Here is a 144,179-nt window from a genome sequence, read left to right on the forward strand (position 1 = left end):
CAGATGACAACTACCATATACATAGTGATGCAGAAACAAAGGCTCTCTAAAAACAGATAACCTTAAGCTTGATGCACACTACAATACACAGAAGACAGGGACAAATGAGTTAACTGGGTTTATTTTGCATACTGTTTGCAGCACTAATAGAAATCCTTTTAATTTGGCCCAGCACCAACTTGGATCCTGGCTGGATGAGATCAGAGGTGCAGGATTTAGAAGTCTATCTAGATGTCAATCTATTACTCTGTACTTCAGACAATTTAAAGTGGAAGTTCTTTAAAGCTTTTCTTACAGAGAAGAATTTGAAAAGAACATACAGTAATTACCCTGCTCTGTGTACTGTAGTTGGTGGTACTCAAATGCAACTCTTACTCTTATTTGGAAGGTAAATATTTAACAGCCACACTGCGGTTCAGTATTTTGGCACTGGTGCGTATCTCAGATATCACCCCCTGAACCCTACCAGGGCTCCCTGTCAGATGGTGTGATGAGTAGAGATGTGGCCTTTTTATAGTGAGCGATGTATTTGCTTGGATCTTACGGGTTCTCTTATTTCAAATCTGATGAAACACCCTACAGTGTAACTTTACTCTCTCTTTGATTGGGAATTTGTATAAACAAACAGCATCCTTAACGACACACTTTAGGGAGACTGTGTGGAACATCCTCTGCTATATTGCAACGGCATCAACAACGATTTCTATTTCATTTATTCATGAATTGAACTTTTGCTTCTTACATCTCTTTCACGTGTTGCATTCCTGCAGTGCAGCGCCTTATAAATATGAGATTTGACTGCTTTCATTTCGTCGCTTGAGCTACACAATTTTTAACTACTGCTTTGAATAAAGTAAAAAAAAGAATTCGCATCAATTCTTTTTGGTCGTGCATTTCAATTGCAAGTGCAACATCACATGCGCTAGGTGGTGCACTGTGTAAGTGAGCAAGTTTATAGGGTTTGATCATTAGTAACAAAATCTGTTGCTCAGTAGCGCCACTTGCGCTGGCCCAGCGGCAATACCTATCAGTCTTGTGTTATTACAGCCCTCATGACCACGACAGTGTCAAATCAACGGCACTAAAAGCGAAAGTCGTTGTCGGGACTTTCAAAGTAAGACGTCCATGAGCGGTAAAAAAAATTTTGCAGGCTCTCTTTTGACATGTTGCATGTAAAAAACAAACAAATGCATTATTTTAGTGAATAAATAGAAATCCCACATGCAATAATTATAGTGTTCAATATCTTTTTCATAACCACGTGTTTATGATATTACTGCAATTGTGAAGAGGAATAATTGCATGCTTTTATTTTTCCGGAAGTGCACCTTACTGTCTGACGCGTGTCTGCACGTGGACGGCTAACTTGCCAAAGATTTGACCACGAATGAGCCAATAGGCTGTGGAAGGCAGAGTTGTCCCTGTGGCCGCCATTAAAGAAAGGAATCCATGAATTCAAATGGAAACCAACAGGAACCGAGGCTGAAATAATGATCGAAATAATCGTTAAAATATAGGCCGGTGCCAGAATTCGAGAGGCTGCTACAGGATGTGTTTCGATTTTAGGCTAAATTTTGCGATGGAGGAGTGAGACAGGACGTTTTTATTTTTTTAAGCGGAGACCGTTTTAGGGCTAAGGGGGAGGGGGAGAGTTGCTTCTTTGCTCTCCTTTTCTTTTTGTTTTATGAACATTTTTCGCTTCCTTGAACGTGGTTTTACTGTGTGCTTTTGACATGTCGACTTAAAGACCACGCTGTCTTTTTTATCCGCTTTTATCCCCGGTGGGAGGAAACTGTAATCGGAAGGTTGTTGAATTAACTATCCTCCAGCCAAATGTTAGAAAAAATATTTCTCGCTGATTAAGCCTGTACATCTTAGAAAACACCGATCCGCAAATTCTTTTTATTTAATTTCCCGGGAAGTGAAATGATGGAGAGTTGGATTTCGCAGTGAAGAAGGATGAGTTCTTGTTTTGTACCAAACGGGGCCAGCTTGGAGGATTGCCATTCCAATCTATTCTGTCTGGTAAGAGATTTAAAACTAAAGGAAAGCAGCCATTTTTAACTAGCTGAACGGGGGCTAAGCTAACGCTAGCCACAGAGGCATCAGTTGATAGCAGCTTAGCTAGGCTTACGGCCCTGTCGAAGCTGACATCGTTTTAGGACAACAAGGTGTCCCACTTTGCTAATATTACCGCGTACGCTTGTTATTTTAGTAAGTTTGGCCCCAGGTGTGACCGCTTGCCTATTATAATCTTCTTTCCATTACATTTCCGTTTCCCAGTTCACAAACAACACACTTGAGGTTAACGCCAGTGGCTTGCAAAGCTTCATTTACTTTATGTCATAAGACCCATACACACATACAGAGCAGCATATAGTCTTGTTAGCACGGAAATAAATGTTGTGCATTTTACTGCCAGAGGCAGGACCGTGCTGCCCTGAGTGGAGTTGTAGCACTTTCTCTCCTTTCGCCTCAGCGCCTTGTTTATTATTAACTTGCTGCCTCGTTCTCATTGCATTTCCACTGTGTTTTATCGAGTGTTGACCCGTAAACCAAACATTTCATGGACTTCAGTTTGTGGCGTTTAGTCAGAGTCTGACGCTGTGGTGCCTTTGAATACTATTTTCTTTCCCGTGTGTGTGTTTGTGTGGCACTGACAACTCCTGGATGAAAGAATGTCGCTGCCCAACTTGCAGAGCCTGTCGATAGAAACACGCCCCTTAATAAGTCTTGTCTCGAAAGCTCTTTCCTTTTAACAGGCATGTTACTGATATTACCGCCGCAGTTGTCTGTTTGCAACCACTTATCTATTATGTCATCATCTTGTTTATTGGTGGGTTTAATCTCCTTGGACCTCATTTTCTAGTATTCACACCAACTAGGGCACAGGCCCCAGGCTGATTATATAATCTGTGGCATTCATCCCTGGGCACTACATCACACGGGGAAGCTACACACCTCAGCTACACCTAACGTTCTACACCTACCACCACCATCAGCATCTTGCCAGTTGTGGCTAGTTGGCATCACCCTAAATAGTTGTGGTTATGCTTCTAGCAGCTCAAAGCTCCCCAGTATTCTTTTAAATCCCGTGCACTAAGAGCCAGTCGTGTGGTCTACAGTCTTAGCCACAGCAGCAAATGTAAAGGTGCTGCTTGAGCAGAGCGTCTCTGGGATAATCAGGAACACGGTCTGAATGTGTTTGTTGTTGCAGTTAATTGGCTTGTCAGCAGGCTTAACTCCAGTTTCACTTGTAGGTTAGCCGAGGAGCACAATGTGCTCGTCTCCAACCGCAGGAAATTGTTAATGTGATTGTCAAGTGCTGAAATGCACCCTTTAGAAAAAGGAGACTTCTTTTATAGATTAAATGACATAGAAACCACTCTGTGGTGCAGTGGCAAGGCTGCAAAGTGCATAGATTGTGACTCAGTTTGTTAATGTTATTATTAGTTATTATATTATTATTACATGAAAACCTCAAACAAGAAGTGAGACTACAAGTGCATCACAAGTAATTCTGACACAGAATCTAGCATAATAACAGTTGAGTGAAATATTACACTGTTCTTACCACAAATTGACACAGCTGTCCGCCCCCTAAAGGTAACGTTTTGCTGCAGAAAATCCCCACTCTCTCAGTACTGCTCTGTTGGGTCGATTGTGTGTGCTGAACTCATAATTACAATGTTTACGACAGCACTTGAAGGCAGCGTTGGCTACAGTATACAGGCGAGATAGAGGCTGGTAGTTGTGGTGCTGTGCCTGTCTGGCTGACATTTTCCTGCACACTGAGACTAAGCATAACACCACTGCTGTTATGACTCACTTACTGAACAGACTCCACTTTGTGGTTTTATGGTGAAAGAATGCGAAGACTTTGTGGTAGTCTCTCCCCCCCGTTCATTTTTCCGTGGATACTCTCCTCTGGAGTATGATACTACTTGTTGCATGCTTTTTCTTTCTTTTTTCTTCTTGGCATTTTTAAAGTGGGCTTACTTGGAATAACTCGGAGTGTAAGGTAAATTTATCTGTTCCTCCACTATGAAACACAATTGCAGCTGCCTTGTTGTGAAATTTATAGTTGGACCTGCGATACATTTATGAGCTGGAGAAGGCTGTAAACTCTAAAGAACCACTTGGCAGAGATCTTCCTTTCAGCGATGTGCATCAGTTGAAACTGATTGAATTTTTGCATTCTCCTGAACTCGAAATGCAAACTCACACTTGGTAGTTTCAGGTTTGTTTCCTGACAGTTAACGGTGGGAGAGGGGCAACAGGCAGGAAGAGGGACTTGCTATAAAAGGAGCATATGTGGTATGATTAGTGAAGCTTCACCTGTTGCTTGTCTCTTATCTTGAAAGGCATCTGCTTGAACACAGTGTTCCCATACCAAGAACCAGAACTCTTAAGTTGCTGGAGGGAAGGTGAGCAGCTGGCAAAAGCAGGGGTCATAACCTCCCCTGAGCAGGCATCACCTCAGGCAAACTTCCTGCCTGTATCCACTGGCTTTTTGGCCTTAGCTTCCCTCGTAATGCAGCAGTGTGATTTTTCTGGTTTGGCATATGAAAGACAAAACTTCTCGTGACCCACATCGCTTACGCTGCCGGGACATCTGTATAAGCTGCTGCTCACATACCTGAGCATTTACTAAGACACAGACGGGTGCCTGAAATGTTCAAGGCACACTCGTGCACACAGCCGGGACAGCATGAATGTTGGAAGGAAATACAGATATCCTTGGCATCCCCTGTTCTTTTTTTTGCGCACACACACAAGCTGCAACTAATTTATTTTGAAAGCACAGACAGAACAATTGCAGAAGGCACATTTATCCTTGATAGAGCAGTCTGCCTGTTGGATATTGTTGATGGGAGGCAAAGTACTGATGTGTCCGGCCTTCAGTCTCTTGCCTCTTAAAGCTCAGGACAATCTAAGGACAAAGGGAAATATGTGGTTTGATTTAGTACACTGTCACATGTGTTTTGTGTCAGGTTAAAGACTGTTATGACAGCTAAAACAAAGCAGGGAAACAAACTGTAAGCAGGCTGACTGAAGGTGTCTACATTTGAACTACATGAGTTGCAAATGTAATTTAACACCAGTGTAATTCCTAACTGATGTAGCCAACTGTGCGTCTGTGCACCCTGAGAGATTACTTGTTTAAGAAACAGGTTGTATAAAAGCCTTTCACATGTTGTTTAAAGGTTGCGCGCAACTCAAACAACAGAACGTCGCTGGCAGGCAGTGCTGCCGAGAACTTTATCACATGCACACAGAGACGATTTGATCATCTATAAATGCAAAGATGGACTTTTAGCATTTGATGTTGTGGTGTTTGAAGAATTATAATTTACATCAACACATTTTCATTCGTCTTCATTGAGTCCATCCGTTATGAATCAGCAGTAGAAATATTTGGCTTACTTCCCGTCTAAACAAAGCAGATTCTGCTTGACATCTTGCAGGAGGAGACGGGTTTTTATTACTAAGTGGCTTGAGACATTTTCTCATCCAATTCTTCCCAGTAAGCTTAGCGGGTACAGATGTGTCGATAAAATAGAGCTGCTTTTTGTGGTCTTTGCTTGGCAATCCTATTGTCAGTGGAATAGACCAGAGGAACTCGTCGGTACAGTATTTACCCGAGTAGCTCGGTCGATGTTACGTTAGGGTTCAAGTCAAAATTTTTCGTTTATTTCTTTTGTGTAAGAAAATGTGTCCACGGACAGATATGAAGCCATAGCAGAAATGTTAACCATTTGCTAAGGGTTCACTTAACGCGTTGCATAAGTTGTCCTACACTGTGCACAAGCTTCATAAAACTCAGTCTCCTGTATTCAAGCAGCCACCGTAGTTTTTGACTGACAGCATTTCACTGTTGAACCAATTCACCATATTTTCACCTTCTAGATAAGGATGAGGCTGTGATAACATTGACAGCCCTGTTAAGTTGTTGCATTGTGTAACAGGGATCATTTATTGCAAAGTAAATAAAAGAATAGAGGAGGCTGTAGCAGTTTGATAAAGTTTCCGTTAATCATAAAGTCACATATCAAGGTTTGGAAGTGTCAGATTTAAAAAACAAAAACATGCACAAAGGCAGGCAGTTACTTTTTCACTGAAACGATTTGTGTGTGTGGTGTTTTTAAGTTTTATTATTCTAAGTTGTAATTTGATTGCATACTGCACATTAACTGCAGTACAAGAAAGTGTGTAACAAACAGCTGATGGCTGCAACTGCAGAGTAAGATGAAAATGTTCTGTTTCATTCATTCAAGCAGAAGCGTTACTCAGTGTTTTAGCAGTGACTTTGGCATTAGTAGGTAAATCTCAGAGCCACACTGGATGTGGAGAGTTAACCAACTGTTTAATCTTCTCAGCTGATCAGTTTTTATGCATTTAAGTGCAACACGGTATAGTTAAGCCTCTTTTTTTAAGGAACTTGTCAGAAATACATTTTCACTTAATTGACTAAATATTAATGATCTTTATTGTTTTATTATAGATTACAACCGCTTAATTGCCTGTGAATGTAATACTTATGTGAAAGAACAGAGTAGGAAGTGATCAGATAGAAGAGCCCTGTAGCCACTATGTAAATTCAGGGAAGGCTTTTTATTGCTTGCTTGCTTAAGATAACTCAGCAATAGCAAAATGTCAAGGTAATGCTTATTCCAGTTGTATTTTCAGTGTTTCTCCATAGACGGCTCGACAGTTATTTAAAAAAATATCACAGGAAATATTTCAGATGGTGCAAGTATCTGGAAAAGATAATTATACAAACTGTATTGGCATTAATTCAGTATAGAAACTTGTCTGAGTAACGGCTGATGTACTGCGACCGACTTGCAGACTGTGTGCAGCACATAATCACTTCTAAATGTGTGAAACCAATATGGATGAGTGTGAGAGGCCTGTAATAAAATCTGTAGTGCACTCAAGACCAAAACCTTTTATATGGTGAAATGCACAATGCCATGGGGGACAGGCCATGGTCAGTAAGCTGATGAGGGCTGTTCACTTGCTAATTGCCTAACTGTACTGCCTATGATCTGGTTTCACAGTTAACCGTTGTCTTCGCCCTCCCTTTGCATTGTGTGCACAGATGTTTCCGAGCGAGGTGCAGGTGTAAAGAAGCGCTTCTCGCACTCCAGCAGGAAGGAGCAGCCTAACTGCTGCAGCTCTGTTACACACAGTTGTACACAGACTCATTTCTGCTGCTTAAATCTTGGAGTTTGTCCTCAGCATGTGCAGCTGCTTTGAATTCCCCAGGAGTCTGGTTGTGCATCAGAGACCATGGTGTTTTGATCATACACATGACTATAAAGCAACCTTGGGCTTTTTTGTGTTTGACTCTCGGTTTAGTGGTCGAGCTTGTCTGTATTTGAACAAGCAGCCAGGCTGTTTGTTGCATGTTGTATCATATAGCGAGCCTTTACAGGATTCATGCTTAAACTGATGTTTTTTTTTCTGCTTGTGGGTGGAAATATTCATGGTGTCTTGATCTCCTAACTTCTTGTTGTGATCCAACTCGGCCCCAGCTGACACAACACAATGCCTCCCTGTCCCAGCTAACACCATAACGCTAACACCACTGCTTGACCACAACCGCTGGTAATCACTTGCTCTGGCTCAGCGCCTTTGCACTTGAATTAGGACGTCCCTTGAACTGTAATGGCTTAATTGGTTGAATATACAGACAGACAGCTTGCCAACTCGGCCAGAACGAAATGAAACTAAATGGTGGGAAGATGAACAGTCTGTGTTGTCGAAGATTACTTAAAATGATGTGCCCCTAAGGCATTGTGTGTATGTGTATTTTTTTATGGTAGTTAGCACGTGTGCATGTGTTTAGGTAGACATGGGTAGTCAGTCAGCGCTTGGGTGATAAGCTGCAGTGCCAGCCAGCAGCAGAGCGTAATGTTCCTGTTTTAACACTTAATAACCCCACCAGTGATTTACTGCCTATGAGGCTTTTTCCTGTGTGTTTTGTTCTCTTTATAAAAGCCAGACAGTGTTTATAGAAACCCCCCCCCCCCCCCCCCACACACACACAGTACTCTCCAATAATGAGGATTAAGCTGGTGAGACCACATTTACCAGCATTAGTTTTTTCCTGTGAGTGTTTCCAACATGTCTTTCATGATCGCAGCTGAAACATTAAGTACAAGATCTTTTACAGAAACAGTCGAATGTCCCACTTTGTTTGCGGCTGTTTCTCGTTTGCGTCTGTAGCGAAATGTTTTCTCCCTCACAGTCTCGACAGCATGGGGTGTTGTCAGGATAGTTAGGGGGTGAAAACCCCCATAAAAGAGGATTAATACTTACTCTTAACACTCTGCTCACCACATGTTTCCTCAGAGGTGCTGAGTGGGTCCCAAAGCAGCGACTCTGCACACTAACAGTTTCTCCCCCCCCCTCTCTCTCTCCTGTCTTGCAGGCTGACTTGACAGGGATCAAATGGAAGAGGTTTGTGTGGCAGGGTCCCACCTCTGCACCAATCCTCTTCCCGGTGACGGAGGAGGACCCCATCCTATGCAGCTTCAGTCGCTGCCTGAAGGCTGATATACTAAGCGTGTGGAGGAGATGCCAGCAGCAGGGTCGGAGGGAGCTTTGGCTCTTCTGGTGGGGTGACGACCCAAACTTTGCTGATCTCATCCACAATGAGCTTGCAGGTGGGAACTCTTTTGCATACACAGAAGTGCCATTAATTAGAATAAATAAGCAATGCATGTTACATTTACTGTTTAGGTGCATTGCATTTCTGCAGCTTCCTCTCTCTATGAAGGTCGGAGTCAGTTATAGGATAATAGCCAGATTAGTACCAGAGTTCAGAGGAGCAGGGCTGTTTGATAAAGAGATGCCCCTCACAGTTTAAGAGCAGTTCATTTACACTACTGCAGAAAGATGAACAGATAGTGTGGCAAGTTGTTTGGTTTTTTTCTTTTAGATGATGATTGAGTACAAGTGGAATGTTCTTTTATTTTGTCAGAGAAATGACTCAAGTCAAAAAGCCATTGTAGGAATATGAAATTCTACTTCTGCTGCCTCTGTCAGACTGAACCAAGGTTGCATAGCTAAATGAGTAATGGCTGTAAAAGATAGCAGAAAGTGTCGAGGACTCGCAGCTTGTGTAACAGAAGCACTTGAACATGCATCCCCCTATCAAGAAACGTTATTGGTTGTACAATGAAAAATGATACAGATGTCACCGCTTGATTGTCAGGTAGGCACAGGGGAGGTACGCTGAAAGTGCGAGCCTCAAGCAAGTGTCGCTATCTGTGTAATCCAACACCTCCGTAGTGCCCCCACCCTTTGCCCTTCTCTGACTGATAACCCAGCCAGCCAGCCAGACTGGTAGTGCCAACATCTGCAGGGCTAACTCCCTCTCCCTGGAGACACTGGGCATCATGCTGTGTTATTATTACTTGTGTGTTTAAAACAGGGTTAACATGTCTGAGTGGTCCTAGGCTGCGGCTAAGGAATCAGCAGCTTGCCTTTTGGCTCGAACAAGCAAGTTGGAAGTCACATGTCACCGTTTTGCACAGGGTTAACAAAAAAGGAAGAAGGTATAAGAAGCAGAGCAGGGGCAGCCATGCAGAAATGAGGCACATGCACCCCCACCCCTGACCCTGCTCTGCTTCTTATTTAACTTTTTTTTAGTAATAGTACAATTACTGGTGGAAGATGGGAAAAGGCCATCTTTATGCATGCTCTCTGCCATGTAGATTGCAGTTTGGAGTCTGAGCTAAATACAGCCTGCCTGTGACCGACCCCCCCCCCTTATTATGGGACATTGTGCCTGAAGTAGCCTCAAAATGGGAGCTGAAGGCTGCAATGGGCAGCACATTTAACTCTTAACAGGTCCTGGTAGTAACCCAAAGTGTTTGGCTCAGGTCTTCTGATGTAGGCTGCTGGGGTCACTGCTGTGTTCTGGCTTTGGGCAGATTAAACATATTTAGTGTTTCAGGAGATGGATATTAGGTAATCAGATATTGTCTAGAAAACCTGGACTGGTATTTTTCCTTCCAGGTATTTTAACACCAAAAGGATGAATCATGTTTTTGCAGTAGTCTCGGCAGCTCGTCTTTGAGGTGTGGTGTTATTTGAATTTTTAATTAACCTCCATTGTGCCTTTTCCTCTTGGGACTAATCTTGACACGGACAGTCAGAGGCTTTTTGCACCGTCCTTGTCTTTGGGTCTTTTCGTGGGGCTGTGACAGCTCTGTACCATTAATGCCAGTGCTGAGCGTGTGAGCGCTCGCAGCAGTATTCTCCTGAACAACAACTGTTGCCACTCAGACAAAAGCACCTCATTGCCACTGGTATAAGTGGAAACCAGAGGCTAATTCCGTTTGAAGTCGGAAATCGGAATCTCCGAGTTTTCGGTCAGAATTTACAACAGGAACACCCGATCAAGTCGTACTTCCTAACGGGAAAGTCAGAGAAGCCGCATGAACCCTGACTTAAGAGTCCAAGATGGCAGCAGTGCATGTAAACATTAGTGAAATTGTAAAATCTGTAGCATTACTGCCGTTTATGTCTGACTGGTTAATTAAGACACACAGAGCACTAACCAGCCTCTCTCCATCAACGTGCTGCAGGAGTGTTGTACTGCCAGCATGAATGGCTTCACCCTTCTGAGGAGCAATGTCAGTTTTCCTCGCTTTCCCGACTTTTACTATGGGAATGCACTTAAACTGAGAATGATGTCACTTCGAGGCAAATGGATTGCTTCAAATGAAACACTTTGTCAGAAGTTTTCTTTGGGGTTGCAAATTCAACAAGTCAACCCCAAATTTCTAAAGCCACATCTTTCCAAACTGTTGCAGCATCTTGTTGCAGCGTTTTATAACCCACCTGTATATCTCTGCGTTCCTGTACTGACGTATCATAAAGAACCGACGGGATTGTACGCTCCCGTCTTCAGCCCAGCGCACGGTTACATAAATTGCTGCGCAGGAAAACTTCTCAGTTCCCAGATTAGAGGTTTTATTCATTTCAGCTCGCAACAGAAAGTCAATTGAATGTTAATAAAGTAGAAAGTGATCATCCTGAACACCAGGACACCAGCTCGAGCTGAGTGTGGGTCTCTGGGCGGGTGTCCCAGAGGAAGCAGGGTGCTGAATGAACACTTGCTTGTGTTTATGGACTCTTCGGGGTACCCTCCCTGTTGAGGTGTGAACCAACCTGTGCATCCAACCGGAATGTCACAACTGTTGTCGCCTTTTAAGCGCCTCAAACTCTCTGTTGTCGTTCTCTTTTCTTTGGTTCCTGGCATCTTGGGAATTTGAAAAAGCTTTATTTTCTTTTTGTTTTTTTTCCCAGCCTCTATTTTTTTTTTGTCTTTAGTGCAATGTTGGCGGTAAACATGAAAATCCGCTCTTGTCCTTTCATTTCAGCAGCTGAAATGGCGCTTGCTCATTCCCCCACACCCTCCTTTCCACCCTCATTAGATTAGCAGCCTGTGAAAGTCTTTTAATTTTGAGCAAGTGCCATTTCTGTATACCAGTGTGCCAGTAATCCCTTCTCTCCAGGGAGATGAGGGGAGAAGGAGCGAGCCAGAGAGATGGGAGTAGTGAAGGGCGGAAAACTTAAGGGATCTTTTAACGTCAGACTCTTAATCACCATTGAAGGAATGTAAGGGGAACAAACCACCAAGCCCCTTTTCCACACTGTTGGACAACCCGCGTTGCTTGCACTTACACAACGAGAAAACTAATTCTAATCTTCCCCTGGCCATGCACAGAAATTATTCCCAACAAGTGAATGCCATTGCTGAATTAAACGCCCCCCCCCCCCCCCCCCCCCGCCCCAACTGGGTTAGTATAGGCATGTATTCTTATGCAAATGCAGTGCTCTCTTCATCGTCGTCTCCCCCTCAAAAGCTGGTGGAGTCTCCTGACCAGGGGCAACCAGAGCGAAAGATAAATGCCTGCCTTTTCCTCCTCTCAAAGACCCACTGATCTTTCTTCTTTTTCCTGTTTTGCATAGAAATTAGGGAGTGGATGTCTGTCTGTGAGGGTAATTGCTCCATTGCACATTTGTCCTCAGTCTCCACTAGCTCGCTCAGGTCCTTTTTCTCTGCAAACTAAGTCCCGCCGAGGCTTCTGCTGCCAGCAGCCTGACACCACGTTTCTCTGGGGTGATTCCAAGTTCAGTGTTCCCCCAGCTGAACGTGACCGTAGAGTTGGTGGAGCTGCACTCACATATCAGATTTTTACATTTTTACATTTCCATGTTACGTTTAAGCTGAAAAAAATAGACAAAAATTCTGAAGATTTTTTTTTTAAAGAATAACTGAATAGTTCAGTTTAACTTCAGTGTTGCTGTATTATAATAGCTAATGTCTGCCTCTGAGTCGACAGATTTCAAATTGAAATGATCTGTTTCTGCTGTCCAGAACGGATTATCAGCGGCCCCTCTCTGCTTCGGTCATTGGTGGCCCCACATCTATTCATTACTGGGTGCTGGGTTAGATCCTTGAAGAGAGGAGAGACGATGGGGGCGGGGAGGTTGCGTTTACAATGCCCACCTCCTCCGTCAGTTTGATGATGAACACACTGAGACGTGTTCAGTGATGGAGGGAAGAAAAGTGCAATTTAGCAGCACTCTGTGGGCTTGTTTTTGCACTGATCATCTAACAGTTGTTTAGCTTTTTTTGCTGTTACGCTGTAATGTGTTTGTAGCTTTGCCAAACTTTTGGAGAATTTTCTTTTGTTGTTGTCGTCTGATGACTTTTGTCTGTGTTTGAATCAAGGATGAAATCAAAACAAGCCTGCTTTGCACCTCAGGGCAGAATCTCCAGTTCCAAAGGGCATATTTCAGTAGTCGGTGAGGGTCTGTTAGCTGAAAGTTTCACTTTCTCACAGGTCGGCCTAACCCCACCCCCCCTGTGAAGATCTCTCGACTGCGTATTTATTGAACTGCCCTCAGATCTGTGACAGGTGCTCTGTTTGAAGCACGTCCTGCAGAATACAGATGCATGTTGACAATATTCACAAAATTCAAATATTAAGTGTTTGAATTACTGTATTTCCCAGACTACAAAGCGCACCTGAATATTAGCCGCACAAGCTAAAATCAGGGGAAAATCCTGTTTTGTACATACATTAGCCGCACCTGACCAAAAGCCGCAGGTGGTTCAATGTTGACTTATCATATGTAAGAGTAGAGCTGGGCGATATGAGATTTTTTCATATCACGATATGTTTTTTTCATTTCAGGCGATAACGATATCTATCACGATATAAGCCAAATAACTATATTTGTAAGATTTAAATGTGCCGTTGCTCACAAGTAAAATGTGAAATAATCAGCAGCTTGTTTTTATTTAAATATTTATTTCCCATAATAAGTTCAACAGGGTAGATGTACTTAAGGAACATGAGACTTTTTCAGATAAATAAAGGCAAATATTGCAAACTACACAAAAGGCAGCCGCTAAAGCGTTTAAGTTTCAAAATAGAACAAACGAAACAGACTAAATTGTCAATTCCACTTAGAAACAAAATATTAATTCTAAAAATAAATCTTAGTTTGTTTTACAGAAGAACAGACAAAACTGACTAACTTTTGTCAATATCAAATAAACTGAGAACTAAAAGGAAATTCTCAATCTCTCCTTGTTGTATAGCTGAGCTTTTCAAACAGTTTTAACAGTTACTTTAGTCTGACAAAAGCCGAATGACGAATTAGCGCTTCCAGTCAGAGACTGAGGCTACGTCCACACGTACACGGGTGTTTTTGAAAACGGAGATTTTCCGTTTTCGTTTTAAAAATAATCCCGTCCACACATAAAGGCAGAAATGAAGGAAAACGCTGCTATGAACATGCCAAAGCAGCAGGTGGCGCTAGATTCCTAACCGTGCAGAAATGTTGGCCAATCAGAAGTCTAGAAGCCTCGGTGGGAAAAAGTAAACAAAGCTGGGGCATAGAAGCAGAACCGAGTCGTATGTGTGGAGGGACAGTAACTGTGTGTATATGTAAGCATGTAAACACTGCAGAGAGTAGAATTAACAGTATTGTAGAAATTCATTTCACCGAAACAATAACGTGGCGCACAGTGTGACGCATGCACCAGTTTATTGTATTTCCAGACTTGCTTTCGGCACAATTTACAGTGCACGCTACTCTGTTTTTTGTCAGACTTGAAATAGCCGAAATACCGTCACACTATGGAGCTTCTATGGCTCTTCCGTTCGACAATCTCTCCGGCGTTGGAACCATCATCTGTTTTCTCTTCGGTCACGCTCGGTTGATTTTTCTAGTCGGCACACTCATTTCCTCCATTACCCGCTGGCTGCTTCCCAAACAAACACACGTGCGGCTTGGCACTTGTGCTGTACGTAACAAGTCACGCGACGTGACGCTGCGGCTGTGATTGGTTCGGCTCTGCGCTACTTAGTTTGGATTGGCTGTTCTTTTTATTTTTTATTTTATTTTAAGAGGACAAGAGCGGCGAGGTCTATCGCGATAGCTTAATTTCTCTATCGAGTAAAAGTTATATCGCGATACATATCGTTATCGTTCTATCGCCCAGCTCTATGTAAGAGAATATGCACAAAGCGAATTGTCAGGAAACAGATGGCTGTTTGGAGACACACCCCTTTTATTAATATTTTGAAAAACAAGTTATGGGTACATATTTGCATAACTTTTTAGGTATATGTACAAGTAGCGGTAATTACAAGTACGAAACATGTACTGTGCTTCATAAATGAGTAACAAATGTAGTACATAACAATAACCTGCAGCAAACCAGAAAAATAGATTCGGCCTACCTTTTAGGCTCAGGTTCAGCGACACGGCTTTAACAAGAAGAAAAGTCAGTCATTCACCATCTTTCTTTTCTTCCTGCGCACTAAAACCACCAAAGTCCTCTTCTCCAGTGTCGGATACAAACAGGCTCAGGATGGCTTCGTCATCCACCCTCAGCTTCTCTTCTTCGTCACTTTCAAAACCAAACAAATCCTCGTTGTCAGTGTCAGAGTCGAACACCCTCAGAAGGGCCGTGGCGGTGTCCTCCTCTCCATCATGCAACAGTCCAGCCCTTCGAAATCCGTTGGTGATCGTGGATGTTTTCACACTTTTCCACGCTGTCAGAATCCACCGGTGGAGTTGAGCATAACTTGCTTTTCGCAAGTTTAGCGCCACTCGTCATCCACGCCTCCCGCTGAACGCTACTTTGAAGTTTGTTTTTCGAGCTGCTTGTACGGCACTATGTTGCCTGGCGGATGGACATGTGACCAACATACCACTCTTGAACCCCGATACTGTGTGTCTGATCACATGCCCTTCCGCCAGGCAACGTAGTGCCGTACAACAGCGGCACAAACAAAACAAATCGTCTTACGATATGACAAAAATCACGGACAATCCAGAGAAAAACCGCACCTGACTAAAAGCCGCAGGGTTCAAAGCTTGTGCAAAAAGTAGCGGCTTATAGCCCGACAATTACGGTACACTCCCTCATTATTTAAGTACCATTGATTCTTTAAACTCCCCATTGCGAGTTTAAAGGTTGCCTCTGCTGTTAATTTTTTGTAAGCCATTAATTAGGGTCATTTTTTTTTTTACATTTTTTACAAAGGTAAATGTGGGATGTTTCATACATGACATATCACCATAAGACTTTGTAATCTAAAGTGATTTTCTTTGAGATTAAATTACAAATGAGTCCAAACAGATGCTGTTGGTTACTGACTTGTGATTGGTTTAAAGCAGGGCTTACCCTTTTGAAATTGCTCTGTGAGCTGATTTATTCTGTGTGTAGCATGCTGATGCGTTGCATGTGGTAGCCTATAAGTGACTTTTTGCAATCTGAATTAGACAGATGTGTTTATAAAAGCAACGCTTTTATTAGATTGAGTAAATTTCCGTTACATTAAGCTCAGTCCCTCATCATTTTTTCCTTGCGGTTGCCTGGTTTGAAAGACGTGGTTGAGACTTGCGTCGGTCTAGGATCATATGCGTACATAGCAGTCATAGTCCTGGCACAAAAATGACGAGCCATCCGTTATGTGAACGTCTGACTCTGTGGACTAAGATTCTCACTTGGATAGTGACAGAGGTGATGACACGCAACACGACTTGTGATGCAGATTCAGTCCCACGATGATGTAAGGCCAATTGTAAATGCTGTAGCCCAGTGGATGCCCCAGGCAAGGATTCAGAAAGGAGAAACGCCACTCACTCTTTTAGAATTTCCAAAAATTATTGAGGCGGACAGCCCGTGAAAGTCAGACTGAATTTTGAAATCTCCAAGCTTTAGCTGTAAACATGAACAAAGAGTCCACGAAGCTTTGAAGTGGAGTGTGGTTGGCGTACAATTTAGAAAGGAAACATTGTTTCTTTTTCCTTTTTTTGGGTTGTGTGATTGAAAGTTAATGTCCTACAGATACTTTAAAAGTTGCATTTTGTATCTAATGATGCTATAAAGGATGTTTAATGGAAATACTTCTTGATTGCTACCAAACACTTCTGCCCACACATGCGGTAGATTTGTTGAGCTATACGCTGGGGATGTATAGTGGAGATTATTAGTTACACTTGGTTAACCCTAATTTGGGCTTTTTGGTCCCCTCTTCCTTTAAAGGTGGTTCTACACTCGAGTGTGTAATGCAGAGATTGATGAATAGATAAACCCAGAGCAGGTCTTATGGAGAAAAAAGTGGAAGAGGCCGACGGCTTTTTGTGCTTGGGGATCAATTTTCCAGGGCTAATCTCCTGCCTGTGAACCACCCTCCGCTTTCCTCTTTTCCTCCTGCTCCATCTCCCTCGGCCGCTCTCTCTGATGGATCTCCTTTGGCTGGCACGGCACAGGGACTCGGCCATGCATGCAGCTCTGGCCCATGGGTGCACTCTTCCCTCTCTTCTCTCTCAATCCCTCTTTTCCCTCTCTGTTCAAGAAATATTCATTAATTAGTAATGGAGACTTTACAGAGCACTGCTGGTTCTCTCTTTCCTTGCAGATAAGGATGAATAGAGGGAGAAAGTGGAAAGAGAGGAGAGAACCTTTTGGCCAGACTTGGTTAGAATACCCCTGAGCACAGTTGATCACAAGCCATTAATCTTGCTGTTTAATGACTGATTGCTGCCCTAATTGCTTATATACACAGTTGAACATATGTGTGGGTGGGAGAGGGGCCTGTAACATATATAAATACCTTTGAGATTGTCTAATGTGCAGCACATTTTGGTGCTTTTTGGTTTACCGCTACTTCACCGGTTACTCTCGTTGCATCATAGTAAGGAGAAAAATGGGCCAGGCCTCACTCTTTTTAAAAAAATTTTTTTCACCCTGCAGTTATAATTGGTAGGTTAAATAGAAGCGCGCTCTCTGTAGGGACAGAGGATGAACTTAAAACTTTTCACTATGTTTAAATTGTATCAGTCACATGAGACTGATCTCAGTCAAGTCAGGTGCAGTTTAACAGCAAAGAATGTGAAATGTTCATATTTAACCTTTAAAGCTGGCCGAACGTTTGCTTCAACTCACAATGCCCTTCTCTGTTTTTGTAAACACAGAGGACACGCCTCATCATCTGTGATGGCCGAGTTTCTGCTTGTCATTAATTTATGTTTCCTCTGCAACAGTTAAAGCTCTTTCCAAAAGCCTTGACAGTCTCTGGCAGGTTACACTGAGCTGAACTAACATTTTTAGTGCTTTTTATATCTGAGCGACTCGATATAAATGGATTGCTAGCATAGCAACATTAAGACAAAACAACAAAACAGACTTTTAATCTCCTACGTCAGCCTAAGAGCGATGGAGAATCTTCAAGTGTGTAGATGTTAATGGGCCTCGGACAGTTTGGCTCGTGGGGCAGAAAACTTTGCACCGAGCGGTTCGGCCCTTGTGTTCCAGCTTTTTTCAGTCAGCTTGTGTTTCTTTTCTATAGAAGTAGATGTGAGTTTGCCTGATACTGATGAGCTGCTGTGCTTCTGCCTAAGAGCTTTTATAAAGGTCAACTCATCTGGGTCTGCTGCACAGGAGGCAGAGACATGAAAGTGTCCTAACCATCAGCTGAGCCCATAAATCTTTGTTTAAATGAGGCCACTCATCTTTCACCCCCATGTGCTGACCACCGCCCACCACGCACCACATGTGTGCTCGTTGATCTGCCAGAAAGCTGGAATTTTGGACAAGTGCACATTTATCATGGTTTGGGAAATATTTCGAATATTTTTATTTATTTTCAGAGTCATTTCCAGTCAAAGATGCCAAACATTTTTCAGATGGGAGGATTTGATACTTTGTGTCCTCTAAAGTGAAGCTGATGTGTTTGAGACTATTGGGCTGACGTGAAAACGAGCAAATCGGTTAAATAAATGTAAAGGAATATTTTTATAAATAGTGATTTGTCAGTTAAGTGAGAAAATATTATTGCTTGTTCCATCTGGTGTTTGCTGGAACAGTTCAGTGTGTTCTGCAGCTCGTCACCTTGACTGTGACCTTTGCACGCTGTGAAGTGGATGGATGTTAAGTTACTTCAAGTGTTGGAAGTTTAGTTTCCTTCCTTCCTTTTTTTGTTTTTAAATGTGATTGTGTCTTTTGGTTTAGAGAGGCGGACTGGTAGATTTTGAGCAGAAAGTTATTGTGTCTGTCTGTCTGAAGTGTATTGCAGCGGGCATTGCATGATGAGCACGAGGTCGTTAAAAACACTTGAAGCAAACCAGATGTCTGTTTAAGAGCTACTTGGCGCTGGAGGGAAGGGACAGGCGACGGGGAGGAGGACGAACGGGGCAAATGTGGGTCTTGGCAGAGAAAAGCAAATGGGATAACCATGGCGGTCTTTACAGAGGAGGCCTGAAATGGGACTGGAGGTTTAAGCACTTACTTTGATGTTTTCACGATTTTTCGTCTTTTGAACATTATCGGTCTCAATGATCTGTCTCTCGAATCCTTGATTTCGGCCTAAATCCTATTTTGTTTTTCCCCCTCAAGTCCTTTCTTTTAATCTGCCATCAGTGCCTCAGTTAGTCGGCTTTCTTTTCTTGCTGACTTTTTGCCCTCTCGCCTGTAATACCTCTTTAGGATGGCCTAAAGACCAGATGCTAAATCGCTGAAAGCAGGCTTGTGTTAAGAAAAGGTCCTTCTTGTCTGTTTATGTCCACATTTTCTAGAAAGTTAATGGCTTTATGTTGTTGTTAAAATATTTTTAATCCACTGTTAGCGTTAATTTTTAATGGGGAAATTGTTTTCCTGCCCATTTCCTGCCTTTGCCGTACTTTTCAGTGTTCCTGATCTTATCCCCGAAGATATGTGTGCACCTGATGAATTAGTTTGTTTCTCTGAAAATCGTTGGGAACATAACCCCTTTACTTGGCAGCTAGCCTGAGGGTGTTTTTCTTTTGCTTGGCTGTAATGATTTAAAGGCTAGCCGGAGCTGAAGTTGACTGGATTTGATAGTGTTGGTAATATTTTCCTTCTGAATTGGGCGTCTTTTACATGGCAGGCAGATGTTGCATCCTTGCTTTTCTGGAGTTGAGTAAGCTACAAGCTCTCAGCATCTTAAACCTGCCAAGATGGCATAGAGCCTGTCTCATTCAAAAAAGGAAGCCAGTGTAATTTCCCATGTGAATAACCTTGCAATCATTTTCATTTAAAATGTCGTTACCTGAACTCGCATTAGAACAGCAAGCCAAGAGTTGGCTTAATAATTCAATAAAATTTTGATTAACTTGCTTCTGGGCTGACTCGTACCGCTCTGGCACACGGCGAGCTGACGTGAAGGTGGGTAGGTCACACTCGGTGTTTGTTTCGACTGCGCTCACGCAGAGACGGCACACTCGGGGAGATGTTTGCTGCAGACTTGACTGAAAGGAGCTTAAGTGCTATAAGATGTGAGCAGTGGCTGTTAATGAGATTAGGTCGGCATTCAGGCCAACACTGAATGTGAATCACAAAGCAGCTCTGATATGGGCCCGATCGTGCATTTCTTCATCCAGCGCGGCTAGATGGAGTGTAATGGGTGTCTTGTTTTATTTCAGTTGGACATGCAGACCAATTAAATACAGTCCTGTGCTTTTACGAGTAGTACAGCATCAGGTGAACACTGTAGCTAGGACATTAGGGCATTGTACTTTCCCAATACAGTGGGCAAAAATGATGTCTCACCACTGGACAACGAAGCTCTCTGATTCTCTTATCAGATTTCATTTGTAGCAGCTGTGTAAGTTCCTTCATAGAGAATAACAAGGGCAGCGCTTTTCAAATTCTTTTGCTGCCTCCAGGTCTCCACAAAGCTCTAATAGGTGAAAAAAACCCACACCTGACTTTTTGTACCCGAAGCTGTGGCATTACGCTGACACGTTGCTGTTGTATCGTAATCAGCCTACGGTGATGTCATTATCTCTTAAGGAATTTCCTCTCGTTTGTTTTCATTCCTGAGACGTCTCTTTCTTAAAAAGCTTTCCACGATAAACATTACGCCCCATCAGCAGAGTGTTTACAGCTGCGCACGTGTATCGCGTGGAATCGGCGATTACTTTTCAGGAAGAGTTTGTGAGGAGGAGACTTATTGGCAGGTGAAAGCAGCGCAGGCATCATCTTATTATTATAGGTGGTTTGAAGTAATAATTCATGTCACTGAGATGTGTAGTAAATTTGTCAGGTCTGAAAGCAAATGGTGCTCGAAGTAAAAAGTGGAAGGGACAGAATCAGTGCATGAAAGGACGAGGAGTCGAGAGGAGGAGGGGGATTCAGGTGCCAAATCATCATAAGGCTGATTCAGCGTTTGCATGCAGGAGCGTTTCTGCCATGCAAAGGAATGTTTTAATTTTAATAACAGTAAGAAAGTAGATGGGCGTATAAATATACTGGACCGATAGTGTTCACGTGTGCAACATTCTGAGCAAGACGATATTTAGTAAAGTCACTTTGCAGCATGCGTGTAACATTTAAGTTTTACTCTTTGCCTGAGACCAACTTGGGTTCCTACCTGCTGCTGTTTATGGGCGCACTGAGCGAGTGAAAAGGGAGTTGTTGGAGTCTGGAGATCCCTGCTCACCAAGAAACGGCATCACACACAAACTGTTTTATTTAAGGGGGAACTGGTGGACGTAATGGTCACAGACAGTGAATAGCAACGTGAATACAGCAAACATCTGCAGTGAAGTCTCGGTTTTTCCCCAGTGACCTGAAAGCAAAACCGGAGTACTGTTGAACTGTGAATTGTGCTCTTCCACTCCTGAACCCTGGTACTAAACACAAAACATCTGAAACCTCCACCACCTGAAAGCAGGCAGCGGCAGCAGGTTTCCACTTAACCGCTCCCTCTCTCAGTGATCGCACTCTTGTTTGCATGTACACGGCCTGTTTGCCATCTTTCTGACTGTTTTGCATTCCAGGAAATGTTTAATTTCTGTAGCAGAAGTGTCTCTGCGTCCAGACTGTGACAAATATCATGTTACAAGACTGTAACCCGGTCTCCTCTAGTGGTTAAATGTGAATTCACACCGCTGGTGTGATTGGTTGCCACACGTCAGTTTATTTGACAGTTTGTGATGCTGCAGGGTGTTTCATAATGACATCTATAGAATGAAAGGGCCATTTAGTCAGCGTGGATTTTGTTGTGAAGTCATGGACGCGGCGTGCTCGTGCTCAGTTTGTCAGAAGTTTATACATATTCAGCAGTGATGCGTTATTAAAAAATAAACACTTTCACAGCATTTATGTGTCGCCCACTGTGAAGTCAGATGAGGTCATTCTGGGTGATGAAACGTTTTTAGTGTAAACCTCGGTGTTGGGTGTGATGTGACGATATGTTTAGTTATGACAGTTGGCGTTGCCATATGTAATGTTGTAAACACTGATAAATATCCTTATTAGTGACAGAGCCATCTGATCAAGTGTGAGGCTGCTTCTCCTCAGCACAGCAGCGACACGCTCTGTGCTCTCGTGATTGACATGATTGATTATTTGCCCTGCAGAGTTCTTACTGTTTTCTCTATAAAAATGGTACAAAAGCACTCAAATCTTCACCTTTCTGATAGCTCTTTTCTGTTTTCTTTACCAGCCGAGGGCGATGGGCTTTGGGAGAATGGCCCTTCCTACGAGTGTCGCACTCTGCTATTCAAAGCCATCCACAACTTGTTGGAGCGCTGCCTCATGAATCGCAGCTTTGTTCGCATCGGCAAGTGGTTTGTCAAACCCTACGAGAAAGATGAGAAGCCCATCAACAAGAGGTAAGCTGGCACTGCTTGTTCTTGGCCTTATCCTCCTCTTTTTATTTTATAACATTGCTGTTTTGAGTGAGGCTGTGATGTGTTTGGGTGCAGCTGAGTGGGATGAGCCCTGACGTTAGTGGTTGTGTTCCCACTGTTCACTTGGCATGAATACATGCATTCGTGTGCTGGCTGTGGGGAGGAGCAGGTATTGGATAGTATGGATCGTACCAGGGATTTCCTGTTGTGTTTTTGCTGCAGATCCTCTCAGTAAACATTGTGTTTGGGCTGTCTTTCATGTTTGGCCCTTTTGCTGGAGCCCGAGCAAACAAAGGATCTGGCTTCATATGTGTTTGTTGATGTTTTGAAGCCTGGACTGACCTCAGTCCTGATGGGTGCATTTTTGCTGGGGAGGGGAGGAGGTACCCTTGTGCCAGCACCGTCTGTTTCCTTTCTCTCCTCTCACTCTGTGTGTGTGTGTGTGTGTGTGTGTGTGTGTGTGTGTGTGTGTGTGGTGTAGCTGAGGTGTCCTCCACCTCCTCGTTGCTATCTGCTGAGCTGGGTTTCTTGCCGTCTGTGTCAGAGTTCATTGATAACAGACAGAGACACGGCTAGTGAGGACAAAATGACCATAGCAGTTCTTCCCCACCAGCTACCCTCCTCACTTTGTCTTCACACTGAACACACAGCCACTGGCTGAAAGCTCCATTGGAGGTCTTTGTAGATAATGCTTTTAAAAACTGCATTTGTAATGTTAGGTGCTGACTAAGATTAAACCATTTGGAGTTGGCATGGTGCTTTTGGTCAGATTTTCCAGACAGCTGATCACGGGGCAGTCCAGCTATTTGATCTTGTGTAGGCACAGCCACGTTTGTTTGTGTTTGCGAGACATTTGCAGCGTCCAGGTTAGAAATTGTGTAAACTGTATCTGCTGCCAGCTTGTTGTTATCACTGCCTCACTGTCGCGTACGAATACGTCTACTGTTTCACTCTCCTACATCTGTAGACAGTTACTCTTGTGTGGTAGCTTCATTTAAACACTGTTATAATAATAGACAAGATGGTACTGAAGATCAAGTAGCTTCTCTCTTGAGCTGTACACATGCCCTGTTTTTAGCTCTATCGCCTCTTTACCCAGTACGCTGATTGCAGAGGGCCCCGGTCAAGGGGAAAAAAACACAATGGTCTTTTCCTCTGCTCTGGAATTCACAGGCCACCCTGTCTGTGCGTCTGGCTTTGCCTCCCTCTCTTTCTCTCCCCTTCCCTCCATCCCCCTCTGCTGTCACGGAGCAGACTGGGCAGGTTATAAATAGTGGTGCAACTACCCTGAATCTCAGTTGTCGTCAAAGATTTTCTTTTCCTCCTCTCCTTTGGTGTGATCTGCAGTGCCCCAGCCGTGCTGGGATTTCAAAAAACACAGCGCCACAAAAGGGTGACAGCAAAGTAACCGGGCTAGTGTCACTGCCGTGTCCCGAACCGCTTTTAATGTAATGCTGTACTGTTAGTTATTCATAAATGGCTCTAGTAATGTTGAACACAGAGCAGAGTCTGACTGTCTTATCCTTCTTTGCCTCTTGTCTCCATGGCAATATTGAAGCTTGCCCTATCAGTACTGTGATAGAGAACTGAGTGTTTACCCCTCGGGAGACCTGATCGTGGTGTGCAGCATGACTCGTTATGACTTAAGTCAGTGCGCATATCCAACATCCTTGTCGATGACTGGTTGAGTCCACTGGGAGTGAGTGGAGTCGGAGGGAATTCCCACTCTCATTGTCTTGTGAAAACTCTACTTAACTGTACAATGTTTAACTCCCGGATGCCCCCCACCCCAACTATTGTAACACCATGTAGTTGGATTACTTGACACAGTCGATGTTTGCCAACATAAGCACCTTGCTCTCCTTTCAGTGATTTAATTTAGTGTGACTTTTTCTTCTAAAACACTAATCGACAAGCAAAAGCTAAAATATGAGAATCAGGACGTGGTAAGAAAACTGCAGGTGTGCATGGTCTTTGTAGCTGATTACTATAATCAGAGACGCTGTGTCCAGGAGATACTCATTGTCTTATCTTTCATTTGGAGAGATGAATTAGGAGAACAGTAGTTTTAGAGATCTCCTCATTGAAGCGGTGTAACATAAAGTAGATTTGAGGTTTCTAGACTGAGTCCACGACATCAGTGTCCTGCAGTTATAGTGCCAGGTTTGTTCTTACTGTATCAGTCATAAAACCTTCACAGTGGCCTGCTTGTGTCGTCGTAGCATGCTGGCACCCCCAGTTTAGTGAGTGACTCTGTGATCAACATGTAGACTGAGCGCTTCTTGAATGGCTGTTGGTCTTTTTTAAAAAAGAAAAATCACTCCAGGTTGATTATGGGGGCTGTCCTATCCTGTTTGCCCCTCCTCACAATTCAAACTGACTTTAGTGAGATTGGAAGGTGAGAATTTGAATTCCATCACAACATGACAAAACCAAGTGTTTAGACTATTACTACATATATCGTTATTATATTACCTCAGTCAATGAGGTTATATGATCACCTCGCTCGCTTATGTCTTTCTTGATCTGTCACCTATGCAGAAGCATGCAAGAGCACATTTTTATATTCATTATTCCAGGAATAATGAATATAAAAACTGACTTAAACAGTCATGGAATTAAAAGAAAATCAATGAGAATATATTGTAAATTCTCACTGTGTGCATTTCTACATTTAGTTCAAGTTCAAGTTCAAGTTCAACTTTATTGTCACTTCAACCATATACAGTTTAAAAATACACAGTGAGGCGAAACAACGTTCCTCCAGGAACCAAGGTGCTACAAGACAAGTTAGTGCAAAAAAAGATAATAATATATCTAGTAATAATATTGTGCAAAAGAGCATTTACAGGTTGGTGTGTGCGATGGTTTGGTGGTGTAGGTCAGTGTGTTTGCGCTTTGTGTTGGTTAGTCAGTCCAGTCTCAATGTTTTGAGGTATTTGAGTTAAGCTGAGTGATAATGTTAGTGTATGTGTGTGTGTGTGTGTGTGTGTGTGTGTGTGTGTGTGTGTGTGTGTGTGTGCGTGTTTATCAGTCAGTCCCTTTTTGCTGAGGAGACGGATGGCTTGTGGAAAAAAGCTGTTGCACAGTCTGGATGTGCGTGCCCGAATGCTTCGGTACCTTTTTCCAGATGGCAGGAGTGTAAAGAGTGTGTGAGAGGGGTGTGTCCGATCAGCCACAATGCTGGTGGCTTTGCGAATGCAGCGTGTGGTGTAGATGTCCTCAATAGAGGGTAGAGAGACCCCGATGATCTTCTCTGCTGTTCCCACTATCCGCTGTAGGGTCTTGCGGTCTGATATGGCACAGCTCCCAAACCAGACAGTGATGCAGCCGCTCAGGATGCTCTCAATAGTTCCTCTATAGAAGGTGGTCAGGATCGGTGGTGGAAGCCGGGCCTTTCTCAGTCTTCTCAGAAAGAAGAGACGCTGTTGGGCTTTCTTGTGCAGGGAGCTGGTGTTGAGGGACCAGCCGAGGTCCTTCTCCAGGTGTACGCCCAGGAATTTGGTGCTGTCAACGATCTCCACAGAGGAGCCGTTGATGCTCAGCGGTGAGTGGTCGCCTCGTGTCCTCCTAAAGTCAACAACCATCTCTTTTGTCTTGTCAACATTCAGAGACAGGTTGTTGTCCTTACACCAGTCCGTTAGTCTCTGCACTTCCTCTCTGTACGCTGACTCGTCGTTCTTGCTAATGAGACCCACCACGGTTGTGTCATCAGCGAATTTAATGATGTGATTTGAACTGTGTGTTGCTACACAGTCATGAGTCAGCAGTGTGAACAGCAGAGGACTGAGCACACAGCCTTGTGGGGCCCCAGTGCTCAGTGTGGTGGTGCTGGAGGTGCAGTTCCCGATCCGTACTGACTGAGGCCTTCCGGTCAGAAAATCCAGGATCCAGTTGCAGAGGGAGGTGTTCAGGCCTAACAGGCCGTAACTGTTTTCAGATGTGATCTGACTGCAGTTGAATCCTCGCTTAAATCCAAACAGGCTTGATTGATTTTGCCCCTTCGTGAGTGCTGATGCGTTATTCCAGCAGTATGTTGTTCTGGATACAAGTGTCTGCTGCAGAGAGCCCAGTCTGGTATAGCTGGACCACAGAGCAGTGCAAAGGTTTACATATACTATTGCTGGATGTTCACCTGTTAACTTCTCACTGCTTTTTGTTTGCTTTGTTGTTCCCTGGTTGGCACTGAGCCACGGTGTATTTACACACTGTATTAATCTGTGTTCAACAGGGCCAAAGTACTTCCATGGAATTGTTATCATGTTGCCTCTTTTCAGTATTTTTTCCCAGTTTTGGAGGAAAATGCACGTGTGTGCTTTGTATCACTTTTATGCCTCTCATTAGTTTTGCTTCTGTGTTTTATGCACCTGTAGTTCAAACAATGCTTTATAGCAGAAAATGTTTGTTTACTTTGACGTTAAATCCATAAGATGCAGACCGACTGGTTGTTTATTGCTGTTGTATGATGGGCTGGTAGATCAGTTGTGTGTAGGCTCTTTGAGAAGTGGTTCTCATCTGGGGAAATATGAAATTGTGATAGGCACATTATTTTCTGTACATACATAGGACGATAAGTATAAGTCACAGTGGATATTTAATGCAATATACAGTGTAGTGTACATGAGTGTACTGCTGGGGCATACTTTTGAATTGGTCAGCAGTCCAAACTTCCAACATTGGAAAAAGATGTTCAAAAGCTGGAACTAATAAATACTGAAACAGCTTGCTGGGTGTATAGCTAAAAATCAGATCTGCAGATGGGAAACGCCGGTCATCCCTCTGATCAGCAGGCGGCTCCTGTGCAGCATCCAAAGTCTCCAGTTGGTGGAGGCTGGGGCCAGCTGACACTGTTCATAACCTCAACCCCAGACCTCAGCACGCCCGTGTTGAAAAGCTTACATCATCCCTGCCCCTCCTCCTCCTCTTCGCTTCTCATTATAGCATGATGTATGTGGCAAACAGTTTTTCTCAATCTAAAAATAATAATAATTAAAATAAAAAACTGCAAAAAGTTGCTCCTCTAGTTATCTTTTATTAGATGACAGACTCGTTTCCATTTGATAAATAAATGGCTGCACGCTGATCAGTTAAATCCCTTTTGTTTAAAACGTGAGCTGCAGCAGCATGAGTCGATCCAGCTGACGGTAATTCTCTTTGTTTGGTGAAAAGGCGGCTCCAAGTTGTGTAGCTTCTGTGAACCTTCTACTGCGAGGTACACTGGCTCCAAGAAAGACAGAGAGGGGGGGAGGGAGGCGGGGAGCGAAGGAACAAGCAAGGGAGAGCTCCTCTTGGTTGTCATGGCAGCAGGGAAATGCACCCTGGGATCGAGTGTTTCCAAGGTGAAGCGGGATGCTCGTGCTCCATTGGTCAGCTTAAGGCAGACTAACTCGTCGACTTGCTCCTAATTGGCTGTGCCACTGAAATTCAGAGCAACATTAAATCCAGCCTGCTTTGAGGTTTCAATTTGATCAGGACAAAAGGGATATTATTTCTTTATCTGCATGGCGTGTGCTGTGTACTTGAAGCGGCATTTACAGCATCGACAATGTACTCCAGCTGCGCTGCAATCAGTGTTAGATTACCACTCCACTGTATTTAAAATGTGTGTATTTTTGTTGTGCATGCAGTTGTTGTTATTGTTGAAAGCATCGTTAACAAGTCAAGCTGTTATGAAATGAGGCCAGTCTGCAGCAGCTCGTATTACAAGAGACACACACACTAACAAACATGTCTCCCACACATGCAACTGTCTGCACTTTTCTGCATGACTGTGGCTTATGTGGATGAGCACATTCTTCCGCTATTGTTTTGGCCCGATGTTGGGAGGTGAATGCGCGAGTCCTGGTTCGCTGTGGCAGGCGGAAGCAGAGAGCAGCACTCTGTTAAGTAGGACAGTGCAGGATAAAGGGCCACTGCCTCCAGTCTGGGGCTAAAGTGCTAAATTTATCCCCTCCCTGCTCCCAGCACAACACAAACACACAAACATGTTCGTCAACAATCAGTATGCGAGCCAGTCCACATCGAGGGCAGTCTCGGTGTTGGCACGCAAGTGGCTGGACATAGAACCCGCAGTCAGCAAGGAAAACGCACGTAGTGCAGTCGCACAGATATAGACATGCAGGAGAGTTCAGCACCTCTGCTCGGTACCCTGCCCCCAGCACTCGACTGCCTACCCCCTGATCTTGCCCACACTTCATCAGTCTCTCTCTGCAGCAACAGGAACTCCAGGGAGACTGGGCTGAGGGACCATGTGACCCGGTGCTCTGGATATATCATGTTGCTGGAGAGATCCTGTCCAGAAGATAAATATGGCTCTTAAAGGAAAATACCGATAGCTTTCATTGGTATGGTTTGTTTGCTTAATTGCTGCCCAGTGATACAATATTAATGATTCATTTCCCTTGGCGTTACATTAGTGTTACATTTTTAAAGTCCTTGCACCCTCATCTTAGTAAGACTCTATAATCTGTAGCTGTCACCTAAGCTTAACTACATACCGACATCAAACCTGTCAGCTGTGTTGCAGAACTCGTTACCTCATTACTGTAAATTGGTTACAATTTTGAATATCGGAGCAGCTTCCACTGTTTAGTGCCAACCAGAACTGATCAGTCTCTGTTTGTACTGTACCACTGAGAAAACACATTTTAGAAGTCAGCAGTGGAATTCAAGTGCAGCAGCATGACCAGAGTTCCTTGGTCATAGTGAACGATGCGTTCTTAGGTTTCCCCCCACTACCTCGAAGTCACCCTCTCATTTCCTCAGCAGCCGGTGACCCGCATTCCTTCCATTCCTCTCATCTTCCTATGTGACCAGGGGCTATGGTGCAGTACAAGCAAAGGTCTCAAAGAAGTCGTCATAGTTAATCCGTCAGGCGTCACGTCCCCTCATCTGCTCTGCTCTTTTCTGTGATTTGTGTGCTACTGTCTTTAATCCCAACGTTCTGGCAGATGGTCACATTTAAAGATAATATCTTATGGTCGGGGGCATTTCACCTCATCACTGCAGACTCCTGTGCGGCTGCGTCACAGCCTGACCTAACCCTAAAATGTCCAAAAAAGATGGAGGCAGATTTATGGATTGCCAGATGTGTAATCCCTTCCATAGATTACATTGCCAATTACACACACATGTTGTCAAAATAATGACAAACCAGATGTTTGGTTTTAGGTAAATGCCATCTTATCTGGGCTATTATGATAAAAAAAAAAGAAGTAATCTGCAGCAGTACTCGCCAAGCACGCTGCTCCAAGCATCACGGAGTTGCCACAGCTCTTGTGTGGGTTTATTTTACCCCCAGTATCTTTTTATTTCTTTATGTAATCCCGAGCTGACTCCGTGATTTTGAAACTGGGGCTCTTTCAGGGCCATAGCGTCTGTTGCAAGAGTCCTTGTTCTTCCTTTTGCTTGAAGGTTTTAATTAATGGCTAAAACCTTTTCACCACATGTGCAGCTTGAGCTTTTAACCTGCTAGTAAAGTCTTGGGCCTCATACTTGCAGGCTTCTGATATTTGTTCTGATAATGAAAGAGATTCTGCCTTTCTGTTAACCTTTCTTTGTTTCATGAAACCTGTAAATTTGGTCATGGCATTCATTTACATTTGCATATAGTGTCTTATAGATGGTAAAAGTGTTACATGCTTTTCAAAAAGCATATCAGCTTATTAGAAAGAAAAGGGACAAAGCGGGCCTTGTCATTGTGGGTTCACTGCAGAAGCCCAGCTTTAATCCGGGATAATGCTGACTAATTGCCCTTAGCTCCGAGTAATGAATCTTTATTATTACAACTGCACAACTCGCTTACTTGTGTCATAATGATCTAATGACCCAGCACACTTTTAAACAGGCTCAAAATTATTTTGTCATTACATACTAGCATAGTAAATGTCCCCCCCCCCCCCGACAGGTATACGCTGTTTTATCCTTTTGTCTCATCCTTTAGTTTATGAGTGTAGCATGCTTTGAACAGACTGAATATTTCAACAGATTGGTATCACACAGCAGTGACACGAGCTCCTCTTTGACATGAACATGTGCACCGTCACAGTTGTGCTACAGTTGCAAAGGGATGATGTAAATGTGGTAATGTGCGTAATGTCTGGCTCACATTGAGAAAATGGCTTTTAGCTGATTGTGTGTGTGTGTGTGTGCGCGCGCGTTTGTGTGTGTGTGTGTTACATGCTAAATGGGGAGGCAGCTAGAACCCGACTTGCTGTCAGGGTTATGTCAGTATTATCTTTAGTCAGCTACGGCAGTATCCGTGTGCGGTTGTGATACACTTGCAGAGGATCGGATTTCTCCTCTTTTTATGGACTTGTCGTTCTATCTCCATCCATTTTTCCTTCCCTTCCAAGTTTAATCTGACGCGTATAAAGAGACTCAGCCCCCATCTCCGTTCGTGGCAGAGGGAAATCAATTCAGCGTAATAGAGCTCTGCATGTGTGAAAGTGCTGGCCTTAAGATTTTTAGTTTGGTGTTTTCCCCAGCTCTGAGCCTCCTGTGTACACCAGCTAGAGCTGGTGTGTGTCTCTGGGCCTTGTGTGTTTTTGTGTTTATGTTACTTGGCAGTAGACAGCAGTGTTGTTTTTCCCAGTGGTCAGGTGGCTAGACAGTAGGGAAGATTATATCACCCTGGAAATGTCCTCAAATTCACTGCTGTTTACCGCTTTAATCCTTTTTCTTCTTGGCCTTGCCCTGCTGAGCAAAATGACACAGATGAAAATCTTCTGTTTCATTTCTCAAGCCAAAGGCAACCGTGGCATTTTACATTAAAGTCCGATTTGCACCGCCTTTCTGTGTATGTCCTAGTAACAGGCATGCAAACTAAACAGTAACACTGTTAAGGAAAACAGACTGTTTTGTTCTTTGTAAGAGAAACGCCTTTCACAACTAACCACACTTTCTTAGCATGAACATGGATAAACAGTTGTGACTGAGCGGTGACATAAAAGACTCCGTGTGTGATTGCTGCCAGCTCCAGAATCATTGTTTATTAATGTTGTGCCAGAATCTGTGCCTATGCCAGCATGTCTTGTCACTGCTGCAGCACATGACCAGTCAAAACATGTTTACATGCCCCAGATTGTAATAACAAGCTGCTACAATGGCAGATAACCATGTATTGGACAGCCCAGAGGTGACTGATGTTTACAGTAAAGCAAAATGACCAGAAGTGAAAGGGCCTTTGTTTTCCCCTGAGGAAGGCGCACTGGTTGTTGTGCTGAGGAAGTGTACAGCAGCTAAACGGAAGCCCACGTCTTAGAGCGGAGCAGCCGGACGAGCTCGACAAACATCTGTGGAATGTCACAGCTCGACTGTAACCTTCCTTTTTCTCTCTTCTGTCTTTTCACAACTTCCTCCCCCCAAACTCTTCTTGTCACTTCATGCTCCGTGGCTTACAATCGACTTCTGATTCTGCACAGGTCAAGTTTCATATTACCTTTCTAACTCTGTGCGTCGGTGTGTCATTCCTATGCTCAAACAATACAACAGTTCCCAGAAGACTTTTTGGCATTCTCTAAACCTTGTTTTACACTCTCCCAATTAAAACTGGATTAATAACAATAATAAAATGCTTTATTATATGGTTTTATCCAACAAAAGGATGTCTTATAAACAGAAACAAATGTGAAAAGCAAGAAAGAAAGTTATAACAGTGATACCACCAAAGTGCAGTTCACATGAACTTAATGTAGCTCAGGCAGTGAATGGTTTCATTGATTTCTGGGAACCTTGGATAAAGATGATGGCAATGACAAAGGTAAACAGGTGTACTTGGACTCTGGGTGTTGTGCAAATAGAAAAGTGGCAAAAGGCAAGGCTAATTGTGTTGTATGTGAGACACTAAGGAAGGAACAAAGGACTTGTATCAATTACCCAGGCAGAGAGATCGAGCTGGAAAGGATGTGCAGCAGGCTGGGGTGATTAAGGATGTGCTAACGAGGGAAGGGAATGTGCTCAGATGGTGGAAGGAGCTTTTTGAAGAGTTGATGAATGTAGAAAATGAAAGGAGCACAGTGAATCAGGAAGTGCAGATAATTGGTAAGGAGAAGAGGGGGTAGCTGGGAAGAGGAGAAAGGTAGTTGACCCAGACGAAAGTAGCAAGGTTTATATGCAGAGCTGTAGTAAAAACAGGGGATTAAGCTGTTGATCCACACCAGGAAATTATGCTGAGACGAGAGGTGATGATCATTGAGCAGCAGTATGGCTTCATGCTGAGAGAGAGCACTACAGATGTGATGTTTGCTTTGAGAGGTCAGAACGAGTTTCACTCTGTTTTTGTGGATGTACAGTGCCAAGAGAGCAACCGTGGGACTGCCTGAGGAAGTGAGACGTGGTAGAGACGTATGCCAGGCTGGTGCAGAATATATACGAGGACAGTGGTGAGGTGTGTGGTAGGAGTGACAGATGGGTTCGAGGTGGGGGTGGGATTCCACCGGGGATCAACTCTGAGCCCCTTCTTGTTTGCACTTGTAGTGGTGGACAGGCTGACAGATGAGGTCAGGCAGAGTGAGCGTAGGGAGCACTCACTACCGGAGAGGCGGAGGTATGTTCTCCAGAGAAGGAGCAAGACAAAATAACATGGAGTCGAGGTAGTGAAGGTTGATAGGTTTAATTACCTGGGGTCAACCATCCGAAGCAACAGGCAGTAGACACGAGAGGGGAAGAAGAGTGTGGAGGCCGGGTGGAGTCAGGGGTGACAACAAGACGGTAGTGAGACCTGCTTTGGAGACTGTGGCACTAACAAGAAAACCAGAGGCTGGACTTGAGGTGGCAGAATTGAAAATGCTTCAGCCTGTGTGTGTTGATGCATGTGAAGGCGACAGAGGAATACAAGAAACTGAGTTGTTTGTTAGTGAGACGGTCATTATCATATCATCTATTTGTGCTACTTATCAAACTATCCCTGCTGAAGGTGCTCTCCGTGCTCCGGTCCACCTGTGCCGCCGCACAGGTCGCTGGTCTTCAGCACCTCATTTTCATGCCAGTCCAGCCGAAGGCAAGTGTGCCCACCTGCCGCCTTTGGTATGTGGCCACGCTTCAAACCCTCACCGGATTGTCTTATTGTTTCCTTACCAAGCTGAGGGCCATTTGCATTTGAGAGGTGAAGCAGGCCTTGCCTCTGTGGACAATCAGAATGGCATGTGAGCAAGCGTCTGCTGTGTGTGACAGTGAAGAGAGTAAAAGGAGGAGAGCAGATCAGAGAGCAGCCTAAGCCATTTGCCAGTTAATAGATGAAGAGCAGAAGAGAGGGAAGCGGGAGGAAAGGTGGAGACGGATAGAAAAGATGATTAAAAGATCTCGAGGTTGCTTTTTCAGGCTACGTCAGCCTGTTTTCTTTTATAGTCGTTCTAAACATGACAGACATAAAAATGTGAAGCGGGATCCCACAAATCTAGTTAATGAACATAATACTCTGACAAGCATCACGCTGTTTTAAAGGCTGTTTAACTCAGCACTTTAGATGCACTGCAACCTGTTTCATCACATCATTCTTGAAATGATGCTTGAATTCCTTTAATAATTTGACAGACCAGAGGAGATACTTAGTTCTTTCTGTGTCCATTAGCTCGAGCTTTGTCTGCTGTTGACAGCTGGTGGTTTAATTGCAGCCACGCAGTCTTTTGTGGTACTCAACGCTGGCCTTGACTTTTGGCCTCTTTTTCCTCTCCAAGTGCAAGCAGTGTCTCGCTGCGGTGGAGATGACATTCTGAAATCCCAGAGAAGCTGAGTCTTGAGGCAGGTTCAGCACAAAGTAACAGACACAATGCGTGCCCCAAGGGATCCCTCTGGGGATTCCTGGTGAACCTTAGGCAAAGTATAAAGCTTCTGAATGAAGTCATAATTTCATTTGGAATCGAGTTGGGATGGGACTCCTACAGGGATGTCAGTGTTGCTTTTAAAGGAGCATCGTTTGCACATGATTTTTACATTTTTGTGATTTATTTTTTCGCGTGTATTCCGTACAGACTTGAGAGCATTACGTTTCAGCATGAAGGTCAGTAATGATTAGAGATGGGGGTGACTTGATAGAGCATTCTATCAATGCAAATATTCAGAATACTATAAACAAGAGGGTTCATCTCACGCACGACCATCCTGGGATAAGGTCAGCCGAGCAAACTTGCATCAAATTGGTTCAACTGAGAAATCATCCAACCCTGGACACACTTAGGTTAACAAAGTTGCCTCCTAATTCAAAGCAAGCTAATGGCCTGCCATGTCTGGCAGGTTGGTTGCCCAGAGCTTGTTGCACGTTAACAGCAATTTCTAATTGAAAGGCAATAGGAAGCAACCTTTGTGCAAACAGTTGCAGTCTGACTTGGACCAAGTGCGAGTTTGTCAAAGTTGTGTAAATAATTGCTACCTGATATATAAATGCAGACAGAATGCCAACATGTTGCCATCAGTCTGAATTCATCTTTGTCACATGTTGTGTGGGCTCAACTAGGGCTGTGCGATATGACCAGAATCTCATGTCCCGATATAAGACAGCTGCGCGTCATGTAGCTGAGTCGAGTGTTTTAAGCGATGCATGAAACGATAAATTTTAGACATAAGTTGTAACGGCGCCGTTTTCTTTGTATTTATTACACGGCGTGCTGCGGGGAAAAGCCTGTTCTAACGTTTGAGTCTAAGCTTTATTTTTTAGCACCTGGCGGCTCTTTTTTTACTTCTCATCTGTAAATAATCTGCTCTTTCACGTGATTCAGTTTATTTTGAAAAGTCTCAACAGGACACGCGATGCTGTTACCGTCGTTGTTGCTAACGACAACGCATAAAAACAGGCGCTTGTCTGTCAGCAGTGTGGGTATATTAAATATAAGAGAAAGAGAACTTTAATAAATGAATATAGCCACTACAGTGACCATCAGAACGATTAAAAAATATTGCTGTAAACAGTTTATTTTGCGACACCACGAAACAAACGACAGCGTAAAATGAAACGATTTTTATATCGTCATCCGATATATAGGGCTGCTTTGGGTATTTGGGTTGCTGCCCCAAACGTAATAATTAAACGCAACAGATGAGACTTTCAGTGATTTATCGCAGTTTATTGCCGTCTTATCAGAAACAGATTGCATGTAATTGCAAACTTGACCACATTTAATTTCAGACTGATAGCAGCGTTTATAGCAGGTTTTAGGGACGCTGTCATTTTGCAGCCACAAAACAACATAATTTCCTGTTTTTAAAAAAGGTTTTAAATAGCAATGCAAAATGCCATAATATAATCTATCTTATTGTGATGATATCATACCATGGGGTGTCTGCTCTGGTGATTCCCACCTATAGTAGCCATGTACCAAACTCATTTACTCAGAAGTCCCAGTACTGCTCGACTCATCTTAGCTAGCGGAACAACCCGCCACTCTTACCAGCAGCTGTTGGCCGCTGTATGTGTCTGTCTTGCACACTGTGTGCGCACATGGTTTTACATCCTCCAGCTTGCTGTGGGTGTTTGGAGAAGGATTAAAGTTGGATCAATGCAGTGTGTTTGCGAATGTCACACGTGGGGACAGGATGGTGAACACTAGCAGAGAGACTTGACAGTTTGTGCTACATTTAGTCACAGTGCAAGTTTTACCAAATCCTGCTCCTCGTGTGTGTGTGTGTGTGTGTGTGTGTCAGCAGTGAGGAAATGTATCTCATGCTGTTGATGTTGCGGTGCTTTTTAGGCCAAGTGCTGATCAAGCACCTGTTGACATTTAAAAGCATCTCTGTGCAAATTGCTGTGCAACTTGTAAAAATCACATTTACTTTGCCGGCCTACAGGATTCTGAAACACTGAAGTTACAGAAGGCAAAAAAAAAAAAAAGATTTTAAGCTGCAACTACATATTTAAACAGTTTAAAACAAGACGACAGAAGGATAACGTGACATTTGGGTGTTTAAAGCGAGATTCTCACACTGGGAAGTAATATGATAATTTAGTATGACTGTTTAAATGTCAGCAGCTGGCATGTCGAGTAATCTTTTTAACCTGTCAGCTGACACACTGACACACCAATCTGTACAATCACATTTGTAAAGAAATTGATTTGTGTGTGTGTGTGTGTGTGTGTGTGTGTGAGTGAGAGAGTATTTGGTTGTACTTCTGCCTGCTGAGCCACAGATGGCAGCCCTTTACCTCAAGCTTACAAGTGCCCCACAAACACAGATGTGTGTGAATGTGTGGTGTCAGGTTTTCTTTGCATGTGAGAAGAGAATGGCGTGCTGTATTTCTGTCGATGTCTGCAGAATGTGCCGGCACATTTTTACCTCACTCCCTCCCTTCCTCTTTTTTTCTCTCTCCTTGTCACTCTCGAAGCTGTTCACCTCTTTCCTTCCATGTACATAAATACACTACTGTATTAGTAAGTTGGCCTGGTTGGCCAGCAACAAAGACACTGCATTCAGTGCACGACAAGAGCAGTCTATCCAATTCTTAGAAAGCCAAGAATAGATCCTGAGGGGGGGCGGGGACACCACTACCCCTGCAAGCCCGTACTAGTCAAAATTTGCCGCCACCTTAACAATTTGGCTCCACGCCGTGAAAGCGGGAGGGGTGCTGGTGGTTTGGCGATGCGTCTTGGCTCCATAACTGGAGGGTGTTTTTCACAGCGCACACACCCCGTAAGATACGCACTGCAGTCAAAGAATCCTGTTGTATATGGCTGCCTGGTTACCTGAGCTGCTGCGACACACCTCCCAGACAAAGGTGTCTTTGCTCTCTCCTATCATGTGGCCTAATTGCCCAGATGTCTCCTTGCATCAGTTAGTTAAGAAATGTCTCCTTGCCAACTTAATGGCAATAAATGTGATTTGTTATTATTTACATGTAGGTACAGACACGATCTGCGGTGGTTCTTCAGCTTTAGTCATTCAGAGTTTTACTGTAAAATAATTGTAAAACACACGTGAATCAACAGTGCACGAGAACCACGTTTAGATACGATTAGAAAAACGTGGAGTTGTTTAAGCCGTCATGTTGTGATTGCACAGAGGGTGCTGGTTCAGGCTGTTCCATTGCAAATGAATGCCACAGGTACAGCACAGCTGCACTATGATGTGTGACTGTTGCATATGTGACTTTGTTGTTTGGGGGTTAAAATAAAGGGGGGGGGGGGGGTACCCAAAATCAACACTGAGAGGAAGTGTCAAAAGTCATAAGATAAGATAAGATAACCTTTATTAGTCCCACACGTGGGAAATTTGTTTTGTCACAGCAGGAAGTGGACAGTGCAAAAGTTATGAGGCAAAAATTAGAATACAATAAGAATAAATACAGTACACAGCTGTACAGAATAGAATAAAATACTATATACAGTAGAATAAAATAAATATACAATAAGATAAAAATAGAATACAAATACAAATACTATATACAACTGAGTAAAATACAACAATGACAGAAAGGATTATTGCACTTAGTGTTATTGCACATGTGTGGATGTCTGTGTTTGTTCAGTTAAAGTCTTTGTTGTGGAGTCTGACAGCAGTGGGGAGGAAAGACCTGCGAAATCTCTCCGTCCCACACCGTGGGTGCCGCAGTCTCCCACTGAAGGAGCTGCTCAGTGCTGTCACAGTCTGCTGCATGGGGTGGGAGATGTTGTCCATCAGGGATGACAGCTTAGCCGCCGTTCTCCTGTCACTCACCACCTCCACTGGGTCCAGAGGGCATCCTAGAACAGAACTGGCCCTTCGGATCACCCTGTTCAGTCTCTTCCTGTCCCCAGCAGAGATGCTGCCGCCCCAGCAGACCACGCCATAAAAGATAGCAGAAGCCACCACAGAGTCATAGAAGGTCTTCAGGAGTGGGCCCTCCACCCCAAACGACCTGAGTCTCCGCAGCAGGTACAGCCTGCTCTGCCCTTTCCTGTAGAGGGCGTCTGAGTTATGAGTCCAGTCCAGTCTATTGTTCAGATGAACACCAAGGTACCTGTAGCTGTCCACAGCCTCAATGTCCATACCTTGGATGTTCAGTGGTTGCAGTGGAGAATGCTTGTGCCTGCGGAAGTCTACCACCAGCTCCTTGGTTTTACTGGCGTTGATCTGGAGGTAGTTCAGCTGGCACCAGTCCACAAAGTCTTGAGTCAGTCCTCTGTACTCCTTGTCGTCCCCATCAGTGATGAGGCCGACTATTGCAGAGTCATCAGAGAACTTCTGCAGGAAGCACTGGGTGGAATTGTGGGAGAAGTCTGCAGTGTAGATGGTGAAGAGGAACGGAGCCAGAACCGTTCCCTGTGGGGCCCCCGTACTGCAGACGACCCTGTCCGACACACAGCCCTGAGTCCTCACATACTGTGGTCGGTCGGTGAGGTAGTCCAAAATCCAGGTAGTGAGGTGATGGTCCACTCCAGAGTTCTCCAGCTTGTCCTTCAGAACCAAGGGAAGAATAGTGTTGAAGGCACTGGAGAAATCAAAGAACATGATTCTCACAGTGCTTCCAGCGGTCTCCAGGTGAGCGAGGGAACGATGTAGGAGGTGAATGACGGCATCGTCCGCTCCAATGCCAGGCTGGTAGGCAAACTGAAGTGGGTCCAGTGATGAGCTTATTAGGCGCCGAAGCTGAGCCAGGACCAACCGCTCCAGGGTCTTCATCAGGTGGGATGTCAGAGCCACCGGCCTGTAGCTGTTGAGGTCCTTGGGGCGTGAAGTCTTTGGCACTGGTACAACACAGGAGGTTTTCCAGAGCTGTGGGACTCTTCCCAACCTCAGGCTCAGGTTGAAGAGGTGCTCCATATTTCCTGGATTACAGTTGCTTATTGATTTAATGATAATAACGACTGATATGATCTCTCATGTCTGTCGTTGTAACCACAGGAGCGATCTCTTGCAGTTGACTTGAAACAGTTTGTCTTCTTGCTTTTTTTTTTTTTTTTTTTTTAATCACTCAGTAAAGCTGGGCTTACACTCTGCGATTTTTGTCCCATTTTAGCCGTGCGACCATTTTGGTGATCGGCCCGATTCTGGCCTTCATCGTGCGTCGTGTAGTATACGCCGGGTAACGAGAAGCGATTAACACCTCACGACCAGCTCCCGATCATCAATCGCTTGGTCGTGAGGATTTCAAACCGTTGTGAGGGTGTCACCGCAGCTGCTCACACTGAGCACGTGCAAAGACATAAACGTCGGTGAAAAAGACGGAGCAGCAGTGCAGCGTGTGATCTGGACACAAGCGATGGAGGCACACCTTGTAGAACTTTGGCTCATCCGAGCCTTTTCGATGTGGCCTCACAAAATTATCACGACCACAACAACCGTGAAAATAGTTGGATTTACACTGCTGCTCAATCACAGCTGCCTGATCATGTTTTTCATTAGCAATTTAGCAAAGTTGATGTGGTGGTGTGTCTGTGTGAGTGAAAGACAGAGAGCGACAGATTTTCTGTTATAACCTCATATATCCATTTTTATGGGCGCACAGTGTGAGCACTCGGGTCGCATCAGAGCATCGGGCCGTATAGTGTGAGACCCTGCATCGTGACCTATGAACTTCTAACCCTGCGAGTCAATCGTGCAGTTTGAGCAGGAGCTGGATAACGCGACTGAAAAAATCGCAGTGTCTGCCCAGCTTAAGTGAGCTGCATATGCAGGGCAGATCTGCAGTGTAGAATCGAGGCTGAGGTTACAGATTGCATTAGTGACAAGAAAGTAATTGGACTTTGATTAACTTTATTCTAGCCAAACCTGATCCATCAGACGTGCCAAGTTCGGCCCAGGCACTGACCTTTGCAAGTACGACACCTCTTAGTACAAACAATTATGTGTGGCTCATTAAAGGCAAAGAAGCAATCGTGCTCTAAAAACCTCATAACAATGGAGAATGCCCGCTTGATGTGTGGAATTTGATTGCCATCTGCAATAACGCTCACTTGCTCAGGCTGCTCACACTTTAGGAGAACTTTATCAAGGCAATTTGTTTTTCTTTCACAAGACTGGAAGGTCTTTTCTCCCCATGTCGATCTGCCTCGCTCTGCTCCTTTCCTTTAATCCTCTGCACAGGAGGTGTGTCAGTGCCGGAGAGACGGGTAGAGAAGACTGATATTAGCTTAACCAAATCCTCAGAGGAGGCAGCCCTCTCTGATCCACTTCCAAATTCACTTCGTCCTTACCCATTTGGTCATTTGCCACACACGCTGCCTCTTGCGCTAACTGTGTGTGTGCGTGCATGTACACGTCAGAGAGAGGAAAGCCTGCCGACAATGCTGTGCATCCCCCCCGGTCCCTTCTCCCTCAGTCTGCCCCGTCCTTGCTTTACTTCTTTAAGTTGTTGCTGCTGAGGTCAGACTGGCACAGGCAGGCTTTGTTGTGAGCACAAGAGCGTGTGTGAGGGAGGGAGGGAGGGAAAAGGTACTGTTTTGCTGTTAAGCATTTTGGCCACAATGCCAGAAGTAGTCGTGGCTCGCCTTTCTGTTTTACTCTGGATGAGATGTACAGACGCACACTTGAACTCCAAACCACCTGTAAGCATTGCTGTGCAGACTGACTTGCATCCCGGTCTCTGCACATGCTATTGAAGTCTTTAAATACCCACTCGTGTGTCATCGATTGAAAGGATTAGGATTGAACTCTGGAAACCTTTATCATCCACTCTGTTATCGGAATAAAAAAAAAGTGGCGCAGGCTATCGGAGCAATTTAATAGAGGCATAGGAGGCATCTTTGAATCAGATAAGTAGCTTTTACTCCCTCAGGTCTCTCTGGAATCGTTTTTTTTCTTTCTATCCAAAGTCTCTGTCATGTTGAAGCAGGATGTAGGTGAGACGTGAGATTCCATTATATCTGACACACACGAAAGGGAAAAACCACACACAGGTTTCTATAATCATTTTTTCTCTCTCTACCTTTCCTCTCCCTGCCATCTCCTCTGTTTCTGTCTTTGTGAATACGAACTTGAACTAGACTATGTGATCTGCTCATCCTTTTTTCTTTACTTTTTCTTTATTCTACTCCAAAGTCTGCTGGAGTTATTCACTGGAAGTCTTTTCAAAGGTGCATTTGAAAGTAGTGTAATCCCAAATGACTCATCTCACTCTCTTTCTCACAGTGAGCACTTGTCCTGCGCCTTCACCTTCTTCTTACATGGCGAGAGCAACGTGTGCACCAGCGTGGAGATCAACCAGCACCAGCCTGTCTACCATCTCACAGAGGAGCACCTTACTCTGGCTCAGCAGGCATCCAGCCCCTTCCAAGGTGGGTCACTGCTGTGTGTTACCCAGCCTTCAGTGACGTGCAAACATGTGACATAACATCAAGTCACGTCGTCATGTTGTTGAATTTGGTTTATAATGGTTTCAGCTGCGTGGTGATGGGCATGTCGCTCCTACTTGTTATCATAGTGCAGGCATAGATATGTGAATTAGTTCAGCAGTCTTTTTACATTTTTCCTGAGCAGATTAAACTAGTGCAATATGAACAATTTATATCTTCACAACTATTGAAATGAATATTTAAACTGTCTTCTCGTTAAATTAGATAAAGACTTAGTTAACTGTCCAAGCATTTGTCCAGAGGTATTACTAAAGTGTCTGTAGAGTAACAAGACTTTGGTGTCACCTCATAATTTCAACCTGACCTTATGAATGAAGATCTGCTGCACACGAAGATTCCCCAAAGTCTGGTGACTGGCAAAAAATCAACACAAACAGGAAGTTCCTAATAATGTGTCAGGTTGATTTGATCTGCCAGACCTCACCCTCACATATTGTATTTTTTCAAATGGCAGTAAAATAATTTTTATGAGGGTTGTTGCTTGTTGTTTGCACAGAGATGCTTTTTTTGTATCTTTAATTTTGTGCATAAAACTACGTTGTAATCCAATAAAAATCTACCAAATAGTACAGAATGATCCCAAACAAATGAAGCACAATAAATATCGCGGTTGCCCTGTATCGGCTGCAGGACTTTATTACTTAAGACTTCACTTCAAACAAAAGGCTTATTTTTACACTGAATCAACACATTATTGCAAATTTTCTGCTGCTTGTCATTGTAAGTTTTTCTGAAATAGATTACACAAGTCATTACAACAACGTGTCTGCTGCTGAGGACACAAACCACAAAGTTTAGAATTAAAGTTGATGAATTATTCAGTGTGAGAAAAATGTCAGAGCTGTAAATAAAATCACATTTAAAGTTTCTGCCTGTTTAAAAGTCCAGAGCTGTTCAACCCCACAGCCTCTTGAACCGTTGTTACGGTCAAATTTATTTTCTTCTTTGGATTCAAAGTAACAGGTCACTCATGCAGAGTGGCAACTTTTATCTTACAGTTACTTTAGACTGTTGAACACGCATAAATGGATTTTAATAAAATACTAATACTGCTTGTTTACATCATTGTATTTTGCACAACTCTGTTGCTTGTGAAGCTCGCACACAAGAATTTCACTCACATGTGCTGTACCAATGTACCTGCACATGTGATGTGACAATAAAAGTGATTTGATTTGATTTGATTTGATGGTTAACAAAAGTGTAGAGATATATTTTTTCTGAATGAAATGGATCAGCAGTCTGTGTGTTCGGTGCTGTTTGTAAGATAAATCGTATGTGATCTTCTGTCGCGCTGTCTTTCGCTGCTCTTTGGCTCGCAGACAGCTCAATGAAAAGTCACACCCCATCCAAATGTTCGTGTAGCGACTTTAATATGCATAGTTTCATACTCGTGTAGGAAGAAAACAGATTGCTTTATGAATACGGTCATTAGATGTAAAACTGCTATCACACACCCATCCTGTTGATTCTTCTATTAGTAGAGAGGTATGAGTGTCGTGTCATTATCTAGTACTCGGCTCTTTCATTTGCATACTTTGCTGACTTGCCTCGAGTGTTCTCTCAGCAGCGTTGGACCGCACGAATGCGCTCGGCTGTGATGTAACGTGTCCCCCTGCACAGAGATGATGCAGAAATTAAAATCATGCATAGCTAAAATGAATGTTTTGTGGAAATTTGACAAACCAGCCCTCACGAGGCTTATCTTTATTTAATCTTTGTGCACCAATAAAAAATAAAAAAATAAACCCAGTTGGATGAGACGTTTTCCCAGAGGAAAAGTTTGCCGCCTTTACCTTTCTCATTTATGGCTGGATAGATGTGATGCAGCTGTCCTCTTTTTCTCTGTATGCCCCCTCCAGAGTAATAATAGTGATCACTTCCTCCATTCGCCACAGTAATTCCTGTACAGACGGCCCCTTTAGTGTCTCTAGAGACCTCATGAAGGGAGGTGATAATACCTCTCAGTTAAAGACGAGTACTTTAGATAAAAATAAAAAGACTATCAGAATTTAGCATGCAGATACGTATGGTGATGTTTATGGGGTTTTCCAGTTATTTAGAAGGATTATATTGCTCACCAGCTAAGAGTAACTTGCGACTGTTTTGTTAGTCTTTAAATACTTAAATGGCAATATCTCGCCGAGTTTCCATCCTGGTCAGGTAATTGAGGGCTCAAGGTTTTCAGAGATGCACACTGACACCTCTTCTCTTTTCACTGAGTGATAATGCTGCTGAGTACGCTCATACAAGTGATCCACAGGAGCAGTTTATTAGAATGATGCATTCGTTTTTGTAGCATTGGAAACACCCTCATGCAGCCCAGCTATGTGAAACTGATGCGTACACCTGTCTCTACTGTGAGAGCGTGTGTGTCTGTGTGCAGGTGTGCGTTTTCACCGCCGCAGTGTGTATCCTCCTGGCTAACCAAGCATAGCACCGAGAAAGACCTGACTTCCATCCCCCTTTATCCATCTATCCGCGCCCCCCCCCCCCCCCCCCCCCCCCAACTCACCTCTGCCAGCTTGGTTTACTGTGCGGCAGAGCGCTCTGGCGGGCAGACCTCTCCAGGATGTGACCTCATAAAAGGGCGCAGAGTGAATGTAATGAACTCTCAGCCCATTACACTGATCTGAGCACATTTGACATGTCTTCAGGGAACCAGAGATGGACTCACAGCCAGAGAGAGGGGCAGGAGGGGTAGCTCGAGAGAGGGGAGGATGAGGTGCGGTGGCGATCAGGGGGAGGGGGGTAAACCATTTCCATAATTGTGCTGAATTTGATCTCTCCTCCACAATTGGCCCGAGGTCTTACGAGCGCGTGTGCGCACAGCAAGAAGTGCAGAAAAGGAAGGAGCAGGGCTGAATTTAATCAAGGTTAATGTGATCGTCCATAGCTGGATGTTGTCGTGCATCTCAACGTAAATAACCTTTTGTTCTTCTCTCTGTTGGGTTGTTTTCGCTGAGGTAGTGCGTTCTGTAGGCTGAAGCGAAACAGTACGCCGAGGGGCGTTCGGGGCTCGCGTCTAGATGACGTGTTTTTATAACTTCTTTCTTTTTTTTAAATGCTCTGAGGTTCATTTGACAGTAAAAAACCAAAATAACATTATTCCTCCAAGTCACCTGACTTTGTCTGGTGAAGCTCAACATTGCTTCCAATCTGCTGCAGTGCTACTTATCTCCCACTGCCACCTGCCAGCGCCGTCCTTGAAATATCCCGAAGTGTCGGATCTGTTTGTCACTTTTTTCCCTTTGTGTCCAAACAGTGTCGTTTAAAGTTGTAATCCTTAAGATTTCAGCCCTGGTCAGTTTGATAACGGGCATGGTTGGCTTGTAAAAGCAAGTGCGGTTAAATGCTGCAGAATTCTTTGAGCCCCGACTTTGTCAGAAGCACAACAGAAGAGCAGCAAGTGAATCTGTTTAAAGTTGTACCAAAAACAAACTTGGATTGCCAGTCAAAAGTGAGGATAATCAGGGTGTGACTTCAAGTTTCACTGAAACAGGAAGCAGCTGTTCATCTTGTCCAGAAGTTAGGTGTACAGCCTGCTGCCCTCTGTGGTTGCTCCTGAGCCTTTTCCGTTTCTCCACGCGGTATTTAAAAGGATCCGCTTGCAACCAAACCTGCCACAGCATGTGATTGTTCTTGTTTCCTGTTGCTCCTTCATGATAAGTCCACAGTTGGAAGCTTTTGATGCAAAGAGCTGAAGTTAATGATTCATTGTAACTGCTTTTTAACCTCCTCGATCATTTTTTGCCCCTCGTGTGTTTACTCAGGTGGGTCACTTCGATCCTGCTATTAAAAGCTAACATATAGGTTTTTAAAAATTGCTTAATAGAAATGTGTTAAATGGCTGCTTCCAATAACCTACTGAACATAAATGGGACTTTATCTGCACATGCTCAAAGCTCCAGGCTCTTTCCTGGAAAGACTATTTGTGCACACAGGCTTTCTTTTTCTACCCTCTCCTTTTTTTCCATTGTCTCCTGCCATTTTCCTATCATGAAAGCTGTTCTGCAGTCCAGCCGCTCAATCAATACCTGGGGACAGAGGCCATCGAGTCTAGTAATGACATACTAGGAAGGCAGAGCAGAGAGGGACATTAACAAATGCTCACTCACACACCCACCAAGCCAGTCTGTTCGTAGAACCATTATACCCCCCTTTCCACATTTCAATGCATAATAGACAAAGAGAAAGGAGAATGGATGCATAGCAAGATTGTGTGTGTGTGTGTGTGTGTGTGTGTGTGTGTGTGTGTGTGTGTGCATGTTTCCAGTTGGTTTCTGTGCTCATACGTATGCATTATGCATGTTAGTTTATGGTGCTATCTGCATTTGGCTGATGGATGTTGGTCTGTTCTGTAAGCTGACTGATGGGCTCTCTCTGCCACTCTCATATGTCTGTGAGGTCAAGTGTGTTTGCCAAGGACTGGCCCCTTTTATAAGCCTCTGTTTATGGGCTCTGAGAGGCTGTTGCTTCTCAATAATTGGCGTCTGGAAAGGTCAGAGCGCTCCTGATTCGTCCAGAGATGGCAGAATGACAATGAAAGGAAAACACATGTACAAAGAAAGACGAGATGAATGATGTGAAGAATTTAGCGACAATAAGAACAGACAGGAAAGGAATCGCAAGTGGTATGGATTTAGAGAAAAAAGGGACCAGGATGTAATGGGAAAACAGGAACTAGTTTTTAAGTGTAGTTGTGGAAGATGTGATGCAGAATGGAAGATTCCCAAAGTTATGCTGACTCTTTCCTTCTTGCTGCTTTTCCTTCCTCCCCCTTTTTAGTGATCCTGAGTCCATTTGGTCTAAATGGAACACTGACTGGCCAGTCCTTTAAGATGTCAGACCCACCTACCCAGAAGCTGATTGAGGAGTGGAACCAGTTCTATCCCATCAGTCCCAGTGCCAAGGAGAACGTGTCAGAGGACATGGACTGGGAGGATGAATCTCTGGCCTCTGTTGAGGTCCTCGTTGGTCAGTATTTATTTTGAATCCACAATCTTAAGAATACCTTTTTCACGTGTAGAGTTTCTAGTTTAGTTTGACTGATTTGTGATCCTGAACTTTTTGCATGTTTTGGTTCAGGTGGTGTGCGTATGGTGTACCCAGCCTGCCTGGTGCTGGTACCCCAGTCAGACATCCCTGTTGTGACCCCTGTGGGGTCCTCCCACTGCACTGCCGTCTACTCGGGTGGCCACCAAGTGCCTGCTTCCCAGCGAGAGCCCGCCATGTCTTTGGTGACACTCACCCCTCCCACATCACCCGAAGAGGCGCAGACAGGTAAAGACATAAGACTCCTGCTGAGTCCTAAGTTGAGGATTTCTCTTAACATGACTGGAAGAATTTGTCATCTTTTGTCAAATGGTCTGTTAACCTTCCTCTTTCCTTCCCCAGTGGACTCTCACTCGGCTCAGAAGTGGGTTAAGATGCCTTCATCATCTGATGCGTTTAGCGTGGACAGAACAAGTCACCACGGAGGAAAGATTCCACGCCGGCTAGCCAGTCAGATGGTGGAGCGTGTCTGGCAAGAGTGCAATATCAACCGAGCCCAGAACAAGTACGTGTGACATTGTGCAGAGTGCTTAAACATGAAAACTGCCACTAGGCATGCCGTAATGGATGCATCACCTATCGGTTACATTGGCTTTGCTCTCAATCAGACTTGTTTGTCTTCACCGTATGATTATGGGAAAATATTTGACAGTAAATTCAATTTAATTTTATTTACACAGCACCAAAGGCACTTTATAATGTAAGGTAGAGCCTACAATAATACATACAGAGAAAAACCCAACAATCATATGACCCCCTATAAGCAGCACTTGGCAACAGTGGGAAGGAAAAACTCCCTTTTAACAGGAAGAAACCTCCAGCAGAACCAGGCTCAGGGAGGGGCGGGGTCATCTGCTGTGATTGGTTGGGGTGAGAGAAGGAAGACAGGATAAAGACATGCTGTGGAAGAGAGACAGAGATTAATAACAAGTGTGATTCAGTGCAGAGAGGTCTGTTAACACAGTGAGTGAAGAAGAAACACCCAGTGCATCATGGGAATCCCTCAGCAGCCTACACCTATTGCAGCATAACTAAGGATTCAGGGTCACCTGATCCAACTATATGCTTTAGCAAAATCAATCTAGACCCGTGCATTAACTGGTACAAACATGGTCACTGATCATTCCTGGTTAAAAACATATTATTTCAATATATGTGATGAACAGGAAGAAACCTCTGGCAGGATAAGAGGAGCAGTTACCTCTGTACAGAAATACTGAGTGTGTATTACAGCGAGTTGTGTTTATATACGTATATAAAATGTAGATAAAACTGAAGATCTGATTATTGCTTATTTGATATTAATTAGAAATATCATAAATAACCACATTACTTGCACAGACATAGATGAATTATTCTGCTACATTTCTGTCTGCTTTTTATTATTGATTAAACTCGGACAGATATAAATGTCGGTAGTCAAGTAATAGCTTAAAGTTTTAGGCCTTGGGTTGTTTTTATTATTCTACAGCAGTGACTCTGACACGTTGGGTGCACCTTGGGATCTGTTGCCTCTTGACCAAGCACAAAACGTTGCCTATCGTTAGCTGTCAGCCAAACCATTACCGCTCCAAGGAGGGTGATAAAATCAGCCGTGGCTCAAAGCTTTTACCAATCGCTGCTGTATGTGAAAGAAAAATGGCATCAAAAGTGGATGGGGCTGTTCACATAAATGCTGCTTGAAAGAATTGGGGAAATTGAAAAGTCTCAATAGAATTTCGTTTCGACTTTTTATTTATTTATTTGAACTCCCTAGGCGAAAGTTTCCAGCTGCAACCAACGGTACCTGCGAGGAGGAGCCAAGTGAGAAAGTGGGAACCTGGGATTTTGTGGAGTCTTCACAGAGGTCGTACTGCAGCTGTTCGAGGTCAGTCGATGTGCAGTTCACACAGGTATTGCTCATATGTGTGCGCTCAAAGACATTTCAAAGAGGTTACATGGAGTCCACAGGGCTTTGAACACCGGCGCAGAGGGCCGTACTCAGCAAAATATCTGCAAGTTACATCTGCGTCTGGACTTTGACAAGCATATTATTCTTCACATTTTTCAATTTATCACTATTTTGTGTAAGCGACAGCCGTGGCGGGGCTGAAACCTCTGCTGGCTTGTGTGTTTCTGTAAGTCGGACGTTTTTATTCCCGCACTGACTGGAGTGATTTCAGGCGGAAAGAATAGTTTGACCTCTGATGTAGCTGTTGAGGGTGGTAAATGGAATGTGTGTTGTTAATGTGAACAAATAAGCTCAGATCATGTGTTTGCCCTGGTGTTTTATCAGTCTGAATCAGCCCAGCTGTCCTTATAAAGTCCTCACTGAACAACCTCCTCTGTATTTATTTAGGATAAAATAACACACCCATCATATGCATTAATATCATTTTGCATGCAGTAGTCTAACACCTTGTAAATGCTATTCTTTGTTTGCTTATGCCTGCAGACGGTTAATATTTGTCCTCTCTGGTTAATATATAGACATTCTTGTCTATCACATTTTATTTAATGACAGTTTTTAGATCATCGTAAACAGCATGCTGCTATGTCTGCGTCCCATGATCATCATCTTCTCTGCCTCCTGATAAACTGCAGATACAGGCAGCTGTTTAATCCGCTGAAACGCAAGCCTGACCACTCCAGTCTGCACATCTAACCAGTATACGCTATGCCTGGATGCTTGACTGGTTTTGTCAGAAGTCCAAACCAACTGAAAGAAAGTCCTGCTTTGTGGTTGATAATGAAGCGCTATCTAAAGTGGATCTGTGTGCGTGTTTGGGGAATCCTCTGCACCGGGCTCGTGCACCTTGGACTGCAGATGAGCAGAGTGAATTGGGCCAGTCAGCTGGAGCATGTTAATTTGTTGGAAAGCACCCAACTCTTTGGCAGCACATAAATGGGAAGCTGTGCGTTGCCAGTTTTACTGTCCATTAGCTTTGTTTTGTAGATGGAAGCCATACGTGTCTGTTTATGTTGACAGCTGAATGCGAGGTCACACACAAAGCCTGCTTATTAAAGAGGGACACTGATGTGTAAGTGTTGCTTGCAGCGTGAGTGCTGAGCCGTCAAAACGGAGGGTAAAAGATGACCTCAGACTATTTTTCTTTGAAACGTGTCTGATGGGATGTAGGAGCCAGGTGATACCAAGGTGAGGTACGGGAGAGGGGCTTTGGTGAGGTGGGTGTTCTAGCAGGTCATGGCCCTGGTGAATCCTTCATATATTTTGTGTCTTTTCTTCTGACAGCACTCTGTGAATGTGCTTCATTAATTTCTGTTTGGCTGTCTGAGGAAAATACAATATTGATGTTTTAGAAGATGATTTTTTTTCATGCCATCAGTTTGACTGTGAATAATTAAAAAATGTATGACTATGCATTAGCCTTTGTGGTTTAGCTGTTACAGCTTTACTCTGGAGCTGATCCGTGAAGTGTTCTCTGCTAATTGTGTTGGGATAAATTTGGGGGGCGGTGCTGCCTTGTTGCTCGTGAGCATAATTGGGCTAATTGATGTTTTATAAGAGCAACGGATGCGATGGCTTAAAAGGAAGTTTCACACGAGCTGCACAACTTCTCATAAAAGACTCTCTGTATGTGCGAGTGTTTTGCTCCTTGTCATCAGTACGTCACGGTCTCACTGCATTTCCCTGTTTTTGCTCTCCTGCAGATACAAATTAGTTAAGCAGCGAACAGCCAATAACACGGGCCAGCCTCAGTCAGCTGGCCAGCCATCCCAACCTCCGACCAAGCACAAAACTGGAGGAGAGAAGCCAGAGAAGGGTGACAAGCAGCAGAAAAGACCCCAGACACCCTTCCATCATCGCAGCCTGGCCAGCGACGAAGCCTCCATAGACACAGAAGCAACAGCTGGACAAAGGTTGGCCCTGAGGAGTCAGGATGGAGCAAGATTTCCTAGTATTCGCTCTGCAGATGTATCTGCCATCCAAAAAGCCCCCCAGCTCCACAGTGGGGGCGTTAGCACTGGGCCATCAGAACAGGCCAACTCCCCTCAGCCCCCACCACTTAGTCCCCACCCCTGTGAACGCAGTGAGGAGTCAGGGGAGGGCATGAAGAACCCTTCGACCCCCAATAGCCAACACTTTTACCAGCCGCAGCCGGAAGCTTGCCTGGTCGGGGTGAAGGGCAGCAGCGAGGAGCAAGGAGGGCCAGAGGCTCTGAATCAGCACTTCCAATCCCATCAACCCAACCCCCACCCCGGAACCTCAGCCTACTCCGAGCCTCCTGAGCCTACCGTGTATGTGGGTGCAGCGATCAACCTGGAGGACGACAGCTCCCACGCACCATGGAGGTTATTCAACTTACCCCGAAGGAAAGAAGCCGAGCTGCCCACGCCGCTGCTGCCTGGAGACAAGCTGAGAGAGGAGGCAGCCGCATCACAAGACAACCTGGTGTCGGTCACAGAGTGAGTGGCAATTACACTTCAGTCCCCGTTCAGTGGCCTCTGTTTGGGAAAGCCAGCTATCCCAGCTTTCCTACTTTGTATACGGTGCCAGTGAGCCGCTTTGAAGCACTTTCAACAGCCCAGAAAAAAATAGTTTAAAAAAATAATAACACATCTGCCTCCTCTTTCCTCACCCTTGCTGCCCCTCCTATTCCTCCTGTTCAGTGTAACACTTAGCTACACACAGCTTTGTGACCTTTTGACTTCATACATCACCAATATGCAGGGCTAGCACTACTCAGTGATTCCTTCACACAAGCACAAGAGAGCAATGAGGGAGAGAGTAATGATGGAGTTGGATAAAGATAAAACACTGCTATTGTAATAGAGGTGGAGCTGATAAAAGTACTATCTGCTGGTTATCAGTTTAGCAGGTTCTAGAGAGCATTTGACTGAGCTGCAGCTGCTAGTGAGGTATCACAGATAGTGGCAGCATGAAGGGTCCAGGGTGAAGACCAGGGTGGCCAGAGAGGGAATTATCAGGGAAGTTATGCAGTCCTGAGTGGGGCCGGCCACTTGGATGGCCTATCCTAGCTGTAATCCCCCCAGCTACAGCTCTGAATATTGGCTAAGCTGTGACCCAGGTCACTGCACACCATCACCTTGCATCAAAGCTGGACAGGCGTGATAGGAGGACAGAAAAACACAGTTGTTGCTGGCAGGGAAGGCCAAGGATAACGCCTTCTTCTCCGTGTCGTCCCGGGCTGTTACATATGATGAACACGTAGGCCAGAGTCCGAGCTACAGAAGAGTTTTTGATGAGTGATGCAACAGGCGATAGTTCTGTGTGTCAGAGCCACCGTGTTCTCATAAAGCCAGCAGAAATGTAATTGTCTGACAGCAAACAGGAGGCTTCTTCTGCACGACGGCTGTCGGAACCAGTTGCAGTCACTGCCATTTCTGTAACTCCAGTAAAAAACACTGGTACATGATGTCACACCAAAACAGAGCAGATGGGGCAGTGTTCTTCTCTCACCCTGTTCACACACAATCGCAATCATCAGTTAGACTGCTACTTTATGAAGATCTTTACATTAAACACTAGGAGTCACTGCGTTTTTTATCCCCTATCCAGGGTGATGTCTACGTCTAAATGGCCACTCAAGGTTTCCGAAGAACGCGTGCAGATGTATCGAGCCAGGAGGAACCAGCATCTTGCTGCTGCTGTAACAGATGGAGATCACGAGCCTGAGGTCGACCCCTACGCCTTTGAGGAAGGAGATGTCAAGTTCACATTCTCCAACAAGAAGGATAAGTCAGGCGGGGAGCGGGAGCCAGGAAAGAAACACAAGGTAAGGCCAGCCAAGTGGAGGAGCGAGGAATGCTCCTCAGCTGTTAGCAGGATATTCATACGGCTTTACTGCGCGCTGTAATGGATGCATTATGCCGACCTTGCTGTAAAAATGGCCCCTTTTGCTTATTGTTCTTCTGACAAGAACATCAGACAGTAAGCTGTAAGCTCTGCCTGCTCTCTATTACATTTTCTCCTATATGTCCATTACTTTATTTAGATGCATTCAGAATAGATTTTGCAACATTTTCAGAACTGAAAAAGTGTCACTTTCTGTGAATGCAAAATTACCTTTTGCACAAGTCACCCACAAGGTACGCTGCAAACCAGCTCTGCCATGTGCCATTTATTGGATGGTCTTCATTCTCTGATTTAGATCAAATTGCTTATTTGTGTAACAGTAATCTTTACAGTTATAATTGTAACTGTTGCAATCTAGATCTAAAATAGAACCGCTAACTGTGACCAGCACGGTATCCACAACATCCTGTTATTATCATTTACTCACTTTCTTGTCTCCATATTTGTGTCTTGAGCTCTGTTTGCACAGGACAGGGACACTGACAGCACGTTGTACTAATAGTTTGTAAGGTGAAAATGCAGAGGGGAATGATCATGTCCTGAACATCGTTATGATTTTGGTGTTTTTCTTTTTTTGTCGTTGTTGTCTTCACTACATTTCCCATCAGTCTCTTTTCCTTTGTGAGATTTATGGCTGCTGTGCTGGTGAAAGTTTACACTTACAAAGTCAGGTGGGCACAGACTGGAGATCTATTCACAGATAAAGCGTAAATGATTATGGGAGATGAGATGGGTAGTAGGGCTGCACGATTTAGCATAAAATGAGAATCACGATTTTTTGGCTTAGAATTGAGATCACGATTCTCTCACGATTCTCTTTTCCAGTATAAATATTTATTGCATTTATTAACTGCACATCAACTTCGTAACAGTTGAGACTGAACATAAAAACAATAAATAAACATAAAAACAACAAATGTCTCACGTTTTGTTGTTGTACTGCTTGAAATTCCGTCTCCACCGTTGCTCGACGCTGCGTGTATAGAGCAGGTAGTGCAACAATAGAAAAGTAGTTGCGGGACGGCACTGTGTAGCGTTTGTCTAGGGTGTTGATCATTTTCCTAAATCCCTCGTTTTGCACAGTGTTGATGGAGCCATATCTTTGGTCAGGTGATAAGTGATAGCCTCCGTAATGTCTTTGTGCCTGCGGGAGTTCGACGGGTATAGGGAAGCGCTGTATAAGGTTCCCGTTATTGATGTTTGGGTGGTTGACCGGGACGGATTTTCTCCTGTCACTTTCTCGTCATCCCTGACGTGCTCTCCGTTGTTTTTTCCTGCTAATTTTAGCATCACACGGCACAGCTTCTGTATCACGTGGTATAAGGCTCCGCCCTTGTCATTTGTTGAGCAGGAAGAGTGAGCGCTTGTTTTCATGCAGAGTACGTCCCGGATCAAAATGCGGTACAATCGTCGTCGTCTTTTTTTTTTTTTTTTTTAATCGTTGTCATTTAGAAATGAGATCGCACATAAGTATGAATCGAGATCGCGATTTTCTAACGATTAATCGTGCAGCCCTAATGGGTAGCGTGCACTCTTTTCACAGGCCCAGCTTATTTAGCACAATATTATGTCTGCAGCTTGTAGTTGTTTAGCGCCAAATTTCAGACTTTGCTTATCTCCGTGAAAGTGTCGCAAAACACACAAATGTTGCTGGTAGTTTGTAAATCCCATGAAGTCTCCCAGTCGCACTGATCCCATGTAAAAAGGACTTGTTCCAAAAAAGAAAATTCCTTGTTGGTTTTAATATAAATTCATTTTATTCTAAACAACTTGTAACTGCAGCTTTAATATAAATGAGGAGTAAAAACTGCATGAAGTGACATTAAATATAAATAGTCGAGGCATGTTTGAGGATTAAATGTGCTTAGCTGCTTTCCTCTGATCATTGTAATGATTATAAACCTGAGTCAGCAGATATTCCTGTCAAAGGCAGATTATCACGTGAGACTTTTATCGTGATTTATCTGTGGATTTGTCACCTTGAAGTCCAGCTAGTTTTAATGCTGGTTTACCTGCTTAGAAAACAGCTGTGCGAGGCGGTTTGGCTGCTTTTAGTTGCTCTTGTAGCCGCAGTCCATCGGCTATATTACAGAAAGCTGCAGTAACAGTTTGAAGAAGGCGTGTTGGTGCGAAGCCTTTTTGAGCATCACCGCTTTATTCCAAGCCATCTTTCACTTAGTTGCCTGGGGTGAAAAAGGGACAAGAGGGCTGATTTTAAGATCCGGGAGCAGGCGAGTTAGAAAATAGGCCATCCGCATCCTCAGCAACGCTGCACTAAAAATAACAGGGCAACCACTTTCTGCATGCATCCGCTTTCACTGCCAAAGTCTAAATGAGCAGGAAACCATTCCTGAATCACTATTGTTGTTTGCGCCCAAAGGAACACCAAATAGTTATCCTCTCCAATTTCCTTTGAGTTGTTGTGTTTTTCCTATTTGATCTGCCCTCTTCCTCCTTCCCCTCCTCGCTGTGTTCTCCTGCTCTGCTTCCGCCTCTGCGGCTTTTAGCTTCGGTTCCAGAGAAGGGCCACCTGTTGGCTGGTACGATTTTGAAAGGGAGATTCGATGTTTGTGTCCCCGTCCCCAGCGGGACATCACAGTGCCACAAACCCGACTCACTGAAGCGTTGAGCCTTAAAAAGCGCACTCAACTATTTTCCTTCTCTTCTGTCTGGTTACGACCCCGCTGCACGCCCCCGATGTGTGCAGAAATGTGAGGGTGAAGGCAGCTCTCGGTGGAGTGAAGTCTCTTAAGAGCACTGTGTGCAGTGGAGCTCTCCCTCTGTCTGTCTGCTTTACTTTGTGTGTGCACATCCACCACATGCTCTGCGTGTGAGCGTGCACTGGTTATTTCTTAAACTAATAATTTTGTTGTCTTTCGGTTTGTTTTTGTTGTTGTTTTTTCCCCTTGAGTCATTCATCGTTGTAGCTGCAATGAATTTCACCTCCTACCTCAAATCAAATCACTTTTATTGTCACATCACATGTGCAGGTACATTGGTACAGCACATGTTAGTGAAATTCTTGTGTGCGAGCTTCACAAGCAACAGAGTTGTGCAAAATACAATAATGTAAACAAGCAAAATACAAGAATGGCCACATCTGAAACTAATAAATATATGTACAATATATAATAGTATATGCATTTCTGGATGTGTATACTAAATATTTTTCTACAAGTGTGTGTGTGTGTGTGTGTGTGTGTACATATTTTACAAATTAAATAGAGTAAACAATAAATAAAATATATAAAAATATAAAGAGTTGAGACATGTGCAAAACAGTGGCATTACTGTACAGTATGGAGTGCCACATATTTAATCTAAACCTTCAGAATCTGCCTGTGAAGGTTAACTTTACTGTGTCAAATTAAATCTTAATGTGAGATTAAGTCATTATTTTAATAACGCTTATTTGTCGAGTCAGACATATTTACTGCTCATCAGACTATTAAATCACTTACTGGCGACTCGTCTTGTGAGACGGAGAAGAAAGCTGGGCTGCTTTCGAGTCTTTTGCCAGATGCTAACACACCTTCCCACCCAAGGCTACGCTATTGATAAGGGGTTAAGGTGTCTTTGCCGCCTATAGATTGCAGCCTTGGTGGGGATGTTGTGCGCTGCCCTGGATTGGGCCTCTAAGGGAGACAGATTAAAGCCTGCGTTACTCAGAGAAAACCCTGGAGCGTAATGAAATCAATGGCCGGGACATAACATTGCTGTTCCCCTCTCAAACTGCTCAGCACACAGTGTACACACAACACGCCACAAGAGCACGCTGGCACAGAAGGCCAGGCCTCCCAGATATCGATGTCTGTGTAGGAGCCTAACAGGCCATTCCTTGGATCGTGATTTCACTCTGGGCTGCACTGGAAATCTTATTTGCCTCAGCAGACACGAGAATCTACCGCTCCCCGTTTGTCTGCCTCTCTCACTGTACTTTTGTTATTGATAGGTTGAATTATTTTGCACATTGATTGGATAAGGTAGCATGTGGCTTTTGAAATGGTTCTCTTTGTGTTTTTGTAGTTCATCAACTTTATTTGTACATTTTCTGAATCAGTTTTGGGCTTAAAAGATTTGACACGCCTATAACCATGCAGTTGTGTGAGAATTTCATTGATATCGGTGCAATTTAATTTGAGAATATTGTTTAATGAAGCTATGAAACAGCGTGTCAGTAACAGTTCAGTGTTTGTGTTGTTCTAAGCAGCCAATCTCTTTTCTCTCTCACAGGGTGAGGATGGAGGGACCGGCCCATCAGATGGTAAGCAGCCTGTTTCCAGCATCACCCCAACACACTCAGTTGTACTGTTGCTCTCAGAAGACCGACATAGTAACTCCAGCGTTTTTCACTTTAGTATTCAGATGGATTTTGGCGAGCCACCACAGTGACTGAAACCTGTTAGCTACATTTCCAATACGTCAATAGAAATTAATTTACCAAATAAGTAACATTCATTCTCAATTACTTTTAATTTAAATCTCATATAACAGATTTGTCATGCTGAAAGCATTTCACTAATTGAATTTTTGGAGAATTCTAACGAAACGATCACAGCTCAGAGCAACGTTGCTGCCTTCAGTGGATTCTCAAACAGCCGCCGTCTACTTGTGGAAAGAGAGAAGTATTTACAGCAGTGTTTGTGTGTGCAGACCCTCAGCGTGCAGCGCCTCACAACCGCGTGACTTCCACCAGCCTGATCCACGAGACGGACCTGGTGGTGTCCATCAACGACCTGGACAACCTCTTCAACTCAGATGAGGATGAGCTGGCGGTCAGTAGAGATCTTGAGTGTGGTTTTGTGTGTGTTTCACTTTTGTGCCAGAGCAGTGGTACCTCTGGTATTTACAAGCCATTTGTGTGTGACTAATACCAGGAATGAATTAATAGCTATATTTACTGACTCAAAAATACCGACTTAATCAGGTGTTTTATTCTTTTTCGTCCCTCTCCCTCCTACAGCCGGGTTCCAGGCGACCGGTGAATGGAACGGACGGGATATTTGGCAACAAGGAAAACAAATCATCCATCTTGGATCCTGTACCCTGTATGTATCGCTCAGTCTCCCACCACTGTCTCTCTTGTGCCATGCCTCCCTAGGCTCCAAACACAGATGTAGAATCAGATTGGTCGCACCTGTGAGGCCCCTGAAAATTAAGAATTATACACTGAGGTTTTGCCAGAAGCCACCTGAGACATAAACACAGTATTCCCCACGCTTGGTATTCAGCTGAGGTTAAAGGTTTCATATCCTTTAATCCACTAAATGAAGTTCATGTTTTACAGCTCAAACACAGTTGTTGCTCAGACTGGATTTGGCCACCTAGTGGTGAAAAGTATGACTGTTCGCTACCAGACAGCTTAGAAACCTGCTGCTGCTGGAAGTTATTGGTTTGTTAGTCTGAGGTCAGCTGCAGCTGAGATTTTCTAAGCAACAAAAACAAAATATGTTTCTGTTGCTTAGTGTTGGTTGGAGCACTGGGACACTAGAGCCTTTTAAAGATGCTGTATATTTCACTGTGAGGAAAATTGGTCTCAGATCAACCGTTGTCTTTAGTTTTATGTACAGCCCAGGGCCGTGGCCTTTACTTTAAATTGTGTGTGGTCTCCCAGATGCATCTCACAATAGCAAAAGTAGTTAGTTGTTGGATATTCCCTCAGCATACTGTGGCCATCTATTTATTTAACCAGGATTCTGCTGCAGACTTATCTTTATGTAAATGCGAGACATGTAAAAAGGAGCTGCTGGTTTCACTATCATCTACCTTTGCAACAGCTGAGTTTCAACAGCCCAGCTGAATTCTGAAAATAGTCTTGCATTGAATACCTAATGCAAATGCAAACCTTTCCTCACATGAGGGTGATAGTCCTGTTAGAGGAATGTAAGGAATTAGACATTCATTGGTTTGGTAGTCACATAGCTATAGCTGCCTGTAGCACCACCATGGCTGTCATATTTGATTACAGAAACATAAAACATGCATCAGCAGGCAGAACACTTAGTAACACTTAAAGCTAAAATTGAAACATTTTTTGTGAAGCTATTTCCGTAGTTACTATCTTACTAAATGGTTTGTGAAGTGCGGTTTAAACATAGGATACAGACCTATAATTACTTGTATCCCCAGTGTAAGCTGTGTGATAACAGCAGTAGTCTTGCAATAGACGTTTGCCTTAAACCTCCTGCATTTGTTCCTCTTCAGACACGTTATAGCCTCAGTCTGACCTTCATCGTTACCCTCTGGTTCTTCTATTCTAGGTTCAGATCATCTAATCCAGATGTTTCCCACGCCTCCCTCCCTGGAGCAGCACATCATGGGATACTCACCTATGAACATGTGCAGCAAGGAGTACTGCACCATGGATCCCAGCACGGGCATGACAACAGTGGAAGGCCCTTCAACTCTAGGAGGGCACTTCAAGATTGAGGTGGAGGAGAGCTTCTGTAGCCCTAAGCCATCTGAGATCAAGGTGGGTGTGAGACTTACAGCTGACTGACTCTGTAGGGAGGATTTACTGCCAGAAACTGTAGATGTCAAAGCTGGTGATTATTGGTGGATTTGGTTTTTAAAACAGATTCGGAATCAAGGGCCCATACCACAATGCAATCTGCTGGATACCAAGAGCAAGAACAGCAATCTTTTGTTGTGATGCACAGAATTTAGAATTTCTTGTCTGTCGTGCTTCAGAGGTCTCTTCTTGTAGGGTGATCTAAACGTGCAAAAACATCTACTAGAAAATAAGGAAAAATGATCTTTTTTAACAAAAATGTAACTGGCCCAGTATCAAAGTAATCTAGTGATGCAAATATTGCAAACGGGATCTGGCCAGCACCAGTATGTCCTGCCTGTGCATGCATCTGATTTCATTTTCTGCAGCACGTCCAAACAGAACATGCAAACTGTCAATACAATAACTGTGTATCAGGTAATATCTGAATGTGAAAAGAAGCTGCCGCAGGATTTGTTTGGGATGCTTGTCATTCATCTTTTGGGTGTTTGTTTGTGGCTACCCCGCCCCCAAAGGACCAGACACAGTGATGCCTTATTTTCTGTCCATTTTGCAGGACTATTCTTTTGTGTACAAGCCAGAGCTGTGTCAGCTATTTGTAGGCTGCTCCATGTTTGCCCCGCTGAAGACATTGCCCAGTCAGTGTCTCCCACCTATCAAAGTACCAGAGGACTGCATCTACCGACCCAGCTGGACCATGGGCAGGGACATGCTCAACCCCGTGCCTGTGATGACCTACCTTAACAAGGACAGGTATGCTGCTCTGTTTCTGTGATATTATTTGGATGTTTACCTTCAGGTGTGACTCTGTAGGTCTTTTTTTCTCTCTGTCTTTTGACAGTCAGTTGAACTAATTCAGATATGTCAGCCTGTTTGAAAGAATTGTTCTGATTCAGGGCTCTAGTTGAGTGTGGTGTGCGAGGAAGTGTGTACCCTGCTCTCTGTCTGTCCACACAGCCTCTGGTCTATCCCTGGACACCACCTTAGCAGTCAGCTCAATTTCCCATGCATGGCTGCCTCAGGCGGAGCAGGGATCCGAGTGTAAAATGCCTTCTTGGTTGAAGGCGAGGATTATAACCGCAGTGGTGAGATGGGCCCCCACAGCGGCTCCATGCCACCTAGCTGCTCATAGCAGCGTGCCGGCTATAGTAGATCTGTCAGTGCTGCTGTTGGCTACACACATGCAGCTCTGCTATTTTCCACACAAACATGGAAACTTATTTCTGACCGTTTGGTTTTTCTGCCTTTCTTCGGTCGACCCTCACATTAGCTTTGTGTTTGCTGATTGCTATCTAGGCTCTGTTGCTCCTCTTGTACAATGATGCACTTCTTATTTCAGTATTAACCAGTGTTACTTTACTTTGTGTGTTTGACTAATACATGCATATTGATAAACTGCATAACAAACCATGTAATTTTCTATAAATAATAAAAACCCTTTAAAGCAAATGACTGAACTGGACCAAACGCTAGTTGTTAAAGATACGAGACGCGTTGCTTTTTACTTACAGGAAGTGCTCTTTCTCAGCTGGAAAAGTTGACTGATTTTTTTTTTTTTTAATTGTTTTTTCCACAAGAAGTCATTTTTTTAAAGCAGAACTAATTGCATCTGCGGGGTTATACTGTCGCCTGATGATGCAGATCATTTAAGAACATTTCTCTCTCGAGTACACTGGAGCATGACTGCAGATGTAGAGCATAACAAGCAAAGAAGGTGGTCAGTGTTTTTGGTTTAAATATTTGAATAACTGTAACATTAGTAAGGTTTTGGTTTAAGTTATTGGAACGCTAAGTTGAGCCTGAGTGGGTAGACAGAGGTGTCTATAAGCACTTTGTATATTGTTGCTATGGTGCTGCCTTGCCATCTGCATCCCATGGCGACTGTGTCCCGGCTGGAGAGTGTTGTGCTGGGACTTCCTTCTAATGGGTCTGCGCCAGGAGCTGTTCCCCCGACATGCAGCTAGGGACACGATGTGCTCACCCACCCCCACCCTTCTCTGGCTCTCTCACACACTCTGTCTCCCTCTGCTTCCTCACAGTTGCTTGCAAACCCAAAAATGTCCTCACCTCAGAGGGACGCTTGCTGAAATGTTTATTGAATGTCTTCTCCCTCTGCTGCCTTTTTTTGTTTCGCAGTCTCTCCCTCCTGCATTCGTGTTCCCTCATGTGTAAACATGTGTCTGAACCCACTCTGCGTTCCTTATTGTACTGCCTTATTACTCAAATTGTCTTCGCAAATTCAGCAAGACAGGTGGATGGCAGTATGCTGTTATCTCAAGCGGTGTACTGAATGTTACTGATCTGGCACCCAAGAAGAACCATGTTTTGCATACAACTGTGTGGTGTCTCCCATATCTTTGCACCGCAGTTAGACCCTCTGTCCAGGGGACTCGTGTACGTGAGACGGATCTAATTTGTGTTCTTTAATTTCTCTGCGTTTCTCAGTAACATCCCCAGTGTGGGCAGCACCATGGACCAAGAGTACACCCCTCAAACCCAGACGCCTTTCATGATCAACAGCGCTCCACCAAGTAACAGTGGTGGCACCGGCATCCTGCCCTCACCCGCCACCCCCCGCTTCTCCGCCCCTACCCCACGTACGCCTCGCACCCCCCGCACGCCACGTGGCCCCTCCAGCGTCCAGGGTTCAATCAAGTACGAGAATTCTGACCTCTGCTCCCCAGCGGCGTCAACCCCCTCCACCTGCCGACCGCTGAATTCAGTGGAGCCGGCCACGGTACCCTCCATCCCCGAGGCCCACAGCCTCTACGTCACCCTCATCCTCTCCGAGACGGTCATGAACCTCTTCAAGGACTGCAACTTTGACAGCTGCTGCATCTGCGAGTGCAACATGAACATCAAAGGAGCGGATGCGGGCGTGTACCTGAGCGACCCGGTCAGCGAGGCCCAGAAACTTTGCAGCTGTGGCTTCAGCGCCGTGGTCAACAGGCGCTATGGGAACGGCTCGGGCCTCTTCCTGGAGGACGAGCTGGACATCATCGGCCGCGGCACGGACATCAGCAGAGAGGCAGAGAAGCGCTTCGAGGAGCTGCGGCTTTCCTCGCTGGAGAGAAATGGAGCCGGGAGAAGCGACCATATCTCGGACGAGCTGATTCTGCTCCTGCAGGATCAGTGCACAAACCCCTTTTCACCCATTTCAGTTCTGGAGCATGACGCAGTGACTCGGGGGCCAGGCGGGGCTCCTATACCCCCATGTGTACGGGTAGAGGAGAGGGACTACCGCAGCGACTGCTACATGGCCATGGAGCACGGCAGGCAGTTCATGGACAACATGTCAGGTGGCAAGGTGGACGAGGCGCTGGTCAAGAGCACCTGTCTGCACAGCTGGGCCAAACAAAATGGTGAGGACGTAACGCCTTCAAGAACCTGCTTTTTTAATAGTTTTTGTTTTGAGAAACAAAATAATTGTTCTTTAAACACCATGTTTAAAGTCCATGGTTTGTTTCCCCCCCGTAATGTTGGTGTTGTGATGAATCTCTGTCTCCTGTGTTCACCTGTCCTCCAGCAGTGGACGTGAGTGCGCTGTGCTCTCAGGATGTGCTGCGGGTGCTGATGTCCCTGCAGCCCGTACTCCAGGATGCAATCCAGAAGAAAAGGACGGTGCGGTCATGGGGCGTTCAGGGTCCCCTCACCTGGCAGCAGTTCCACAAGATGGCTGGACGGGGCTCTTACGGTAAATCCCGTGTTAAACTCTGAGACCTCGCTGCTATTCACGCGACGCTATTAGCGATTGACTGTTTTCGTTTCCTGATACAGAAGATGAAGAGGTGTCAGACTGAGTAAAATCCCTGAATCTTGCTTGTCTGAGTGCAAAAGTGCTAACTGAAAAGAATTGCCGGTCAGATCCTTAGTTTGTAGCATAAGGATGATTAAGAAACGTTGTGGATGACGTTTGAATCTCGAGGGAGCAAAGCTCTGGAGACTGTCACATCAGTAGTGGGTGAAGCCCCTCTGCTGTGGTTCTGCTGGGAGGAGCTGTCACGTTGCTGGGTGACCTCACAGTGAAAGTTTGAATGTGACAGCTTACCAGTTAACTATTTTCACTCTTTGGTTTATTTCTTGTTGCTTTCGGCTTCTTTCCACCCACGCTTGGTTTTACCTTCACTCTTCTCCTGTTTCCCATCACCTCCACAGGCACAGACGAGTCCCCGGAGCCTCTACCCATCCCCACCTTCTTAGTGGGTTATGAGTATGACTTTGTGGTACTGTCTCCATTTGGTCTGCCCTACTGGGAGAAGCTGTTGCTGGATCCCTTCGGCTCCCAGCGGGACATCGGCTATCTGGTTGTTTGTCCTGACAACGAGGCTCTGCTCAGTGGTGCCAAGACCTTCTTCAGAGACCTCACCGCTGTTTATGAGGTAAGGATTAAATGTCCATACGATGCCCCTTTAGTTTGTCACCACACAACAACTACTCTCAGCACTTTCTTTAGCTAAATCAAACTAATGAAAGTAAATCTATGTATCATACTCTGTTTTTCACACGCCGCCATTATCCATTTTCCTCCAGTCATGTCGTCTGGGACAGCACCGGCCCATTTCCAAAGGCTACGCTGATGGCATCGTCCTTGTTGGTGGCAACGGAGCCAAGACCCCCGTGGATCAGCCAGTCAGTGATTGGTTCCTCAAGGCTGCCAGCAGCAACAGTGACACCTTCGCTAAGCTCAAACTCTATGCACAAGTGTGCCGCCACAACCTCGGTACGTTACGCTGACATTTCCTACCACGTGCTTGATTCTGTGTGGCTGCTGGTTGTTCTGGTGGATAATATGGTTCATTCAGCTCTTTGGTGCTGAATTTCCACCTTTTAACACCTCTTGATGTAGTTATTAATATATTGCTATGTGATAAAAAGGCTGGCTGGAGAACCTTGACTGCTTGAAAGCGAGCAGAGCTTCCAAAGAAGCGTGATCAGAGTAGGAGGATGTTGAAAAGTAGTAAATGGAGTATCTTTTTTTATTTTCAGTCTGCTTTATCTTATTGATAAAAGTCCAACGATGTGCGCTCTTCTTTCCTGTGTTGTTTCTCGATGCAGCTCCATACCTCGCATCACAGGCATTAGACAGCTCTCTCCTTACGCAGCCCAGCCCCACACCCTCATCCAACCAGTCATCATCCACACAACTATCTAACTCCACCTCCAGCACAGCCAGCCAGCAGGCTTCAGTGAACGCCGCTGGCTCCACTGTTCCCAGCAGCAGCGGGCCCTCCAACAGCTCTGCGCCCTCCAACAACCTCGTGACATCGTCAGGCCAGACCGGCAGCACGATACCTGCCAAGCCCGGCTCCTTTCCCCCCTTTGGGAGCATGGGCGGCCAGGGCCAGGGAGGCGGCCCCCAGAGTGGACAGCTGGGACAGCAGGCTGGTACCCAGAATACCGGTGCCTCGGGGGACAACTCCAGCAGCCAAGCCCAGGGGCCCACAGAGCCCCCCGAGAGGTATTGTCAGAACACAAAAGCCCTCATACATCCAACAGAAAAGTATTAATACTAAACACTTTCATGCAAAAAAATAAAGTTTAGCATTTATGATCTAAAGTTGGCTGAGCGTAAAATGAGTCCTTGTATTTTCTGTAGCACTTTGGAGCGAGAGAAGGTGGGAGTGCCCACGGATGGGGAGTCCCACGCTGTCACGTACCCACCTGCCATCGTTGTTTACATTGTGGACCCCTTTAGCTACGAGGAGGCGGACAGGGGCGCGGGGCCAGTGCCCGCACAATCCAGCGTGTGGACGCTGGGTCTGCTACGCTGCTACCTTGAGATGCTTCAGTCGCTGCCTCCACACATCCGCAATTCTGTTTCTGTACAAGTAAGTAGATTTCAAAGGAGAGGTCCTGCATGTTGTTTTGATTTCATTCTCATCGTGGGAACTGCAGTGTTGTTCCACAACCATAACATGTGTGCTACTTCCCACTTTTCATGTTGCATGTAAAGAAGCATTGGTAAAGAGTTTAGAGTTTGGTTACCTGTCATTTTAAAAACTTTGTCCCCCTTTCGTTCTCTTCTGTTAAACCTCAGATTATCCCATGCCAGTACCTGCTTCAGCCAGTGCGAGGTGAAGACCGTCATATCTACGCCCAGCACCTCAAATCGCTCGCATTCTCAGTGTTCACTCAGTGCAGACGGCCACTGCCCGCCTCCACCAACGTCAAATCACTGACCGGCTTCGGCCCGGGCTTGGCCATAGACACTGCACTGAAGAGCCCAGAGGTAAATGCAGCAAAAGCCAGGTTGTAGGCGTTGTCAAACTCACAGTGCTCTCTTTTGGTCCTGTGAGTTAGTGTTATTGTCCGGGTATCCTCCTTTCTCTGATCGATCGAGAGCAAAGAGAGGGTGGCACTCCGACCCCAGCAGCAGTGTTTCAGGCCAAACATGAACCTGACCTGATGTGGTCCAGCCTCGAGCCCCAGCTGTGTTGAGTGTGCAACCAGAAAGAAATAGTTTTCAGACTTAACCATCCCCAGAGGGTTTTTTTTTTTTTTTTTGAAACTGGAACCGGACCAAAGGAACTTGTAACCCTCTGCTCCTCCAGAGTTTTCTTTCCATTATGTGCTTGGCTAGCTCCCTGAGACCTTCATAATGGGATCTTGACTCCCAGTTTAGACAAAGGGGTGCTTTAGATCAGGACCTAATTCAGCTGACTTCCTTCCTCACAGCAATGCTACCTTTTCCTTTTATACACTGGAAAGCCTTGAAGTACCTTGGAGCAACAACTGGGATATGGGTGGGACAATGGGACAGACACATTAGCATATTTGTCCATAAATAATATGGGAAGTCAGCCAAGACAGAAGAGATCTAGTATTTATCCTTTGGTGCAGAAGAGGTGAAACATAAATCCTGAATCTTTTTTTCCATCTGCAGAGGCCAGAGTGTCTGCGTCTGTACACGCCGCCGTTCATCCTCGCACCTGTGAAGGACAAGCAGACAGAGCTGGGGGAGACGTTTGGAGAGGCCTCGCAGAAGTACAACGTGCTATTTGTAGGTTACTGTTTGTCCCACGACCAACGGTGGCTTCTGGCTACCTGCACTGACCTGTATGGGGAACTGCTGGAGACCTGCATCATCAATATAGATGTACCCCACAGGTAGGACTGCATCAGCGTTACAAACCTGCCATCTTCACAGTTTGGACCGTGGCATGTTTTTATGAAACAAAACCTGGCTGTTTAATATTACTCTACACAAGTGTTTAACCTCGATGTCACTCAGGGTGTCTGCTTCATATCTAATCTGCACGACGCTTAGCACTCAAATTTAGACAACAGGCAAGAGGTTCAGCTTAGAGCTGGGCGATATATCGAGTTTTTAAAACATATCGATATATTTTTATACGAGATATAAGATCTGACAATATCCTTTATATCGATATAGTCTATGTTACGTTATAACTATAGTTGTGGAGCCGCAAGTTTGCCTCTCTTTCGTCCACTTTTGTCTCTACGCAACGTTACTCCGCCTCGCCTTCACTGAAGACAACTCCCCCTCCTCCCCCATCGCTTCACGTGCAGGCAGCGACAAGATGGACACAGCAAATCTCCGTTAACGAGTTACTGCGCATCGACCCGTGCGTGGGGCTGGACGGCGTCAACGTACTAACGAGCTAAACATGCTAACGAGCTAACCGCGCTAACCCTAAAATCCTTGCATTTTCTCAAAAGTTGACAGCGCACCTTATGTATGAATTCTGGTTGTGTTTGATGGCCGTGAACCGATTTTATGTGGAACACAGCGCTCAGCAATCTGTCAAAAATGTTTGAGTACGACTTTGGTAAGCTACGGTGCTGCACCGCTTGATAGTTTGTCGGCGCATTACGGCTACCGAGGAGCCTCGCGGAGTGATACGTACTGTGCTTCAACGTAATATTACCCTACTGTGTATAAGGACCATAAATGGCACCTGTTCAGAGACGTGGTTACGAAGAGGATTTCAAACTCAATGCTGTCAGTCACAGAGTAGAAGTTGGGAACAGAGCAGCTGTGAAATCTGTCTTTGTTACTATGCTCAGCGTCTTTTAGTTTACATTTTGACTGCACAATTGTGAGCTTTTTGTTATGCACAAAAACAACATTGTTTTCTTTTATTTATGGAGCATTATTATTTAATAAATGCTCATAATTTATTTTTGAGTAAATTTTATGTACATCTGCTCTATGTTAATAAAAGTGCCTGTGTGACATCTGGGACACAGCTTTGACTAAGAACTCTCTTTTTGTTCTTACTTTATGGCTTTAAAAAAAAAAAATCGAGATATATATCTTATATCGCCGTCCAGGTAAAAAATATCGAGATATGAATTTTGGGTCATATCGCCCAGCCCTAGTTCAGCTTATCCTGCATTGAACCCCTGCTGAGTGGCTAACGTGAGGTTTTGACGTGTTTGTGCTGTGTGTGTTCTGCAGGGCACGGAGGAAAAAGGGGTCAGTTCGGCGTCTCGGCTTACAGAAACTGTGGGATTGGTGTTTGGGACTCGTGCAGATGACATCCCTTCCCTGGAGGGTGGTGATTGGCCGACTAGGCAGGATCGGGCACGGAGAGTTGAAAGGTAAGGAGGACAGTCGTGCTGATTCATTCATTCATTTATTTATTTATTTTTAAAGTTTGCCGAGGCCAAAAACCAGATTGTCGAGCACTGAAGTGTTTTCGTACCAGTGTACGATTCACTCAGTCTCCCCTTTGTCTCGCCTCTGTGTCCCAGACTGGAGCATTCTGTTGAACAGGAGAAACCTGCAGTCGCTGAGTCGACGTCTGAAGGACATGTGCCGAATGTGTGGCATCTCTGCCTCGGACACCCCCAGCATCCTCAGCGTGTGCTTGGTTGCCATGGAGCCACAGGGATCCTTTATCATCATGCCAGGTACAACGTGTGCGCTTGACAAAGATTCTAAATAAACGTACTGATTTAATGTACACGTCGTATCTGAGTGACAGTACTTCACCCAGAGAGGCAACGTGTGTGTGTGTGTGTGTGTGTGTGTGTGTGTGTGTGTGTGTCATGATGGATGGTAGGAGCGTATCACAATGCCCCCCCCTTCCCTTCCCCGTCCAGGGCGGATTGATGGCAGGGAAGATCGTGTACCTTTCGCTCATAAAGCACTACCTCTCAGATACTCATTGATCTCAATGCAGTGTGATGGAGAGCCAGATCAATGGGTTTATTTTGGGAAACGAGTAGGGGGGGATTGTCAGTGCATCATGCTGGGATTCTGTTGAGCTATGCCAAGCTGAGGACATCTCCTTTCTAAAAACCCCTTCAAGCTGAAAGAGATTAGCGAGGCTGTGTTAGCCTCAGATGACTATGACTAAGGGGGTTGGCACTAAATGTAACAGCTGTTCTGACATTCAGAATCTACTTTCCTCCGTGGTGTGTATATATGTGAGGACGCTTTAAAATACGCTTTGAAAACCTAATACTGTGATTTTTAGCTGCAAAAATTAACACATATGAATATTTAATCAGTTAATTCTTTCAATTTTGAATGCCGTAGCTGTGTTAATCAGTTAAAGCTCTAACTCGGCTTTTCTGTTAACATAGTCACGATGGTGCGGTGAAATTAAATCACTTTTAACGATTGGGATGGGATGAATTTGCTCAGCGAGCACCAGTTTAATCACTTTACTTGTACTAGACAAAAGGATTGTGAATGGATTCTTGTTCATATTGTGTGTCTTCACTGACCCTTTCTCTCTCCTCTGTGCGTCCTCTCAGACTCGGTGTCGACGGGCTCGGTGTTTGGCCGCAGCACCACCTTAAACATGCAGACATCGCAGCTTAGCACGCCGCAGGACACTTCCTGCACCCACATCCTGGTCTTCCCCACCTCTGCCATCGTCCAGGTCGCCAGCTGCAATTACACCAACATCGACACCAACATCGACATTCTCAATCCCACCACTGGTCAGTCGTTCTCCTTTATCTGTCTTTCACTCAGCAGCTGTTTCTTGTTTGTTTGTCTCACAGCAACCCCCCCCCCGTTCAGTGCAGTTTGTTTCCAAATCCTCCCTGTTTACTTTTCTAGTCTGTTAAGAATGAATAGTAGTCATGGTTGCATACATGCTTTCTGCATCTATGGCACCCTCAGGGGTCTTCAGCTCATTTCTTTTGCGAAAAATACATTTGTTGGCAGAAAAAGAAGCTATATTTACAGTCACAATTTGCATTACAGTAAGTGGCACACTCACCCTCCAATCGCAGATCCTATTGAGCTGTTCTCTTCTCCACAGATGGCTCTGATGCTATCGGGATCTTGGCCCTGCTCGACCAGGAGAACGATTTAGTGGATCCAGACATCATCAACATCTCACCTACCACCTCCCCGGTGCACTCCCCTGGCTCTCATTACCACCACGGAGGTGATGGCAGCAAGGTACAACATGTACATAATGCACACACACGCTGTGCAACATGACGCTTAGAAAGCAAAAAGTTTATCTCGAGTTTCCACCTCGTTGCAGGGTCAGAGTACCGATCGTATGGAGTCCCACGAAGAAGTTCCTAACCTCCTGCAGCAGCCTCTGGCACTCGGCTACTTCGTCTCCACGGCCAAAGCCGGCCCACTACCCGACTGGTTCTGGTCAGCCTGTCCGCAGGCTCAGAACCAGTGCCCACTCTTTCTCAAGGTACTACTTAAGGATACTCCTGCATCTTTACTGGGGCTGTTCAATATGATGATATACATCTGATGACGATATGAAAACATTGTTTCATGTCACGCTATCGTTTGTTTCGTGGTGTCGCAAAATAAACTATTTATGGCAATATTGTATTTTTATTTATTTTATTTTGAAGCAGCCATATTAATTTTTTTAAGTTCTCTCTTTCTCTTATATTTAAAATAACCACACTACGGACGGACAAGTCACTGTTTTTATGTGTTGTCATTAGCAACAACGACGGTAAACCCAGCGTCTGCTTGTTTATTTTCCACATAAACCTTTCACAATAAAGCTCAAGATGCTGTTGAGATTTTTCAAAATAAACTAAAATGATGACAAACAGAAGGACCAGTCAAAACAAATCCAGCACCTTATTCCTAAAGGAGGGGCTGCCTCTGTAGCACGGACATGGGTTGGTTATGAAAAGTCTGACACGAACCAGAAAACTGTAATTATGCAGGAAGCCGGCCCCCACCTCAGACTCCACACGACAAACGTCTTCTACCACCTACGCAGCGATCACGTGAAAGAGTGTGGAGAGAGTTTACAGACGAGAAGCAAAAAAGAGCCGTCAGGTGCTCCAAATAAGCCTCAGACTCAAACGTTAGAGCGCGCTTTTCCCTGCAGCACGCCACCTAATAAATACAAAGAATACAGCGACCTTACAACTTATGTCTAAAATTTATCGTTTCATGCATCTGTCAAAACACTCGACTCCAGGTGCACGACACCCAGCTGGAAACTCTTCACGCAATTCGAGCTGCCCGAGATTCACAGAATTTTCAGAAAGTGTAACATTTTTGTGATTTGTATTGTTGTCGGGCTGATAGATGTCTTATATCGGGATATGAGATGTTGGTCATATCGCACAGCCCTACTAGTGAATTTAAGGAGCCGTCCTGAACATTATCACCCAAAGCCCAACACCAGTGTCCTGTGTGGGTTGCAACCCTGACCTTTTTTCTTACCTGTCGGGTGTTCTACTAAAATGCACTGACACTTTTTTACGACAGAGCTCTGCGTGGCCGTTATAAACAGTGCTGGTTGTTAATCCCGGGCTCAGCTGATAGCTCTGACCGCTCTGGCATAGACTTGGTTCACCACCCCAATAAACCACAGCTATGTCGGAAATGCAGTAAATTTGTAAGGCTGGTGAAGAATGTTGCTGCTTGAGCAAGTGTGATTGAAGCCTTGTGCGTAATTGCACACAATCAAAGTGTGTTGTACTTAGAATAAGGTCGTTTTGTTTTGTTTGCCTTTTTATCCATTGCTTCTGGAATTGGCTGCAGACTCACTGCTGCTACCCTTCTGCTGTGAAAAGAGCTGTCATTATTTAAATGACATGTAATGAAAGGTTGATAACTTCATTATAATGCCTCTGACGCCACCTCTTCCCCCCGTGCTTCCTCTCAGGCCTCTTTGCACCTCCATGTGTCTTCAGTGCAATCAGATGAACTGCTGCACAGCAAACACTCCCACCCCCTCGACTCCAATCAGACCTCAGATGTACTCAGGTAAACAACACCAGCACACACTCTGCATCAGGTCGAGTGCACAAATTACTATTACCACCCTGCTGACTGTTTCCAGGGTGAGTTTTCTATTTGTAGCCGATTTCAGACTGACGCTGGTTTGTGCACAATGCTGGTAAAAGTTGCCGCATGTTTTAATGTTCATCGATTGAACGTTGAAGCGTAACCGTTTTGTATGCCTGTGTTCCTCGGCAGATTTGTGCTGGAGCAGTACAACGCCCTCTCCTGGCTGACATGTGACCCGGCTACGCAAGACCGACGATCGTGTCTACCAATTCACTTTGTGGTGCTCAACCAGATGTACAACTTCATCATGAACATGTTGTAAACATCAGGCTGTTACAGGAAGAAGGCGGCGGGGGGTCATAATGAGTGAAAACCAGTGTACGGAGCTGGATCCTGCACCAAGATGGGATCAGATGGTTTTCCAAGCCTAGCCAGTCCTTCTCCACCACGCCGCCCCCCCCCCCCCCTCCCCCTCCCCCGTGAGACTGGATATTCTGTCCCTGTGATTTAAAGACATGCACGTAGAGACAAGGGAATAAAAAAGAGGGGAAACTAGAAGCTGAATTGCATTCAATGAACGTGAAAGAATGACAGATTGGTTGTCATGATATGTAGCATGGCAGCACAGTCACTGGCCAGTCTGTATCGATGAGACAAGTTTATCTGTAAAATTATTGGAAGAAAAGGGACATATTTGATCAAGGAAAAAACCCAAGAATGGATCTTTGGTTTTAAGACATGAAATTCCTTTTTATTCCTTTGGATGTAATTGTATCCAAACAAAATGCCTGCATTTATCTTATTTATTGTAAGTTTTTAAATGTATAATTTGTCTTATTTCTTAACCTCTTTTATATATAAAAAATGGAGAAGGTTTATATCACCTTCCTGCTTTAAAGCAATTGGTCTAAGATATATGTAATCGTCTTAATAAAAACACCAGAGGAAAAAATCCCATAAAAATGAAAGTCCCAGTAGGTTGCTTTTAGAGTATTATTTTTTTGTAATGGAGACAGAATATTTGTATTGTCACAATGTACAGAAGAATTAGAGTGGAGAACTATGTTTCATGCCTTTGAGCGTGAAGACCTTACAGCAAAGCTGTAGCTACAGAGGACTTGTACAGCAATGAACTTCACTGTGTTCAAATAAAGAGGTACATTGTTGTATATAGTATTTTATACCACACATTTAGACACAAAAACCAAACGGCAATATATATAAAATAATTCTATATGAATGCCATGCCAGCAGTCGGTGGTGTGGCTTCTGTTTTAGGAATAAAGTGCGTCAACTTATTTTCCTGTGCTTGTGTTTATTGCCTGGGGGAGGGGGCTGTGATGTGCAATTGGACAAGGACACCAATAGTGCAGCGGAGTGACAACTATTGGCATCTCTTGGAAGTAGCTGACCTCAGGTTTAATCTTATTTCTTTTTTTAATCCGTTAATTTTCTTCGAGAAGAAAATGAAAGCAAGACCGTGAGAGAGACATGCAGTGTCCTTTTCAGCACATCCCTTTATTGTAGCGCGCCTCTCCGTACTCCCATTGGCTGAGGTCTGCCTCCTGGCACCACTTCTGATTGGTTATGGACACATTTAGACCAGTCCCATTTCAGTGTGAAAGTAAATGTGTGGTGTAAATGAACCTGTTATGGATGGCTGCCCGTTGGACATGCAAAGACAAACATGTTCTGTCTGGATGTTTCCTCCATCTACTGATGTTGCTCTTTATCTTTCATATTAGCCAGCGTCTGTTGGCTTGGAAAATTTGACCATTAAAATGTATTTGGTCTTATTTTGAGTGTAGATAAATACATTCAATATTTAATAAACCTATGAAAGTTTATTTTGCCATGTTTTCTTTTTTGGAAAATCATGGTTGTTTGCAGTAACCATCTGCGTCTAATATACAATATCTCTGCAAGCTTGTTACCACACTATTCACATGTGGGAAAAGGCATTGGAATAACCACGCAGAGCCATTTGAGTGGGATATCTTGCTTGTAAATGGCTGAGTTGCCCCTGGGTGGCATGTAGTAGCAGCTGGCAGTTCATTCTTTTGATAATTTTCTGCATTTCTTCTCGCTGTCAGCGACAGGGGGATAAACGGGTCCTGCTCTCCGTTTTCCTTCCTCACCAACTGCTGTCTGTATATTCTTCAAAATGTGGAATTTATACTGACACCAGAAACTGTTTGGGTAAGTACAAATCAAGATTAAATGGAGTTAGAAATGGGCAGGAATCTAAAAGCCCTAATATCTCATCATAAGCGGTATTTGCAAAACAGTGTAATCAAAATACTACATATTATTATTTTTTAACATTTCCACCAGTCTGGCATAAGCTAGAATAAACAGTTTCCATTGTTGTCTGTCCGTTATAACATAGTCAAACTATAAAAAATCAAAGCGTGTGTAATCTAGCTGTAACTATGAAAGAATCCCCATCATATACACGCGCCTATGATCAGAGAGCTCGCAGCACGCGCAGGCTGGAGTAGTCTTTGTTCGGTCATTGCTGCTTCACGGCACCGACGACATTAGTGCTTTTGCTTTCACAGTACCCACGGTGTTCCCTGTGGGTAACGATGAGATTTAGGGTATCTATAATGGAGTGAAAGTGCCAAACAACGGCAAAGACGTTTCCATAAACGTGCCGGTGTTGTGCCAAAAAGTGATTTCCAATGTTTCCGTGTATTTTTTATGTGTAATATCTTTACGTATGTTGGTAAATAGACTTCGGTGAACAGCGTTTACAAAGGGGTTATATATAGAATTAAAAGATTATCTGTTTTTTCAAGTATCTTTACAACTCTGTGTTATTGTACTCACATTATAACCAATCCGGTCCTTTTCCCCCACTTACAATATTTTTACTGAACTATTGTAATATTTGCTGCCATTTCTGCTGTCTTACTCTTACAAAAGACATTTTTAATGTTAATGAGATTTTTTTTAACTGCATAAATAAAGGTTCTATAAAAGTCGCTGCCAAAAACTGATTGCGGCTTCTACCTTGTTACACGAATGTTGTTTGTGGCTCAATATGACTTTGTGTCATCCATGAGGGATGCATTTGACATATGTTTCACATATTATAGGCCATCAAGTTACTTATAGCAGTTTAAATACGAGCAATCAGTTTTTGGCAAATACCGGAAATCACTTTTTGGCAGACAATCACTTTTTGGCACAACACCGACACAATCCAGGACAAGTTCCTCTGGGGGCTCTCCCCGATCGTGCGACCGCGGGGGCTGACGGTACAGTCTGACGTCTGAAGGCCTCCGCGGCGATAACTGTTTGAAACAGTACGTGTCATCTTAATGAGCCAGGTAAGGGCGTTCTTGTGAATTCGTGTATTTATGTTACACTTACTTTATAGCTTAGACGGACCCGTCAACTCAAGGTTGTCTTGTGACAAACTAGCCTAGCTTTTAGCTCTTAGCTTGCTAGCAGTATGCTAAAAGTCTTTCCAGAAGCGAACTGAATGAGTGTTAGCTACTGCTAGCTCATATGTAGCCGTAAAAAACCCAGCTAAGTAGCCGAATTGCTGGTGCTTTAAAAGGCATATATTAAAGATTTCTGAAGGTGAGTCCAGATGATATTTTCACAACAATCCAGTAAACACTAGTTCATGTATTACTCCCAGCAGTTGTTAGCATTTGCTTCAGTTAGTGGTTATAGACGGCTGTTATCTTGTTTCTTTAGTGGCGTGTAACAGCGTTTCTGTTTGTAGTGACTAAACCTATGAACAAGTTATCAAACAAAATCATTACCATCAGCGTACAAGTTACTCTCGCGTTAAAAATGTATATCGAGGAATGAATGGTCACATTATGACAACCGTTAGCTCTGCAACTTAAAGTGTATGTACTGTTGAAAACAGACTAGCAGACTGTAGAAAAAAATGCATCCAGTTTTCCTCTTTAAACCGTCAGTTTTGTCTGTTTCCCCCAAGGTGTATGCACGGAGCGATGGGAGACAGTGCAGGGCTGCAGTTTGTCAGCTCCTATGCTTTTGAAGCCATGCAGAAGGTGGATGTAGTGCGCCTGGCTGCGTTAAGTGATCCAGAGCTGAGGCTGCTGCTGCCCTGCTTGGTGAGGATGGCGTTATGTGCCCCCGCTGATCAGAGCGAGTCCTGGGCACAGGACAAGAAGCTTATCCTCCGCCTGCTCTCTGGGGTTGAAGCCGTCAACTCCATTGTAGCACTTTTGTCTGTTGACTTTCATGCCTTGGAGCAGGACGCACGGAAGGAGCAGCAGCTTAGGTATGACTTATTTTCACATGGTAACACTATATACTGGCACAGTAGTGGGTTACAGAGTGGGAAAAGCTGCTTATCGGGTCATACATATACAGCTATATTTGTTACTGTGTTTTAAAAAACAAAAAAGCCTACTTGGAGTTCATTTTAGCAGTATACATAATGTACCGTCTCCTCTGCTAGGCACAAGGCAGGTGGCTCTAATGCAGAAAGCATCCTGGTGTCACAGCTGCAGCACGGCCTAACTCTGGAGTTTGAACACAGTGATCCCCTCAGGAGACTCCGTCTGACCCTCAGTGAGCTCCTGGCTATCATGAACAAGGTACAGTCAAAGCTCCCCTTATAATTCGGTAGATCTCTGGACACTGACGATGATAACTGAGCATCCACGTTGTAGAAATGTGGAACAAACATGTCACGTATACCTGGGACAGCTGTGTATATGTAAAGAAATGGAAGTATGAATCATTAATGAGTGTCACCTGTGGACTACAGAAACAAGATTGTGCTGCTTTCTTTAACTTTTCATTAAATTTGAAGTTTCTATCAGAATTACGACTAAATCTCTGCCAGCTGCTCTCGCTTGGAATGAAATTAACTGCGTGCTGCTGTTGTCCTTTAGTAGATCCATCTTCATCTAATAGGGTGAGTTGGGTGATGCGTCCCTGTGGCCTGTTTCACATTCCCGTGTTGTTTCTCAGGTGGCAGACTCAAATGGAGAGTTTTTCTTAAAGTCTTCTGAACTCTTTGAAAGTCCTGTGTACTTGGAAGAGGTTGCGGATGTCCTCTGCATTTTACAAGCAGGTAAAAAAGATTATACATTATAATAGCATTGCATTTAATGCAGCAACATTCAAAAACTAGAAAATGCATTTTCTGAAGAAACTGCAGTGTGAATGCTGATAGTTGAATGTTTTGAGCTGAAATGAAACAATTGCTGAATGTTAAGTTAAAAATGTTGAATGAGCTGAATTAGGGATGGGTATCGTTTAGGTTTTATCCGATACCAGTACCAAACCGGTACTTTTGAAACGGTGCCGGTGCTCAACCGGTGCTTAAAGAATGGAGAACACAAAATTGGTCCTAAAACCTCTCATGTTCAGCTGTTTTTTTTTGTAAAAAGATAACAATGTTAGCCTTTTCTGCAGCTATGGGGCATATATGGTATCACTCTTGGCTGGAAGCAGTGCTTAAACAATGGAAAAAACACAAACTTTATCCAAAAACCTCTCATGTTCAGCTGTTTTCCACTTTTTCTTTGGTCATTTTAGCCTTTTTAGCCAGGGTGAAGGGAGCATCTGCCATCAAACAAGAAGACAGCAGCATGTAGCTATGATGATGTTTGCTAGTTCACCTTACATGCATTAATGTAATAACGTGGTTAGCCTACTCAACGTAAATTACACACGAACAACATTAAGCTACTCACGCAGAGAAGAACGGCTGCTGCTGCATCATCATCCTCATCATTTCTGCTACACTGGCAGGGCTAGGGGCCAGGACTCTCCTCTTCGGGTTTTTGGGGATGTTGCTAACTCCGGGTCCGATAACAGCAACCACACCCGCAGTAGATGTGCACGGTGTGAGGTCTCGCAGCAAGCTATCAAATACGGCGCATTTCTCGGCTTTAACAAAACGCTATGCGTCGCCAGGTGTTTCATCGGATTTGAGGTGTTACCTCCTTTGACAGTATCACAGTATCAGCTTAAAGCACTTGTTGCTGCTGAGTTTGCATCTTTTGCTGTGAAGTACAGCCAGACTTTTGACCGCTTCGCCTTGGACATTTTTAATCTGTAGCTCTGCTCTAAAAGAACGTACGTACCTGGACCCGCCTACTACGCTCACAAAGGTAAAATGATTGGCTAGAATCCAAAGTGTATGACACGTGCCATGATGGCACTGGATACTGGTACCCATCCCTACAGCTGAAACATATTGAATAATTCACCTGAAAGATAAAGTGGAGAACTGTTGAAAGCTGAAGTTCACACAGAAGAAGTTTCAAAGTTTGAAAGTAGATGATGTTAAAATGTACATTAGAAAAAGCTGAATTAATTTTTTTTAGAAAAACAAAACATCTGAATGAATATTGAAGGTTCATATTCTTTTAATCACTGAATGACTGAAATGTGGGAGATTCAGCTACAGACAGGTAAAGGGTGTCAGTTCTAATAACCCCTACCAGCTGGGGCTGGTAGGTGTGGAGCTTGCTACAGGGGTGCTACTCTACCCTGCGGAGAATGAATATGATTATCTGAAATTCATCATACAGACTCAGGGTCAGCCACCAGATCGTGTTCTAGACTCTGGCATTTACACTGATGACTATTTCATTGAAGACGACTACAAGCAACAGCGCTGGACAGATAAGACTGACCAACAATTTCAGTACGAGACAGGATATCCATCCCTGGAGACTCGATACATAAAACTTAAACGTCTTGATGACCTCGAACAAATAACGAAGGTTAGACGAGGACCAGAAGATGGCCAAAGCTTATTTGTCAGCTTAATTAAAGAGATGTTGGCCTTGGATGCACACCAGCGCATAACACCCTTGGAGGTTCTCCGGCATCCCTTTTTCAACCCTGGCCTCTCTAACAGGTTCCCATGTATTGACACTGAGAGACCACACAGAATCTCCAGAAGGGAGAAACAAAAGTGTGGATCATTGGGTCAAGCTACATCAGATGAGGCGAGAGTGACGCAAAAGAGAGGAGAAAATTTCGGACTTAATGCCAACGTCCAGTGGTTTGGCAAAGGAGGGATGCGCTGGAGCGGAGTCCTTCCTCGTTTTTATGAGGAGCTATCCACACAGAGACCACCTGACATATTGGTAATCCATGCTTGGGGCAATGATTTGGGACTCATGTCTGCTTATTAACTTCTGTCATTGAGAAGGAATTGATGCAACTGCACACAGAGTTCCCTCAATGACAATTGTATATTCATCCATCAACGAGCGTCAGTTGGGAGATATGGAAATCCAGGCAAAATCAATAAGGACAGGCAGATCGTGAACGCCAGCATTAGAAAGGCTGCTGGAGTGATTATTGAGCATCCATGCTTGAGGTTTTTCAACAACTCCATTTTTTTACCCGACGGAGTTCATTTAAACAAGAAATGCACTGAAAAGCATCCACTCGGCGTCTTCAGTCACCTCACAGAAAACTTTCCTTCAGTCCAGAAAACCATATGTTGTTTATTTTAGGCAACGTGAGCCACACTCTCATTTTTCTTTTCTTTTGCCTCTCACCCCCCAACCAGCCATGACAGATGGCTGCCCCTCCCTGAGCCTGGTTCTGTCAGAGGTCTCTTCCTGTTTAAAGGAAGTTTTTCCTTTCCACCGTTGCCTGGTGCTTGCTCTCATAGGGGATCATTTGATTGTTGAGCTTGAATTGAATTGGATTGAACAACATTTTAAACATTCAGGTGAGAGGTTCACATTGTAGGGAGCACTACAAAATCTACAAATAAAAAAATTGTCACGAGCGGCAAATGAAAATAAAGAAAACAATTTTTGAAAAACATCTCTTGCTGCTCTGTTGGCATGGCAAAGTGTTGAAAACATGCCGAAGCTCAAACACTAATTGTTTACTGCACTTTGTCATGCAGCTGATTTCTGCTTGAAGAGCAGTCTGCAGCCAGCCACTCCCATCTCCTCACAGCCTTGTCTTTTTCTTGTAAAAGGCAGTGACTTGCTTTTTGATAAATACAAAATAAGTGAAAAATCGAAATAATCCAAATAATAAATAATCCACTGCTCCTGAGAGTTCAGAAATAATGCAGCATATTTAAAATAACAAATATTTCTGTAAACATGTCTGAAAACAATCCGTTTCTTTGACCCTGCCGTCTGAAGTGTGTTTGGATTTTCTCCGTCTTAGAGCTGCCTTCGCTCCTGCCGATCGTGGATGTGGCCGAGGCTTTGCTTCATGTCCGCAATGGTGACTGGTTTCTGTGTCTGCTGGTTGCCAATGTTCCTGACAGCTTCAATGAAGGTAATTCATCTGTTGCACAACGCTGCACATTCTGTCAGCAGATAATGGAAAATAGAGTGGCTGATTAATTGACAGGAATAGTTGGATATAGTCAGTGTGGAGGAAACAGGACTTTACCTGAGATTACCTCCAAGGTTTCTCGCTTTATTAGAATTACACACTGATATCTACAACTATATGTGTTGTTCTTAATGCTGTTCACGGCAGTAGACCGAGAGTGCCATTTGTCTTTGACTGATGATGAACATTATTATTATGTCATCCTGACTCCCCGAGAGCCCTTTGAGAGGCTCTCTGGAATAAAACACTCACTGTCTCCTTATCGCACAGAGTGTCAGATCCATGTCAGGCGCAGATTTGTGCTGCGTAGCGGTGATCATCACAGATTCCTTTTGGCTTTGCTGCTGCAGTTACTCTTTCATTGACATGAAAGTGCAATGGATTCATCCTTGGATGAAGTGTTTGTAAGGTTTGCCATGTTAAACACCAGCTGGCAGCCAGACTTCACCCTGCCGCCTCATCAATGGTGTATGAATGATCCAGGAGCAGCACAGATGGAAACTAATTCAATTTCAAAGCGTTGCCATAATGCCAGCTACCAAATTTACTTTTAAACAATATACAGTGGGAAAGTGAAGGACAAATATGCCAGAGAATTGATGTAATCATGGCTGTTGTGTATTGAAGGACATAACTGGGATCTGGAAGTATTCAGATTATACAGTGTTGAAAGTCTGCATACGTTTCTCCTCATTTGCTGTAAGGATATAGTAAGCAGAAGGTCCACAGTGTTTAAGCGTGCCTCTCTGTTGTTGCAGTGTGCAGAGGTCTGATTAAGAATGGAGAGCGTCAGGATGAGGAGAGCGTAGGTGGGCGGCGCAGGACTGAAGCGCTCCGGCAGCTATGTCAGATGAATCCCTCACAGGCTCTCAATATCCGGGCTATGGTGGTAGGTATACCGTTAGTATAATGGCGGGACTGAACTCACGCCAAACTCCCACTTTATTTACAGCATCCCAAAAGTCATTTATTTCAGATGAGAGATGAGTTCTCCCATCTAGTAGCTGCTCTTTTTCTACTCTGGATGCACATTTTCTGCAACATTCATTCTGCTGCCCTGTTTTATCCCATTAATTATGCATGTATTAAATCAAATTAATACTCGCACCAGCACATTTGGAGCATCTGCTCCTTTTTTATGAAGCACTCTCCTGATTAAATGTTTGGATAGCACGACGGTTGTGTTTGCAGAAACATAGCCGCATTAAATATTGATTGTGATCTCAATATAATTATTTGCCGTTAAAACATATCTTCCATAATTTTGCAGTTTCTCTTGGTAACAAATTTAACGCGGCACCCCAGCAAAGCTCATCTGTTTCTCTGCCTCGCTAAACGTAGCCTGCTGGTAATGTAACAGTCATGCACAGATTTCAAGAATGAAAATCAGTTTGACAGACAAATGTTGTGCTTACACCACTTTGTTAAATGATGAATAATTTGTAAGCTGTAGACGTTTGTTTGCTTTTAGCTCCTAAACGTCACTCTTTAGTTATTATAGACTTGACTAACGACTGGCTCTGCTGTGCAGGAAACTATTTTCTCTGCTTAAATCAACTCACCTGATAGAGGGCAGTAAAAGTGATAGGATTTTGCTCTTTAGTCATTTATGTTGTGGTACTCTTAGTGACGCTGTCCCCGAGGGGGAGAAATGAGTCTTATTTCTATCGCTCATAGAGGTTAGAATGTCGGCTATTGAACGAGGCAGAAGAAATTCATTGCCTTGCTGAATGATTCATTAGCAGAACTCGTACTTGGCTGGACTTTGTGGTCTCAAACAACAAGGTCTGGGAATTGATGGGATCCAGTGCTGAAAACAATGTCTGGTGAAGGGCAGTAGAGCTCGCAACCAGCAAGGTCAAGCAACGCGTGATGTTAGAAAATAATGTCGAGAAACATTAATAGTAGGATGACGAGGAACAGTGAATTTAAACAACAATGATATTTCGTTTGCACAGAAAAAGAAGACGACACTAATACAGCAATGCAGGCTTGTATTAGAACGACACCCATATTGCTAGTTCCCCTTTTTTAATTTCCTTTATTTTCAAACCTTGTTTTGGCTCATAATCACTCACTTAGCAAGACAGCTTCTTTGCTCATGTTTCCCCTCAGTAAGAAAAGGAGCTATACAGGGGTCTCGAACTCCAGTCCTCGAGGGCCGCTGTCCTGCAACTTCTCCATGTGTCTCTGCTGCAGCACACCTGAATACAACTAATAGGTCATTAGCAAGACTATAGAACTTGACTGCATGCTGAGGTGGCGACCCCTAACCCTGCTCAAGTAAATGTGTTTGGAACAATGTAATTCCAACAATGCTTTTATTGCACCGTGTTCATTCAGTCATGAGCTGCTGTAACATGAATCAAATGGCTGAATTGCCACCTCAGCATGCAGTCAAGTTCTATAGAGTCTTGCTAATGACCTGCTAGTTGTATTCAGGTGTGTTGCAGCAGGGACACATGGAAAAGTTGCAGGACAGCGGCCCTCGAGGTCTGGAGTTCGAGACCCCTGAGCTATACCTTGGAGACGCGTGTCTTTGCAAAGACCGGGAGCACATCAGCCCATAGTGATAATCAAACAAACATAGACGTAGTCATTATGAAAGAACATGATTAATATTTGATAGAACAGGTGACGGTCTGTAATTGACTGTGGGTGCTCTGTGTGTTCCAGGTGGAGGAGTGTCACCTGCCTGGTTTGGGTGTGGCTCTCACTCTGGATTATAAACCAGATGCAGCAGATGAGGCAGTCAGTCCTCTTGTGTCTTATGTCAGCGGACTGCTGCTTGGCACCAATAGCAAAGTCCGTACGTGGTTCAGTATGTTCATTCGCAATGGACAACAGGTAAGGCCCCGGTTGACTCTCGTATTTCCTGACAACACATAAACAGTCACTCCTTTAGGTGCAAGAGGTGGACCACGCACAATGTCCTCAACATGCTGGATTGTTCCTGTGATGTTTTTAAAGAACAGACAGTAATACAAACACTCGCTGACATTCAAAATGAGATCCTGGTGGGAGTATCTTTCTTGTATTACTCGGTGTTCAGCGCTCGAGTTGGATTGCCCCAAATTTAAGCTAACATTCAAAATATCACAGCAGATATAAAGGAGATCACGAGTCTGGCTATCTGCTGGCATTTCTTGCAGTTTATGGAGCGCAGACACGCTTTAGTCAGCTTTTCACTGTAAATGTCATCATTTGTTTAAATTTCCCTTTCATAAAATGTTGGGGGGTTTTTAGGCGATAAAGCTCTGAGGAGGAACGGAGCTTCTGCTCGCCATTGGAGAAATGTCCTAAAATGTTCCTCAAGTTGCTGCTCATGCAACGAGTCAGTTAATGATCATAATTATCAGATTTGTAAATGAACTTGGGCAAACTGTTACCAAGGCCCAGCGGTGGAAGCATGAAAGTTAAATGGTGTCCTCTCCTCACTCGATCCTGCCAGCGTAAGAGGGAAAGCAGCTCAGTGCTGTGGCAAATGCGCAGACAGCTGCTGCTCGAGCTCGTTGCCATCCTGCCGCGTTCACGCAGCACCCATGTGCCCAATAATGGCGGCATGGAGGAGGAAGGAGGCTCGGGGTACTCTGGCCTCAGAGAGGAGCACGTGGTGAAGGCCAGCGCCCTGCTCCGGCTGTACTGCGCCCTCATGGGTATTGCAGGTCTCAGGTGAGTCAAAGATCATGATAGCTTTTGTTACATTTGATTTTATAATCAATATTTTATGTACTAGTTGTAACAATGTAACAATGTATTTTAATGGCTGTGTTTCCTTCCAGACCTACAGATGAGGAAGCAGAGCAACTACTGCAGCTGATGACCAGCCGGCCTCCTGCCACTCCTGCTGGCGTTCGGTTCGTCTCCTTGTCTTTCTGCAAACTGCTGGCCTTTCCTACTCTAGTCAGGTACATAACGTTTATTGACTCTTACTTTTAGACGTCTTTGTTTTATTCTGCCAACACAAACAGGCCAGGGATCACAAGCTCTTTTTAGCTGCCGGTGGTCTTGAATTTTGATTTGCCCGCTGCTTACCAAAAAGCCCTGTCGGTGTTTTTTGGCATTAATAGTATTCTTTTCATATGTCGACTGAGCATTATCCTCTGTGTGCCTGTGCAGCACTCCAGAGCAAGAACAACTGATGGTCATGTGGCTCAGCTGGATGATCAAAGAGGAGGAATACTTTGAAAGGTAACAATAAAAAGGCTTCATGGAGAACGCAAAAGATTAGAGAGTAAAATCCATCACAGGAAGCTGTCACATGTCTGAGTTTATTGTGACACACACGTTATTGTACTGATTTTATATGTCGTAAGCTTTAAATGTTCATCACATCAGCTGTAATAGGATGATGTCTTTACAGAATTAGTCTATAATGCAACATAAACCCATTTGTGGCACTTAGATCCTGATCCTGTCTCCTATACTGTGAAACATTATACACAGCTGCTGTTGGTGGTGACCTCCTTTCATATGAAGAATCAGCAGATTTGTTTTTAAAAAAATGTAATTTAATTTTTTAAAATTAATTTCAGGAAGTAGAGCCAGTACCATTCACCGAGTTTGGTGTCGGTATAAGACAAAGGTGCTGAGGTCAGCTTCCTCGCCAGTTTTGATTGGTTGTAACTGGTGCTGACATTGACTGGTATATATCTGACATGCATAGATAGCTGTATGGTGTCTTTTCTACTCCTGCCATCCATCTCAGGTATTATTTTTAAACAACCACAGCATACTTGTCCTAGAAATATGAATTGCTAACCAGCTACGGCTAAAACCAAAGCTGCTGTAGGCTTATCACAGATTTCTGTTTGGGCCCATTCAGTGTCTTTTTCATAAGATCCAGGATAGTAGACATGGACATCAGAGGGGACTTTAAAGTCAAGAACCTCTTTTTGAATATTGGACATTATTAGTCAGTTACATTAGTTATGTGCATCTCCAAGTTTGGCCCGTTGTTGTTGCTCCAGTGCTGATGATGCAAGTGACAAGGATCAGTGGATTCACGCTAATCGGTGTGCCGGATTTGAACATTTCTTTACATTAGGCTCTGATAGATTTCAGTGTCAGATGAAGAGGGATGAATAAGGAAGGGCAGATAATCTAAGGATGCCTACACACACTCGGTTTCCTTGCCCCTTGACCAAGTGACCGAGGAAACAAAAAACGTTCCCACAATGAACAAGAAGTTGAAAGTATTAAATCGTCTTTATGTGTTGAACTCGTTCCTTGGAGATTTGTTTTTCCTGTATGAAGTCTCTGACCTGTTTCAGCACCTTCAGCATTGAATATGAATCCGTGTTTTTGTGACTCGAGTCCATAAACCATAAATCTGACAGGTTTGTCTGACTAACCTAAAGGCTGTGAGAGGAAGGTTCGGGTGTGTGTGGGTTGATGTAACGGTCATAATCACTTTTATTTAAATTCTGTCCTGCAACATGAAGGCTTAACGACAAACCTAAATGTCTTCTCTCACTTGCCTCTCCTGCATATGTGTTTGTCTTCCTCCTTACAGCGCCGCAGGCGTATCTGCTTCTTTTGGAGAGATGCTATTACTGGTTGCCATGTATTTCCATAGCAACCAGCTCAGCTCCATTATTGAGTTGGTGTGCTCTACTTTGGGGATGAAGGTAAGGTGGTAGGTGGGAGGGAGGCAGTGATCAATACATCAGTCTGGCTGACCAGCCACTGGCCCCTCTCGTCTGCTGCAGCAGTGGTGCATATAAAGACTATATCACTAATGAAACATTTGCAGCATACACGTATCTAGCTAGCTGCTCTACACCCTGCAGCCAGTTTTCAGTGTTATTACTTATTAAGTGCACTATTGTTTCTTGTCTGTGTGCTAAGTAGTTTCCCCGTCTCACTGTATTTCCCACTAAGATGTGTAATGTAATTGGATTTAGAGCCTGTTTGTTTCCACCCCTAGGGCAATCCTCTCAATTCAGTGTTGTGCTTGCCATGTAGAATTTTTCTTATGAAATATGAAAAGAGGGAATTACAAAATAGCAGCGCTGCTGCCTACAGGCTGTTTTCACTCACAGCGAGCCTGCCACTCTGGATGTTTTTCATAGTTTTTGTGTAATTCCTGCAGATTGCCATCAAGCCCAGCTCACTGAGCAAGATGAAGACCATCTTCACACAGGAGATCTTCACTGAACAGGTGTGTATGTATATTACAAGTCCATCATTGTGTATTGTTACTGGGCAACCACCGTTTTTGTCAGTGATTTGATTTAGATCTCTGACTCAACACCTCCATCCTTTCAGGTTTCACTGTTTACTATCAGACCAATTGGGGGGGGGGATTTGCTGCTGAAACCTTTTTCATAGGAAGCACAGAAAGTTTTGACTTTGATATCTTTAGGTTATTACTGCTTGACGTTGGCAAACTGTCACGGTGCATGACAGAGTTTTCACACCAGTATAGACTATTAGCATCACACACATCTGTCTGTGTCATGGGGTAAGCTTCTTAAACAGTGTTATAAGAGAGATCGGACACCTCATGAGTCTTGAACCAGTAAATCCCATAATGGCAACGATGGTTGGATAGTTTTAACCCTATTTTGTAGCAAACCTTTTAAACTGTTTTTTCAGATTCAATTTGATATTAAAGTTAGGAGCTACTTTTGGCTGCTCCCTTATTTCCCAAGGATCGGCATATTTGATTTGGCACACATTTGATGCCCTTTGCCCTTTCTGATGCTGCCCGCCCATTTATCTGGCATTGGGACTAGGAGTGCACTTGGCTGGGGTTTATCTCCTAACAGAATTAAATTTACCATCATTCACATATATGGTGAATGTGTTACCACTGCACCACGGAGCAACTATATTATTTCGATAATGATTCAAAACGTAAACACTTGGCCAAAGATGATGGTTGGGCCCATGCTGCTGGTATAGAAGTAAATTTTCCTGTCCAGGAGCTACAAAAGAAATGTGGCACAAATGTTTATAGTCTTTACATTTCTGAACTGTTAACAACAGTTGTGTGACTTTGGCTGTGCAGGTGGTTACAGCTCATGCAGTTAGGGTTGCAGTGACCAACAACCTAAGTGCCAACATCACAGGATTTCTTCCCATTCACTGCATCTACCAGCTGCTTCGGAGCCGAGCCTTCACCAAGCACAAAGTGTCTATTAAGGTAATGCACACGTTATGGCTGATTGTGACTATTGCGTAACTTTGTACTACTGCACAGCTGTTTGAAACTGTGTTGTTGCCCTTGTGTGCACCTTCTAGGACTGGATCTATCGCCAACTCTGTGAGACGACAACACCCATCCACACCCAACTTATTCCCCTAATTGATGCTTATATCAACTCCATCCTTACTCCAGCTTCCAAGGCAAACCCAGAGGCCACCAACCAGCCAATCACAGAGCAGGAAATCCTCATTGTCTTCCTGAGCTCTGCAGGAGTAAGTCGCTTCCGAAGCTAAATCCGCACCCTTACAAAACACCAGTGCAGTGCATTTGATGGGTTATTGTTAATTTAGTTTGAAACATAATTACACTTTCATAATCCATAATTTTGCTCACATATCCATGTCCACGTTTGCTGGTGATCTCTTTAGCAAGCGGATGGTAGTCGAGCAGGACGGCAGCGCTACTCTATCACCACCCAACTGCTTATCCTGTACTACATCCTGTCTTATGAGGAGAACCTGTTGGCTAGCACCAAACAGCTGGGTATGTATGAGGCTGTTTCCCAACAAAAACACTGCGATGTGTTTGGCTTCCCTTTGTGCTCTTGGCTCACCTCCCTCCTGCTTCTCATTTTCTCTTTCTGTGCCTGTCTGAATTGCATCCTTTGTCATTTTCCTCACTGAAGAATGCATTGTGTGGATGATGAAGGGAATTTGTCAGCAAGTGAGAAGAAAAAGGAACCTTTTGTCCTCTGTTAAGTTGTAGGAGATGCTCTGGATGTGCAGTCATTCATCCTTTTCTCTCTTGGCACTGAATGTTGGCTGCTTCATAGAGAATAAATGGTTGGCTGACAAAGAGCCAAGTACAATGGCTGCGGGAGCAAAGCTAACTAGGACAGCTGTAGGTTAGATTGAGCATTAGCAGTTAGCCTAGTCAGTGTTTATTCTCTCCCGTGACGAGCTCTCCTCTTTCCCTTCATTAGGCCAGATTTATGTGAGAGTTTATGCCCATCTCTTTAATTGCTGTGTTTACCCAAGTGCTCTCTCAGCCTTCAAGGAAGGAGTAATGAAGCCCATCAGCAGTGGTAATGAACCCACGTCAATGAAAAATCACCTCAGCTTCTCGAACGCATCGGCACAGCGGCTCTGGTGTCCTCACACAATCAAATGAAACATTTATCCTCCATCTCGTCCTTATTTTGCTTCACATTTTCACTCTGTTTAGTATTTAATTCAGTATAGTTTCTGTGATCCACTCACTTGTCCTGTTTTCCTCTTTTTCTGTTTTTTTTAAGCCCTGATGCAGAAGAAGCCAAAATCCTACTCTGCAGCCCTGATGGACCAGATCCCCATTAAGTACTTAGTTACCCAGGCCCAAGGGCTGCAGCAGGAACTCGGGGGTGAGAGTCACTTTTGGCTTTTTCTTACTAAACACATGGAGAAAAACCCCCAAAAGGTAAAAATTATTTGATTATTGTAGACTGAACGCAGTTTCTTCACTGATCCCAGGTCTGCATTCGGCCCTACTGAGACTGCTTGCAACCAACTACCCACATTTATGCCTTGTGGAGGACTGGGTGTGTGCGGAGGAGGTGACCGGTACCCTGCCCCTGTTGAGGAAGATGATGCTTCCCAGCAACACCTGTAGATACACCCAGAGACAGCTTCACCAGGGTGAGCACAGGAAATTTAAGATGTAGCTGCTGAATTTAAGTTAAAAATATTAAGAGAGAAACATTTTAAAGTAATAAAAACCCAGACAGATGATTGATGGCTTTACTAGCACCACTGACGCTAATCTAGACGCCACAGTTGGGCGAGTGAAATGCCAGATTATCTGTTTTAGGTTGGAATAAAATCATTTATCAATCTGTAATCTTTGTGGTTAATCTTTTATGCTGTGTTGATCCTACAACTGCTGAAGGATCAACAGTTTCAATAGATGTAGGTGATGTGTAGCTACATCCAGATGCTGTGTGCCGCTGCACGACAAACGCAGAGAGCTGGCGTCTCGTTTATTTGGCTCTGTCATGTGGTGTTCTTGTGTTTCTCTGATCTTCATTGTAGTAGTTTAAAAGAAAGTTGTTTGAACTGAGTGATGGTTACATACTTGTGTTGCGGAGCCTGTCTCTTAACCTGAACAGCTTACTCCATTTGTATGGCGTTATTTTTGTGCCACTATTCTGAGCGCACGTAAAAAAAGTTTGCATGTGCAAGTGTTGTATTTTGAGGAGAAATTTATTTTGAGCAAAGAAAAGCTGAACTTGAGTGAACAAAATTCATTGCTGCGTGCAAAAACTGTATTTCAGTGTTTGCTATTATCCACACACACAACAGCAGCCCCTCTCGCTCAGTTTTTGCATTTGCGCTCGCTCGCAATGTGTTGCTCGCGCGCTCAACTCTTTCTCCACACCGTTATATTTGTGCCACAAAACCAGCCAATCACAGACTTGGATGCAAAAAAATCTGATTGGCTGTTTTGGTCTCCAATCAGCTCGAAATGACAAAATGCAATATCCCAGAATCCATTTCGTCCAAACTCAAACGAGGCAGTGGCGGAGGAACACAGAGTGGCGGAGTTCGGAGATGCCTGTTACCCACCAGCTGACCGCATAGCTGGACTGGCCATTGGGCATCCCGGACATTTGCCTGGTGGGCCGATGGTGATTTTTCATTTTTATGTTTGTTTGTTTTTGGGCTGGACCAATTACAACACATCCGTATTGAAGGGAAAAGGAACACGATTAGTCCCGGACTTCAGCTAGAATCAAAAAGACAAAGCTGGAGTTATTCTGTCTTTACGCTGCACAGCTGCCTCTTCTCTCATCCTGCCTCTCCTGTTGCTACTTCAATCATGAAACTGATCAATGATCAGCTGATCGTCTCTCTTGTTTGTTTATCTCCCACTTTGCGCCAGAAACAGGAAACCAGTGGATGTTACGCTAAACAACAGCAGCACGTTTAAGCTTGATCAGCTGTTGTTAGAATTTATTTAATATTAATTTCTAGTATCAGCTGATGTTTGCTGGAGCCACAGCTGTAAAGCTGCTGGTCATGATATCGGTTTGGAAACATGAAGGTGATACAAATCATACATGTATACCAACAAGACAGTACATCACTGTCACAACAGCATTTGTTTTAGTTCAAAGGATTTTTTTTTTCTTCGTTTTTCCTGTAATACCTGGTGGTGTAGTCGGTGATTTTCTCTCAGTTCAGCCTTTTATATTATGTTTAACCCGAGTGACCACCCGGTCAGCTGGTGGGTAACAGGCATCTCCGAAGACGTCAGAGCACTTATGCAAATATGTGATGTCCTGATGAATCGAGCAGGTATTTGAAGTTTACACAGAAACATTCTCGCATGAAAATATCTTTAAAGTTTATTTTGTGACCCAGAAAGAGTAATATTTCAAACTCCGCCCCTCTGTGGTCCTCCGCCACTGCCTCGTTTGAGTTTTGGATGAAATGCATTCTGGGATATTGCATTTCGTCATTTTGAGCTGATTGGAGACCAAAACAGCCAATCAGATTTCTTTGCATCCAAGTCTGTGATTGGCTGGTTTTGTGGCACAAATATAATGGTGTGGAGAAAGAGTTGAGCGCGCACGGGCAGAAATGTTGAGAGCACGAGCAACACAAATGCAAAAACTGAGTGAGAGGGGCTGCTGGTGTGTGTGTGTGTGTGTGTGTGTGTGTGTGTGTGTGTGTGTGTGTGTGTGTGTGGATAATAGCAAACACTGAAATACAGTTTTTGCAGGAATGAATTTTCTTCGCTCAAAACAAATTTCAAACACTTGCACCTGCAAACTTTTTTTACGCGCGCTCAGAATAGTGGCACAAAAATACCGCCATACATTTGTAGGATTTAATCTGTGATTTACATTTTTCCTCTCTGACTCTTGAAATGCATCCATGCTGCTAAAGGAATCTGTTGATTAACCTCAACGGACAATCACAAAATAATTCTCAAGTGTATTTATGATACTGTGCTGTGCACTTGTTGTACACTGATGGAGATGCAGCCAAAGCTTCTCTATGAATCAGAGATTAAAGCTTATGTTTTCCTCCCAGCCTTCCAGAAGTTGCCATCAGGTAGTCCCAGGCTGATGCGTATCCTGGAACATTTAACACTGCTTTCACCTGGAGACCTGATCCCTTACGCGGAGGCCCTCACAGCCAGCATGGCTCTGCTGCTGGAGCCTGCTGTGCCTCGTCGTATACTACAGACCGTCAACAAGCTCTGGATGGGTCTGAACACCGTGATGCCCCGCAGGTACGTGCTCCGGACATGCAATCAGGAATTTGTGCCTTAAGGCATTAATGGAATCACTTGAGTAACTAAAATTGGTCTAAAGAATTTTCTTGTCCTCACTAATTAGAATTTGACATCACTGAAGTCAATGAACTCCCCTGCTGCTGGTTAAATAATAATTATACATGTTTCCAGTAAAAGGCTTACAGGGGTGTTTGACTTGTTGCTTCCTCCTCTAGGCCTCACTCTGCTGCTCAAAGGAGCACAGCTACCAAAAGGAGCCTGTTACAAGACGAGCTCAGGCAGGAAGACTGAGGGGGAGATGTAAGGGGTTGTCGGGGGAGCATGCTAGCGGGCCGTCGTTATTACCGTGTTGTTTGGAAAATACGGCGCACTTAAAATCAATCCTTTGATTTTTCTGAAAGTCGACAGAGCCCCTTATAATCCCGTGTGCCTTATGTATGAACTCTGGTCGTGTTTACTGACCTCGAAACGATTTTATGTGCACGGCGCTCGAAAATCTGTCAAATGTTTTAGTACGACTTTGCTGAGCTACGAAGCCGCACCACTTGATGGATTGTGGGAGCGTTACGGCTATCGTAGGCGGAGCCTCGCGGAGTGATACGTACTGTGCTTCAACATAATGTTACCGTATTGTGTGTGTATAACCTCTTTTAAGTTTTGTGGATGTTATACATGGTTATGCTGAGGATACGTCGGCCAGTTTCCACTGGAAATGCCTTTTGGTTAAACTGTCAGTGAGGAGTTTGCATTTGCACTGTTACATTTTTCTATAACTTTAATGCAGATAAAAAACAGCTGCTTGTTTAAGTGAAAATACATTGATGTTTTTTTTTTTTTTGCACTAATAAAGTTGAGGAGTTGTAAAGTATTTTGTCTCGTGTCAATTATATCGTCAGTTATATCGTTATTGCAAATTTTCAAATGTATATCGTTTGGTCACATCACCCTGCTCTAGTCTGAATATTAATCTTGGGCGTAATACTGTCAGTTTTACTTTGAGCAGTTTTAATGTTGTCCCTTAACAAGGCAGTGTTTCTTAGTCTTAGTTAGGTCAGAGTTCTTTAAAAGCCGGGTACAGTCGGTGCTTCAGTTAACAAAACTGTGTGGTGGGAATGAAATTATGTGTCTGTGTCACAGGCTGTGGGTGATGACGGTAAACGCCCTCCAACCTTCAGCGAAGCTGCTCAGGCAGCAGAGGTACACCCAGAATGACCTGATGGTCGATCCTCTCATCGTGCTGCGCTGTGATCAGAGAGTATACAGGTGACTACAAAAAGCCACGCATGGACTCAGACATACAGTCTCAGACGTGTTGCAGTAGGTGGGCTTTCATGTGGTCCACATTTTCACTGAACGTAACTAAAGAATTTCTTCTTATACAAAAGATGAACCCTTTATGACCAGGCAGAGCGCGCACGCTCCGTTTTCCGTAACTATTTTTAAAGCCCGGTAGCACTGGAACCACGTGAGCTAGCGCAATCATTTTTTTTTTGCATATGAAACCGGAGGAGTTGTACTTACATCTGATGCCATCAGCTCGTCCTCAGTCACGGTTTCCTTCCACATACAGCTTTGCAACACCTGCATAAAAAGCACTTGCAGCAACAACAACATAATATTCCAGAAACAGGCTCGTCCGATCCGATCAGCTGTTCGTAACACTTCCTACGTTGGAATAGACGTCAGCGTGAACTGTTGCATGCCCGCCATGACCTGCCCGGAACTGGAAGTAACGTCATTTTCACAGAAAATGTATTTTTTGTCCTGTAGGGCATTTACAAAGATATGCAGGTATTTTTAAAATAGATTTTGAGTTTATGCCTTTCTGTATCGTGTCTGGGAGGCTTAAACTCAAACTGCTGGAAATAATCTGTTTTGATGCTTTTTTTTTTTTTGCAAATTTGCATCATAATATTTATTTTCATTTTTCCTGCAGTATATAAAAATTAGTGTATCTCAAAAATAAAACTATGAAGACACTCAAAATAATTTTCCTGTGGTTGGAAACTATTTTGTGCAACTGTTTTGTATTTACAGTTTTGAGGGGTGAACCTCTGAAATTACTCTAACTGGAAATATATGGAAAAAAACAAAAACGATTTTTTTGTCATTTATTGCACTTTTTTATGTAGTTACTAAGGACTTAATGCATACATGTTATTAAAATTGAGGCTATAATGGTTGTATTGATGTATAGAAACTGCATGTAAGAATATAAAGATGAGCTCTGGCAGACGTGTTATGATGCGTCTTAATTGTCAGGTAACAATATTTGTTTTTGGCCAGGTGTCCTCCTTTGATGGACATTGTCCTTCACATGCTGAATGGCTACCTGCTGGCCTCGAAAGCCTACCTACAATGTCACCTGAAGGAGACGGCCGACTTTGATCGACAGAGCCAGACTGTGTCGAGCCTCGGTGTGCCGGGACAAGCAGATACGCCGGAGGTCACCAGGGAGGAGCTAAAGAACGCTCTTTTATCTGCGCAGGTCATTTGAGTTTTATAAGAGTGCTATGCATGTGACAGCATATTCATTCCTAACCCTGTTTCCTGTATCACGTTGTTTCTTCATCCCCCCCAAAATATTACACTGCAAAATTTTCAAATCTTATTTTTATGTGAAATTTCTATCTTACTGGTGTTTCAGTAAAACAAAAAATGCAAAAAGACACTAAAGTGTAACGGCGGGCCTTTTATGCAAAGTCATTATAAATCCTTGTTTTTGTCCAACTGCAGGACAGCGCAGCAGTGCAGATTCTTCTGGAGGTGTGCCTGCCAACCTCTGAAGAGCAGCAGCTGGGGGCCACCACAGACAGCCTGTTGAGGAGCATTCGGGGCCCCGTGCCAGGGAAATTGAAACAGGGAAGCCTGGGGCCTGCAGCCAAGGGGGGCGGGGAGGCTGCGGAGCCAGAGGGAGGTTTGCTCAGTGATTTGAGGGAGGTGCAGTGTCTCATCTGTTGTCTGCTGCATCAAATGTTCATCGCCGACCCCAACATTGCCAAGTTGGTCCACTTTCAGGTAATATAATGCTGGCAGGTTTATTGTGCCATTTTGTGCATCCTTCCACATTTTCCTATTGAAAGCATTACAGTCATTGATAATTGATTACACCGTAGAGCAGAAAATACCTTCAATGCGTTTTTCAAGAAGATCTGAATCATATTGACCCCATTAGTCATCAGATTGTGCCGTGGCGTAAGTAATAAGTGAGTGCAGCTCCCAGAAGCAGCAGACAGCCATATGGTGGACTTCATCAAACCGCTTCCTGTCACAGTAATCCATCCACGCTGCTGAGCAGGAGCTGCTGAGCAGGAGCTGCTGAGCAGGAGCTGCTGCAGTGTGCATCGGCGCACACGCATGTTTACGCTGGCACTCATTTACATAGACGACTGTTTGAATAAATGAACTGCTTATTTGCGATTTCTTGCTTATGTTGCTAGATTAATTCCAAGTTTCCCGTTTCCTCTTGTCTCCCTGTCTGCCAGGGTTACCCTCAAGCTCTGCTGCCTCTAACTGTGGCAGGCATTCCCTCCATCCATATCTGTCTGGACTTCATCCCAGAGCTGCTGGCCCAGCCCCAGCTGGAAAAACAGGTGAGGCCTCCCAACCTCCCCTCCCCTCTCTTTCCTGGCTTTCACTCCTAGACTTGCCCTGGGTTTGTGCCAGAGCCTCTCTTACACTGTTGTGCTTTTATTTATTTATTTTCTCCAACCAGCTCTGCTCGCTGCTCTGCTGAGTGTTTGCATATTTGCTACATAAATAAATGTATTAAATGTCTCACTGTTGTTATCGTGTGTCCCTGCAGATCTTTGCAATCCAGTTGCTATCATATCTGTGCACCCAGTACGCCCTACCCAAGTCCCTGAGTGTGGCCAGGTTGGCCATCAGTGTCATGGGTACACTTCTTACAGGTCGGTAAACACTCTTTACGTCTCACACGCTCATGCATGTGGTGATATACTTCCTCTTTTAGTGTGCGTCTTTTCTCTGTCAAACATTCAGTCTGCTGCCTGCACTGTGCAGTTCATCTTACATGAATCAGCTGTTGGCACACAGATGTTTTTATCCCTGTGTTTAGCTGCCATCCTCTGGTGTTTAGCTGTTAGTGCAACATTATTTCTCTACACTGTATTAACTGTTTATCAGCCTTGTGTTTTGTGTTAATTGTGTATTCGTGTGTGTGTTTTGCTTCCTAGTGCTGACTCGTGCCAAGCGGTTCCTCTTCTTCATGCCCACCCTGCCATGCCTGGTGGCTTTCTGCCAGGCGTTCCCTCCACTCTACGATGACGTGGCAGCTCTCTTAGTACAAGTGGGCCAGGTTTGTTCTTCGGACGTGGCCACCAAAGCCCGGGACATCGATCCTTTTATCGCGCGTAAGCATGATTACTCGTTTTCTTGGCAGAATAATGTTGACACAAAAATATTTTGACCCGAATGATTTTTGTTCATCTTTTTAAAAATCCACAATCCAGATGTTGTAATTAAAGCCATCTGATCATTTCTGTCCTAAATGTCTAAGAATTATGAGAAAGAGCCTTCATCATTTATTAGCTTTGATGTGTTTGAGTGAAGCCTGATGTTGCCTTACACATAAAGACCAAGTGCCAGCCTGCTCCTCAGACTGAGGGTTTGAAGCTCGGTGTTGGTATCACTGCTGTTGGATCTGTACTCACTGTGGATGCACAGCTCATGTATTTCACTGGATCTAGTAAATGTGTAGTAGGAGTATACCTACCATAGACATTTAAAGGTGTTGTCCATGTATGCTACTGCAGACAGGCTTGATCTACTTTGTTTATTCAGCATTTCTGGACGCTTCGATTGGACATAGAATAATTTGTGTAGATGAGTTTAGATCTACCAGTGCTAAAGAAAAACACTTGTTTTTTCACTCAGGCTTGCAGTATCTTAAGGAGAAACCACTGGAGGCTGTGGTCTCAGGAGGACACCCCTGCAAGCTGACTCTACCCCAGAAGACAGCAGAGGAGCTGGGTGGGGCTGACCCTGATGTCCAGCTCTGTTACTGCATAGAGGCCACCTTCATGGACATTATCAGCTGCACCCTTCACGGACTATAGAGCAAACACACACAGAGACTCTGGATGGTTCAAAGGGACTTGATTAAACCAACAACTCCAAACACTCTGTGTTCATGTGCTCTGTGATGATTTGTAGAAATCAAAATGTTTTGGGGTTTTTCTTCGACCTCTGTAAGCATATTTTTTTAACTTTAAGTGCTACGACCTTTTTTTCTCAGGCACTGAAAAAAATGTTGCCTTCAGATGTGAGAGTTTTGTAATGTATTTGTTTGTAATAAAACAAAGGAAATATCCGTCTGAGGTTTATTCTGCAGTGGGAAGTTTGGATAGATGTGGCATCTCCTCTCAGCAGAAATCTGGACTCCTGGTTTTCGGTTTTCTGCCCCTTGCATATAATTAAGATTTTATTTCTTGTTTTTACTGGAAATAGTTAACTTTTTTTTATGCAATCAAAAAAAGACCTTTAAATCCAGTTACAGTTAAGTCTTAGGAGTTGTTTACGTTTTTGACCTTTTAACATTTTAACACAAGTTCACAAACATCAAAGAAGAAAAAGGATGATTGGAGCAAACGAGTTGGTTCTGTTGGATATTTTTACAATAATCTTGATAAATACCTGAAATATACAGAAGAACCAATTCTTGTCAGTTACAATGTTTCCAGTAACTAAAGTCATTAAAATGGTTTGTTTGGTTTATAATGAAATCTTTGTACCTCTGAGCACAAACATGGTTGGTTCCTTCTAAAACAAGCAGCTGGTTTCAAAGACAGATAAATAGCACTGAGGCATATTCAAACATTCACACGCTTCAGATAATAACTTTGGGTTATGATTCTTAGATGACCTGCTGCTAGTGCACGTGTATAAAAATACTGTCCAACTTAAAAAACAAAACTTGTTCAGGCTTAAGCAAAAACAGCAGTGTTTATTTTCTAATTCTTGAATTCAGGCTGGGCTCGACCCCCCAACCAGCCCACGCCTATTTCTTAAAATGCTGTTGTGTGCACTGTAATGTGTAGCTGCTATCTCACATGTACCTCGGGATGCATCATCATCTGTAGGCCTCGTGGGCTGACATCAGCCTATCAGGGAATAAGATGGCATTTAGTGATGTCAGTGGCTGATCTGTATCTGTCGCGTCACGCCGCTGTTGCAGTAGGTAAATGTCCAAAGATGTCGAGATAAAGAGCTGGGAGGCTTTCAAACTATTTTTAAATGTGGAATTATTTTATTTTCCTGGCACAAAGGTGTTGATTTGAACTTATATTCTATTGGAGATTATGTATCGGAATTTCAGGAGCAGGACCTCCAAACACGCTCCAGAGGGTCCCCCAGTTCTGCAAGCTGTCGTTCTCGTTTACGTGCCCCTCCCTCCCTCCGTCCCTCCTTGTTCTCATTTCTTTAACTTCACTTCTATTTAGTACACGGGGGCCTGGGAGCCATCGCCAGTCTCCTTCGAGGCCTTCCCCAAACCGCAGCTCACTTCATGTCCAAGCATCACCTTTACCTACTAAAACACTGTCAAACCTAAAATGAGGACGTGGGCCCAGCGAGTGAGTTCTATTCTACTTGCTTACTATTAGTTACTTCACATTTAGTGTAGGTTGTTGCTGCTGTGCTGTCCTGACAGGTGTATCCTGATAATTCACCAGAGGGCACTCTTGCCACACTAAAACCAACACGTCCACTCCATCAACAGCCATTAATTACAGAAACCTTGTTGATTCAGTGGTAAAGAGTCAGAGAGTAGTTTTCAAAGTTGATACACAAATATAAAACTGTTACTGTCAGAAGGTAAGAATGCAGCCGCCCTGTGATTTACAGTAATATGCAAAACGCTGCTGGAGGATTTTACATATTATGTGCCAGTACATAATGGCGCCACCGCTGTTTAAACGACCAGAATTACTGCACATAAAATACATACCGAGGGATTTTAGACCTAATTGCACCGGCAGTCACGTGTAAATGTAATATATGAAAACAAACTGGTAGATGATATGCATCATGTTTTGTAGCCTTTTAAGGGAGAGATGAGTGGCAGCCACAGTTTCTCTGTTTGTGAATCCATGAAGTGCTCTGCAGCAGTTTGTTGTGCCGCTGCAGTTTCCTGGTGCTGTGAGAGATGCCTGAAGCAAGTGAGGGTGAAATCACAGAGCAGTTTTGTTTTCACTGCTGTGCTTGTAACATCGAGCGCCCAAAAATACAACATTTTGCAAACTGCAAGGAGAAGGGTGCGGCGAGGGGAGAAGTAAGAGAGATGTAGTTGCTCAGTTCAGTTTGACAGAAGCTGAAGAAAATAAAGAGAATCTTCAGGTAACATTTATTATGTTTCGTGCTGATTTGGAAATACCAAACGATGGCATCTATGTTGTAATTAGAGTCTGTCAGCAGACCCAGAACAAAACTGCTCCAGTTCAGACACGAAGACGTTGTGTTCTGCAGGGATGTAGATGCCGTCGACATAATCAGACCTTCACGTCTTTTAAAGAATGTTATTTAATGAGGGAAGCACCAAAACCACACTTTAGTGCTGATACTGATACAATACTCACAAGTGATTTGTCTGTCACGGCATCTTTCAAACAGCACAAATTCAGTCACACGTGTTTAGATCGCACGTATAAGAGCCGCAGAGTTCACGCCGCGTCCCTCACGTACAAAGTTAACATTTACAGTAACGATGCGGCGGCTGCTGATTATCTGCTGTCTCTCATTCATGAGACACAACCAAATCTTCAGAGATCAAATGGTCATTTTTAAATAATCAGTTTTACATTCAGTACATCAGCATTCGACAGCAAACAGGCAGCAGCTGCTCGGTGAGCATGAAGACTAACCGTAGTTTCACAACAATGCTTTCATGTCTTTAGAAATCTCCGAGATCACTGAAGGCAAAGTGGCTTTCTTAATGTACTCGTCCGAGTATAATGTTGCCCACATTTTCACTTCAGGTTGCTTTTGTTCACGTTTGTTTCCTGTTTGCTTTTGTTTACTGGCAGTAATAAAAGGCGAGCCCTTAAGAGGCAGCACATCTCCCACTCCAGCTCGTTACAAGAGTCGCTGAGGGTAGCAGAGCATTCTTCCCTTGTTTGTCTCAGTGGCTCTTAGACAGAAAGGCACTTCAGGTAAAATGCAGTAAAACGCCCACGTACTGCTATAACTATGCCTGAGACATCCATGTGATGCACACTGCTTGGCTCTCTGTTGCTCTTCAGGTAATTGAGTTTTCAATCTGTTTGAATTCTCTCATACAGAAACAGCATTTTTTACACTGGTGAAATCAAATCTGCAGTGACGTTTCCAAACACAACTCTTTAGCACTCCAGCATCTTTTTACATCGTTTCAAATTATACACAGCAAAACTGAACACATCCCTCTGCAACATCCAGTTATTCAGAAAGATTTTGTCTTACAGTAACTGTAATTTGAAATATTTAGTGGAAGCACTTAACTAAGCACCTCCACTTAGTTAAGTGCTGTTTTATTTTGGTGTGAGTTTTGTGGAGCAGGGAAATTATTTTACTGCTATTGTTAAATAATCATCATTATTACCATTGCATTAATAATATAATCTGTAGTTTAGGCCAGACGAGGCCATTTGAATTACTAGGTTATTCAAATTGATCATTGCTTTAACAATGTAACAGATAGCTTTAAGATGGCCTTAAGATGTTTATGATAATGTTAACTTTGTATTCCAGGTGCAGTTCTAACTATTTTATACACAATGCATATCTGTGCTTATTTGAGTTGATGTTCAGGTTCATTAATGGTCTAAAGCTTCACCTAGTGAGAGTGTCTAGATGATCCATGCTGAGGGAAAACTAGAACATAGAAGGAATTGCAATACATGCTTACACAACAGTTCATTTTAATATCTTTTATATGTTCATATTCTTGTATTAAGCTTTTAGTAGGGGTTCTTGATTAAAACATTTATTTAGTAGAGGACACATACATAGTTTCAGTTGTTACATATCAGAGCGGCTTCTGTCTCTCTGTCTGGTTAGAGGTCTGGAGCTAGTCGCGAGGTGAAACAGGGTGCAATTGTGGTTAGCACACAGACACACACACACACACACTCAGTTAGAGAATCATTTATAGGTGAAAGTTTAATCATGTTTTGCTTGGGGTTGCAAAAAGAGCAGTTTGTCGCAGAACTGCTGCTGAGGTGTCAGGATGACAAGCGAGCATCCGGCAGTGACAGGAAGTACCTGTTATGAAGATAGAAGACAATTGTTCTTTTAAACGGTGTCAGAAGTCATTGTGGTTTTGATTTGATCTATGTATAAAATGTATCTGTGACGTTGAAGGGGCGTCATTAAATTTAAGCCCTGACGGTATAAATATCTGTTTATGCTTTGATTAAGTTGAAGATCAATTGCTGTTTCTAGTGATCTTCCCACGTGTGAATTAAAAATCATTGTTTGACCAAGAGCTTCTGGACCAAGGGTGGTTTGTACTCTCCTTCCTCAATTTTGAACCTTAACAGTTTCTAACACCGGGAGACGCTGGCATTGGTGGAATTACTGAACTCTGCAGGTGCTCACATAGAAAGCCCACGTGGATCTTTTGGATATTGCACCGTTTCTCCAGCATACTTTAACCTGTGTGGCGTGCTCAGTGTTGGACAAGTTACTTTGAAAAAGTAATTAATTATAGTTACTAGTTACTTCTTCAAAAAATTAACTGAGTTACAAGATTCTAAAAGTAATTAACTACTGCGTTACTTTAAAAAAAAAAGTTTAACCCTCTGGGGTCCAGTTCAATGTTCCCTCTAATGTTTCACGTGTCTGAGCGAACACACAAACTCCCTGAGCGGACACTTGGACCACTGTGAGCAACAGCAGACGTGTGCACTGTGGTCACGCCAGCATCCAATCCATCCAAGTTACATGTTTATTAAAGTAATCCAATTACAGCATTTATGTTAGACTACTTTTAATTACCTGCTTTAGTCCACTTACAATGAAAATTATAAAAATCTTGTTCATGACCTGTGCAGCATGTTAACACTATTGGAAGGAAAAATAACCTGAACTCCAATTTTTAAAACACAACTTCTTCTTTTTTATTTTTTTATAAAGCTCTGACTGTATTATGAGTCTGTGGGAGAGAGTCTGTAACTCTGTCTGCAAATAACAGTAAATAATGACCAATGCTGGGCAGTTAATTATATAGTTACTTCTTCAAAAAAGTAACTGAGTTAAGCAAACAAAGTTTTGCAGCTTTTACCTAAAAATGCAGCCAAGGCGTTTTTTAAACAAACATTTCAAACTATTTACAGAACAATCAGCTGTTCTGCATCAAATCTGATGCCACACAAATTATTTGTGCCGCTCCAAAAATAATTTCTGTCCACTATGAGATGAAGGAGAACAACAGCCTGATACCTGCAGGCCTGACAGCAGCAGATGTGTCACTGCTGTAACACCTGTGACATTCAGCAGTCGCCTCATTGTTCTGACACACACAACAACTACTGACCACACTACACACTCACTACAGAAGACAACACATTAACTACACACTCCAAACACGCTAAACATCACAAATCTCTCACATCTCAAAACTCTCTCTCTCTTCCTAAACAACCAAATGTCATGTTGCCATATCATTTTTTGATTGGTCGACATGGTGCATTTTTCCACCAACACCAACGGGCTGTTTTTTGTTTATTTTTGTTTATTTTTGTTTATTTTTTGCTCATAAGCAGAGCGTGCTCGCTGCGCTGTCCTTAGACAGCAAACGTGACGAAACTATTGAGGAAAAACAGGCGCATATCTTGTTTATCATGACTCTGGTTTTACGTGGCCGATCAACACAGTTTATAAACTGGTATATGTCACCTTGTTGCTTTGTCTTGAAGTGGTCATGTGATTGTCTTACCACGACTACTTTATTCTTCCTCAGTCAAACAGCAGCAGATTGTTTTGCCCCCTGAGCTCCAGGTGTTGTGCCTAGTGATGTGCGGATCGATATTGAAATATCGATTCTTCCGATCCCAGTAGTAGTTCTAGAATCGATTCTCATATTAAAATATTAATATTTTAGTACTTTGGGGTAAATTTGTAGTTTTTCATTAACAGGAGCACAGTGGAAAGAAACTACATCATTCGGATCGTCTAAATTGGAAGGAACTACTTCCTCTTACGCCTTTCATAGTCATGTGCGAAACACAGCTGTGTAAATGTGTCGCAGCCCCTGATCAGTGTTGCCAACTCCTCAGTAAGGAAAATCGCTATTGGCTGTGCTGAAAGTCTCTAGAAGTCGCTAAATGACGTCATCGCTTAATTTGCATAATTGGTCATGCTGATATCATTGTAACCCACGTTGTTGGAGAGAAAAAAGAAGAGACATAAAGTGAGTAAAAACGTCCTAAATGCATTTAGAATTTATTTAGAATTACAAATTATTTTTTTCTTTAGCGATTATTGTTTTGTTGTTTTTTAATGTCACAATTCCAACCCTGCTCCTTTATCCAGGCCTGGACCGGCAAAAGTGACCTGAAATAGGCGCTCTGGTGGAGTTACTGTGTGTGTGTGTTTATAAGTAGTTTTAAACCTTGTGATCCACAAAACAGCACAACAGTAAAAGAAGAACTGACTGCGTTACAGTCAGTGCGGGAGCAGCGGCTTCGCTCATGCGCGATTCATTTGCCGTTTGGACGCACAGGTGTGAACGTCTCCTGCCCTGGTAGCAGCTGAGGAGGACTGTCCTCCGCCCGTGAGCGCTTTGGCACGGGTGAGGTGCCCACGGTAGCACCGCTGCTTGGTGAGAGTAAGAGCGATCCGCGTTTTCACGTCAAAAAGTCGTCATAAATAAGTCTCCAATAACACCAGAAAAAGTCACCAGATTTGTCGCTAGTCACTTTTTAGAATAAAAGTTGCTAAGGGGTCTGAAAACTCGCTAAATATAGCGACAAAGTCACTAAGTGGGCAACACTGCACCTGGCGTGCGCACTCCCAACAATGGCTGAGCGTAAACAAAGTCACGTGTGGACATATTTTACCTCCACAAACAGCCAAGACGCGGTTTGCGATACATGTGGCAAGACAGTGAGGTGTTGTGGCAACACCACTAACCTCGTGAAACACCTCAGAGTGAATCATATCACAGAATATGACGAGTGTATGTTGAGGTGAACTGAAGACGAGGACAGGTGCTGTTGGGCGAGGAGTCCTTTAGTGCTGCAGGCAGGCAACATGCTCAATAGCGCTCACCTTCAAGTTTTTTATTTCTATATGATAATTCTGCATCATTAAGCAATAAGAACAAGTAGTCTGATGTCCTGTAATCATTGTGAAGCTATATCCTTATATTATTATTACAATGACATAATGCAATTCTATATTGTATTATGAAATACAATGAAACAGGAAGTTTTTGTACAGAGTATCGGATCAGTGTCGTCGATACCACCCTGGATTTTACTTGGTATCGGATCAGAAAGGAAATCAGTGGTATCGCACATCACTAGTTGTGCCAAAAAGTGATCGTCGGGCAGAAAGTGACTGCTGTCCGCGGGAGCGCGCAGCTGCTTAAAGCTGTAGCGTCCAGATTACTTACAGCTACTTCTGTGCAACTGATATAAGATGCGGTAACCTGAACACAGCTTCAACCGTCTGTTTGTTGAAAAATAGTAACGCGACTGCATTTTCTTGTTAGTAACGGTAACGGCGTTGTAACGATAGAAACAGTAATTAGTTAGATTACTCGTTACTGAAAAAAGTAACGCCGTTAGTAATGCCGTAACTGTTATTCCCATCACTGGGCGTGCTTCAGGGTGCCATGTCAAAGCGTTTTATCAAGCTGGTGGGTAGCAGACGTCTGCAAAAACATCGGAGCACTTTTGCAAATACGTGATGTCTTGATAAACCGAGCAGATATTTGATGTTTACACAGCTACTTTCTCGCCTGAAAATATGTTAAAAGTTTATGTTGTGACTCAGAAAGATTAATAAGAGTAATTTTAAAACTTAGTAGCAGCCGCCATTGCCGGAAACTGGAGTTTGGCTGAGTCGCGCTATGAATTCTGGGATATGGTGGGCCACGAAGGACACACCCGACCCATCCTTCAAATTTAGGGAAATGAAGGACGCATTTGTCGGCCGCATTCGGAGGAGTCTACGAATTTGGACAGGCTTCGGCGCGTCGCTGTGACGTAATCGGTCTACAAATGCGTCAACGATCACCCCCAGTGATTCGCTGGCGCTACGATTCCGCACAGGAGGGAGGGGTGAGTGAGGAGCTATTGCCTTGATGTGAGCTTCTACTCAGGCTTTTTCTTCCAGTTCAGAGCAGAAATGTTTCTGTTAAGAAACTGGCTGTTGTTTTTTCCCCCCACAATTTTAATTATAAGCTAGATATATTTCACTATTGAAATGAGTTTGCTAACAGCAACAGGGATGAGTCAGTGAGTCCGTTGGGCTTGTGAATCATGATTCACGAGTCAGTAAAGTGATTCTTGAGTTCTGAACGATTCGTTCATGATTCGCACATCACTAACCTTCACTCAATACAGACGAGTGAGAGCTGCGTGTCCGTGCCATCCTCTCACCTCTCCTCACTGTTTCCCCTGTTTAAGGGCACAACATTACATTAGTTGTAACAGTAAAGTAAAAAGATAATTCTGTGTTTTTACATTCATCAGGTCCCAATCAGCCCAAATAGCAAAGAGAAAATAAAAATGCCAGGAAAGAGTTCCTAAGTTGGCTTAAACACCTTTTTTAATAACGTGGAAAAAGACTCATCATCACGCCCTACTCAGCAATGACAGGAAAAGGTAACGGCGAGAAGAGGAAAACTACATGTAAATGCACATTAAGCTGTACTACACCATTAAAACCAGCAGACAGAAATAGCCTCCCTCCCCATGTGCGCTGACAGCGTGTCGGAGATACTGACACCATAATGACGCAGAATAAATCAAATATGAATACAACGATAATTAAACCACTGATATTATAAATAAATAGGATAAAAAATCATGTTGATTGACAAACTATCAGTCATGAGTGGAGATGATGGGCCTTTGCTGAGCCATACTGGATACTGAAGTCCATCCACATTAAAAGCAGCGTAATGTTATTGCAGGCACGAGAGCTTCAGAGCACTGAAAGCATTCACACGATTGCTGATCTGGTTGGAGGAGTAATCGACCTCGATGATTACCGGCCTTTTTAATCACCAGCTACAGCACCGAATGAAAGAAAATTTGTAGATTAGGTGATTTTCTCTTTATCCACATTTCTTCCATATGAAAAGAAGTTTGTTTTGCACGATCAAAGAACACGCAGAGACGATGCCCCCCCACCCACACCCACCCACCCTGTCGTCTTCTGCTGGTGGATGCTGAGGGAATTGATTACACGGAGCAGGAACACTTTGTCAGGCCTGAATGCGTTTTTCACAACGTGTTGCCGGGAACAAAGGGACACTATTAAAGCTTTCGTAAAACCCTCTAAAAACTTTTGATTTCCCTCTCGGTTGAGCAGAAAGCGTCAGGAAGACCGCGATTGAAAATTAATTGGCAGCGTGTCAGTGGTGTATTTACATTTTGTTCTTTTAAAGATGCAATTAATTACACGAGATGAAGAAATCTGCAGAGAGATGAGATGCGTAGCGTTGGTTGCTCTCCTCCCTGCAGACTGTCTCTGCTCTGAGGGAGTGTAGGCAGGCTTGCCAATTAGACACAGACTAAAAAACCCAACACTGCAATGTTTCAGCAGGTAAAAAAAGAGAAAGGCCTAAATTTAAATTGCCTGGAAAATCAATGTAATAGACAGACGGTAGCGTGTAGTTTTCACATTCTGATGCTTCAAGCTATACGAGGAAGATGTAAGAAGAATGTTCTCTTTCAAGAGTTTCCTAACTCCTGGAAACTGCTGCAAATTAGGTGCAGGGCTGGCACGGCAAGTGTTGTATGCAGTAAGTTAAGCTTTCTTATTTCTTCTCCTTTTTTTGTTCGCCAAATGAGGTGTACTTCAGAGCAGAGCTAACAGGACTGACTGCATGTAAATGTGTCTGTAGTCACCTTTACATCCAGTCAGTCTGACATTCATCATCATCATCATCATCATCAATGGAGCAGTTACTCCAACATTTCCCAGATTTTCCTGTCTCGACTGTGTTTCTCTAACAAAACTCAGCAGACATTAGTAACATTGCTGTATGCTCTATTTTATGAAACCAGTTCATTTTTTACTATTGCGTCCCTTAAATCTTCTTCCTTTCTTACACTCAGTCGCGCAGTTTCTGGCCTTTACAGACTCTTAACACGGAGGCTAAACTGTCTGACCCCCGTCAGGACAAATGGAGGGTTAGGCCTTTTCATTCTTTCAAAGCTAAAACACAAAGTGAAGCTAACAGAAAAAAGGAAGGTTGGATTTGTCCCACCTTACAAACACGCGGCAGCAGTTGCTGCTGAACGCTTCTTTAAAAGCAACATATGCTTTTTGTACTGGAAATACATTCGACATAACAGGAAGAAGGAGCGGGCGAGGCAATTGAAGTTTGGCAATAACATCTCAAATGTCCCACATTTCCACTCTGGCAGTAAGTACGGAAAAGTTTTAAAAGAAAGAGACAGTTTGATGTTAGGACATAAAAAGGAGTAATGCGAGATACCTCAGGAGCTTGCTTGCCTCGCGCTTTTCAGTGAAGACCAAAGAGGGCCTTTTAAAAAGCTTTTATAATTGATTCCACCCAGAGGTAACCCAAGGCAATCACCTACCTCACCAAAAGCGAACACTGAAGCCCTGTGTAAAGACTGCCTGTTCCCCCCTCTCTATTCCCTGCCATCTTTTTTATTGGAGCTTTCATCTGCGAGTGTGAATAACTGCGAAGTGAGCCAAAGCTGAGTAAACATTGTCTGAATAGGTGATTGATGGATCAATTTGGGTCCCTCGTTTCCCAGCGCTGGTGGCGGCATTCACATTGATTATGTTGCCTGTGGTCGTTGGCCAAAATACAGTCCTTGAAATGAGTATGTCTCTTGGAAAGCGTCCAGCGCTCCTTCAGCCGAACAGATGGCTCCCAGTGCTGCAGTCATATCCATATTAATGACATGATTACAATGCATTACAATCAAGAGATCTTGTCATTAACTTTGCGATTTAAAAAGCAATTATGGGTTTTGATTATCCTCTGCTGCAGATATGAGGTGTGCATGTCTTCCTTTGCCAGTGGGCCCTTAATAAAACAGCAGATTGATTCCTCAGCTTTACCCTGACTGACAGCTAATGAGTGGAATGGCTTCTGCATAATGATGGAATGCAGCAAGGCTGAAAGGAGGGAATGGAGAATATGAAGATGGGCGTCATCGTGTCAGAAGAGGTCCTCTGTGTTTGTGAGCGTCCCCACAGACTGCAGCGTCGGCCGCGTCGTCTGTAGAGCTGTTGGAAATGTTGGATACATGTGTGGAGGGTTCATGTCTCACTCCTGATGAGTTAAGATAACGTTTCTGATTCTCTTTGTCGTCATATGAAGTTTTTATTTATCCAGATACAGACTGTATACTAAAGATGGAGAAAGCCAACATCAATCCATGTGAAGCCTTCGTGTGTGGCTACCACCAAATTATTTCACTGGAACCAGAAAAGTGAACGAAGGTTGGCGAGCTCGATTCACCGCATCAAGGATGCTGCAGGATTCAGGATTCACCACGACTGAAGGGCCAGTGTTTTGGACACAACGAGCTTTATTATTCGTGACATAATTTAATAATAGTGCAGAAAGCACTACCAGCACAAACACGATGGCGGGACATTGATGATGAGTCTCCAAAGCTCACAAAAACCTGTGTGTCACATACGATGAACTAGAAGACTTTAGTGTAACGCGCTTCCTTTGATGTGATGAACTGTGGCTGTGTGGTTAAAGGAGCAGTACTTTATTTCAGTGTAAATTAGTGCTGTCAACAGATTTAAAAAACAAACTAATTAATTGCACACGTTTCTGTAATTAATTGCGATTAATCACATTAGTTGATCAATAGCCTGGCTGCAATTACACTTTATCAACTTTATATTTGAGCTTGTAACAGACATTTATGCAATATAATGAAATAAATGTAGAACAAACACAAAGAATGTTAAATGCTTAAATTCAAAGAGAATTTGTTCAGTCTTTTACAGGCTCTCTCCTGTGAAATGCAACGAAACTAATATATAATATATATGAGTGCTGTCAAACAATTAAAGTGTTTAATCAGATTCATCACAGGGTTACTGTGGATTACCCACATGGAAAAGATATATATAAATCTTATAAAGTTTGTATCTGTCTTGTGTGAAACTTGTATGAAAAGCATACAAGAGTGAAAACTGATATAAGATCCCTCGAAAAATTATATAATGAAACTTGTATGTTTTGGATACTTCCTAAAACAATATATGAAAGTAATGAGAAAGTGGCCACTTTCATGAGTAAATCATGTAAGTTTTTACTATTTCTTTTCCATATGGGTAATTTTGATTAATCATGATTAAATATCATGTTTATTCTATATTAATCACATTTCATTTTGCATGAGCAAACAGACTCGAGAAAAAATGGAAAATATACGAACTTTATTGAACATTTGGAACATTCATGTTAACAGAAACCTCTGTAAACGTTCATCCTCTCTCTGTCACTCCTGGGGAGGCTTCAAGTCCTTGAAACGAGGACCCAAAGCTGTGTAAAGGTTCTCAGTGATGTTAACAGGTCTGCAGTTTGTTGCAATCCACTCGGCGTCAGTCGATGTGTCCGAGGGCGACTTACTGAGTCCCCGATGCTCCGTGAGGGGTTTGTCCAAGCTGGGTGATGCGTTAGCCAAAGTGCTAGCAGCATCCTGGCTAACGTATGCTTCGCGTCAATGTGATATTTTAAGCTGGAAGCGCTTCGGTGAAAATTCCTTCTTGCACAACGTCCATGAGACTTTATGTCGGTCGACTGTTCTGGCTTCTTGTTTTTTAATACTCAAATTTCCCATCGAGAGGCCGATGTGCGTTTATCATCTTCCATATTGAGTTGATTGGTTCAGTCACTGCCAGATCAACTGCCCATTTGCACATGTGCGAAGGTAACTCTGCTTGGACGAACTGCCCGAAATGCGCTGACAGAAACATTTCAGGGATTTTGAGTCACTCTGCACCCCAGATGCGTCAATTTTTTTTAACTGCGTTCATCGTGATGACGGCTTAATCTACACGTGAATTTTGACAGCACTAGTGTAAGTATTTCAAACACTGGGAGACACTAGTATCGGTCTATTGTTATTTGCAGTTGCACCTCTTGACACTATGCTAGGCAAGTTAATGTATTTTTCTCTAAAAGTTTCCTTTTTAAAACGTTGTAGTTCCCTTTAGTCTTAGCTAACTATGAAAACAGCACCGTGCTGAGCTCGGAGCCAGACTCTCACTTAACTTGATTCTTTAAAAGCTGTTGAAAAACTGCATCTGACTCGGTGGGCATGAGCTACTCTCTCCACAGAGATAGATGTGGAAGCTGTGTTAGCCTGCACTTGAACAGTCTTAGCACATTTTATCATCCAGATTTTAGCCAGGATCATGTGTGCCTAATCACAGTACTTCATCATCATATAACGTAAAAGCTTTATATGTGTTTAGAAGCTCTGAAAGCTTGACAGAAACCTTTAATTCACTTTAACCGTTACAATGAGTGACACGGAAATGCTGGTAAATCTGGCATCAGATGAATGGAGGCATAAGTTGGAAAAATGAGCACAAGTGAACTTAAGTGAACGTAAGACACTGTGCTGCTCTTTTAAAGCATGTGATAGTTTAAGACCTTGTAAAGGGTAACACCATCTTCCCTGATGAAGAGAAAAAGATGGGTAGCAGTGTAAAAATGTGATCCTATCTTCTGCCTCCGCTCTGTTATTACCTCAGGTGTGAAATCCTTTCCCGCTCACGCCGGAAAACCAAGCGGGCGTGCTCAGCTGTGAAATTGTATCTTTTCTGCTTTCTCTGCCCTCGCTGTAGCTCCTTTCCCCGTCCTTCAAAAAAAAGCCTTTTCCTTACCTTCAAAATATGTGCTGCGTTTTGTAAGGTGAAGCCGTCCTGCACCTCGGCTGAATAATCAGGCGCCTCCCTCTGCATGCCTTTTAATGAGTGACTGAGAAACCCCAGGAACACCTCGACACGGTCCTACGCTGGCTGAGACTGGGCTGCTGTCTGCTTGTAAGGATTTCATGCAGTGCTGAAAAGCGCGGGACATTTTATTGAAATGTAATGAAACCTTGACAAAAGGTCCCAACTGTTAAAATAACAGGTTAGTTTGAGCATATCTTTAAAAGCATTCTGTAATAGTGAGCTGTTGCTGCCAGGCAGCTTAGTAGGCCCAGTGCAGCCTATGCAGGTTGTTTTCCATGTCTTTCCAGCAATGGCCTGTTTTCTTTATGCCTTCCCCTGTGAGGACAGATTTCTCTGAAGCCTTTTAACGGAGAAATGAGAGCAGCAGTGCGCCTGGAGCTTTATGGCTCATAGGATTGACCTGACGCTTATAGTGTCAAAGAACTGGAATGCGTAACTCAGAGGGATCCTCATCACGCACAGACTTAAATTGCTTTTAGTCATTCGGAGTACTGTGTTTACATTTGAGGTGATGGCATCTGGAATTACAGAATCTGTCACAATGCTAGGTCACAGCACCTCTAAGAGTCTCTTGTATCTGTATACAGTACACACAAACACACTCAACGTATGTTAATAAAGAACTGAGTCTGTAACACTACAGGCACCCTGTGAAATCAGAATCGCATGGCACCGTGAAATAATTTGGATATCTACGCTTTAAGTGTGCAATTCCCAGCATACATACTCCAAAAAATGACAAACTCTTTAATCAGAGTCGGGGTCGTTAATCGGTTTCAGTTGCTTTGGTGTTAATGAAATTAACAACAGATGCACAGATGAGGCAGCCGAGATGGACAGGGCTGTAGAAGGTCCTTAACCCACCAGGAGGACCAGTATCTGCTCCTTTGTGCAAGAAGGAAGATCAGCAGCCCACTGATGTAATGTCCTCTAGTGGGCCCGCTGCTCACTGCCTGGCACCGTGGAGCCCAATGGCAGGTCCACCACCCGACCTGGCCTGTGTTACTCACAGTCTGGAGAAGCCGTGGAGAACATCATGCAGGACCAATGTTGTCAGACATGCAGAGAAGCACGTGGGGGGCAAACACACGACTGTGTTATGAGCTGGTTTAATGAAATCGACCTACAGAGGGCGTCTTTGAATGTAGCCCTCTGCAGGTCGATGAGTTTCACCTCCATCAAATGATGTGGCAGTGTCAGGACAGACAACCACTGAGTTCTGATGTATTTTCAAAGTGTTCCTTTAAGTATTTGAGCACTGTGTTCATGAGGTCAGCTTAACGCTACACAGAGCTGCTGGTACTGCTTGTTCTGATACGTTCGACAAAGGTGGAAACTGTCATCTATATTTGACGCTGAATTCAATAAAAGTGAATTGTGAATTAATACGGGTTGTCGTTACTGCTACTATTGCTCGTGTGATGAACTACCTGGGAGTGATTTCCAAACTCCGAGCTTGTCCCACTGGTGTGTCGACCTCCTGTGATTTCCTCCTGCTGCACCGCAAAACGTTGTAAAGCATATCGTCTGAAATAAATCCTTTTCCGCTGAAAACATTTTTAGGCTCTGCGCTGGAAGCATAAAAAATATTATGGCTTTTAAAAAGGCTATTACAGCCTCCATCAACACTGCAGTAACCACAATGACAAAAACAGTATTACATCAGTGAGTGAAAATGACCACAGAAAGATGAAATGTCAGCAGCCTTGGAATGCCTCTCACTAAGCCCATAGCATGGCTGAAAATAAGCACTGTGTGAATTCTCCTTTTCGAATATACCAGCACAATCTGGCAGCTACACATTTGGAAGCCTTTCAACAGGCAACACGAGCTCCATATCCTCTCTAACAGAATAGTGTTTCCCTGCCTGCAGTCCTCAGCGGAGTGAGGCTGACAGTGGGAACGCCTGCAGAATAATTTAACAGGACTGTGGGGAGAGCCAGAGAAAAGACAAAGCCCTCCAATATGATCTCCAAGGACCCCGTAGCAATCCACCGTTCGCCTTCTGCCATCGCCATCACTGACACTATTGATTATGGCCCTGGGAGTGATGATAGCATTCGGCTCTCCCCCTCTAGCGGAAGCCACAATCACGCCGTGTTGGCCAAATGATAGACTGTCTCGGAAATGAAAGAGGAGGAGAGGGCTGGGGAGAGAAAGATAAGGGTGATTGAGAGAGATAGGAGATTGAGGTGGTGGGAACGGAGGCATTAATATGGCTCGGTTAGTTTTTCATAGAGGCTGAGGAATGTAATGTTTCTGTCAGCGGTATTAACGCAGGGCTCCATGTCAGAATTGTGTCACAGGGGCATTGGTGAAACAACAAAACGCCGTAATTGCCTCTTTGCCCGTTTGAAGTGCTAACAAGAAATTTCGACATTTTTTACGGTTCAAACTGTGGAAACTGTAGGACATCCAAGCGGTTCAGGCTCTTATGTGGCTGCTTGCAAATGAGGGAAAGGGCCAGGCTGATGCTGCCGCTGAGAGTGTAGAAAATCTACTCGAGTATCATCTGGAATGTCTACACAAACAGGACACACACACACACACACATGCGCACTGCTCTTCACATGCCAGGTGGCTCCTTGATTTAATTAGCACAGTGGAGCTCCAATTAGCTGCAGTTGTAAATCAGATGGTGCTTTTCATCAGAGCGTCGAGCTGATAGGCCCTGTAGGATCGTCTTCATGCCTCCTCCAGGGAAGGCTGCATCACAGTCAGCCTTGAGTGGGGGATTATACAGAGATTATAAGCAGACTTAAGCACTTCAAGCCACTTCTATATCTGGGTGACCTGCAGATGAGCCCATATTACAAACTGTATATTCTCTAATCTGATGGTCGATGGTCAATATGAAGAAAACGGCACAGCCCTGTTGCTGCTACGGCGTCTGACGGCGTCAGAATAAAATCTAAGCTTATTATTATTTTCCAAAACAAAATAAACGTGCACATTTTCACGGTATGAGCAGACATTACACAGTAATATAGGCTCATAGTTGGATGTGCTGGCACTTATCCTGGATAATTAAACATTTACACTCTACAGTAGACGGTGTACAGTCACTAAGCAGTAATGTTCTGGCTTTTTATCATTTCAAAAATGGGGAAAGAATAAAAGAACAAGATCCACATACACACCATGTAGCAGCACTTCCATACTGCTCTCATACCGTACGCATCGATTATGCTTTCAGTATAGTGAAAAGCATTGTGCTACTTTTGTGTTAGTACTTGTTGTTTATTTCCCTAATGTACAGTACTGTGCAAAAGTTTTGAGCCACCCTCTTCCTTTATATTTTGGCAGGAAAATCTGAAATGCGTGCAGCAGTTTATTAAACTAGGCAGACAGTGGAGGTATAGACTCGGGTCTTTGTTGGATTCTTTTTCCTGTTTCCTAAGGACGCGACGTTCAGATACTCTTCATCTGCTCCACTTGTCGAAGGACACACTGCACACCATGGCAAGAACTTGCCAAATTCAGCTTGTTGATGAGCTGGTTTTGTCACTGCCAGAGGCTACAAGCAGTAAAGATACAATTTAAAATAACTTGTCTGTTATTTGTGGACATAATACAGCTCAGGGACTCATAACCTCTGTCTTTCTCTAAGAATTCTTACAAAAGACGTTGGTGTGATGAAGAGTATAACTCACCTTATGGAGGGCACTTGTTGGTGTATCCTAATGAATGTTTTTGCATAGAAAGTTTGTGTGCTATCCACCTTTTAAGCCACAGCTGCAAAGATAGCAAGGCTCATCAAAGGACCAGATGAAAGGTGGACCTAATGATCTCAGCTCAGCTCTCCAGTCCAAACACAGACATATGCTGCTGCGTGTTCTGCTTGAAGCTCTGCTGAAGGCTGAGCAGATGGAGGATGACCTGGAAAGATCGGATCAACAGCCATGAGTGTGTGGCTCACACCTCGCTCCTGTTTTATATGTGCATTTTCATGCACACCTGCCACACTGAGCTGCTGTAGCTTTCCAGATGTTCTGCTCTCAGTGTGCAACGTTGTAACGAGATTGGTACAGTTTCCTCTGTAAGTCTACATCTCCAGCAGTGGCGCTGTTTCTTACCTCTACATTCATATATGAATGAAAAATGTGACTGTAAGTAAGCACCAAATGAAATGCACGGGAAGAAAAAGCACCAGAAATGTGGTATTTTTACACTTTACTAGTGAAAGAACCAGTATTGTTCTTATAAATATTTATTATCGCTGTCCACAGTGTGTGTTTTTGCCTCTCTCTGTCCCCTCACTCCCCACCAATCACAGCAGATGGCTCCGCCCCTCCTTGAGCCTGGTTCTGCCTCCAGGTTTCTTCCTGTTAAAAGGGAGTTTTTCCTTCCCACTGATGCCAAATACTTGCTCATAGAAGCTCATCTGATTGTTGAGGTTTTCTCTGTACTGTTGTAGGGTCTGTATTATTGGGGGGGGGGTAGGCCACAGACACACCGATGTCAGATTGTGGTTTACGTCGGCTGCACGAGCATCCGCAGATTTATTTTCTCCACACTGGTGCATTACTTCACATGAGTGGTTATACATCAGTATGCTCTGACAAAGTCAACATATACACTTGTATTCATCATCTGTCTTACCCTGGCTAGTGTTGGGAGTCATAACTCACAGGGGTTTGACTGATTGTTGGGTTTCCTCTCTATTAATATCGGTTCGTTACCCTTAAAGTGCCTCAAGGCAACTTTTGTTGTGATTTTGGGATACATAAATAAAACTGTTTGATTAAGGACAGGGGTCAGTATAGTTTGCTTTAGAGTGGATTCATTTTAAAATGAGAGAAAAACATGGCAGCTTGAGAGGACTAAGCTGGGAGTTGAACTGCTTACTTTAGAGTTGCAAAGCATAGTGTTTTCAGCCTAGAAAAACACCACCTATGTGCATGCTGTGGTTTCACAGCGTGCACACGAGCATGTGGAAACAAGCAGCAGTATTCAAGCTGTTGAGTTAGCAGTATAGTATAGCACACAACAGCCCACTTTGACTTTGGCTTCTTGTCCGACCAGCAGGGAAAAGAAACCCTGTTTGTGTAGGAAGAAGCCATGTAATCTTGGGACAATGCCTTGAAGTGGTGGGGCACTGGGACCTCACTCCAACATGGTCGTGTCCTCTGTCTCTCTCTGCCTCTGGCACCTTTGGTTGCAGTGTTTCTTGGGGTAGTGTTATGCAACCACACGTCCACCACACGTCAGGACAGGAAAGAATCTGATTTTACGTCAGCTTCTGGTACATTTCACTGAGTGGATTCATTTCTGTGCCTTTCAACGTCATTACAAATGAGCATGAGTCACGAGCCTTGAGTAACATCTACATAAACATGTTGGAGGCATTTCAATTAATGCTAATATTTAAAAGTCTGTCAACCCTGATTGTAGACTGTCAAAGTCTACAATCAAGATATGGATTCATGAATGGAAATGAAAAGTTTACAGCAGGCTGCAAACCTCTGATTTCACTCAGGACCAGTCTGGTGAGATTAGAGTCTGTAAAAACAACAAAAACAAAATCTTTGCACAGATGAAACCAAGACGGTTCAAAACACACCACATCATCTGCTTAACACTGTCGTGTACGGCTGCCAGTGGAACCAGGTCAGTAGTGTTTACTGCTGATGTAATTGCTGCACTTCACAGTACAAACTGGACAATGACCAAAGCATACTGAAAAGGCAAGCCAAAGGTTTTTCAATGTAAAAGAAACAGGATATTCCTAAATGGCCGAGTCAGTTGATCTCACACCAAAAGAGCGTTTGCATTAAATCCAATAAATACAAAACTGAATGCAGAAAGATCCACAAACAAGCAGCAACTGCAGCAAAGGTCCAAGGCACAAAACACAACGACGAACACGATTTCTACATTTCAGGCTGCACAGACTGCAGACATTTTTCATCCACGTATTAAACATTTTATATTAAAATCTGTTTGTGTCCCATTATTTCTGAACATTTGAAAATGGGTTAGTGTAAAAAAAAATGGCTGCAAACACTTTTTTTTGCAAAACGCCTTGAATTAAAACGGTAATTTAAAGCACATATTGATCGTTTGATGTCCCATCTACTGTGGTGGTGTCTTTGTCCCAAACATGATGGAGGACACTTTACATTGTGAGGACCGACCGCACTGCGGTGAGCACTGAACATGCCCCCCTTGTCCTTGCAAAGAGTTCTTGTGAAACTTTTACAAAACCTGCGTGAATTAAAAATCTTTATGACCTGATGTGATTTCACAGATAATACGCATTAATATGAATGATGGTTGGTCAGTGCCATTAGATGTCCATCTGACAGGAGAGGGTGGGAGGAAATGAAAGATGCGAGGAGATTAGATGGAGTGAAAAATGGGCCGTTATGAGAAATACTGTTACCATGTAAAGCAGCAGATTGACATAGATGGATTTCCCACAGTTCCCTCCTGTCCAATATATCACCCAGGGGCTGACTTTGTCCTTCGCTGCTAACCCTGGTGAGTGCAGGTGAGTTGCTAGAAAACAAGTTAAAAATGTGCCCCAAATGTGCTCACAAAGTTAGCGTAAAGTGGAAATGCTTGCCTCGATTTATTGTTTGGCCAATTCTGGTTTGAATTTAAAAACAACAACCAAAATGTTGCGTTTGATTCCCACAATTCCAGCTGAATCATGGAAAGTCTGTTTGACATTTACTTTCCAAACCTCATATTTAGACAGATCATTTCCAGGAAAAGCAATTTTTCTGTGAACAAAATATTTAAGTGGCTCACAGGCACAAGTAAATGCTGGATAAACTGTGTGCTTTTAATCTGTTTATTACCGATCTGTTGGCTTTCTGGGTTTCTCTGTATTTACTTTAAATGTAATTTCCTCTGTTGAGATTTTGTTTTCTCAGATAAGTGGTTTTGTTTCTTTATGGGGTTTTTTGTCCTTAAATAAGGTCGTTATTAATTTCAACTTATCTTGATTTTAAAAAGTGGTCTGGAACATTTTTTCCTGGCGAGTTTTCTTTACATCGTTTCGTACACAGCAACTTCTTCACTAACGTGTTAAGAGTACGCTGTTAGCTTCCATGCAGCAAAGTCTGAGCGCGCTCCCAGCGTGTAAAGATATTGGATGCTAGACTGCAACAGCTGAACACACTGAGGCAAAAAAGGCAACAACTTTGAGATGAACAGACAATAATCACATCTGTGGCTACTTCTGTTTCCATAGCTAACCGCCTTTGATAGCAGAACTATGGCTTTGTTTTGACCAGAAGGAGTGGAAAAGCTTCTCTATCAAACAACAACAGTTGCTCTCTAAACACAACCAATTAGGATGACGAATGACTTGCGCCTTGGCAAACGTCCCACGAGAGACATGAACATACAGCTCAAATAACAAGACAAACAGAGAAAAACAAAGAGCGGCATCAGAGAGAAAAACAGGATATTTTTCATCCTGGGAATTTTTGCGCCTTGATTCCCTCCCCTCGGTCGATTGTTCTTTATCAAGCCTGTCACTCTGTTCTATTTGAGGAGATTTGTAGTGCAGGTTTTGATGCATAATGGATGGGGTCTGACTCAGAGCAGTGCCTTGTGGGAAGATGGAGTTGAGCCAGAGAGGGTACGCCGCCATTGCTGATTGCTTCTTATTGAGCCCGAGCGCCCTTGGGAGCGTCGTTATGAGGTACTCGGCATGCAGGAGCACTGTACTGTGTCATGCCTCGTGCTATGACCTATACGAGTTACACAGAGTATACGAGCAGCCATTGAGTCCGCGAGAAAGCTGGTTTATAACTCTTTTTTTTTTTTTTTTTTTGGCCTGTCCCGTTTAGCTCTTTTGCCATCAGAATTGTTGTCTAAAAGGCAAAGAAAGATGCCCAACGGATTTACTTTATAACTCATTAATGCGTCGTTATTGTCTTCACTTTCACACGCTGTGTGGGACGGCGAAAGTCTCCTTGAAGAAATAAACCAAGTTGTAAACAATGTCGAGATGAGCTCCAGGAAACCAAACCTTTTCTCGCCGAGAGCATTCGGAAACCTCATTACCGAGAACTACAGAGAATTACTGGTGAGAAACCTCTTTAATGAGCACTCGTTACCCCGAGGACAGAACGGCAGGACGACAAGGGAATCTTTATTTAGTGGTTCTATATTTATCATTTAATATTCGGGGGAGGGGGTCACATGCTGCCTGGGGATATTCGGGATGTATAGGCTCACAGATACTAAAATATATCTTTAATGTGCCTTTTTATTGTTTCTTTAAGATGATATCTACACTCACTCAGGATCCATGGTAAAACCTGACACCAGAATTAGGATTAAAGTGTTCCAGGGGCTTTTCCCATCAGCCGTATCCTCTCCTCATCCCTTTATCTTGCTCCTGTCCGGTTCCATTTGCCTACGCAGCGGTATCTTTGTAAGAGCTGCCAAAGCCTACACAACTATATTTGAGCCCTGGCTCTGCTAAAAAAAGGAGTTATGTTCAGTGATGACAAGAATTGATTTCCAATTTCCTCCACAATGACTGCATCATTTCCAGCGACTCAGGCAATTTGGCCTACATTACTGAGGCTGCCAGGGGCTGTAGATCAGGGTGACAGCTGTCTTCACCTGAGGCCCCTTTCACTGAGATCACAGAGAGAGAGATTGACTCTCAGGCTTTCCGTTGATGGCGCCTCTATTACGCTGGTGATTTCCTGTAGAGAGTCCAGGATTTGCACTTGTTTTCTCATGAACTGAAACAAATGTGCTTTTGCGTTTGTATGAGGCCTTACAGCATTTACTCGCCTAATACACAGCGCTGCATTTTGCTGCAGTATTTATATTATCTGTTTTTTAAATGTGCTTTTGGCACAAATCTTGTTGGTGTATATATTTACTTGGTATGTATATGATGTCTAACAGTGTCTGCCAGCAGTATTTATTTAAAAAGCTTACCGGGAAAAGGTCCACTGATGGAATAAACACTCCCAGACCACACTGTTGGGAAACATGGTCCAGCGTGCATCTGGGAATATTTCAGTCACACTTGATTCCAGAGAAAAGAGGGTTTTTTTGGATCATACAAAATCATTCAAATCCAAATGCAATACTTTTTTTCTTTTAAAGATCATTATCATTTTCTGTATTATCAGTTCACATAATCACGATTATTCAGTTTCATAGTTAAATAATGCCACAGATAAGTGATTCAGTAATAGCACCTAAGGTCACACTATCTACAAAAGATAATTGTAGCTATGACCCATTGGTTTTTAATAAGAATAAGAATAACTTTATACATCCCAGGGAAACTCGCATGTCTGACATCGCTAAGGGGAGCAGCACAGCAAAGAAGGACTCATCCAGGCTGGAGAAACTGATCAGGAGGGCTAGCTCTGTGGTCGGCATGAAGCTGGACACTCTGGTGACAGTGGCAGAGAAAAGGACACTAAAGAAACTGATGGACATTATGGACAATGCTGGGCATCCTCTGCACACGGCCATAAACAACCAGAAGAGTCTGTTCAGTGACAGGTTGCTTCTACCAAAGACAAGAACTAACAGACTTAAAAACTCCTTTGTCCCACACACCATCAGACTGTTTAACTCCTCTCTGGAGGGGAGAGGGAGGGGAAACAGGAGGACAAAGGAGGGGGGAACAACTAAGCTGTAGTGCCTCTTCACCTCACTGTACAATACCTTGTGCAATACTTTTTGTAAATAGTCAACAGTGGAATAGACTCAATACTTGAAATGTGCAATTCACTTGTATTTTTATTTTTATTCCTATTTATTCTATTTATCCCCTTTGTATATTTTATTTATATTGTCTCTGTATTTATATATATATATGTGTGTGTGTGTGTGTGTGTGTGTGTATTATATATATATATATATATATATATATATATATATATATATATATATATATATATATATATATATATATATATGTATAATATTCTGTAACTTCTGTCGGTGCTGTGCTTTTTTGGAAATCGAATTTCCCAGAGGAGCCCACCCGAGGGATTAATAAAGTTCTATCTAATCTAATCTAATCTAATCTAATGTACTGTTTGCATGAGGAATGATTTTCTGCATGTCTCTGATATACGATGAACAGAGAGGAGTCTTTTACTACTGATGTTTGTTTTGTTCTACAAAGATGTTACAAAGTGGCTGTTCAGAGTCGTTCTGTAGTTTTGGGGGTTTGATGCTGAGCAACATTCCCGTTTATCAGCTGATGCTACCGAAGCTGGTTAACAGTCAGACATGTTTGCTAATTAGGGCTAAGTATCTAATTAGCAGGCAAATAAAACAGTAGATTTTATGCACACGAATTATTTAGTCAGATAATCTCATTAAAATGCTTGAAAAGCCTCTGTCCTCACAAACACACAGGGTTTCAGTGAAAGTCCTGATTTGTGAGCCTGACTCCTGTGGTGTGGAAAGGAAACCATGAAACCTCCTTTATCTTTGAAAGACTTACTACTCGGGTCAAACACTATGTAGATGATATTTATGTCAGGATCACAGTATATTCAGTGTCTTAAGAGTCCCTGAAAGCTGTCTAACAAATTGTTAAGCAGGATAATGTTGATTACTTGACAGTATAACAGAAAGTAGTCAGTGAGCAGGCCTTTGCATATTTAGCGTGGTTGAATAATGTTGATTGTAACTGTGCTTGGATCCAAATTTCACATTAAGAAGGTGCAGAGTGCCGAGGAGCACGTGACTCGATAACAGCAGAGCTCTCAGCAAAAACGTGCGCTGTCAGCTTCATGTGATGGCTGAGCAGCTGCTGTAGGTGTGACGTGTAGGTGGTCCAGTACCGTCCACCGGCTCTGTCGACTTTTCAGTTTCTCACAATGGTTCATTTGCTTTCTTTTTAAACCTGTCCATCCCAAAGAAGCAGCAAAAGTGCTTCAGTCTAATTTACAGTCACCTCCTCAGTGCCTCACAGAATTAGATCGACTAAAGTCAGGTCAAGGTTTTAAGCACATTGGTCCCAGAGTAGCAGTTGACTTGCTCTTATGTGGAGCCAAAGGTGAACTGCTTTTCACCGCTCTCCTCGCCGGTTTGTGCATTTCAAATAGAAAAAGGTTGAAGTTCTGAACCAGCATGTTTGTAGTTCCTGCTGTGTGTGATGGTGCTTCAAATGAGAGCAGAGACTTTGTTGTGTTTAGAGGATTTGATTGGTAATGAACCAGTGAGTGTCTAAGAGCACTTCATGCAGAGCTGTGACAGAGCGACGAGTCCTGTGGCTACACGGAGGTGTATGTGTTTAAACATCTCAAACTCGTGGCGATGGAGAAGTGGAGCAATCAAGCACTCGTCAACAATCAGCCTCCAGCTGTCAGCTTCTTCCACTTGTGCTGGCAATGCTGCAAATGCTGAGAGGGTCAGTCAGCAGAGAGAGTACACAAAAACAATAACGGGTCTTCTTTTTCTTTCTTGTAAGAGCGACACATGGATCCTCATCTGTGCCGACTTGCAGTTTGTCAATCCACAATCAAACAGATGCAGATCACTGTCGGATTCAAAAGCTGTCATCTTTCAATTTACACACTACCTTCGCAACCTTCGTCTATTCAGGGAAATTTGCTTTTATTTTATTTATTTGTTTGTTTCAAATCTTGAGTTCTCCTACAGGGATCCTTGCAACAGATCAGTGCGTTTTACTTTCGGTGTATCTGAAAGCTTCAGATGGAATTATAATGAGATGCGAGAGATTTAGTTCACCCCCCCGATGGTTCACAAAGACAATGAGATATAATTAAACTAATCCCAAGATAGCTTTCGCCATTTATGGCAGTAATTTCAGGAGCGATTGTGAAAGATTCTTTAAAAGCTCTAAATTGTCTTTGAGGAAGGTGTTTGTGTCTAAAGTAACAAGCATTATATAAAAACTCAAGGTCAGACGCACAATTGTGCGAGAGATTGCTTTACCGATGCTCAAAGACTGGACGGCTTGAAAGAGAAACAGAACGTAATCTAATGATCGATCAGACTGACTCAGTTTGTCACTGTGGTTATGGGGAGACTATGGGCTCTCCATTAGGTCCCCACTCATCCATGTAATATTAAAAATGGCTGAAAGTCTCTAAAATGTTGACTAATGAGTTGGCTAATCTGAAGCACGCAGCAAATCGATATATAAACCGGTGTCTGGATGAATGAGAACTGCCGCTCACGGTGTCAGGACGCTCAGCCTGTGATTGAAGTGAGAGAGGCAGGGGCAAAATCGATAGCTGAATTCATCTCCCAGATCACAGGAATGTATTAGTGTTGTTAAACACATTCCACTTAAGGCAGCAGATGAGAGCTTTTCAGACTCATAAAATGAGTCATCGTTTAAACTGTGTTTTAGTGGTGTGTCTCCACGAGCTATTAAATGCTGCCAGACCGTCATTAAGCTCCGTCTCATTTCTCGTCAAACGCTGGTGTCACAGGCTCTCAGCTGGTAGGAGAGCACCAAAAGCATCTCATCGATTTAAAGTTGTGCTGACCACTGACTTCAGACGAGAATACATCAGAAGTACGCACACTGACTGAAATTCTTATGACTGTAATTCACAGGGGGCGCGTTATACTGCAGAGGAGTCGGTCTTTCCAGGAACACTTATCTGCCTTTCACTGAGTGGAATCTGTCCTTGGCCACAGGGTGGGGATGTTTGACTTTAAATAATCCTGCAATTACACCGGATCAATGCACGCTCGGCTGTAGCAATCATTTTATGGAGGTATTTTCAAACTTGACAGGCATTCCTGCTGTGCTATACAGTCTGCATTGTTTGCCACCAGCAGCCTTAAAACACCATCGCTTTTGTCTCAGGGCTACTCAGTTAATAAGGTTTAGACAAGTGGGTGTTTTTATGCTGGACGTCCATTTCATGGCATTTCTGTGACATTTCAAATTGTTAAACACATTTTCTGGAAGGTGCAATTCAGTGTGTGGCACTTTATTGTAGGGCTGAGCCTCTGCTCTACAGTCGTGGCAACTATCTCATTAAGGCTTCGAGGGCTGGTGTCCTGCAGGTTTTAGATCTCACCCTGGGTCAACACACCTGAATCGACTGATTAGTTCATTACCAGGCCTCTGGAGAACTTCAAGACATGTTGGGGAGGTCAAATCAGAGGTTAAATCAGCTGGGTTGGATCAAGGACACGTCTAAAACCTGCAGGACTCCGGCCCTCGAGGCCTGCAGTTGTGCAAGCCTACAACACTTTGTTGCAGGGAGACCAAAGGGTGATGTCCACTGGGTTTCACCAGGGTCTAGGTACCCAGTGTTGGGGACTAACAGAGTATATGTACCGCTGTTACGTACTTAAAAATAATTACACTGTGACGCCTCTGCCTTTGTAAATGGAGGGACAGTAACTGCGTGTAAAACCTGAAGATAGAGACAAAATACTGTTAATCAGACTATCTGCCATTCTGCAATTCATCTCATGTAAACAATAACGTGGTGCACAGCGTGACGTGAAAAAAGGCACATACCTTTGACATTGTGTGACGAACTTTGTATTCCTCGTCCGCACGTAAACGCAAAAAAGGAGTTTTAAAAAATCTCAGTTTTCGGTGATTCGAAACACCGTTTACGTGGACGAGGAATACAGAGTTCGTATTTGTCTTGTAAAACAAAGGGGGGCTTAGCAAAAAAAGTTTGGGAACCACTGTGTTCGGCTACGCCCTCTCTATTTTTGGCAATTCCACGTCGGTGGAAACCCAAACAAAACACACATTAAGAGGCTCTGATGCGTGGCCCATGTCACCCTTACTACACCTACACCTACACTACATAATGACGTGACAAAATATTTTTAAAAATTATTCAAAAATCGATTTAACATGAAGGCAACAGGCAGAGTGTTACTGGCACCACCCTAAAGCATGCAGCCTGATGGGCAGTGTAGTCCGTGCTGCAGGGAGAATGGACTGTCATACCCGTGATGTGTCTGTGAGCAAGGAGGGAGAAAAAGGAAAAGTACGAGCTGTCACGGAGCAGAAACGGGAGCTGGAAGCATGTAAATATAATAATAACTAGAGATGGACCGATCCGATATTACGTATCGGTATCGGTCCGATACTGACCTAAATGACTGGATCGGATATCGGAGAAAAATAAAAAATGTTAGCACTCGGAGCAGTATGCATCACGTGATAGAGCGGCTGTGGCATGCCGGACCTGTCGGTGGTCTGGATAGCATGTGGAGCTTCGCTAGCAACCTGGCATTTCATCTCCGACAAAGTTATCCCCGAGAGAAGTAAAGCAAGTGTGTAAGTCCATCTCTGAATGTTTGTAAAGCATTCCTGCATTAAGCTTAACAAGCGACTGCCTCTCGCTCTCCTGCTGCTACTTCAATCGTGAAACTGATCAGCTGATCGGCTTTTCTGTCGCTAGTCCGTGTCTCTTGTTTGTTTTTGGCCCACTTTGCACCAGAAAGAGGAAACCAGCGGCTGAACAACAGCAGCACGTTTAAGCTTGATCAGCTGTTGTTAGAATTTATTTAATATTACTTTCTACACCAGGATCTTTTTCTACGTAGCTGACGGCTGGTAACTGTGCAGGGGCGGATCTAGCAAAGTTTAGCCAGGGGGGCCGATAGGGCATGAACAGGGAAAAGGGGGCACAAAGACATACTTTTCTTTCTTATTCTCATTTAAAATGTCTAGCTTTTAATAAATAATTATCTGACACCCAAAGTTTCAATTTGATGTAAAATGAATAGAAGTCAATTACTGTATATAGTAACTATTAAGTCTAATATATATACCCTAGTAAGCTATAGTACTTTTTACTTTGGGAAGGTACCATCTGTGCAGTCTGCAAGATGTTGAATCTATTTAATATTTCTTGAAAAATAATTGATTTCTGTGCATTTTTTTTCACACTGCATCAAATTAAGGTTGATTACGTCGATTAAGCATCATGAGGTGGCGCGTGAGGGGTGGTTCTCTATTTTTTATTTATTTATGTTGTTGCTGGGAGTTGGAACCCTGTTAGTTAGGTTGCTTAATATTTACGCTAAGTACTCTTTAAAATACCAGAATAGGGAGGATGGTGTAGGTTTAAGTTTATTAGATTGATCAGTATTGCTGAACTATGAAATATTTTTTTTGTATACAGGTATAACAGAATAGCTTTAGTGTAGTTGTTGTTTTAAACTTGAGTATGAACTTGCAGACTTGCAAAATGCAGCAAGATATTTTAAAAAACAGTTTTGTTTATTAAAAAACACTATATCGGATTCATATCGGTATCGGCAGATATCCAAATTTATGATATCGGTATCGGTATCGGACATAAAAAAGTGGTATCGTGCCATCTCTAATAATAACCACTGCAGCCAAACAGAGAGCCTGACGAGCCCAGTTGTAAGTAAGCTGTTAAGACTCGACTGTACGCTGTGTTCGTGTTTTCCTCTGAAACAATAAGTCCCGTTGGAGCAGCCTTTCAACGCCTCTCTCTGTCTCTGCTAGCAAAGTCGACCCAGACAACAAAGTAAAGCTAGTTTTCAGCTACGAGCCCGACATGAACCCGACGTATCAGCCAGAGGTCCCTTTACTACGGTTCGGAGCCGCGGACCTGTTTTATATACGCGCGGAATAGTTTCTATACGAGATCGCTGCAAAAAGTGCAGCCTTACCTAATGTCCACCTACTGTTACTCATTTATATTAAGATTTAAACATCTAGTTGGTGTTGGTGTGGAGAGTAACCGTCAGTAATAGTAATAAATCACACAGCAATAGGACATTCATGTAGTTGTAAAAAGCTTAATAATATATTAAGTGTTCAGAATATGTTACTCTCATTGAGTAACGTAACGGAATACGTTACAAAATACATTTTGGGGCATGTAATTTGTAATCTGTAATTTGTAATCTGTAGTGGAATACATTTTAAAAGTAACCTTCCCAACACTGTAGGTACCATTCATTTCACCCACTTCTCCCCATTCAGTCCCTTCTCAGTCACTGTTTCCCTCGACAGAGCACTGAGCCAAACATTCTGACCCTGCATCCTGTTGCTTCCAGTCTCATCTCTCTCAAATAGAGTATACGCTTAATTGGCTCTTTTATTTTGGTGCAATGAGTCACCCTCTGCTCACAAGCTTTAAGTGGCCTTACCCGGGCACTAGTTAAGCTGTGTTAAGATGACAAGTCACCACACTGAGTTTTTCAGGATAGTGGTTACACAGTGAAATTATTTAATATACACAGCATCATAAATGGATTCAGAACCAATATCATGCTTTCTTGCATTTTAATTGGACCAGTATTTTCTCTTCTTTTGGTTTTGCTCGGTGTGCTCCATGATGCAACTTAATATTTTACAGTCTGCATGTGTCCTGGAGCTGTAGGGATCTGTTGTAAATCTGGAATAAGTGCTTCATTGTCACTGGGGGTGGTGAGTGGAGTGCAAGATGTTTAGAAACTACACATACTTAACTTAAGCATGTGTAGATCTTAGGTTCTTTACATGTACATCATGAAACAGATGGTGCTGTAACAGCTCCCTGTGTGAGCCTCATTCTTGTACATTGTTCGTGTAGTGAAGCATGTACACCAATCAGATATAACATTCTGACCGCCGACAGGGGAGGTGCCTAACACTGATGATCTCTTCATCATGACACCTATTAATATGTGGGAAATATTAGGGAGCATTATGTCCTCAAAGTCGAGGCGTTAGAAGCTGGAAAAATGTGCAAGCGTAAGGATTTGAGCAAGTTTAACAAGGAGCCAGATTGGGATGGCTACACACTGGGTCAGAGCATCTCCAAAATCACAGCCGTTTTGTGCTGTTCTCAGTCTGCAGTGGTCAGCGTCTATAAAAAGTGATCTGAAGAAGTGACAGTGATGATCCAGTGACATGTTCACGGGCAGGAGTGAAGGCTGGCCCGTGTAAACCTATCCAACAGACAAGCTACTGTAGCTCAAACTGCTGAAGAAGCTAATGCTGGTTCTGGTATGACCTGATCTGATTAAACACATTTTCTTCTGTATCATGTGGAAGCCCAGTCGCTTACCTGGGAAACATCTAACGCCCAGATACACTATAAGAAGAAGGCAAGCCAGCAGAGGCAGTGTGATGCTTTGGGCAATGTTCTGCTGGGACATCCATCCATGTGGATGCTACTTTCACACATACCACCCACTTAATCGTTGCTGCAGACCATTTACACCCGTTCCCGTAAGGGCGATTGCTACCACTTTACTTACTTTTACGGAAAATGTTTTTCCCGTTGGGCGTGGCCTCTGATCAGGATAATGCCCTCTGCCATAAACAGGTTCAGGAATGGGTTGTGGAGAACAACAATGACTTTGGGTGTTAACTTGGCCTCCAGTTTCCTCAGATCTTAATCCCAGTGTCTGTGGGATGTGCTGGACAAACAAGCCCAATTCATGGAGGCCTCACAGATTACAGGACTTAAAGGACCTGTTGCTAATATCTTGATGGCGGGCACCACAGCACAGTTTCAGAGGTGTAGTGATACAATCCATTCATCCATCCATCCATCCATCCATCCATCCATCCATCCATCCATCATTCATCCACTCATCCATTATCCATCCATCTATCGTCCATCCATCCATCAGCCATTCATCCACCCATCCATCCATCCATCATCCATCCACCCATCAGCCATTCATCCATCCATCCATTCATCAGTTGATCCATTCATCCATCCATTCATCTGTCCATCCATCATCCATCCATTCATCCACTCATCCATCCATCGTCCATCCATCCATCCATCCATCCATCCATCCATCCATCCATCCATCAGCCATTCATCCATCCATCCATTCATCAGTCGATCCATCCATCCATCCATCCATCAGCCATTCATCCATCCATCCAGTATCCTTGTAGCTGCTCAGCGTTCTCTTCAGGGGGAACTCCAGAAAGAGAAAGCATCCAGCCACGTTCTAATTCTTTTCTTTCTAGTTTCAAACCCAATGCTGTGTTGTATTCAAAAAATTAGGTAAATGATTCATTTATAAACTTCAATTTTGGACTTTAGCATAGCAGACTGGCAGGAAGCAAGGCAGAGGAGAGAAACAAGTCGGTAATGGATACAACAATGTTTGGAGAGCTGTATTGGTTAAAGAGGTTTTAACATCCTAATTAAAATCTGCTGTAGGCCCTCTGTTCATTAATGCCATTACCTTTAAGGGAAAATTCTGCTTCCTCTCTCTTGTGGACACTAATCTCATCCTCTCTGTGTCTGCTGAGCTGTGTCATATGCTGTAGCAACAGAGCGAGACATATAGCAAAGGGGAAGGATGTTGGCATCAGCTATCAAAGGAAGTCATGTTGAATAGGCAGGAAACACACCTCACCTTGTATTGGATTAGATTAGTGTTTGTGTAGGTGAAGCCGCTCTGTAGGCAGCGCGGTCATATGTCACGTCATGTTTTTGTGTCAGGCAGGGTTTCACAGGCTTTGTTCAAAGCATTCAGTATTTCTATGCTTTACACACTTGTTAAGCTCAAAGGATGAAATTATATTTCAATTTGTTTCAATGATGTGAAAGTTTGGCGTGAACACTTCATCACTGATGACAACAATTCAGTATTACTCTTTGTAGTAGTACTGAAGTGAAATACATTAGCAATAGAGTAGTTTAAATAGCTTTTTACTTAGTTTGCAGTTTAGTATACATTTAGTATACAGTCACAGTAATAATGCAAGACTCTGAGGATTCAGATTCAGAAAACTTTATTTATCCCCAAGGGGCAATTAAGAGACTGACCTTGCTGGACCGTACATACAATACACAAACATCACATTGGGGAGACAGGTTAGGCTAGGTAGCTGGCCGGTCAGCCACACGAGCAGCGACCCGAAACCGAACAATGGAAAAATGCACAACATCAGGAAGGACAAGGAGAAAAAAGAACTCCCCCCAAACTGAGCTCAAACAGGGAGATCAGTTTGAGAACAGAAAAAAACCACCTCAGCGCATAGCACATGAAAAACTCTTATACACCATAGAAACACATGACAAGCAACAGGGATGGGTAAAAGGTGAGAGACAGCCAGTGTAGACAGCACATCCGGGCCTGCAGCATATGCGCTGGTCCCCTTTGATCCACCGTCTGCATCGGGAGGAAATAAGCATCGAAAGCATTTGGAAGGGGAGGGGGGATGAGTGTATATCTGCATGTGTATATGTGTTTGTGTCCAGAGTTCAGCTGAGAGAGTGTCCTTTGTCCTGCCAGGCTAAGTAAACAGTCTTCCAGCCAATCGAGGTGACCTTGTAGGATAGGAAGGAACAGTCTAAACACCGTCTGTTATCAGGGAGAATTTGTTTTGTTCAGCTCCAGCCTTGAGACCTCAGCTGGCCCCGAAATGGTAGCCGCATGAAATGATGGTGGTTTATTCTTTTGTATGAACAGCTTATGTGAATTTCAAAGCCGTTCTAGCAGTCCAACACTGGTCTCTCAATCTCGCATTGGAGAGCCGTGAGCTTCTCTGAGATGTTATCCATGCTGCGTTCAATGAGCCCATTTTGAGAAGTCACAACTCGACCCATTGTTTCAATCACAGCGGCAGCTTTCTTTACAGGGAGTGCAGAATTATTAGGCAAATGAGTATTTTGTCCACATCATCCTCCACATGCATGTTGTCTTACTCCAAGCTGTATAGGCTCGAAAGCCTACTACCAATTAAGCATATTAGGTGATGTGCATCTCTGTAATGAGAAGGGGTGTGGTCTAATGGCTGGAAGGCTGAAAGACGACCACCACTGAACAAGACACACAAGCTGAAACGTCAAGACTGGGCCAAGAAATATCTCAAGACTGGTTTTTCTAAGGTTTTATGGACTGATGAAATGAGAGTGAGTCTTGATGGGCCAGATGGATGGGCCCGTGGCTGGATTGGTAAAGGGCAGAGAGCTCCAGTCCCACTCAGACGCCAGCAAGGTGGAGGTGGAGTACTGGTTTGGGCTGGTATCATCAAAGATGAGCTTGTGGGGCCTTTTCGGGTTGAGGATGGAGTCAAGCTCAACTCCCAGTCCTACTGCCAGTTTCTGGAAGACACCTTCTTCAAGCAGTGGTACAGGAAGAAGTCTGCATCCTTCAAGAAAAACATGATTTTCATGCAGGACAATGCTCCATCACACGCGTCCAAGTACTCCACAGCGTGGCTGCAAGAAAGGGTATAAAAGAAGAAAAACTAATGACATGGCCTCCTTGTTCACCTGATCTGAACCCCATTGAGAACCTGTGGTCCATCATCAAATGTGAGATTTACAAGGAGGGAAAACAGTACACCTCTCTGAACAGTGTCTGGGAGGCTGTGGTTGCTGCTGCACGCAATGTTGATGGTGAACAGATCAAAACACTGACAGAATCCATGGATGGCAGGCTTTTGAGTGTCCTTGCAAAGAAAGGTGGCTATATTGGTCGCTGATTTGTTTTTGTTTTGTTTTTGAATGTCAGAAATGTATATTTGTGAATGTGGAGATGTTATATTGGTTTCACTGGTAAAAATAAATAATTGAAATGGGTATATATTTGTTTTTTGTTAAGTTGCCTAATAATTATGCACAGTAATAGTCACCTGCACACACAGATATCCCCCTAAAATAGCTCAAACTAAGAACAAACTAAAAACTACTTCCAAAAACATTCAGCTTTGATATTAATGAGTTTTTTGGGTTCATTGAGAACATGGTTGTTGTTCAATAATAACATTATTCCTCAAAAATACAACTTGCCTAATAATTCTGCACTCCCTGTAATCTTTGATAAGCCAGGGCCAAACCAGCTCCGATCAGCAAGAACCCTGTTATCATGGTTCCAAAAAGGTAGATGTCTTCAATGTCCTCAATCGACAGCCCCGCCACCCGTCCATCGTGTCTCCGGCAGGGAACGTCCCTCCAGGACACTCAGTCTCACCCGAGCCCAGGCTTCTAGTTGAGAAGAGGGTGTCAATTGCATTCAGGGACCAGTTGATCAAATCCATAATTCCTTGTTTAGGTTTTAGAGAACAGACTGTGAGAGAGTTCCAGGGCAAGAGTAAAGAATAGACGAGACTAGACAAGGACACAAGAAGCTAAGCAGGGAAGGTCAGTGTTGGGAAGGTTACTTTTAAAATGTATTCCACTACAGATTACAGATTACAGATTACATGCCCCAAAATGTATTTTGTAACGTATTCCGTTACGTTACTCAATGAGAGTAACATAATACTTTGGATTATTTAATATATTATTAAGCTTTTTACAGCTACATGAATGTCCTATTGCTGTGTGATTTATTACTGTTACTGAAGGTTACTCTCCACACCAACACCAACTAGATGTTTAAATCTTAATATAAATGAGTAACAGTAGGTGCACATTAGGTAAGGCTGCACTTTTTGCAGCGATCTCGTATAGAAACTATTCCTCGCGTATATAAAACAGGTCCGCGGCTCCGAACCGTAGTAAAGGGACCTCTGGCTGATACGTCGGGTTCGTGTCTGGCTCGTAGCTGAAAACTAGCTTTACTTTGTTGTCTTTGCTAGCAAGAGACAGAGAGAGGCGTTGAAAGGCTGCTCCAACAGAACTTATTGTTTCAGAGGAAAACACGAACACAGCGTACAGTCGAGTCTTAACAGCTTACTTACAGCTGGGCTCGTCAGGCTCTCTGTTTGGCTGCAGTGGTTATTATTATATCTACATGCTTCCAGCTCCTACTTTTCCTTTCTCTCCCTCCTCGCTCACAGACACATCACGGGTATGGCAGTCCATTCTCCCTGCAGCACGGACTACACTGCCCATCAGGCTGCATGCTTTAGGGCGATGCCTGTAACACTCTGCCTGTTGCCTTCATGTTAAATCATTTTAAAAAATATTTCTTCACGTCATTGTCAGATGCGAGATTGAGACACGGGCATTTGAGCCTCTTAATGCATGTTTTCTTTGGGTTTCCACCGACGTGGAATTACCAAAAATAGAGAGGGCGTAGCCTAAAATATGAAACAGGAAAAGACCGCCGTGTAATCCCTTTATTTCAACAAAGTAACTGTATTCTAAATACCACCTTTTTAAACAGTGACTGTGACGGAATACAGTTACTCATATTTTGTATTTTAAATACGTAACAGTGGTACATGTACTCTGTTAGTCCCCAACACTGGGGAAGATAAACGAAGGGGAGAGGAGAAAAGTGTGACCACCTTTGCCAAGAGATGATGGACTTTTGGAAAATGAATGATAGGTACTCAGTTAATGCTAGCTTACTTGGTTAGCAAGCTGCATTCATAAACATCATGGGTAAAACACAAAGACAGACATATTGGCTAATTGTTGTTATGTAACAGACTAAGAAAATACTGAAAAAGTAATTCATCAAAACACAAAAACCTCTGTGATGATCTGAAACCCACAGCAAGCCTATTAATCAGATAATCCATTAAAAATATTCCACAAAGCCTCCTAAAGCACACACACACACTGAAGAGCTGCAATCTAACTCAAAGTAGTGGATGAAGCCTAACAGACAAACCTTTCTGGAGTCCTCTGTTTGGATACCTGTCAGTCAAAGTGGCCACACCCCCAACAACAGTGGCCCACAGCTCATTGAAGTTGGAGACCTCTGCACTCGAGGAACTGCAGCGTGTGGCCCGTCCAGGTCGGCTTAATTTTTGAGCCGTGGAGGTCGTCACTTGGTTAACACGAGACCGATGGTGGTCGGTTTATTATTTGGTTCACTGGTTCAATACGTGTCAGCATGGTGTAGCTCATTCTACACCTTGTTTAAAAGTATGTCTTTATGCCTCATACCCAGCCGTAGCAAGCTTCTGCTTCACTGTGTTAAAGGCTGTTTTGACTCAAGCTACCACAAATCAGCATGAAATTACACAATGAAATTAACACAAGCTGTGAGTAATTAATGGAACAATAGAGTCATTTGCTGTTAGAGATTCAGCATGTAGCCGTTTCTTCATTCTTAATGAATCTTTTTACATAATTCATTGAAAAACAATGTTACATTTTACTGTAACGAGTACAGAGATGAATCATTTTGCAGATTTAGTTCTCCTCATGGCGTACCGATGATTTACGACAATTCCAACCTGGAAGCGCTTCGTGTGAGTCTGTTTCTTTTCAGACAGCATCAGAAAGCAGACAGATGGACACCGGCCGATAAAATAGAGCCAGACCAGCAAGTTTCTGAAAAACAGACAATCATGGGAGCGCACACATAGTTAACCTACTTTTCTGGTAGAATATACTACTATTGAACAGTACAGGGAGTGCAGAATTATTATTATTATTATTTTTTATTTTTTTTTTTTGGCCTGTCCCGTTTGGCTCTTTTGCCATCAGAATTGTTGTCTAAAGGCAAAGAAAGATGCCCAACAGATTTACTTTACCAAATTGACCATCCCAGCCTTGCCGTAATGGTCCATTTGATTCACCTTTTATTGTTTATTTTATTTTCACTTACTGAATACGGGACAGACTTGACTGGGGGAAAGAAGGGGAGAAAGAAAGAGGGAAAGAGAAACAGCTGAGAAGAGGGACGGGGGAGAAGGGCAAAAGACAAAAACCAACAGAACGGGCAGAGAAAAAAAATGCATATATCGATCACCTGGATCACCTGCTGAGAAAGAAAAAAGAAAGCAAGCAGAAGAGAACAAGAGTAATAGAATAAACAACATCACAATGATATATGGGAATATGACAGTAAATACTAAATATTAAACATTATTGTGCAGCACATAAGATCAACAGAACACAGTGTGCTTTGAGGTAGGAGCCAAAAAGGGTGTAGTTTGTGGGTGTGGTCACCCGTGTGTACACCTGTGAGCATGGACGCGCTTGTTTTTTGTTTTTTAAAAGGTTCCTTCATGTAATAATCTGCTAGAGGGTGTGGGGGGGCCACAGCCCCGTCCTCCAGGGTATGAAGCAGGTGTGGAGGAGATCAAAACTCCAGACATCCAGAGGCCCCCAGAACACAAGAGACCAAGGAAGACCAACAGAGGGGCAGCCGCGCCACTGTCCCGGAAAGAGCTGAGGAGAGTCCCAGATGAGGGCTCACTCAGCAGCCGCGGAGCAGAAGCCAGGGGGGGTTGCAGTGACGCGCCCGTGAGCTCCGCCGGCAGCCAGCTGCGCCTGAGTGACCGAGCCCCAGGCCGAGAGGCCGGGGGCACCCCACCTCCGAAGTGGCCCGAGCGAGCCCCAGGCTCCAGGCCCCGATAAGCGGCCGCCAAGGAGTGAGCCGGTGTGTACCTGGACGCCCATCCCCGGACACAAAGAACCACCAACGCACCGATGTCTGAGGGGGTCCGCCACTGGCAGGGGAAGTGGTGGTGGGGGGAGATAGGCCTCCAAACCTTGGAGGGCCTGAGATGTCCCCAGAGAGGTGGCGTCTGATACCCAACCTGACATATAGACACAGACATACAGGCACACACAGATACAAACATCCATTCCCACCCTCATGCTCTCATATGCACTTACTCCACACTCAACCAACGTGGAGACAGACATAAAGAGACGCTGTACACACGATCACACTCCCCAAGCGTACTCTACAAACCGGGTCTAGGTGCCCCCGCCCCTGGAGGGGGGAACTGCACCCAGACCCAGGTGGTGTTTCCCTTTTCCCTGCGGTGGGGGGAGGCAGACCGCCCCGACTCCGCAGCAGCAGGAAGGCTCCACACTCCAGACCGCAGTCGGACGGCCAACTCCTCCTCCTAGTCCTAGCCCCCCTGCTCCAGCAGGCCGCAGAGAATGGGGGTGAGAGAAGACTCCAGGGAGTGCAGAATTATTAGGCAAATGAGTATTTTGTCCACATCATCCTCTTCATGCATGTCGTCTTACTCCAAGCTGTATAGGCTCGAAAGCCTACTACCAATTAAGCATATTAGGTGATGTGCATCTCTGTAATGAGAAGGGGTGTGGTCTAATGACATCAACACCCTATATCAGGTGTGCATAATTATTAGGCAACGTCCTTTCCTTTGGCAAAATGGGTCAAAAGAAGGACTTGACAGGCTCAGAAAAGTCAAAAATAGTGAGATATCTTGCAGAGGGATGCAGCAGTCTCAAAATTGCAAAGCTTCTGAAGCGTGATCATCGAACAATCAAGCGTTTCATTCAAAATAGTCAACAGGGTCGCAAGAAGCGTGTGGAAAAACCAAGGCGCAAAATAACTGCCCATGAACTGAGAAAAGTCAAGCGTGCAGCTGCCAAGATGCCACTTGCCACCAGTTTGGCCATATTTCAGAGCTGCAACATCACTGGAGTGCCCAAAAGCACAAGGTGTGCAATACTCAGAGACATGGCCAAGGTAAGAAAGGCTGAAAGACGACCACCACTGAACAAGACACACAAGCTGAAACGTCAAGACTGGGCCAAGAAATATCTCAAGACTGGTTTTTCTAAGGTTTTATGGACTGATGAAATGAGAGTGAGTCTTGATGGGCCAGATGGATGGGCCCGTGGCTGGATTGGTAAAGGGCAGAGAGCTCCAGTCCCACTCAGACGCCAGCAAGGTGGAGGTGGAGTACTGGTTTGGGTTGGTATCATCAAAGATGAGCTTGTGGGGCCTTTTCGGGTTGAGGATGGAGTCAAGCTCAACTCCCAGTCCTACTGCCAGTTTCTGGAAGACACCTTCTTCAAGCAGTGGTACAGGAAGAAGTCTGCATCCTTCAAGAAAAACATGATTTTCATGCAGGACAATGCTCCATCACACGCGTCCAAGTACTCCACAGCGTGGCTGGCAAGAAAGGGTATAAAAGAAGAAAAACTAATGACATGGCCTCCTTGTTCACCTGATCTCAACCCCATTGAGAACCTGTGGTCCATCATCAAATGTGAGATTTACAAGGAGGGAAAACAGTACACCTCTCTGAACAGTGTCTGGGAGGCTGTGGTTGCTGCTGCACGCAATGTTGATGGTGAACAGATCAAAACACTGACAGAATCCATGGATGGCAGGCTTTTGAGTGTCCTTGCAAAGAAAGGTGGCTATATTGGTCGCTGATTTGTTTTTGTTTTGTTTTTGAATGTCAGAAATGTATATTTGTGAATGTGGAGATGTTATATTGGTTTCACTGGTGAAAATAAATAATTGAAATGGGTATATATTTGTTTTTTGTTAAGTTGCCTAATAATTATGCACAGTAATAGTCACCTGCACACACAGATATCCCCCTAAAATAGCTAAAACTAAGAACAAACTAAAAACTACTTCCACAAACATTCAGCTTTGATATTAATGAGTTTTTTGGGTTCATTGAGAACATGGTTGTTGTTCAATAATAAAATTATTCCTCAAAAATACAACTTGCCTAATAATTCTGCACTCCCTGTATAGCTTTAATGCACATAAAAAATCAGCTGCTTGTTTAAGTGAAAATAAATGAATGGGGTTTTTTTTTTGCACTAGTAAAGTTGTGGAGTTGTATTTTGTCTCGCATCAATTATATCGTCAGTTATATCGTTATCGCAAATTTTCGAATGTATATCGTGATAAATATTTTTGGCCATATCGCCCTGCTCTACTTTGCGGTTGTAAGCGGTGCTGTTGCCATACCAGGTGGTGATGCATCCAGTGAGGATGCTCTCAATGGCACAGCGATAGAAGGTCCTGAGGATGCGAGGGCTCATGCCGAATCTTTTCAGTCTCCTGAGGAAGAAGAGGCGCTGTTGCTGGGATGCGGGGCCTCCCTGCTACTGCAGATATGGAGGCGGTCTGCCTTCCTCCACCTCAGAGAGAAGGGTTAAATCTCCTGGGTCTGGGTATGGTTTGCCCCTCTGGGTGCAGGGGTACCCGGACCTGGGATATAGAGTACGTTTGGGGAGTGTGAATGTGTGTGCAGTGTCTATTTGTGTCTGTCTCCACGTCGGGTGAGTACCGAGTATTTGTTTGTGTATATGGGGGTGGGAATGCACGTTTGTTTCTGCGTGCGCCTGTTTGTCTGTGTCTATATGTCAGCGGGGTCTTAGACTCCACCTCTCTGGGAACATCTCAGGCTCTCCGAGTTATGGAGGCGTGTCTCCCCTCACCACACTCCCTGCCAGTGGCTGATGCCCTCAGACGTTGGTGTGTTGGTGGTTCTTGGTGTCTGGGCGCTCATGTATGTACCGACTCATTCCTGGTGGCCGATTGGCGGGGCCTGGCGCCTGTGGCCCGGCTGGGCCCCTTCCGAGGGTGGGGTGCCCTCAGGGCCTGAGGTCCGGTCCTCTCTGGCACAGCTGGCGGCCCGCGGGCTCGCGGGCACGTCACTGCAACCCCCTCTGGCCTCTGCTCCGTGGTTGCTGAGTGACCTCTCGTTTGGGGCTCTCCTCAGCTCTTCCCAGGAGGGTGGCACGGTTCCCCCTTTGGTGGTCCTCTTTGGGTCCTCGTACTCTGGGGCCTGGATCTCCTCCATTCCTGCTTCATACCCTGGGGGACGGGGCTATGGCTCCCCACACTCCTTAACAGATCGTTACATGGAGAAACCTTTGGAATACAAGCGTGCTGATCCACACAGGTGTGCACACAGGTGTACACACGGGTGTTCACTGACACAAACTACACCTTTCTTGGCTGCTGCCTCACAGCACATTGTGCGCTGTTGATCTTGCGTGCTGCACAATAACATGTAATATTTAGTATCTACTGTTATCTACTGTTAGCTAGTATATTGTGATGGTGTTGTATTTATTATGTTGCTCTTTCTTGTTTGTTTTCTCTTCTGTTTTTCTTATCTCCATACAGGTGATCCAGGTGTTTTGTTTGCTTTTCTTTCTTCTTCCCCCCTTCTCACCGTCTCTTCTCTCCTCTATTTTTCTTTCTCTCCCTCTCTTTCTTTCATTCTTTCTCCCTGTCCTATCCCCCAGTCCTGTCTGTCCTGCCTGTAACAACCGAAAATCAAATCAAATAAATACATAATTATAATAAAGGTCAATCAAATGGACCAATATGGCAAGGCCATGATGATCCACTTGGTAAAGTAAATCCGCTTGGCATCTTTCTTGGCCTTCAGACAACAATTCTGATGCTAAAGATCCAAACGGGACAGGTAAAAAAAAAAAAAAAGACTGATCAGTCTGTCATTCACAGCTCAACTCAGTGCCTCTCATCATCGTTAGCCTAATCATCTTCCCTTGGCAGCTGATTGCTTTTACCACACTAATAATCCAGGAAGATAGACCCAACAGCACACACGCATACGCTATTATCAAAGAAGAACGTGTGCTGATGTGTGACAGCTGCGTTCAACTCAGGATCATCCGCCACGTTGAGTTGCTGCCAGAGGAAACAGAAAGAAAGTGCTTTAGTTTTGATTTCTCCTGCAGCGCGGTGAGGAAGGGAGAGTGGAGAACGGCAGTGAAATTCATTAATTCCACCCATTTGCCAGTCAAAGCCTCTGCTTTTTCTCAACCAGACTGAACATAAACAAACACAATCATGTGCAAATGAGTCCAAATGAGATGTGACAGTTCTATTGGGCTTAATTTATTAGCAGTGATTATGTAGGCCCGCTTTCCACTGGCAGCCAGCAGAGACGACTGAGCGTAAATGAAAGAAATCAGCAGCATTATGAAAAGTGGATATTATTAATAGTGATGGCTAAAGCTGCTGGCATGATTAGATTCATTTAAGCACTGATATGCTCAGCCTTTATGAGATAAATTGTGATGTTTTTTTCCTTTTGCTTGTGGAGCACTAAATTCAAGCCACAAACGAGCTTTTCGAGGCTGCCCTGGGCTCTATTGTCACAGCAGGGGTTAAAAGGACACTATGAATTTTTAATGCATTGTTTTGAGTTTCTACATAATATCACAGTGTGAAGCACTCTCGTGGCAAGTAATATAAATATATGTAAAAGACATGAATAACCTGAGCTGATTATCTGAAAACTTGCCCAGAGTTAGCACTTCAAAACTTGTACAAAACCGAAGTGTGTTAAAGTCTCATTCAGTGTCATTAAAGAAAGAAAATTAAATTCAGCTGAAATTGCAGAGTTATGATTGTGATGTTATGATTGTGCCGAACTTCAAATTAAACGTACGGAAAAGAAGCAGGTAGTGTATGGATGCGAGGTACCATCAAAAAGCGCAGGAAGTAAAAACCACCTGTGATTTAAACTGAACTGAGTTACCCTTAAAGCCATCATCCTGTGAATCCACAGATAGCCTTCTGGCTGCTTGTGCATAAATTTTAATCTGCAACCTAGCATTACATCTGCATTACTCATACTCTCATAACACATACTATAGGGCCTTGGGGGTGGGCACGTTATACAGCGTCCAGAGGATGTTCTGTGTATTCAAAACCACCTCTGGCGCTGGTGCCCTAAACTCAATTATAAATGCATGTAGACACTGAGGGTTTTCGGGAGGAGCCGTGCTGCTCTCTGGCAGTCGTTTTATTTGGATCGCTTTGTGGATGCCCGGCTCTCTCCCAATGTGATTTCACCTCAAACTTGCACAGGGTGCAAACAAGTCTTTCAAACTGGCCCAACTTTATTTTGAGTGCACACAGATGGAGCGCATACAGCTCAAAGGCTGCGTGTCAGATCACACACATGCTTGGTTTTTACCCATGTTAATGGGATTATGCTGAGACATTTAGAGAGAGTCCGTTCAGCAGGATGACCTGAGCTGTGTTGCATGCCCTGGTATGTAGGCACAAAGTGCAGCGATGATTTAGGTGTCCTTTTGCGTTTCCCAAATATTAAAATTAGTATAAGGGTCTTTATTTTGACATGCTGGAGGGTATCCAGCGCACATCGCAGAGGCATAAATGTGATCAACAGAACACAACTATGACCTTTAAAGGAAGGCAGGCCACATTTGAATCAGAAACAGTTTTTGATTTTTAGTTTTTGTTACATTTCTCATCTTGACTCTCCAGCAAAGCACCACAGGATCATTTTCCTGACATTACTACAGTACATATAACACTGTATGCACTTATAAAAAAGATTTAATCTACATTTTACCCATTTGTCCTAGTCCCTGCCTTCAGGCTATGAATGCTTTACTATTTACACAGATGGGCAAAGAGGAAAAGGGAGTGAGGAGCAGGCTATCCATTTTCCACACTTAGATGACAGTTTGCAGTTAATGATCTCAGTTGTCGCAGGGGAGGTACTGATATCACGAGGCATTTGCATTGCTCTCACCTGTCATCGAGAAAATCAAATTCAGCGACATCCTTCTGATTGATAATGTGATCAGACTGTTGGCTTTGACTCTCGTGGCCAGGGGGACCTGAATAATGAACCGATGGGTCGGCTCAAGCTGCCGTGCTGGAGACCAGGCTGATTTCTCACAGGGGAAGCTCTGCAGTCCTAGGGTCACACAATATGAAGTCTCTGGGTGGGAGCTGCAGTCACATTATGTGACACAGAAAGATGACTGGCTCTAACAACACAAGCTGCTGAATTTGTTAGAGGAGGTTTCATTTCTCTTTTGTTAAGCTTTTTAACAATATTTCTTCACCATCATTTAAAGTGGATGGTAACAACGACTGAACCACAGAATTAAAAATGTTTCTTCACCACACAATCGATTTGAACGCTAAGAGTCAGAAAAAGTCTTTTATGTGTGCGTGTTTGTTTCAATGTTTAATTTGCCACATTAGTATCATTTGCATGCTAGAGAAGAAAACAGAAAGAACACACAGAAGAGCCTTAATTAGGTGTGTGAATATTCTCCATAACTGCTGTAGCTTTGGTCGTACTGTAAACATGAGTGTGTGTCTGTGTGCATGCAGCTGTTGACGTTTTTCTGCCAGGTCCTGGAATAGTTGAAGACATGTTATAAGCATGGATTAGGTCTTATTGTTGCTCGAGCTATATTCAACACCCAGAGTCCAGTGTCTATCTGCTGTCCTCTTATGTGAATGTCAGGTTATGAGTATCAGGGAATACCTTTGGCAGGTAATTTACTTGTAGTTTAAACATTATTCCAAAAAAGCTAACTGACTCCTGTCCCAATGACACACACATTCACTGTTTTCTATGCCTAGGCCCAGCACTGACCAAAGCTGGTATTCAGCATCAGTCCCAAAGATACTTTAACATTCAGACTGCAGCAGCTGGGGAATCGAACCACCAACCCGTCAAATGGTAGCCTACTCACACTGAGGCACAGCCACTCTACTAGTGTAGGTAACATCTGCAGTGCTAGCAGATGTTAGCTACACAATGCGGTTATGCATTCCTTCAGTCAAGCAGGTGTCTGTTTGTTACTCTAATAAAGCAAACATATAACCACTTATATTCTGCATCAAAGTGCCACGGCGACGTCTGTCTTTGAGCATGCTATGCTAGTATGCTAGTTACTGGTTAGCAAGGCAGCTAGCAGCTAGTCATTAACATTCCTAAATTAAATGTCAGTTTACTGTATTCAGTATATCTTCCAAATGGACATCTGCAAAGTCAGAAACTGCTGCTAAGTTTGACTTAAAAACCTTCATAACCTTGTAATTCTACAACACAAACGTCAGTTAGCTCCACTTTACACACAACACTCACTGAACGTCACAAGAAACACTGCTTAAAACATTGACTGCTACGTAACAGATAGGGAACCTATACAGAAAAAGCTAACATTGCCATAAATACAAACTGTATGGTGGGTAAATTCTTTTTCAAACTAACCAGTTCAGACTAATAATAATATGGTTTATTGGGCAGTGCAGCTCATTACGACCTGTGCTCTAGGAGTTATTATTAGCGTTAGAGTTTCTATCTATTTGTTATAGAGTAGTATTAAATTTGAAGACAGAAGGCATGAGACTTTCACAAATAATGTGACATACACTAAAAACACAGTAGTAAAAGGTCAGGGATTATGTGCAAACATGTCAATCTTACACGATAACGTCCACATAACACCTAATTATTAGCTAATTAATGTTGTCTTTTTGCCAGGATAAGTTTAATGTCAGTTTTGTTGTCTTTTCAAATGGGAGAAAAAAATTCCTCTGCATGTTTCCTGACCAGCCAATGTACCAGTACGTCAGTCCTCCAGAGTGAACCTGACAAATCTGTCTAGACCGCACAGCGTACCTGCTGCTTGTAGGTGAACACAACACTGTGCACATAAAAGCAGCTGAACCTTCTCAGTCCAGCAAAGGGAGTCCAAAGGAATATCACATTTTAGCTCGCTTGTGATGATCTGTTTTGGAACCAGTCGCATTCACTGACTGACGAGCTCGTAGCCAAAGCCTTAAAGCCCATTACATGTTCTGATTGTCTCAATCTAATGCACTAATTGAATGCTATCCCTCAGCTACTTTTCATCATTGAAGGGCCCATGCTGGTGAACTGATTTGGATATAATTTGCACAGCGAGGGCTTCAATCACAAGAGACAAACATTTTCCCTCTCATTAAAGAGCACATTAAAGATTATCTTCTCTAGTTGCCACAGTGACTCTATCTAATATGATTTGCTGGAAATGTGCAGAGAACAATTTCCCCGTGTGATCCAGCGAGACTTGTAGTTTCTCTTGCCTCGTCTCTTTTTTGCAGTAAGTGAGTCTAAAGAGACCTCTTTGATCTTGTCTCATTGCTCTCAATACTCCAGACTGAATTTAAATCACAAGCCCGACTATTTTAAGAACAAAGCTGCCGTTGTGCTGAACAAGGGAAAAGAGGAGCTCGCTTTTATTTCTCCCACTACCCTGTCAGAATGAAATTTGCTCAGTAGTACGGGAAGCTGTGCTCATTAGTGTGTGTCATCTGAATCCGCAGTGTAGCTGTGCTAAAAATGAGCTTCATGGGTGTGTGTGATGTCACTGTATGACAAATCTTTAAGACAATTATGTCTTTGTGTTTGTTAATAACACAGAAACACATGTAGAGATGACTGAGGTGTGATCATTTAACACAGCGGTCCCCAGCCTTTTTTGCACCGGTTTATGTCCGACAATATTTTCACAGACCGGCCTTTAAAATAAAACCAGTACTGGTTCCAAAAAAAGATGATTTGTTCATAACACACAGGAAAAGACCCAGGGAAACCGAGTTGATAATAAAAACGATAAAAACCCTGAAAACCATAAATTTCACATCCGAGCCTCAACTCGACCCGGTACCAAACCACTCACGGGCTGCTACCGGATCGTGGGGTTGGGGACCGCTGATTCAACAAACCACAGGACAGCATACTGCATGCTTATAGAAACTGCTTTGACTATGAGCGCTCCTTCTTGCTTTTAAAATACATGCATGGCCCTGTTTACATTTGTTATGGCCCATTTATGCTCTCTGTTGTCGTCCTCACGTTCACCACTCGATTTTTTTGCAAAAGCGTGAAGCGATGGAGGGCTTCCCTTCCATCTGTGAGCACACTCAGGTCTCAGAACAGGCCATGCTTCTCCTAGTAGACCGAGCTGTGAGCCTTTATTTGGCAGGTTCAGCCTCAGTTATGGACATCTTGTGGTAATTATCATCCTTTCTGTATATATTTGGGTCACATATCCTTGGTACTGATCGCTAAAATATTGCATCCCTTTGTGGTTTGCTCTTACTTTGACTCCCCAACCGGAGTGGTCAGTATCAGTGTTTAAAACAGTCTGCATACGTTGCAAACACTGTCAGCATTGCAGAGGTGTTTTCTCTTCTGCATTCAGCCTGTGTGAAAAGTCTTGCTCTTATTTTTTATGGTTGCCCTTTTCAAAGAAGCCAGCAAACATGCCACAGGAAAGGTCAGGAGGATCTGAGTAACATTAACAGTCTTCACAGCCACTTTTCTGCCCATCTCAGCCAAAAAAAACACCCACCTCATCCACAGGTAACTCTTAAGGTGGAAAAGCTGTTTGCAGACCTTGTATAATAATCTGTGAGTGTTGTCTGTCCTCTCCGACTCTTGCCCTCACACACTGCTGGTATTTCTACTGCTTTTATTTTGCTGACTGACAAGAAAATCACTGGCACAGTTTTTCTCGCCGTAAACAAGGAGGGGAAGTGTCAGAGGTTGGAGACATGGGGATTTAAGCTCGAAGAGGATCCAGGCTGAAAGCCACGTAAAACCATGCTCATAAAATTGCAGGACTCTCTGCAGGAGGTTTGAAAGATGCATGTAGCGGTGCTCTGACAAACTCAGCATTGCTTGGGAAAAATATGAGACAGGATGAGCTGCTGTACTGCCTCTGGATTCTCTCACATGGGGGCAGTGTTGCACCATCTGTTGTGCACCTCCCCCACCTCGTCCTCTTGGTGTGTTCTTAATCATCTGGAGGCATGAAGCAGGCGGCATCTGCTCTGGGCCTCCTATTTCCTCCTCTGAT

The 144,179-nt window shown here is 43.7% G+C and overlaps 2 protein-coding genes across 2 annotated transcripts; both read left to right on the forward strand.

Moving 5' to 3' along the window:
* The first annotated feature begins 1,399 nt into the window (after positions 1 to 1,399).
* On the forward strand, positions 1,400 to 72,365 carry med13a (mediator complex subunit 13a). The gene is made up of 30 exons (XM_085469425.1): positions 1,400 to 2,025; positions 8,441 to 8,675; positions 22,023 to 22,191; positions 41,245 to 41,390; positions 46,257 to 46,445; positions 46,557 to 46,751; positions 46,866 to 47,028; positions 48,280 to 48,390; positions 50,175 to 50,930; positions 52,045 to 52,261; positions 56,575 to 56,605; positions 56,995 to 57,116; positions 57,305 to 57,389; positions 58,602 to 58,813; positions 59,409 to 59,605; positions 61,298 to 62,214; positions 62,379 to 62,546; positions 63,008 to 63,231; positions 63,383 to 63,572; positions 63,908 to 64,310; positions 64,449 to 64,680; positions 64,890 to 65,081; positions 65,736 to 65,959; positions 67,275 to 67,417; positions 67,571 to 67,729; positions 68,582 to 68,770; positions 69,097 to 69,239; positions 69,328 to 69,492; positions 70,942 to 71,042; positions 71,256 to 72,365. Exons 1-30 carry the CDS (start codon positions 1,960 to 1,962, stop codon positions 71,386 to 71,388), a joined length of 6,477 nt encoding a protein of 2,158 aa, XP_085325551.1. The 5' UTR covers positions 1,400 to 1,959; the 3' UTR covers positions 71,389 to 72,365.
* Positions 72,366 to 74,257: 1,892 nt separating this feature from the next.
* On the forward strand, positions 74,258 to 96,157 carry ints2 (integrator complex subunit 2). The gene is made up of 25 exons (XM_085469426.1): positions 74,258 to 74,401; positions 75,028 to 75,336; positions 75,517 to 75,655; positions 76,035 to 76,137; positions 79,221 to 79,334; positions 80,153 to 80,283; positions 82,071 to 82,241; positions 82,846 to 83,066; positions 83,177 to 83,302; positions 83,514 to 83,585; positions 84,910 to 85,024; positions 85,489 to 85,557; positions 86,410 to 86,544; positions 86,643 to 86,819; positions 86,976 to 87,090; positions 87,842 to 87,946; positions 88,056 to 88,220; positions 90,621 to 90,822; positions 91,963 to 92,088; positions 93,112 to 93,313; positions 93,562 to 93,843; positions 94,311 to 94,418; positions 94,631 to 94,736; positions 95,022 to 95,198; positions 95,722 to 96,157. Exons 2-25 carry the CDS (start codon positions 75,032 to 75,034, stop codon positions 95,901 to 95,903), a joined length of 3,648 nt encoding a protein of 1,215 aa, XP_085325552.1. The 5' UTR covers positions 74,258 to 74,401; positions 75,028 to 75,031; the 3' UTR covers positions 95,904 to 96,157.
* The last annotated feature ends 48,022 nt before the right edge of the window (positions 96,158 to 144,179 follow it).

Source organism: Copadichromis virginalis, linkage group LG10, assembly GCF_057382275.1.
Source record: "Copadichromis virginalis isolate Kocher_CV1m ecotype Utaka linkage group LG10, C_Virginalis_male_GT1.1, whole genome shotgun sequence".
Lineage (NCBI taxonomy): Eukaryota > Metazoa > Chordata > Actinopteri > Cichliformes > Cichlidae > Copadichromis > Copadichromis virginalis.

What these genes read in the sequence shown, in the direction of transcription:
- med13a (XM_085469425.1), top strand. Translation starts at nt 1,960, where the DNA reads ATGAGTTCTTGTTTTGTACCAAACGGGGCCAGCTTGGAGGATTGCCAT. An exon ending in GGCATCCAGCCCCTTCCAAG is followed by an intron (nt 41,391 to 46,256) that starts GTGGGTCACTGC and finishes CCCCCTTTTTAG; the next exon opens with TGATCCTGAGTCCATTTGGT. An exon ending in CTCTGTTGAGGTCCTCGTTG is followed by an intron (nt 46,446 to 46,556) that starts GTCAGTATTTAT and finishes GTTTTGGTTCAG; the next exon opens with GTGGTGTGCGTATGGTGTAC.
- ints2 (XM_085469426.1), top strand. Translation starts at nt 75,032, where the DNA reads ATGCACGGAGCGATGGGAGACAGTGCAGGGCTGCAGTTTGTCAGCTCC. An exon ending in AGCACAAAGTGTCTATTAAG is followed by an intron (nt 86,545 to 86,642) that starts GTAATGCACACG and finishes TGCACCTTCTAG; the next exon opens with GACTGGATCTATCGCCAACT. An exon ending in CATCGATCCTTTTATCGCGC is followed by an intron (nt 95,199 to 95,721) that starts GTAAGCATGATT and finishes TTTTTCACTCAG; the next exon opens with GCTTGCAGTATCTTAAGGAG.